This window comes from Mastacembelus armatus, chromosome 23 (assembly GCF_900324485.2).
Source record: "Mastacembelus armatus chromosome 23, fMasArm1.2, whole genome shotgun sequence".
NCBI classification, from domain to species: domain Eukaryota; kingdom Metazoa; phylum Chordata; class Actinopteri; order Synbranchiformes; family Mastacembelidae; genus Mastacembelus; species Mastacembelus armatus.
This window is the reverse complement of record NC_046655.1, coordinates 12,475,366-12,607,278: the sequence shown is the minus strand read 5'-3', so window position 1 is coordinate 12,607,278 and position 131,913 is coordinate 12,475,366. Positions and strand designations below refer to the sequence as shown.

Below are 131,913 nucleotides of genomic sequence, written 5' to 3'. Positions count from 1 at the left end.
TGTCAAACATACAGACAATATGTGTGTGTGAGATTTGTGACACTTTAATCAGTCTAAGTTCTTTTAGTTTTTGACCTCTAGACCCCTCTGCCTTCCTCTTTGTCTCCACGGACACAAAAACTAAAACTGTAACTGTGCCTGAATTTACCTCCATTTGCATCACAGTGACTTTGTGTGTGGTTGTGTCTCTTCCACAAAATCAATTTCACATTAAGGCTGATCGCACGTCAACATTTGCAGTATGTAAGTTGTATTTAGCTGAGCGTGCGTCAGTGTCTGGCTTTAAAAATCCTGGTGTCCGACTGTGCTTTCACGTTAACCATACTTGTCCTCAGCAGTATTTTGTAGATAACCACTCCAGTGAATATAGAAAATGCTGCAGTAAAAAAAGATGACAGTCAGTGCGCAGCAGCTGAGTCAGTGTGTAGTGTGGAGAAGACATTATAAGATTAATCTCCTAGTTTAGTCATAATTGTAATTGCTACCTGAGAGACGAGAGAAAGAGAGAGGGACAAGAGCACCAGAACTGAATTATACTTTCTGCCATATCAATATTTGATCTTTTCAGATTAAAATACTTGTGACGCACTGACATATCATTTTCATGCTCTTCACATCGTGACTCATGAGTAGCAAGCTTCATCATCGTCAAAGGGAGATACTGTAGCACATCTATTTCATCAGATGAAGCTCTCATTTCATCCCTTCGTTCACACATGAATTGAGTGCTCCTTATAAATTGGATTAAATGCACAATTACACTAAGGCTTGCAAAGCACTCTCACCAAAGACCACGTACCCTTTTTGGGTACATATCGATTTTTTTTTTTTTTTTTTTTTTGTGGTGATGGCTGAGTAACTTTTCACAACATCTCACCTAGATGCTGCAAGGCGTGTGTGATGTAGAAGAAAAGAATCTGAGTAACAGCGTCCTTGCTAGCTATTTTCAATGTGGGTTTGAAGGTGTGTGGGAGGGGTGGACTGAAAAGACACACTTGCATGTAGCTCACATGCACCCACACACACATAAACACCCCATGATTTGAAAAAACAAAACAAAATGCAATCTGAACTGGAGGTAAATTCAGTCTTAGTGAAGAGGCTGCTGGAAAGCCTTAGGCTCCTTGAGTCTCTGGAAGGACGCCAGGCCCTCCAGATTCACAGGAAAACCAGTTACCAGTATTTCCCTCCTTCTCTCTCCCTCTCTCTCTCTCTCTCTTACACACACACACCTGCACACAGCAACCCAACCCACTGGAATTTAAAGGAGTGACATCAATTCAATAAGCCTGGCCTTACAGGGACAGCACAATACAGCACAACACAGCTGCTCTCTCTATCTTTTTGCTAACCCATTTCCCCTCCTGGCTTCCTCCGTTCCCTTTAAACTGTATCTCAGCAAAGCAGAGCGATGACAGTTTTGTTTTAGCTGGATGGATCTGCTGTCTGTGATGACCCAAATCTTTATTAGGTTTTTTTCTCTGCTCTGCTATCAAAAATGGTATAGAGTCAGGAAATGGTGCCCGTGTCAGAGAATTGCTTGCAATCATTTTGTGCTGGAATTGTGTTACGCATTACTTTCTGTTTCTTCTCAGAATTTCATGTAATCTTGAATAGGTGAAGTGGGATATTAATGGAATTGCTCTTATCTCTTCATGAAAAAAGAATCTCAGGGAGGTCAAACAGATGAAACTGTAGAGGTGTAAGTTGGATCTTTGTGATGGCTCCATGGGGCTGCCGCAGCACCATGCACTGACCATTGCTATGTGGGTCATTTGGCACAGTTGAGGCCAGAGCCGCCTGTCACCATCGATGTGTCAAATCAGCTGTGGCATGACATGATAGGCTGCGGGGCTGAAGCCCGGGATCTCACTAGTGATAAGGCAGCACGACATTATCGGGTTTGAAGCCTACAGAGCATTTGTGCTTTGTTTAAATGTTATCATCTCCTTCATCACAGCAGACCTTATGTGGTGTATGAAAAATCCATTTTAAGGAGTAGAGCAAAAGCTTGTGTGTGTGATTTTGTTCTCCAGGAACAAATTGGCCCCAGGCTTCGCTTTATTTCAGCCACTGAAGGGAGACTTGGGTCTCTTTAGGGCTCAGATGGATGTGCTTGCTCTGCCAGTATGACACCCAAGGGCCTCTGTCACGTGTCATGTGTGATAGTGCACATTAAGAGGGGATCTGAGAGACAGATACCCTGCCCCAGATGACACTATGCTGGGGAAAATATAAAATATGGATTGTTGGATGGTGTCTGCACAATCCACCATTGACCCCTACAAGTCCTCTATGTGTGTACATCAGTGTGGGATAAAAACACAAGCCAACACAATGATTATAATGCACGTAATTTGCTTGAAAAATTACCCAATAACCATGACCTGGGCAAGACAGTGGCAGAATACAGAACCTACTATAAGGATACATGATGGTTAGCTTTTCGAGACTGTGTGTTGGTGAATAAATCAAACACACCTCTGCTGGTTCAAATAGTTCTTGTTTTTTTCTGATAGGACTTTCTGACCTCAGCGTTAATTAACATTCCTGGGGGTGCTGCACACATCAGAATGATTTCAGTCAGTGACAATTCTGAGATTATATTAGTTTATTTTTTTTATCTTAGCTGCAGGGAGGATTTGAATGATATAAATCCCTGTTGCCAGAAAAAGGATTGGAGCTTTCGCCTGATTTAAAGGTGTCGAATGGTCTGCGGTAAAGTAATCCTGTAATCTGGCCAGTCAGCAGCAGTGTAATGGTCCTTACCAGAGTATTACAACACACACAGAGATGCACAGAGGCTGATACAGAAACATCGCACTGGCATTAAAGCCACAGCTGCCACCAGCAACACCACCACCCACATCTTGTCTGTTATCATATCCCACCTTGCTTTGGTCCACCTTATCCCAGCAACCCTTTGTCCTGAGCTGAAATCATCTGGTTGCTGTGAGCGTTACAGCAAAAAACATATACATTTTTTTTTTATATGGGACAACTATCCTGCACGTTCGCTCTTTCTTTTTCTTCAAGTATCTGCGTTTTTACCTTTAATTCTCACAGGTGTTGACATGTGACAATGACGAGTTTCATGCATTTGTACAAATGTAAATACAGCAGCCATTGTGTCATCAGATAAAATGGATTTTAAAATGAAAAGTGCACCACAGTTTTCAGTTAAATCACAAAAATTAAAGGTGTGGCTGAAAAGCTCAGAGAAAAAAGTGAAAATCAGAAAAATCCAAATGTTTGAAATATTTGTGCCCACTATCTGAATTATGGGGGACCCAGCCAGGGTTAAGGCCACCTCCCCCTGAAAAGACCTGAGCTACCCCAGAATAACAAAAATACAGATTTGGGGCAGTTCTAAATAATAAATAGTAAACAATGCTGTTATTTAATTCTAATCACAAGACAAACTACTACTAGAAATTAAAAATAAAAATATTAAGAGTTTGACCGTACTCTGTCATCTTTTTTTCTGCCCTATATTTCTCCTCCCACACACAGGGGGCGCTGTTATAAGGTGACCTGATGAACTTTAGCATTAGGATCGAAAGGATTTTTAAAAAAATTTTATAATGGACTCTAAAAATGGAGGAGAAGGCACGAAAATCAAACAAACTTTTGTTTCATAAAGTAGAACAAGGATGACGATACGACAGAGATGACGAAAGAGGAGTATACAGTCACCTAAAAGCGGATAGTCTGTGGTAACGTTAGCATTTTTTCTAGTGTTGGCGCTAGCATTAGTATTAGCACTAGCATTAACCCTTAGCACTAACATTAGCATTAGCTTTAATGTTAGTATTACCACTAGCATTAGCATTAGCACTAGCATTAATACTTAGCACTAACATTAGCATTAGCTTTAATGTCAAGGATTACCACTACCATTAGTATTAGCACTAGCATTAACCCTTAGCACTAACATTAGCATTAGCTTTAATGTTTAGTATTACCACTACCATTAGCATTAGCATAAGTCAAACACCTGCTGAAGAATTAGCGTTAGCGCCATTTTTTGCTGTTAGTAGAAAAACACACTGGTACTTTTACTTTTGGTATTTTACTTACTGTATATTTTGATGCCATTACTTTTGTATTGTGGTATTTCTACTTTTGCTTTAGTAAAGGAGCTGAGTAGTTTTTCCAACACTGATTATATGCAGTTTTATATAAACATATATATATATATATATACTTTGTTTGTTACCCTGGACTGTGCTGTTTGATGCTGAATTAAAATACCTGTAAATCATATAACAGAACTGATCTCCACAGTCAATACATTGTCAAATGTGCTGTTTGTATTGTTTGGATGATGGTGGTGAGCTGCTTTGGTATTGTGCCCCTCTGTGTAATTATTGTGTGTTTGATGACAGAATAGTGTGGTGTTGTTACAGGGACTGTGGCTGTGGATCAGGCAGAGTCAGTGTGAATTGGACACAACAGCTGCTGGCACAATGTGTGTGATGCATGTGCTTTAGAAAAAGAGATGTTTTGTTTCTGTGCAGCAATGTTTGTTTAAATAAATATCACTGGTCTACAAGGAGAAAGCCTCAGAAATGATAGTAGCAAAATTTGACCAGAATTGGGTCACTAATAAAGGAAAACGAAGTCCTGAGTGTTAATTGTCAGAGTGGGTTGAGGACCACAGCTCCCATTGAGTCGTGTACAAAGACCAGTTTAGTCTTAACCAGTAGACAGAAGACAACTGGAAGTTAAATAATTGAAGTACCCCAATTCTGGGAGGAGCTCAGATGAGGCAGAATCACCATAATCTAGTGATGAAGGCTGTGTCATAGAGCTGAAAGCTCCAGAAATGGTCGATGAGCTGAAACTACCACATCTTCTACTGTGAAACACATTTAACGTGGACTGTGATCTTATCAGATACACCTTGGCTAAAAAAGTTGATCAGAATAAGCAAGCAAATATATGGCAAACCCCATCCAACTGGTACTTGAGATATATCCTCAGGAATACAATTTTTCTCAGGCCTGGGTTGCATGGCTATTAGGACTGTAGCTGTGAATGTCAGAGAAAGTGCATACTGACATATTCTAGAGTCATGGCCCACTGAAATGACTGTTATAAATGTGGTAGTCCCTTCAAATCAGCATCTTGTTTGCCAGGCAGAAATGAGCACACATACCTCCCGGTAACCATCCTGTCCCCTCCTACTCCCTGATGTATAGGTTAGCAGAAAAAATGCAGAGGGTTGGGAAGAGAGATGCAGACTTGTTGCTGGGTTACCAGAGGGCTGAATACATTGATTGCATCTTATGATTAAAGATGTACACTGAGTCAGATTACATTGGCTGTTTGCACCTTATTAGTTTGACATTTCTACAAGAGGAGAACAGTGTCCCCAGATAACTCTGAGAATTGACTGCATTTAAATGTTAGACGGTCTAATGATTTTTATATCTTGACATGTTAATATGCATATGAAAGTGAAAAAAAAGTGGATCTAGAAAATTGCATATTGTGGAATGAGCAGAGGAGCTGATAAGCGACCTGCCTTTTATCAGTGCGGTTCCTTTCAAGAAAAGGAGACACAGCAAACTCTTCAAGTGAAGCCCTGACTGAGTGCATTTGATGATAGCAATTGCATAATGAGACTATCCTGAAGCTTGGCTGAGTACTCGACTTGAAAAAATCACAGGTTTAGCGTGGGCGAGTAAGAACAATGCTATGTTTGAAGTCTTTTTTGTGGTCCTTTTTTTTTTTTTCCCTTTTCAAATATTAATAACTTTCCAATGGCCTAAATCTAATGAATGTCACATCTTGTTGAAGGAGGCTGCCTCATTCTGAGTTCAGTTTGCTTCCTCAATATTTCAGCGTTCACAACAGAAAGACATGACTTTCCTGAGCAGCATTGTTTCTTCTGTTTTTTTTAAACATCACATGTCAGGGAGAGACAATAACTCAAGCTTAAGTCTCCACTGCATTCATCCATAATGCAATATGATAGCTATAATATGGCCTGTAATTTGGCAACCATCTTTATTGACTCGTGCTTCTGTAGGACTTGAGTTGGCTTGCAATGAGAGGTGCTTAAACCACAGCAGGAGCTATAATCGGCCATCGATCCGCGAACAGAGAAGTTCTTGGTAGCTGTATTCAGTCATGCTTTTTCGAATTTGATAATACTGTGATGTATGGTGGGTGAGCAGTCACGGAAACGAGCTGAGATAATTGTTTTTAGCTGTTCTCTCCCTGACCACACCGTGCCTTCGGTAAAGGTCATGCCCTTATGAGTGCACTTGTGACAATAACCATGCAGTTAAGTGGAATATCAATCAAAGCTGTTGTTGTGATTTTTAAATAGTATACAACATTCAAGAGTGGCCAATAAATATTCAGAGAAAATAAGGGTTTAAAATCTTGATTTAGCGGAAAAACTAATTCATCATTTAAAAGAAATGATTTTTGTGTTTTCAGCCGTACATTCAGGGGCCTGGTTGTGAATGTGCCTTACTACATTACATAATGCTAGTCTGATGTAGATAACTTTGGATAGATGAAACATCAAATGAAAAGCTTAATCAGAAACTCACCATTACACACTTCACACGCAGTTTTGCTGCTGCAGCTGTCCCTATGGTAGACCAGGTACACTGTCTGCTAACTGGTTTTAGTCATTTGATCAACTGGAATTTGTAGAACTGAGGTAGATTTATTTTTGGCCCTGTCTTCTGGAGGTGCACTGCACTGCCATACGGTATTAGCATTTTTATTATTTTGCAATAGATAAAGTTGTAAAATAAAAATGAGGCCTAGCAGCAAATTTTCACCCTTGGAACGCTATGACAGAAAACACAATTCAAGCAGCTTGAATTTCTCATTGTGAATTCTACGTGAGAGCTTGCATATTTTTTTCTTGATGTAGCTAGATACGTAGCTGGAGATTAAGTGTGAATTTACTTCACTCCGAAGTCCTTTCTGTCAGGCTGACAGATTCACAGTGGAGGATGTGCATTATCTGGCCAATGCTTTGCTCGGATGTTTGCAATCTTTCAGGCTCCTGTGACTGATGGTTATGGCATGTTAAAGGTCAGTACAGTTCTGGCCTTACCTGCTTGCACTGGAGCTAATCTCAACCTCATTAAGCGGAAAACACAGAACTCCCCTTGCACCAGACACTTTCTCATCTGTATGCCTGGAGACACTAATACAGACATCAATGTGGCTGGTGCTCTGCTCTGTCTGCTTGGCTAAAATTGACCCAAATAAAATCGAATAGAACACATATCACTGCAGTTGCTTTTTGCTTGGTCGATTTTCCACATGGTGCCAGTCATATAATGTAACAAATGCAAATAGGTCAGAGTGGTTCATTTTTAATGCTGTGATCAATATTCATATGCCTGGTGCAATCAGAATTAAGTTAAAGGCTTATTTAAAAAAACATTCAAAGACGTTTTAGGGGAAATTAAAAGTGTGTATGTAAAAGATGTTGTTTTTGTACTTAAACGTACAAACCCACTTACAATAATTGAGACCATTTGAGAACCTTCATTGTAATTCACCACATTTTAATGCTTCCAGTGAGAACACAGCATTGGTTTACCTGATGAAAAACTCATCAGCGAGCATTAAAACATGAGGCACTGCAATGCAGTGGCAAATACTTACTTTATCTCTGCAAGAATGTCCATCCATGACAAATTGTTCACTGCTGAAGCACATTTTCATTGCAGCAGCTGCTCCTGTGGCTTCATTAAAAATGGATGTTAATCAAAATGAGCTGAGAGTATTGTGATCAAATTTAAATTCGTATTAAACAGACTTTGTCTCCTCTGTAATTTGAGCTGGATGTTCTTGTTTCCTCCCTGTCTGCTTTTCCTTTCACGATCAAGTCTTGGAAGTTGATAAATGTGCCTGTTACTTACAAACATGAGAGTTATGTTTAATCAGGATTGATTACATTCACTTGACCAAATGAATGAATTAACTTTTGCAATCTCTGCAAATCGGATATTGTGGGTAACAGGGAGGAAATCCTAAAGCTTAATTAAAAGCCTGATAGCTTGCTGTAATTCCCTGCTGTTTTTGTTTTCAATAATGTGTTTTACGTAATGAGTATATAGGCAAAAGAATAAACCCTCAGATCTATGAAACGCTGATTTTTAGATGGTCTGAGCTGTGTTGTCAGATGGACTTTTATTTACTTTACCACCTCCTCGATTGACAGTGAGCACCTGCAAAGGGCAGGACCAGCGCCTGCTAAGCTGATGTGTGTTTACACGCTTGGCCAACTTAAAGAGAAGCCCACAACTGGAGAAATGAGGCCGAGTGCCAGTCACAGGCACTTTAGTTGTCTTGCTAAATTCCCTAAGGAGTGGTGAGTGTTAAAAATCAAGACACATCTTTCACTCTTGCATATGATCCCTATCACCCAGATGCTGTCTCATTACTGAACAAGTGTCTCAATCTGTGTTTTGAAGAGGGGGAACAGGGCCAACTGTTGCTGCATCACCTCTGTGGATCAACCTCTCTCCCCAAACCTCTGTCAAGGTTGCCAGTGGTAATTCGTTTTCTCATCGATTGGGACTGCAGGCCCTTTCAAACACTGACAACAGGTGATCAGCTGGAGAGAGACAGAGGTATTTTATTATGAGGATGTTGACTCCTATCTAAATTCACTTAAGTACCACAGGTAGGTCATCTTTATAAAACGTTTTGTAGCAAGGTGACAACAACAGAAAGCTGTATCACACAGAACTGGATACTTGCATCTTTGCAATTTACAGAAAGAACTCCCATCATCACACAAGTGTCAGTAACGTCAGGTATATGGCAATGAAGCCTGATGTCTTCTGGTCAATGCCACTTTCCTTCAGTGTTCCCTCGAAGGAGGTGGAGGAGGAAGGTTCAGCATTTGGTCACAAAACTATTTCCCTTCCTTCTTTCTCAGTCGGCAGATTAAAGGACTGCGCAGTGCCAAGCAAACAGCTCCCAGCCCACTGGCTGCAGACTAGATGACAGAGAACAAATCAAACAGAAAGATGAGTATTCCCTTGAGGGTTCAAGCTCCATCAGTGATAGCAGTGATCCCAGGCAGTTTTTATCCTCCCTTCTCCTTCCTTTTTTGCTTCTCAGCTTGGCACTAATCCTATTGTTAAAGGTGACTGCTGGGAACACTGACATGCTCCAAGCTCATGTACACAGCTCGGTGTTTTTTTTAGGTGATGACACAAACTTACTTTTACTGAACCGGGCAGATGATATGTCATTTAAGTTTTTCCTCTCTCAGTCTGGCCCTCATTCTGTCTCTGTAGTTTTTTCCCAGCAATCCCTTCACTAATTGGTCTCAAAGCTGTTTTCAAGTGCACACTTTCTTCCTTTTTGAAGCTTTGACTTGTTTTTGAGCTTCTGGAAATCAGGAGGAATGTAATTTTTGCTCAGGAAAGTAAGGAATAAAATATGGAAGACTGTGCAGAACAAGTACCCAAAGGATACCGTGTGAATCAGTAATTGTGACACTTTAAAACAAAATAGGACTTTTTAAAGCAGACCAATTTTTGGACCATCACCCGTTTTACTTTTTGTCTGTCTGTCGGTCTTCTCATTTAGTAGATATGAAACTTTAGGAAATTACCAAGAGAAGATATGATAAATGTTTGTTCTTCCTTGCAGCTGGGGATATTTTTCATCACTGACAAATTACTGTCCTCCAGAGAAAAGCTTCCATTGCCCTCTGTAAACTTCCTACACCCTGTGTCTTTCAGTGTCTTTCAGTACTTCATTTTCAAGTACTTAATTTTTTAGTTTGAACTATGACACGTTTGAAGCTTTTATAGGTTTTCATTTTCTGTCGTCATCCCTCCTAGCAGATCTCATGCTCGATCTGCAGCCCTCAACATCAAATAACTACAAGAAGGATCACGTACGTTTTCTATTTCTAGTCAAAGCCTTTTTTAAAGAATAAGACATTTTATAATCTTGCTTCTGCTCTATGGCATAAGATTGAAAAGCCATTAATGAGAACATACGCAGGCCATACTGGGAACACAAAATTAAGCCATTAGAGATTAATGAGTTTTTTGGGGGGGAAGTGCATGGAGGCAGATAAACGCTGGGCGATGGGGCCAGACTGTCGGCTGGGAGACAAATCGGGCAAGAACTGTTTTTGCTAACACTGTCACGCTCTGCCGACCACGCTGGAGTGTTTTGGCTCCTTCAGATTAATTGTCAGTCATAAATTAAGTTCTGCAGTGTTGACACAGGACGGCCAGGACAGGAGCTTTCCCTGACATGGCTATACACAAGTACAGGAGAGGATGTTTGATTTATGTGGTTGAAGTTGCATTAAAATTCAGCTGGGAATGTTCCAAGGCATTGTACACAAAAATGAACCCTGTGTTGTATCATATTTCCATTTGTTTGACTGGTAGGAGCTTCCACAGTCTGACACCCAAGAGTAACTCAAAACCTGACATCCTCTCAGATCCCTGGGGATCTCCAGTTTCCAATACGAGGGAACCACATTATCATACAAAAGTATCAGGCTAATAAATCAGCATTCATTCATATTCACTCTGATTATCATTCTAATCAATAGATTTTCACTATTACACTGTTGTTGCTTAAAGTGTGTGATGACTAATTAGCATCAAATGGATTTTAAATAGAGATTAAATACCACATTAAAGCTTGAATAACAAATGCAGCTGCAGTCTTGGAAGCGTTAGAGATAAACTGCTGCTTCTTACATTGTTTTACCCACAATGGAAATGTGTCACTAGTTATTCAGCAACAGAAAAAAAAAAACAACATGCTGATCATATTCCACAGGGAATGCCGGGGATGGTCTTTGGAAAGTAAAGATCTCTTTACTTTTATTAGCTATGCATATAAATATTAATATTCAACCAAGAGCTTATGCTTTATTAATGAAACTGAGCTTGTGAAATTAAATGGGCAAAATGGGATACCATTCATTATCTTATGCTCAGTAGATGAAAGCCATTAACTTCATCATGAGATAAAGGTTTCAAGAGGAACTGGACTGTGATGGCGGTTGACTTTACTGGGGTGTTTGGCTTGTGTTTAGTCAGTATATAGGAATATTTGCTATTGTCTGTGCTGACCTGGGCCACTGAAAAGTAATTTGAAGTGAGCAGACTCCTGCTGTCTCAAAGATTTATAATGTCAAATCACTTTGTAGTTGGTCAACTTCTCAGGACCTGGCAAATCTGTTGAAATGACCTGATTTTAGCTTTAAAATGTGTTTGCTGTAGATGCTGATATGACCAGACTCTCTACTTGAACTTTTTAAACTTTTTCCCTCTGAAACTTTCTACATGTACCTTCTGCTCATAGTCCTTTGTGGTTTATTGGAGTTTTGCTATGTAACTTTTGCAACTGTTGGTTGTATATTGCAGGTTTTTCTGTATTACAACTAAGATGTACCCATGTTATTTCAAAGTATTAGTTCTGCCCTATACTCTATATTGGTTTCTCTACACTTGTATATCTGTTAATGTTATTTCTGTATATTCAGTATGTGCAGCACCTTTATTGCATCTATCATGGAAGGAGGCCTCTCTTTTGCTTTTCCCTGGATGTCTCACGCTCTTTTTGTTTTGTTTGTGCAGTGTTTTCTTATCAGAATCCAGGGTGTATGGATGGAGCTCTTTAGGACAACCTTCTAATTAGGGTTACTATTAATATGTTTAGGTTTATTAGGTGTTCCCTAGACAGATGGTTACTCTATTTAGCTAAATACAGACTGAAATGGTGGTCATGGCCCCACAGATGTTCAGTGTGTGTGTGTGTGTGTGTGTGTGTGTGTGTGTGTGTCGTCCTGTGTGTCTGGTATGACTTGTGGCCCAGCAGGGTGCGTCCAGTGACTCACTCAAGACATTTTGTTCCTGCATTTTATCCTCACCCACTAGCTCTGTATGATGAACCGTAACAGTGAAGAAAGAAAAAGAACCTGACCCTGACTGAAATATGTTATGTGTTTTGTATGATTATCTTATATCCAAACAGATTTGAGAGGATGTTCTGAGACACAGCTTTTCTCTCTTTTCTTTGCATCCATAAATTCACTCTCCTTTTCCTTCTGGGCATGTTTCACAAATTGAGTACTTGCTTTAAAAAAAGGAGTTTAGAGAAACTGCCATTTCTTTGTGCTCTCATCTGTGCGGAGAACGATGGGATGGAGGGGCAAAGGCGATGGAGCTGTGGTTTAAAAAAAAAAAAAAGAAAACCGTCAGGAAGAAACGCTGTGGCTGAGTTTGACAGGCTGATTTCATTTGGTTTCATCAGACTCTTACCGCAGACGGGCCGAGTCACTGCTGCCTTCTCATTGGGCTGCCGGTGGACATACAGTATACTAAGTGAACAGGGTTAGTGGAGCTTAGCAGTGCCTTCATCCTCAGCTCTGTTCAGGCTCACAATGACAGCAGCCAGTTTAAACCGAGGAGAAATAACAAGGGCTCTGTTGGATATGAAGATTTTATTTCACTCCAGACCTCTTACATTTTTCTAGACTGTATTTTGGAGCTCCTTTTGTGCTTGTGTGACATAGAAAATCACCTCTTAGAACAAACCATCGAAGGTCTTTTTCTGTGTTTTTTTTTTTTTTTCTTCATTTGTCATATCTCGTTTTTATCACATGAGGGAAATGATATCACTGCAGAAGCTCCTTGTGGATGACACTAAAGCATCACAGTTAAGGGAGGGCTGGGAGGGAGAGGGGGTGCAAATGGATGAAATGTATTATTAATGAGTTCAATATGAGACGGCAGCAGTGGAATAGTATATCGTTGTCAGTGGGGGGTATGAGTCAGACTAATTACTGGCCATCAGTGGGGCTGATGCTAAAATCCCCAACAGTGCAACATGATGATAAACGTGGAAATGTAGTGATGGTTTGGTCTGTACCACAACAATTCAAGGGTTGTGCAGCATTACTGAGCAATATAAGGTAATATGTGCAAGTGCAGGGTAATAATTAAAAAAAAAACAATCCCAGTTTTGCAGTGATTAGTGGTGAGAAAAATGGAGACTGGGAAGACTTTCATTTCATAAGCTCTAACAACATATTGCTTTTTGAAGCCATTTGGCCACTTGTGCACTGAAGTAAATCCTAAAAGTTCTCAGCTTTGTTCATCTGCTTGTTCTTCTCCAGTGATCAATGTTTGCAGTTTCTGCCTTAATTTAGACTTTAGATGAGGACATATCTTTTGAGAACAGATGAACCAAACAGCCTGAAGGCTCTTTACTAAATAATCAGTTTTCAATTTTTTTTTTTTTTTTTTTACTGTTGGCCTATTGCTCACCAATTTTGACATTTTTTCAACTAAGCACCTCTTTCAGACTTTGAAAATGAGCTTTCAGTTGCTAAGCTAAAGGTATTCAAGGCGCAGGACTCATTCTCCTTTTTAAACGTCAAGTCTGAATAACAGTGATCGAGCGGTGGCCTCTTCAAAGTTACAACACCAGACCTCACCCCTCTTATCCATTTTCATATCAGTCATGGTGTGATAGTGAAAGTGAGATTTTTTACACTTGAGTCAGAAAAATATATTAGTATTGACTTGGACAGACCTGATATAAAACCAGGAAAGTCTCCAGATTTGACATTATAAAGTCAGAGAACTGTTAAAATACAGACAGGCCTTGTGCAAACCTTGAATACTTAACAGGTCTAAACACTGAGAGAACCGACAATATGCAATGCAGTGTCATTTTAGAGGCAGTTTTCCAGACACTCAAAAGACTTGTTTGATTATTGAGGCGTGTGACTCGACATAGTTAAAAAAGTCTTAATTGAAACTTGACTTAAAAACATGCAGAACAAAATTGGTCATTGATGACTAATACTCATTTGTGTCCCACTCTTTTGAATTAACAATGCTGAACGTCTATTGTATTGTCTAAAGGTGCTAAAATGGAGCTTTCACCTGTAAATGACCATTAAAAGTTTGAAAGGTGCATTATAATCACATTGTGAATGACTGTGAATAGCACCTTACAAAAGATCCTGCCACTAAAATGGGTTATTTAATAATCAGGAGCCAAAGAGCTGATTTTTTTTTTGGCACTATGAGTTGTGATCTGTGCCAGGCACTCAATCAATAACCCAAGCCAAAAAGACAGCCATGGTAGGTGAAATATAAGGCCTTTGCTCTGTGTGTGGACTAGAGCGAGTTTACAGATGCAGTCTGACATCATTATTGTACACAGGGCTTTGTGGACAGAACTAATGGTACACTTTATCGATTGTGTGTGCTGTGGATCTGTCAATCCAGGCGTGTCCAGCATGCGGCAGAGAGCCAGGGCTGCTCTGTAGGGTCATCTCCAGCCATCTGGTGGTCCAAACACCCAGAGATAATCCACAATTTATTACCACACTGCCTCTAAAAGGATAGCCCGACACGAATGAGAGCTAAAATAGGTCTAGCCACAAACAATAGATGAAGAGGAATGGGAAGAAAGAGTCAACTGGCACATGGACGGAAGTGTACAAACAAGTGCTGGATTTCATTTGTACACTCCTTGTTGACTTTTTCCAGTGATAAATGAGCCATTACTCAGACCTATAATGGAGTAGGACTGTGAGATTTAGTTTCGGACTGAAATGATGCCAATTAATCCATTAATCAAAGTAAAAAATCAGTGTTGGGCAAGTTATTTGAAATTCAGTATAAATTACTGATTGAAAAAGAAATGACAAGCCAGTAAAAGTGACTATAGTTAGGTTACTTGTTCCAGTAATGTAGTAAAAAGGCACAGTGAGCAGGAAGGCAGCAGGGTTCAGAGGTGGAAACTGTTGCTCTTAGCTATTCAGGAACTAACTTGAAATCAAGCTAAAATGTGCAAATTTTAGTAATTTCATTTATGCAGGTGGTTAAACTGCATAATGGAAAAACATCTGTTTTTCAAGGTAGACCTGAGGAGAAAAAACATTTAGTTAGGCACAAAATCAGCCTAAAAAATCCAAGAAGTGGTGAAATAGAGACAACCATTCATTCAGTCGATGTAATAAAATGTCATTTACATGACATGTTGTGCCAATATAAAGAATTTGAAAACAAAACCTATTTGTCATTGCTTGTTGCAGCTGGACTCCTCCTGAATATCTGCCTGTGTTTGGATCAGTGTCTCTCACTGTCTCAATTCTCTTCTGTCTATATGTTTCTGTCTTTTCTCTCTCTCAGCTCTTTCTCCTGGTCCCGGGGGAAGTCCCAGGCACTTTGGCTCTTAACAGCTCTCTCTCTTGCACTTTCTCTCATACTCTCATCCTCCCTCTCACATCTACTCTCTGGTGTCTCAGTGAGTGCCAGGCAGGGCGTCCCTGGAGTGACCTTGGGGGTAATGAGCTCCTGATCACGAGTCAGGAAGCCCAACATTCAACACCCACCCCACCACCCTCCCCTCAACCCATGCAACACACAAAAAAAAAAAAAAAAAAAAAAAAAAAAAAAACACGGCTATCGTATGCTCAGCCCTCAAAGAGAAATAGTATTGGAGAGGCAGGGCAGCAGGGCAGAAGTGCAGATGAAAAGAGCATAGAGACACTACTTTTTCAAGCTCTGAAATACAACTACCAGACCTCCAAAATAAAGTAAGTAGATTTTTTTTTTTTTTTTTCTGGGTGCACACTTACTGTGGCATGGTTTTTGTGGGGTAAGTGTTATGTGATACTAAGGTGGTTACTTCAGTAATTAGGAAAGCTCAAAGTTTTAGAGTTGAACTGCATTCTGTGCAGAAAGTAGTACAGATGGTACAGCATGAGAGCCACTTATCTGTGTGTTTCTGTGTGTGTGTTTGGTGTGGGTGGTATTTATGGGATTTACAGAACTGCCCGTATCAACCCCCGTTCAGACCCTGTGTTCATGTTGCTTCTAAAACTCACCATAAGAAAACTTTGGGTAAAGAAACTTAGCTAAAGTTTCTTTTGTGACCAAAACATTATTCTGCAGTCATGCATTTTTTTTCTTGATATTTTGCCTTTTGGTGAAATATGAAACAGTAAAACTAAAACGCTTCTGTAGACATGGTCCTAATCGCTTCTTTGTTGCTCTTCCCATTTTAAGCAGATTTTCCCCTGAGGCTGTTGATAGTAGATAATAAACATATGAAAACATAAAAGACTATTAAGCTTAAAATTCTGAGAATTAGAACCGCAGATGGAAGTGTGGCTTGTAGACATATTGAGTAAACAATTGGAAAGTCCCAATAATCCAGCAGCTATGGGCTATGGACTGGTGTTAAATCATTAACAGGGCCCCTTCTTCAGTGATTAGACTTCAAACATCCATATGTTTTGTTCATTATTGCTCTCAGCCAAATACACGCAAGCCCGATTAAGTACGTCCGTGCATGTGTACCGGTTGAAGTGGGTCACTTTTTCCCAGGATGTCGTAATTTGGGTCAGGCCTGACTGGAATTACAAACCCCGAGCAGCTGTATTGTATCAGCGCTATGAGGTCTTGCAGACCTTCTGCTTGCGTTGCCATGGCTTTCTACAGCCTTGGTATAGCAACCCAAGTCAGACCAAAGAGTGTTCCTCTCTGTCTCATGGGCATTCCTGTTGAGGACAAAAGCTTTCTCGGGCTCATTCTTGCTCGAAATGAGATGTCCGCTTCATTTCATTAGAATCAACACATGGTGTGGTCTTAATGAAAGAGTTGGGGGAGATTAAACATGAGGTGGAGATGAGCTTGAGAAACCAGCTTTGGTCCGTAGGAAGTCAGAGCACAATGTGGATTAAGCTGGATGACAGCCAGCAGGGCCAAACTCATAAAACTGCTTCATTTCTAAATAGGTCCTGGCATTTTTCTTCCAGGATGGCCACTTGGAGGCCTTTAAGAGACATTTTACACATTCTGCCCTTTTCTTTTGTTAAATGCTTGCTCCACAGACTCACTTCACCACGTGATCTTGCCTATATGTCAAGACTTAAGCACAAAGCCGGTTCATTTCCTTCTGTGTCTTCACAAATGCTTTGACGAGACTGTTCTCCATGGAGGAGTTGGAGCAATAAGGCATAGAATTGCGCTGTTAGGGCCCTGAGAAGTCCGCTCCAGGGGGAGGGAAGCTCAGTGAATGGAGCCAATTCTCATCTATAGGGCACAAGTAAGTGAGAGAACAGAGAGAGACAGAGAGAGTGAGTGTGTAGGTGGATGAGGACACACACAAAGATCCTCACATTGAGTGGCTGGTTTATTCTTGTGTGGTATGCACTGACCCCTCACAGAATGAGCCTTGATGGGGTCCAGAGGGCCTCCACATAAAGGGAGGACAGGATAAAGAGGAATAGAAGAAAAGAGGAGGGGAAGGTAGCCTGGGAGAGATCCCATCATAACACACCAATAGCAGGAGAGTGGAGCTGTAAGACCTGAAGATGTGACCGATCAAAGATGTTTTGGGTGTTTTTCAGCTTGTGTCTCATTGTTATCATTTTGGCTGGCATTGTTGTTGGTAGTAACTTAAATGGGAACATGGTAGAAGAGCTGAAAGTAGACAGACACAAGAGACTCAAGTTGGACTCACAATAGACGGATTTAAAAAAATGATCTGAATCAAAGTAGAGTCCGAGTTAGGTAGAATTTAGGTTTCTAATGTGTGAAGCTCCAGAAACAATGGATCCTACACTTCCCGTAATACAATTCAAGTGTATTTTATTAAATCCTTCCTGCCTGGTAAGTTTGTGTAATGCAGGCTTTTTGTTTTAAATGTGTCCATTAAATCTCCAGACTGACTGAAAATCCTCAGGATCATTTTATCATGTTGAAGTGTTCCCTCCGGTACCGCACAAACTCTTATCCCTGTCTTAGTTTTTCTTTCCAGTGACAAGTAAACCAAACTGGAGGTACAAAATCTCTGAGTGCCTTCAATTGTGCTCTGCCACAGTTCTCCTGTGCAATGAGAGGTTATTACAGTCATTTATGGTGCCCCAGTTTTACCTCTGAGTAAAACAGTTTACAGGAGCTGCTAAATGATTTGATTCCTTTTTAGATTTTTGAGTGTTATTAATGCCTCTTGTTGATGAGTTCAAACACATAAGTCAGGCTTTGTGTACATGCACAAGTGGTGATCAGAAATCAAGCTTCCACCATAACTCCTCCATTGGAATAACACGCTGTGGCGTGCATCTCCCCCGCCCTGCTGTTGGCATGGTCTGAAGTTTGATCCTCAGAGAGGTACTGATAACCCGAGGCTTTCCACTGCAATCAGTCACCTCATTAGTTTCCTACTCAGTCAAACAGCCGCCCACACACACGCTTGCAAACATGCAGTCACACACAAGCTGTCCCCAGGTCTGCTGGTAGGTGACTGAAAGAAAATATGGCAAAGGTCAAAGGGCTGGAATAATCCTGTCGGTGGATTAATTCATAATTGTTAAAATAGTTGTTTGTTGCAGCCCTACTGTAAACACAACATTGACAAATCATCACCCTATAGAGTTAATATGCTCAGTGTCTGTTTTGTTTACCTGAAGTCTATTCATTTCCATTTAGCTCTACCTGAAACAACAACCTGACAACTCCAGAGAGAAATATACAGCAGTGTAGTTGCTAAATTCTGCACCATGTCACTAAGTTTGTCTTCCTGCTGTTTGGTTTGAAGTGTGCAGTGGATTTTTAGAGATTCTTTTTATCTGCCGCTGCTGATGAGCTGGATGAGAACGACGAGGCTGTAAAAGCAAAACACTGAGCTTCAAGAGGATAAAAAGTTCTGTAGAGCCGAGAGAAACTGTAGAGGTGGATGATAAATCTCTATTGTTGCCACAAACAACCCCTTTCACATTAGACATTATTTGGCTCATTTCTAGCATCAAGTATTGAACCTTTTTGAATGTGCAGAATATGTAAATAACAAATAGATGCAGTTTTGGAGGATTGCCTTTCCACCACTCGGTGTACAGGACAGGAGCTTACACAGAGGTGCAGCACTTGTGTATCTTTAGCAAATGTCGTACAGGGAACAGAGGTCTGTAGGGTGCACCCCCACCCCTAGTTTGTGTATGTGTAGAGACCTCAGAGTGTGAAGCACAGAGGAGTGGGTAGTGTTTGGATTCTACTAATGAACTGAGGGATGAGCTCTCATGCACCATATCACCAGAGGAAGAGAGAAAATGATAGAAACCCAGAGAGGAGAGTTGGATGAACAATGTTACCTGAGTAGTATTGACTCTAAAAAGAAAAGTAAGTGCATATTGAAAACATATGGATATTAGTTTTATACGACGGAGTGGTAGTTACTTAAGAAAGCACATTTTTCTTAATAATGACCATCTGGTCATTCTTCTGTGAATCCTTCTGATGATGAGAACAGGTGGAGCAGAAATTAAAGTACACTAAACTATTGACTTGGAAAACTTTCTCCCCAATGCAGAACCTTTGCTAAATGGCTCAGAGGTAAACCCTGAGAGGACTATTAAATAACGCAGAGCCAATATGCTGCCAAAACTCTACCTAAACGCTGTAATCTATTGGCTCAATCAATGCAATCTCATTTTATTTAGAGCCACTCTTTGGCTGCTTCGTAGCCTGGAGAGAATTCGACCCGGCCAGTAGAGTTATTAGTGATATTATAATCATTTTTACAGAGACATTGATGCCTGTGAGGCATAAACAATGTGTAGCATATAAGAGAACGAGAGCAAGTATCCAGAGATGCATGGCAGCAGGTCACTTCCACTCCCAAAGGTGCAGGGACTTGTTGTGATGTGGCCACTGATGTTGCATGGAAAGTTAAATTGATTGTGAGCTTCACTGTGGAGCACCATCTGCCACTTAGTGTCTCTATTCCAATTGAATTGCTAATAGTGCGCTGAGATGACCAACTTTTCTGATGACGAATGGTGCACAGATTATCATCATATTCAGTTGTGTTTTACGTGCATGAGTTCCAGTTTCTTAAATATTAGTCTCTTGAAATTCTGCTTGTTTTAATCTTCCATTTCCCTCTTGTGGTTCTTCTGTTAGGCCAAACAGTGGTTACCAGGCTGCTCAAAGGGCCAAATCTTCAATACTTAATACCAAAATAATTTAAAACAGTTTACACAGCGTCCTTATGCTAAAGGGGGTGTCTAATCCTTGGTTAAATCTCAGCAGGTTTTAATCTGGCCCAGTGGAGAGTCTCTGCAGCTCTGGGATGTCGTCCCATTCCTCCCTCAAGGCACCACATTCTGGAGAATGTATGATTTGGAAAGTTAAACACCTATGATGGATGGGGAGCGGATTAGATAGGCCCACTCTGTATTTGCAAGCACCGAGGATGGTTTTATGTCCACCCACCAATAAATGATTAGAGACCAGGTGGGGGTGTGTTCAATAAAGCCCCAAGGGAGAAAATGTTCTGGCAGGCACTTGTTACTTGCCCTAAATACCCAGAAATGCGTGCATGTCAGAGCTGTCCCTTAAGTTATAAATGAATTATGCATTTTGAATTTCTGACTTGAGACCTGCATGTTTCCTCCACATTGAAGCAAAAGGAAAGGAGGAGTGAGAGAAGCAAGTGGAGTGGGAAGGAATCTGGAGAAAGGCGAGAGAGAATCATTAGTCATATCCATTAGTATTCCATCCACAGCTTGTGCTGTGAGACAGCCGGTCTGTCCAAACAAACAACCATCAGAGGGGGGATGCCTCATTATAACTTCCCCCCTTTTTTCTCCCCTGGAGTTCACATTCCATCTGACCATAAACACCAGGGCAGGGCTGTGGCCTTGCCCTCTGTCTCCGCTGGAGTTTAGAGATGTTAGCAGGGCTAGTAAAGCAACATTTCACATGCTGTTCAGTACATGATGAGGACAGTACAGTACAAGGAGGTGCACCGAGAGGTGGGGAAACAAGAACACAATGTGAATTCATATTGCTTGGTCCTCTGAGCGTTTTGGATTTACGCCCTCTACAACCCGATGCGTTGTTTGGTTGAAGAGGTGTCCTGCCGCCCTTGAGACGTCTTGTCATCTCGCACCGTGCACCTTCCCAGCGCTCCCAGGAGGAGACGGTCGCACTCAGCCACCACACAAACCTAAACTATGAATGTAAAAAGGTTTTGACAGAATCTTTGGAAGAAGCCAGGTTTCCATTAAAGTTTTGCCCATGATTTAAGTGAATATCTCTCTAGGCAAGTGCTAATGTAACGGGATGCTATTCATGAGGACATGACGGGATTATATGATTAATTAGCTCTGACACATTAGGGCTTTTCACTGCTGCTTCGCACCTAAGATGGCATTTATTTATTTAATGAATGAATTTGTCTGTATGATCCACATGTACCCTCTGCTGTTTTATCAGTCTTTTTAGTGCACTTACTACTTACTTATGCATCAATTGAAAAAGACCCTGTAAAACAGGCAGATGGACATGTATTAGGACATGTCCTCTGCACTCTCACTAAAAGGGTAGAGCAGTGTTGTACTGTTTTAGAACATAGAAGCTGCACTTCTGTAAAATTGAGCTAAACTTTTCACTTACGTACCCGAGTGACCTTTAAACAGAATCGTCTGTGAATACGGAGAAAATCAGAGAGCTGCCTTAATTTAAATGACCAGTTCCTCCTACACTGCAGTCCTTTAGGCTTCTGTCTCTCACTTGTGGCTTGGAGAGGCTGTTGGCTGACCGACCAGAAGAACAAGTCAGTGCCAGGTCGTGATCTCTCATCAGCTTTTCATCCACCAACAATGGTAACTGAGCTCAGTCTAACAGCACCGCTACTGGGAATCTCAGTGCTTCTCTCCTCTGTATCAGTCTGGGTGCCCTGAACACTGCAATGCCTTTAACCCTTTAATAACATGACATTTAATATCCTTTTCACCTTTGTGAATGTAGAACGGAAATACCTTTTTTTATTTTTTGTGATTTTTTTTTTTTTTTTTTTTTTTTTTTGATTTGTCAAAACTGCTGGCTCTGATTCTGCATTTCTGCTTGGTAGAACCCTTTACTGTCCTTTTGTCGCATTTGGGCATTTGGGAACTTGTGAAACTTCACCGACTGTTGTAATCTTCAGTGGCAAGTTGAAAGGTCACGTTTTAAACTCTGGGCTGTGACTGTGGGCAAGTCCCCCCCCCCCCGTACACATTCCCTCCTCCAACCCCCTCCACCCTCCGCCCTTTAACCTTACATCCACCCCACAGCTGAGCTCGGCCACTTTCACAGAAGGGCTATTGGCATTTGTGCAGCAGCTCTGAGTTGTGTTTTCATTTAGAATGGGAATGATTGCATCTGTCCACGCAGCAAAATAAGTTCCCTTATTTATTTGCAAATTCACACATATAGCATCACCACATTTATAGTTTGGTAAATAAAACCAGAACAAATAGCGTTTTGTGCAGACGAATGTAGACAATGACAGCAGTGGGCGCACACAAAATCTGGTGAGTTGTGTTCCTGATGGATGGAAATGGCTTCCTGCAGAGTCAGGGCGACGGTGACGCTGGATGGATCTGTGTGGTGGAATTCAGCAAACACTGCATTGTGTGAATAACAAGACTAGATGAGTTTGTTTGGAAAATGGGGCTGGTTTTAGTTTTGTATTCCTTATTATTATCAGACAGTGGCTACCAGTACAGTGACAATAGACGTTTCAACTGTCTTTAGTGTGTGTGGCTTATTGGAAAATTGAATAGATTATTATGTTGTTTTGTACCATCATGGCAGCAGATGACATAGTAAATCAACTGGTCTTAATGTATCTCAAATCCATGGTTGCTTTTAGAGGTATTCTGTTATTCTGCACTTGTTTTAGCAGCATAACAAATAAGTGAAAAGAGATTCCAAATAATTCACTGAAACTGCTGTTGCTGAAGAATCTGGCGAACTTCAGTGACGTTCATCCGCCCGAAGCATCAATGGCACAAACACGCTGCAGCCGGTGTTATTGTGGAATAAATTAGGCGGTGTGGATGCTGTGTATTGAATTCCCATCAGCCTCTCCAGCTGACGTCATGGTACCTCAGGCGACTGCTCCAGCTCTCTCTCACACACACACACACACACACACGCACATACACACTGTTGTGTTACATCCTGGGACTTGCCATTTATATGCCCAATACTTTTTTTTTACTCATCACATCAGATATAAAAAGTTATTTACCTGTTTATTAAGTTTGGTGTTGAGGCAAGATTTCTGAGCACTCTTTGAGAAAACATGTGCTCAATGAACTTTCCATCAGCTGTTATCAGATGCTTTAAATCTGATTGGTTTGCTGATTTGGTACCAAGACAGTGAGTGGTCTAACGATTGTTAGTCCCTGATCAGCGGTTCTCTTTAAAGAACGAGGCCACACTTTATGAAAAATTGTTTGTTTCTAGACTCTATAGGTTATAAATTGGACTTTATCTCTGTCCAGGAAACTTAGCAATGGAAGACAGTGCTAGATGAAGGCAATGTGACATGTTAGTCTTCCAATTCCATCTCCTCGAGCCAAATGGCCTCAAAGACAATGCAATAAAAGTGAAGGATTTGTTTCGGCCAGAAGTCACGTCCTTGACAGATCAGAGATGTCCAATCTTCCTCTGTCCACCATTCTCGGCAAATAACTTTCCCTGTTTTCTTGGTGGCTGGAAATAAGACTGTCACTGGATCTCGGAATATAGTGTGTTGCAAGCTATGTTTGATTCATTGAGGTTTGCGAGGAGCCTGGCGGAGTAGAAACTGAGTGACACTATCATTGCAAAGTGGAGTAAACAAGTTTAAAAAAGCAGCCTTTCCTTGTCGCAGGTTTTCTGCAACGTTTTCCTCCCATTTTGCATGTGGAAGGCAAACAGGTTATTATTTTCTAAGCACTAAAACAGCAAAGCAGCATGTTGAATGTGCAAACCATTAGGACACTGTCATGACCTCAGCGTGAGGCTCAGCCCGTGCTGTTAATTATGTCACGTTTGTCTGCTGCTTATTGGTAACGATTTAAAGAAACTGGAAATTAAAAAGATGATTTTCACTTAATGTTTTTATTTCAGGTAAACTAATAGACTTCCTAACATTTTCAGATAGTGTGTACTTTAAGAAGTTCAACAAAACATTGATTGTTTTATGTTTGAGGAAAAAGAGCAAGTGAATTAAACGCTTCATGTCTCATATTTAAACCTCTCCATTTTGACACCACATTTTCTCAGAGACAGAAGGAGAGTTTGACATGTTTGAGAGGTTCTTGCAGTCGGCTGGTATTTCATGCCTGGTTCACTGAATGAATTTTGATGGGCTGCTGTGGTCCAGGCGTCTTTAACAGTCCCGACAAGCCTTTGTTCTTTCCCTGTTTTCGTGTCTGATCTGCAACAGCCCACAGGGGAAGCTCTGTCGGCTGGGCTCTCCGAAAGCCTTTCTGTTTGATCAACTTCTAACATATTTGAACAATTTAGGCAGGGATGAGTGCAGGTAATTCAGAGCCTGCCAAAAGAGTGTTTCGGGGAGATGAGAAGACACGCAGGTTTACGTGGAGTAGTGGAAAACCCCGGCTTTTTCATTTCTGTGCTCTTGCACACTCCATCAACATGGAAGATATTTTTAAATGAATCCCTAATGTGGCTGACATCTTCCATCTACAAAAACATTTGAAATGATCCTATCTCTCCCCAAAATCCTCTCTATTCTTTCTCTGCTTCCCTTCCTTCAGGTAATAACTTATTTCACCCAGTAGAGGCCAGTGTGGAGTTGATGAGGTCTTTTGCCCAAAATGACAAGTGCATTATAAAAAAGCTTCTGAGCACCTTCATATGGAGATCACAGTGTAGAGGGGGCCCATGGATATCATTTAGTTCAGTCTGAGCAGAAGAATCACTATGAAGAAATCAATGGGACACTGGGCAGCAACAAAGACACACATAGTGTTTGAGGTAAATGGTAAATCTCCATTATTGTTTGAAGCAAGCAGAGGAGAAAACCTGTTCATTATTGCCATAAAAGGCAACATTTATGGTGGGTGTCATTAAATACAGTTACTACAGCAGCGTGCAGATGAGAGGTCAGGGCCGTTATGGATAGATCATGAGAGCCCTCTACTGACAGTTAAATCAAAAGAAACCAATATCACCATCCAAACAAAGTCTCCTGGTTCCAATTTCTGCTGCACATTAAGAAGAAAAATAGACTTTATTGAATAAGTGTGATTATTTTGCATGGTTGAGTCATCAGATATTAGCTGCTTTTTATTTTTTCTCTTCATGTGGAGGATCTAAGTGGTGCTGGGAAATTCTAATCACTAAAATCTTATTTCAAACACCCACCTACTGCTGTAAAAGAGATGAAGCATCAATTCAGTGATCTGAAAGGGGGTTGTGGAAGACATTAGGTAAGAGCTGTGAATATTGTTATTATTGTAATATTGTTAAAGGCCTTTAGACGTGACCAGTGATCTTTACTATGCAAAAAGAGTGAATCAGTCTCACACATGGCTTTACAAGTCACTTTTGCTCAGCTTTCATTCAGACTAAAATATGCAACGGTTCTGGAATTTGTTGAAATGCATCGAAACAAGAATAAAATCAACTTCTCTCTTTCAATTATTGTAGAATTCAATTCAGACAATCAGATTGACTAATTGCTTTTCATTATTTCTGCACAATGTTATATCCCAAGCTGTTTCATTTATATATAATAAAAACAAACTGTAATTTTTGTGAGTAGACAAAAATTCATTGGGCATGTTCCTGATTCAACCACTGGTTTTGCAAATAATGTTTGGAAGGACAAAAGTTTCAGACAGGCTGCTGTGGGTATCTGAGGAGAACAAACTGCGGGGAGGAACAAATCCCCATCCAAAGCAGCAGTGAAATGCTGCAGCTAAAACCCCAGTCTCTCTGTGGTTTGTCCACCTGGGAGCAGCATGTGAGCGAACATTAATCAAGCAAAGTTTTCAAACTAGAGATGGGAATCGAACAGAGGGTTTGGATGTGCGCACACTAATTAACAGTGATTCCACACCTGCCTCCAGCGTGCTGGGCACATGTGGTGCAAATTGAAGGGTCACCGGCTGGTGTCCTTGGGAGAAAATAGTTGAAAATGACCAGTGCCTCCTACAAATCGTACAGGTTAGTGATTAAAAGGCCTGAGCTTGGTTGCAGTCATCCCTGAAATTGGATGGATATCGAGGTAATGCTGTAACTCAAAGGGCTGTGGAGTCCGACTCTTATTGTTATTTTAAAATCAATAGCCTTTTTTTAGCCGTCACTTGTGGGGGGGGCGTGACTGGTCGAGGGTGTGTGACGTGTGACTCGTAGATGTTGAACTGTAATAATTTCTCTCTGCTGCTGCTGCTGTGTGATCTGAGGTGAGCCTCAGCCTGGAGGGAAATTTACTACTGTTTGCCTTTGTGAGCCTTTCGTAATCTGCAGTCAAGCTTTGTTCCACTGCTATACAGGCTACAAGGGAACCAACAGGGCTGTGGTGCTTCAGCAAAACAAAGAAACCCTACTGTATTTTTCAACATCAGAGGCCATATAGACCTTCAGCCTTAATACCTATTTCACACGGGTATAAAGAACCACACATAAAGGCTCCTCTGATTCACAGTGTGTGGGCTCAGGAGAGCACCAGTTTCAATAAGACAGATAAACATATATAGCATAAACATACTGTATATATTCTCCAGTATCGTTGCTGGCACTGACACTAATACTGTAAACACAACATTACATCTCCTCAAAAACGGTGGGAAGAGCTGTCACAACTGTCCACCGCGATTTGTTTTGCTAAAGTGAATAAACATGATCTGCCCACACTTTCTCAGTTATTGTCTTGCCTCCGATGTCAGACAGTCAGAACTTCATCTCGTGCACGTCTCACTGACAGCACGGTTTAGCATGCCTTGCAAGCTAATGTTGCCACCACTGTCGCCACCGCTTCCCTGAATCTGTGAGATGAGATCTGCAGGCAGAGAAGGCGGGAGAGGAGCACTGATGAATCATTTGACAGTTTCAATCACATCTTCTCTCTTAACTTTGACACAGCACAGTGTAAGACTTATCCTCCTTCTGCTTCGTTTTATTCACATGCAGCCTTGTTTTCTACAAACCTGATGCAAACCTTTTGGATTGGTCTGTCTGACAGATTCTAGCTTCTACTGTGCAGGAATGTGGTTTGGATAAAAATACCCTTCAAATGACGTGGGCTGTGATATGCTCTGACTGCAGCGAGCAGCACATATGGTATCCTACAAGTACAGCTCTTTGGCACCTGTACATTTCCAACCATTGCCCTTGAAGCTGCGTTGTACACTTAAGTGGAAAGTGGTGTCTGGCTTTAATTGACATAGATAGTGGTTTTCACGCTCTACAACATGTTTTCCTTGGCTGCTGACATTAAACTAACAAAACCTTCTAATTTTTCAGCAACTGTTTATCTGTATGAAGTAAAAATGTTGAACTACCTTTATGTTATTTAATCTCTTTTGATACTTTAAAGTTTGACTTCTTTTTTGGCTTATGTGCTGTGTATGTTTCTAGTTTGTCTGCTAATCCACTTTCTGCTGCTTATTTTGAGTTGAGTCATAGTGGCAGTGGGTTCAGGAAGGTAATCCTGCGAGATATTTCCAATTTCTTACCTGTGCTGAGTCAATCAGATATACCATTAAACATTTTTACTGCTGGCTGTGTAGGCAGAGTTATGTCCTCATATGGACTCATATATTTCCCTCATCAGCTTGGAGGCAAAATAGTGACTGCTGTCATTTCGCACTGTACTGAAATATGTGTGTACAAGTCAGTCTCACAACTCAATGTGAGTCTATGCAAATTTGTGACCTAAGTATCATAAAGTCAGTAGAAGTAATAAAACGCCTCACACTATGTGCATACACAGTGTGTTCGTTCTTCATCCCGTACTCAGCTCATGAAAGCTGACGCTCACTGCTCTCAGCAGCAGATGCCTGTTATAGTAGGTGTTCCTTGAGGTTTTAGGACAAAAACTCTTAGCAGGTTTTGGGCTTCTGAGTTTGAAGTAAATGAACGATGATCTGAGCCACCTACAGGAATGCAAACATTCATATAAATGTTTAAAAGATGTTGCACTTCTGATAGTAAAACACTTGTATTCACAGTGTTACTGTGCAGGGCTCTTACAGCACACCTCTCAATCTGGTGTTAATCTCAGTCCTGTTGGACATGTTGCTGTGATCATGATGTATGAGAGGCACTGGCGTGGGATTACAGGTAACTGGAGGCTTTATCGTGCCGCTGGCAGCTTTAGACCTTCTCCTGCTCAGTCTTGCAGCCTGGTTTTGGGGGAAGTGGGTGGGAAACCTCTGTGGGGAAAGGTTGTTGTCTATGTAGGTGGTAGATGTAGGTCATCAAAGCTAGATGGTTAAAGCCAGAGGATGAGCAATATCTCCTTTCTCTGTGCTATACAGTATGGAGACCTGCACTAAATATGAGGTCCTGCTGTATCGAAGTACAGCCTGTTGTCATTATCTTTCATGTTATTCTAAAATTATTCCTGTAGCACAATAAGAAATGTGAGGACAAACAAAGTTTATGCCTGTCATACAAATGTAAGAATTCATTATAGTAACTATGAACAGCCTTAATAATGTGCTTATGTCATAGAAGACCACCTGTATGTCATTTACTGACTGTAACGTGTGTTTGGCTGCAGTCGTTTTATCTATATAGAAACAGAAGAGTTATACGTGTTAAAAAGTTTGGTGCAGGTACAGAAAGATCCACTTCAGCAGTTGAGAGTAAGGACAGAGATGGAAGCTCTGCTCCGGCTGTATTGTGGCAAAAAGGTGACTGCGGGTCAGAGTGAGCATATTGAGCGACAGCAGAGACGTGAATTATGTTGCAGAAGTGGTTTGAAAAGTTTCTGTGGACATTGTGATTCTTGTCACTGTTGGAATTTATTGTGACTCTGTTTGGACCTTGGCCTCCATTTCTGTAAAGTGACATGTTCTGTTTGTGAATGAATGAATCTTAAGCAGAACTGAGTTGACCCATGTGTCAATAATGCACTGACAGTGCTGCTGTCAGGTTAATTGCTTTATATTGTTAGGTACTTCCTGGGTAAAAGCTTATTGACAGACCAGAAAACAGTGAAATAACAATCATCATGTGATAATGTTGCAGATCGATGACTGCCTTAAACCTTATAAACAGTGCTAACCTATCAGGTCTAGGTTTGTGCTGGACTAAATCAAATAGTTTGAACCCTCCACAGTTAAATTCAAAGGTTTTATTCTAAAGTGAAGTTAGAAAAGTCTATTCCTGCTGTGAGAAAGTAACTTTGCTCAGGCTCACTGGGGATGAATGTTTGAGAGACTAAAGACAGGTCTTGTTTGTTTGCTTGAATACCTCTAAAAACACCTATAATGTACAGTAAGACTACATAAAATCCTTCAAATGTAAGTTATGTTGAGCTTGAATCAGAACGTTCTTCATATTTTCTGTGTTTTGCATGAGTCATGACTCCCAGGCATATCTGCTACTGCATAATTTACCTTAGACGTATTTTTAAGATGGCTGTGATTTGGGCTCTTTACTAAGATGTCACTGCCTTTCCACTCTAAATATGAAATTCCAGTCTGTTTACAGGCAAAATTAAATACACAGAAATCCACAGCATAGTTCAATTGGATAGAAATATTTATTCTCTGTATATCTCTCAGCTAAATACATAGAATAAGACGTGGGGAGAAGAACAGACAGAGGCAGACAGGATGAAAAATAGAAAGGCGGGCAGGGTGGCTCAATCAAAAGGTGGTGAAAAACTGCCCACACTGCATGCAAAGGCTTTGTCATCAAGCACTTTAATGATCAAGTGACTCGAGGTGCTTTCAGCAGGTTCCTGAGAGGGACACATGCACACACAAAGATAAATGTTACCTATTCAATTAGCTTTAAATTGGCACCTTTGGAGAGTAGGCAGGAGAGAGCGTCTGAGGGAGGCAGTGACTGTTGATGCAAACAGCTGCGCTTGAGGGACGGAGCTCCGTTTCTGGGCTGTCAGCGGCTGCCAGGGGGCTCAGACTGCACGGGTCCACTAGCCAGACAGACGCGATCTAAAGGGAACAAGCCCAGCTATTTCGAGCCATCAAAAGGCACCCAAACGGAGAGAAAAGCACAAAGACAAGGAGTGGTGATAAGACGTCCCCTGCAGCCTGCCTGTACACCGGTGATCCAGGCGTAGCTTTCTTTACCGAATAAAGAGTAATGGTCAGGAGGGAAATAGGTGATTTTTTTTTTTTTTTTGGTATTTTACCAACCTGCCTCCACTGAGAACAGGTTTAATCTACTTGTGGTATTTGTGCTATTGTAGTTTTCTAACTAAAAAAAAAAGGGGTTATTGATAGTATGGAGCTCATAATGTCCTCATGTGAGTGTTTATATTAAAGAAAATGGGGGCACAGAGATGAAGCGGGAGGATAAGCAGCTAAAGTGGGTGTCTGAGGCGCAGATATAATATAATCAGTGTAATGGAGGCATTCATGCATAAATTGAAGTCTTCAATTTCAGCAGTTTCAGCTCCGATGCTCTCACGGTGCTATTGTTTGTCATTCTTATTATTGTGTTTTTAATCATTAAACAACCCTGTCATTCTCCAGTGCTGTTCAGACTGAGCTGTTTTCAAGACTTGGCCTCAAACACAATGTGCACAGATAAACACACACACAAGTCCCACACATGCTGTTTTTGTTCCAGAGTGCGGCCCCCTGGGGCCTCCTCCAAGGCTGTTCAGAGAGATAGTGGGGACCCTGTCTACACACTCTCTCCCCCACCGTCTGACCTTTACAAAACACAAGTCAGAAAATGTGTGGCATTTTCCTCTAATCATCTGCACCTAAACGGATGACAAATGGTGCCGTGCTCCAATTAAGGCATCCTACAGAAGTGATTCACGTTCCCTCAGTGGCCGTTGTTATCAAACCAGCGGTATTACTGCCCTCAGCTGTAGTTTCTTAGCTTTGTGCCATATGATTTACCATATGCCGTAGTAAGCTATATTGTTACTGGAACCCTTCACGCAGCTGTTGCTGTGCTGTAATCTGCTGTTTATCTGCGGCTGCATTCTGGAGCTACATGCTTTTTTTTTTTTTACATGTTTGTCTGCTATACTCCGGCTCTTTGAAAGGCCTTCCTCTGTCCTCGAGTCAATACGCTTTTCATTTCATCTGTGCTGATATCTCTCAAAAGCTTAGCTCAAGGAACACACAGACCGAGAAGCCCCTAAATAAATCCTTTCAGTATGCCCTGTGTCTAGGTGAGGCATTCACGCCTCTTCTGAATCACAACTCCTCAGATGGGAAAGCCACTCCAAAGTGGATTTTTCTGCCTGCCTTTCCCAAGGACATAGTGCTCTATTCTCCATCTGTAACTACAGATAAACAGTGAAGTGAAGAGAGAAATCTGTTGGTAAAAAGTGTTTTCTTGTGTTTTTGACTTAATATGAAAGGACATGATTATCCAAGTAAAGACATGTTAGGTTGATATCCAGCTTACACAGTACATACTGTAGGCAGTGGTTTCCAGTATTCCCATTAAAGAGGAAAAGTTGCATCCATGCACATGCTGGGGGTGCAGTGAGGTGCACGCAGAAGCTTGTTTTTTTGGACCAGGCTGTTGTGTTTAACTAGTGACTCACGTACCTTACTATTCCTATTGACCCTACCTCTGTTTGTTTGTTTGTTTGAATCCATAGCAGAGAGTGAGGCAGATTGACACGGTTTGTTCTTTCCTGTCCTGGTCCGTTTTGGCACTTGGTACAAACTCATGATTGACCTCAGGGGTGTTTTCCACAGGGGACCAGTTTTTACAGTTGGTCAGGAACAAAACGTCTGAGGAGGTTTATGGGAAAAATAACTCCAAAACTGAAAGTTGCTATGAAACGACAGAAAGGCTATGGGTGGAACATGGAGGAAAAAAAAACCTTATCTCAGACAAGACAAGACAGAACATTGTTATTGCAGCACATTCTTTTCCTTGCACAGAGTCCCGTTGAGGAGATGTGTTTTCCCCCTCGATGGCCAGTCTTACATCATGGAACATGTTTGGCTGCAGTCCCACTTTTTACTTAGCAGATCAGACGATGAGTGGATCTTGGTGGCTTGTTTCTGTCTGACTTGCCATTTACAGGCTCAATGTATCAGCAACAGCTTTACCTTCATCTCACTCAACATTGATGTTCTAACAGAAGATTGGGTGAGCATGAATACACTGTACTCTCATGTTGACACATGAAGAGTGGCTAAGCCTGCAGGTCTCCTTTTCAGCTATTCATCTGCAGTGGAGTAGGGGATAGCGTACAGCGGGTTTTAGAGGGTTTCTGCTGGAAACTGCTGCGTGTCACGGCTGAAAATGATGCTGTGGAGTGAACCAGAACAGTAGACAGGATGGTAACACACCACAGAGGAGCTGCTGCCTAATTACATGCACATGTTCTCTGATTAAAAACTGTATTTTAAATTAAAAAAAAGCTCCATTCTTTTACTGAACAGTAATGGTGGAAATCTTTTTCATTCAGCCTATAAGGGCAGCTAATAACCCAAGTAATTCACTTTTAATTTGGCCTTGAACTTGATAAATTAAACTGCTCTCTCTTTTATTTCTGTTGCTGACACCATCACCCCCTGCCTTGATATCAGACACAAGCACAGCCTATGTATGATCTTATAAATAAATTCTCCTTTATGTACCTAGCAGGGATTTCATCAGTCCTAAAGAGGAAGAGGAGAAAGATGCTTTTGTTCTGAGCTTCAGAGCAGGGGAACGTCTTGAGTGTATGTGCCACAACAGGGCGTCACTGAAGATCCATTGATCTGTGGATAGTGGCGACTTTCCTCCTCCATTCCTGTCACCAGCTGTGTTTGGATCAATGGGGCAAATGATGGGTGTGTGAGAAGTAGTTCTCACTAGCTCATGAGCCACATTGACCACTGGATGTTCCTGATGTTCCAGCTAAAGTAACCACCACACAGTGAGCTTTGCAAACACTCAGCTCTCCTGTTTTCATCGATTTCTACATTTAGACCAGACCTTATTTGATACCAACAAAGTAAAATATGTTTCTTTTCTGCCTTTAAATTTTAGGGTTTTGAGTCAGTTTTTACTTTTACCCAAGTTCTGGAAAAAGTTTTCTATTTCAGACTCAGGTTGACTTTTTCACAATCTTCCATCTGTGTCTGCACGTAGGTCCCTCCCATTCCTTTTGCAGCTGGTGTGGATTCCAAAATTTATTAGGTCACAGGACAGAAATTTTTAACAAAGGCTGTACAGCCAAGATCTTCTCTTAGTGCTGTGCTCAAAACCTAAAATTTGCTGAACCAGATACCAAAATTCCTCAAGTTACTTTCTACAACCTCCCATCCATTAAAACACTTTCTTTTATTTAAAGAGCTTCACTTCACTGAACCTCCAGGTATGGCAATATCCTGCGCCGAATATCTCACTTCGAATCTGGGGACAAGTTGAGCAATGATTTATGACTCCTTTACACTTGTATCCGGATACTTGGGTAGCAGCTTTAGCAGAACACTGAAATATGTCTTAACATTACAGATTTCATCAGTATCACCCTTGAAAGAAACAGGATAAAACACATCTCCTGTAAGACCAAACACCACCTGTTGATGATGAAGGAAAAGAACCCAGTTGCTTTAGATCTGCAATTTATGGACCTCTGGCTCATGGCAATAAGAGGAGGATCTGTTTTAGGTTGCCAGGGGCCAAGACTCTTTAAGAGAAAAAAATTCAGTTATTCATTTATTTATTTATTTATTTTAAGTTTCTCTTCTGCCTGTGTTGAAGTGCAGGGCTGTTGCTATGTCTGACTGCGTGTAGTGAACTGCACAAATACAAGTATTTTAAAGCTGGCACGTCCCAGTTCTTCTTATCGAAGCACAACACAAGCAACACGTCTGCATGCCGAATATTAGTCCAGTACTCATCCATTTTAGGTGCTGTTATGCTTCGGAAATAGGAGTACGACACAGCTGGAAGAGATTTTTAATTTATTGACCACTACAGGGGGAGAAACTGTCGCCTTACAGGATTTTCCAGCTACAAGGGAAATGGTTTATTCATATGAATTTATTTTTTTAACTTCCTGTATGGTGTGCTCATTCCAAGTCATCAGCCCCTGCCCCCTTTCTGCCTGCACTGCACCGAGCACCCATCACTCTGTGGGTGACTTACCGAGGAAAAGGCTTTCTTATCTTTTCAAAGGCCACAATGCATTTCTCTTAGAAATGATCCTTATCAGGGAGCTTTCATTGGGTTTTCCCTCCGAAACTCTTACAACTCATTGTATGCTCCTCTTACAGTTGGGATTCAATGATTTTTTTTTTTCTTCTTTTATGGAGATGAATAGTTTTGAATCTTGTAAGAAACAAAACTAGGTGATGGAGTCTGAAGTATTTAATCAAAACGGGGTTTGTCTGTGTGCTGCCACAGTCAGAAAAGTATAAAGTCAATCATGTGAAGGATTCAGATGAGTTTTCCTGGCAGGCAGACTACAGGCTCCGCCATAAGGCTCATTATGAGTTTCTAAGGAGTGATGGAAGACATGAAATCTCCAATAAAATGCACTGCAATAACATCGAATAATTAAATACAAGGTTTGAATACCTGCTTTAAATTTCAGATCCTCTCTCTGAACTTACATGAAGCCTTAAAGGAGTGGGATGGGGTGGGAGTGTGAGGGGCACAGAGCCAGCTGATGATTAATTAAAAGTGACAAATGGATGTTATTTCCCTGTCAGGCTGAAGCTTTCCACCAGGATTCGAGCGAGGAAAGAGGAGCATTTCGGTGTCAGCCTCTTGGTAATTGTTTCAGTCTCATGCTGTCTCTGCTCTCAGAGCGCGGCGTCTGCTCGAGGGTTTCTCTCAAGGGAAAGGAAAACACACAGGAGACAGGATAGCCAAAGAGAGAGGGTTTACTGCAGTGATTTCATCACTTCGCATCAAGGTGGTTATAGTGGCAGTAACAGCTTTCTGCTGATCCAGAACCAGCTGGAGAATTAAATTATAGAAATCAGTTCTCTTTCACAGCATGGTGTTCTCATTAGATTTTAAAACCTGAGCTGAATCTGGACTAGTCTTGCTATTTTCTCAAACAGGTATTATATCAATATTGAATTTTACTGCAGGATTTATACTGAACTGAACCTGCTGTTTCGTTTTTTTCTTTATAATGTTGTCAAACCTGCAGTTTTCACATGCTAGTGTAATTGCTAGCAGTGCTCTTCTTCCCTGCCTATTGCTGGAGCATTGCTGTGTTTCCTGGGTCATCACTGCCCCCTGTAGGTGAGAGAAATACTGGGAAACCACTGACAATGGTCAGCAGTGTGCATCCCTGTGCAGCTGCACAAGACGAAACAACGGCCCACGTATAAACACTTTGCTTCACAGTGCTACACTGCAGCTTTAATAAGACCAGATTTGACATTAATACTCAACCTGGCTACAGAACTTTTTAATCAATTCTCAAAAAACAATTTAAACAGTTTTTTTTTTTTTTTTTGGTGACAGTGTTGTACAATCATGCAAATGCTTCTTTAAAGACTCAGCATTTTACTGCATAGTTTCACAACGTGACATCCATTTTCATAAGCAGTGCAGCCTCTATGGGGGTCTGTAACAAAACAAAAACCCTGTTAAACTTCTCTTCTTGTTTCAGACTACGGGAGGCAGATAAACAAGAGCTGACAAATCAAACTAAAATTGTATGATTACTTAATCCACCTGTGACAAGATTTCACTGTGACTGACAGCAAATACACCCATGACTGACAGTGTTGCAGCAGTGCAAACAATCAAAATGTTGATATTGGAATCCAGCACAGTGGAAATGGCACAATATGAGAGATGGAGATTCCTCAGGCTGTTATTCTGGTCTCATGAGACTTGGGACAACTATCGCTTTTCTCTTCCTTCTCTTCCTGTTCTTCCAAAAACAATCGAATGTGTCAAGTTCAGGCACATTTTCGGGGAGTTCTCAGAAATCATGAGTTCTCAAAAAGGCGTGTTTTAAAATGTAAGAAATCATGAATCAACAAGTCGAGAAACACTTCGCATCCCAAAATAACAGAGTGATAACACTGAAAATAGGATTTTCTTCTAATCTCTCTTTCAGGATGAATGGACAGAAGCAGTGGACACGGGTGGCTGTGATGGCCCTCCTGGTGCTCGCCGTGATGGCGGCTGAAGGAGGCAAAGCAGAAAAACAAGGTAAGTCTTTGAAACCAGTAGTAGGTGGATACTTGTTTGTTCTTGACAAACTACTTTCTGTCAATTAACCTCAACATAAAAAGGTCTGTAACATACATACATTGCTATCATGCCTGAAGGCTGCTTTGCTAAATGTCCCTCAACTTATTTAGATGGCAATACTTTAAAAAATATGAAAAAAATGCCTTTAGGGTTGAAGTAATTTGCCTCTGTTGACTATTTGCCAGAAACAAATAGCGATATCTTGCAAAAAAAGGGGAAAAGAAGTCAGATAAATTCCTCTTGAGTCGAGAAAAAAACATTTAGCCTAATTTAAAATTCAAGGGAAAGTGTTCATTTGCATCAGAAATTAGAACAAGTATGTAAATCCATTACAACGGCCTTGAAATATCAGGGAAAGATTGCAGAAAGGCTGAATACCTTTATAGACGCTGCAAGTTGCAGTTTCCACTTCTTGTTTTAATAAAAACTAATAGTCTAGCTCATTTTTAATAATCAGAGCTGCAGATGTGAGACATTAAAATGAAAACGTCAACAAAAACCTTCAAATTTCACGTGTAGACCTGCTGAAATCTTTTCAAAGTACATGATGTCAAACAGCAATATTGTAAAACACCAGCAAATTGACTTTTAGCTTGGCTGTAGACATACAACTTGATTGTGGCCTCAAGAACCTGAGATGTGTCCCTTAATCAGGACTGTTTTCAGCTGGCTTGAGATTTGACTTGGACTTCTAGTACTGGGGCTAAAAGAGTGTGTTCGTCCTACAGGAAAGAAGGAGCGTAAGTCGGACTGTGGGGAGTGGCAGTGGAGTGTGTGCGTAGCCAACGAAGGCGACTGTGGCCTCGGCACCAGGGAGGGAACGCGCACCGGCACCGACTGCAAGCAGACCATCAAGACCCAGCGCTGCAAGATCCCCTGCAACTGGAAGAAGAAGTTTGGAGGTAAGGGAGGACTGTTCACAGAAACTAGGTGCTTAGAAATTTATCAGCTATTTCTTAGTGCATAACAAATGAACAGAATATCATATGGAACCACCTCAAAAGAGCCTGGAAACTTTCCTCTGCCTGCCTCCCACCCACAGCTCCCCATGATCTGTAGAAGTCTGGCATTCACCCAAACAATGGTCCCATTTTCACAATAGGAATGAGAAGGCTAGCTAATTAGAGGTACAACAGAACATCTGAGGATGTAACACATCATCATAGAAAACACAGGAACAATTGTTCTGCTAGGTCATTTATTTTTGGGCTTGAGAATGTGCTGTCTTCACGGCTAAAATGTCTTCCAGTGACAAGCCTGAGGGGCTTTTGTCCCCCCAGTAAGTCCTGTCAGGCAGAAGCCTGCTGCTCAGCAATGAACCTGTCACGAGTGATGAACACACTGCAGGAAATAATGGCCCCCTAACTGGCGAAATAGATTATAGCAGCAAAAGTTCTGGAGAAGTTGCAGTAAGTTACATGCTGCTGGCCTTTAAATTGTGGAAAGTTATTTGACAAAAGAAAAGAAAAGAAGCGAACAGCCTTTATTGTGTTGTAGAAAGTGAAGATGCTTGTAAACCAAGATGGTTTTTGTTATAAAATAATAAATACTGTTTGCCACAAAATGAGGTGAACACACCCTAAAACTTAATAATGGCAGCTACACCTGCATTCAGACATGGTGCTACTCAGTAATTGATATTTTACTACTTGACTAGTACACAAAGTACTGGTAATTTGCCTATTATACTAAGGACCAACATTATGACTTTAGGTGTCATTACAAGCACATTGCACATCTGAGACATGCAGCATACGGCCTAAATGATTTTTTTAATCTCACAAAAGGCAGAGTTAGACATGGATTACAAATGTTGAGCTTAAAACAGAAGGTTATGCCCAATAACACACATAAATAATAATACACAGTGTAGTCGAATGGCTGGTAGACTCTAAATATATGTAGAGGCAAAATCCAAAAAGAGATCAAACTCAGCAGATACTAATTTAATGACAGCTAATCACAGCAGGTCTTTCTACAGCGGACAGAAAAATAACAGGTTTCAAACTAATAACACTAATGACAAGTACAGTACATTCTGTTTGCAGCCTCGCTGGTTTACACCAAATATGTGTTTTTCCTCCATCTAAAAATATTTGGCCATGACCACCATCTAATAGCTAATATTAGATATTTATAGCTTTAACCACTTGCTAATGAAGGCTTTATAATCCTCAACAGACCGGAGGTAAAGTTGTTTGGAGACAGAGCAAGAATGATGAGGTGTTTTCTGTTCAGACCAGCAGTATATAAGGCTGTGGATGAATGTACTGATGCTGATGAGTGGGTGTGTTCACACTTGTACAGCCATATTTTGTGCCTACTTTCTGTGACACCTGGCCGGGACACGGGCTGCCTGCCAAATTCCCCGGTAGCATTGAGAAGTTTTCAAGTGTGATGCTCAGGAAGTCCCTGTTGGATTCTTACAACAATGGCCCTGTCACTCCCCCTCTTCACTTTCCCTCCCTCCCTGGCTCTCCTCACCTCACCCATCTCCCACCTCTCCCTGCCTCTGATGAGCACCATGGGATCTCAGAGGCAGTGACAAGGGGTCTGACACTTTCATGTCAGAGGGAGCTGACGAATGAATGTGGCTATAGCGGCAACAAAATAATAGAGGAAGATATGTGAGAGATGTGGTCTTACAGAACGCAAACACACACTTGTACACATGCACTCTCTAAACAAACACATTTCTGCTGCCAATTTTTAGACCAGTCTTGCATCCTCTGGGTTTTATTTTAAGAAGGTACAGTTTAATATTAATGTTAAATTTAATTCAAAATCTGCAGAAAGTGCTTTAGCTACTTCTCAGCAAGACGGTATATGGTCCTGCATGAGCAGCCTGGCTGTTTTCAATTCTATCCATCTCTTAGTGGGTTCTATCATATAGGAAATAAAATCAAAACTGTGCCATCTGTTCCCATTAGCAGTAAGCTTTAACCATCTTTAAAAGAGCATCCCATGATGAGGTTTTAGCAGAACTCACTCTGTTTGACACTTTCTATTGATAGTATAGGGATAATAGCCAAGTAAATTATAACTGCTCATCAAACAGCCATTCAAAGTGTATGACTCAACTCATCAGGCTCAAGGGGTTTGTTCCACTGACTGATTTCAATTGATGTTTTTCTTTTAAAAAAAAGCAACTATAGAAGCTGCACTGTGTCATTTTCCCCAGGTTTTCTGCCTGAACACTCTTATACTATGTCATCTCAACTGCTTCACTAAACAAAAGCATATAATTAAGCATCCGATTTTTTTTTTTTTTTTGTTGTTGTGGGCTTTAGGGGAATGTAAGTACGAATTCCAGGACTGGGGAGAGTGTGACCTGGCGACAGGCAAGAAAACCAGGATGGGCGTACTGAAGCGAGCACTCATGGACGCCTCCTGCGCCTCCACTGTCACAGCCACCAAACCCTGTGGGAAAAACCCCAAGACCAAGCTGCAAGGTAAGCTGAGAGGAATAAATCATCACTAGATAAAACGCAGCTCTCGCTGGACATGTTGAGCCTGTCAGCAAAAGCGGGATACACTGAGATCCTGTTGATGGATCGCCATGCCTGCTAAAATGTTATGAGGCTGTCTGTACTGATATAAGGATATAATATTTTACTGTGTAGAAGCAGAAACAAAAGTTGAATGAATTTTAAACTGAGACTGGCACAGCTGTTACTTAAAACCAATTACTAATTATATATTTTTCATTTCTTTACTAGTTACTCAACAGCCATATGTTTCTCTATTTAACCCAAGAACAGAAAGATATTTTTATTACTTGTATTTACTGACACCTGCTCGCTGATATTTGCATAATTGATTTGTTAATGTGGATGTACTTTGCTAAAAAAACACTTTGTGTACATAAGAATAATTTTGGTGTTTTCCTGTAACTGGCTCCTCACATGTCCCAGTAAGACAGTGAAAAGGCCAAATTTCTGAACAGAGCTATACTGTAATTACTGCATTATCCACTTTTACATTAGTGTGACTGAAAAAATAATACCAGGCAATTAATGTGGTGTGTTAATCCAGCACTGACCAAGTCAAGAAGTGAGAGTTGTTCATGGGCTCTGTCATTAGCTTGACAGATTCTGCACTGGCTTGAAAGCTGGAAATCTTTATATTTACACTCACACGACAGCGGATCAAAAGCAAGACTCATGCAGAAACACAGTAATAATTAATAAGAAGAATTATACCGAGACTTCCTGGCTCTGTGGTTGTAAACAGTTACAGGGAACTAGGTTTGTTTAAACAATTATTGCTGAAGAAATGTTTACCAGAAACAGTGTCGCTGCTGCTGATCTTCACTCTGACAAGCTGGTATATTTAGTGCTGTTTTCCATGTTCATGTCTTTGGTGTTGATATTGTTGTTTCTAGTCAAAAATCACAAATAAAAAAAAAGGTACTTTTCATTTCATTTTGGATGAATTAGCACCAGTGTGAATACGAGCGAGAACGGTCTGTCGCCTTTCTGATAATTACTGTGTGAGGTCAGTAGATATTTATCTCCTGCTACGTCTCAAACTGATTGCATCTTTGCAATCTAAATCCAACAAACCCTCGCAAATGACTTCATCTAACACAAAGGCAGCTGTGATTCCCGTTCGTTACATCAGCGTGATGGAGTTCCACCTACTTAAGTGCTAAGTTGAAGCGGTGAGTGACGGTGTTAAAGTAGGGGTGAACAGGTTAACTCCCTATTCAGCTGTAATTGCATGCTTTTAGCTTTCTTGAGTCAAGTCAAAGATATTGAAGTCAGTCCCACATTCTTCAGGAAACAGGCAGGTGTCAGAAGACTCGAGTTGACTCGAGCTTTGAACTAATGAGAGAATATAAAATAACCATGTGGTCGCACGTAGAACACATTACTGTCAGCCTGGAGAGACTGGTGCAAACCCGGTGATAAGAAGGCAATCAGTTCATTCCAAGTGAGTCCGTGGCCTTTGTTCATTTTGTAAACACGGATGTACTAATAGACCCACTGTGAATGTCCCATTGTCCAAACAGGATTATAATGAGTGCAGAATTGCTGCCAATGGCCATAAACTGTGCCCTTATCACACTCAACAGATGACATGTGTGCGCATGAGGTTTGCACATGGGGTTTATTTAACCTTACTGTCACTTCATCAAACAGCCCCAGTCAGGTGAAGCCCTAATTTACAATGGTACCACCATGTGAGTGCTTCTGAGACTGTCTTTTACTGCAGGATGTTGTGCCAGCTGTAACACATCTGTCTGCTTATACTTGTCTTTTATGTCAAACCCTGTTTGACTGTTAAAGGAGGAATCTGTTCAAATCATTAATGAACTGTGACAGGAAGTTTCTTGAGGAGCTGTACTGCACTTGCCATCTGTCCAAATAAAGTCCCGTGTTTTTCAGCAAATACATAACACAGGATAGCACTCTTTAAATATATAGAGTTGTATGAGGGTTAATTGTAGAAAAGTGTATACAACTATGGGGGTTTATGTGAAATAATATTTGCTGTAATGTGAGACTGTCCTTCCAAGAAAACCGACAGCATCAGCTGTTTCAGCAGCTGCTCAGTAATCAGATATTTTTATGTGAAAATTGCAAAGACCCCGAGTGACTATAGCATTTATTACTCTTCTCCGCTGGGAGCAAATGGCAATTACATCCATCCATCCAGGTACTGTATCATGAGTAGTGCATTATTAATACAAAAATCCTTATGCCAAATTGATGAATTTAATCTTCAGAGCCTTTCAGTTGTTGCTGTATGGCACGGACATGGAAAAATTCTGTATGAGTTCCAAATGAAATCCCTTAAGAGGGCAAATGACTGCAACTACTTTACACTTTGATTTTTCTGTTTAATCCCATGTTTCATGTACACAATAACAATCTATACTGTGAACCTTTCACATTAAAGACGTAAATTAACATGTGTATGTGAGTGAAACTGTGTTTGGTTTGAAGCCGTGTCTACCTGCGTGCATCAATTCAAATGAAGGCCAGACGTGTGGCTGCGGAGTGGCAGTCTAAGAGGTGCTGTAGCTGAGGGATGACACATGCTGAGATGAAGGGAGGCAGTTGGGAAGAGAGACACGCTATCTGAGCAAAGAGTGATTTCCCATGTCTGCCAGTTGGAAGATAAGCCCTGGGAAGCAGAGGGGTTACTGGGGAAAGAAGAAAGAAAGGGTGTTGTGCACAATTAGGTGTGTACGGTGAGGGGATTTGTGTATGTTTTGCTGTGTGTGTCAGGGGATGGCAGAGATACAGTCCACAGCAGTGGGATCAGAGGGCTATTGAGAAAAGAAACAGAAATGTTTGGCTTCAGAGTGACTGAGACGGCGAGAGAAGAGGCGATCTAACCCCCGACTGGGAGCAGAGATCTGCCTGGCCAAATCTGCAATTCTGAACAGCTACCTTGGGTTTGGGAGATAAGTTTCCCCTGACTGCAGCAGGTTGCTGTCATAAAGGTAGCATCTGTCATTCGCAGGTTCTGCAGGAGACAATGCTAAGAAGCGCCTTGGGAATGATCTGAGATTCAGAGTTGCGTGTCTTTGCTGTCTAGCCCAGGTGAAACACAGACCCTGTGGAGCAAAAGACAGAACAAAGAGTGACAGAAATGAAACATTATGAATGCCTGTAGAAACCTCAAGGTCCCTGCCTTTTCTTTCAGCAGAACAGCAGCAAGCGACGCATGAGGGAGCACTTCGAAGCCAAAGTTGATTTCAGGTTAAACAAAAGGCTTTGTTCAGATGAATCTGGAGTTTGGATTCATTTGGAGTGAATGTGATTGCATTCTTCCTGCTGGACAGGCAGGTGGTGTTTTGATTTTGAAATCAAAGACGTGTTTACAGATACACACAGTATTAATATTACATTTCTGTCCTACCGCTACTGGAGTTAAATAATAAGGTTTAGGGTTTATGGCCGGCCAGCCAAGTGAACATAATGAAGCTGAAATAGATAATTTTTGTGCTTTTGAGGCAGATTCCTTCAACGTAAAATGTAAGTGCCAGTCCCCGTGCGGTGGTGACACCTCTAAGGTCGTCTGTCACAACCTGCCTGGAAAAATTCAGAACTTTCTTGTCCATTTAACTAGCAGGTTAATGTATTGTACTAATTAATGATTAGGAAGAAAATATCTCTTTTGCTTCAGCTGTGCAGTAATTAGGATGTTGGTGTCTACTATACAACCCTGAGATAACTGAGTGCACAACTGCAGCTGAACGATAGAGGCTGTTGTCAAACCTGCTGAGACCAATGTCACTTGATTCCATGTCAATAAAACAAATAATAAACCAAAAGCAGCATTTCAGTGGACTGAGGTATTTGCACAGTTATATTTCAGCTCCTGCAGGTACATTTACCTTTAAAATAACATGTTTGTTTATTATATATTTATTGTCCTTGAGTAAATGTACGTTGTTACACCACTTCACGAAAGTTAAAATGTCAGATTTTGCTTTTAACTCCATTTTGAGCAAACGTGCAGTGACTGTGCTTTGGCCCAGGGCACATTGGAGATGGAGAAGGCAGCGATGGCCTGATTATGAGTGTGTGACAGAGGCAAAGAGGGGAGTGAGCAGTGTCGTGTAATGTGCAAATGCAATAGAAAGTACTTCAGCCTGGTCTGAGAGTCCACATCTTGAATACAGTATGAAGTGGATAGAACAGAGAGAGCAAATTCTTGTTTCTCCATCCCTCTCCCCAGGGAGCTGAATATGCTGACAGAAGACAACTGGGGAAAGTAAAAGCACAATTCAAACAAATTAAAGCAAAGCAAACAAAGGTGATGGAACAGCAATTTCCATATTTGCAAGGGTGAGAGCACTTTGCACTTCAAAATCTTAATACCCATAGACGTTTGCAGCCGAGGTGACAATAACAGATTTCTAAGATTTCCTTGTGGTGCACATTCAGAATGTTAAAAGGCTGAAACTAGTCAGTTCAGAACTGCCTTGACTGCTTATCATTAGAGGATTTGTGTCCTTTCATGATAATCCATCCTCACACAAATATTAATTCAGTATTAACAGTCCTTTAAAATATTATCACAGTGTTTAAAAAACACTGTGATAATATTTTAATATAAAAATATACATGTTACTGCCATTTGTATAAAGCAAGTTTAGCTGTGAACCTTAACAAAAGTTCTGTGGGAGGATCTAAATTGGCATCTCTGTATCAAAGTGTGTTTACAGTTGCAGTAGTAGTAGTGCCAAGAAATGAAGATACAGACAGATGCATATATTTGGAAAAGTGAGTCAAATATGTGATAATCAGCTGGCCTGATCTTCTTTGTATCTGACTGACTGATAGGAAAATGAGGATACCAACCGTGGAAAAGGTTTAAACTTGATCATGGCTCACAGATCCAGATTGAAATCATGCAAAAACACAATAGTGATCAGTAATTAACAGTTCATTTTTGTCAGACTGCCACAGAGCAGTCTTGTTTTCCTCCAGCTATAGCAGCCCTTAACACTGGAAGTTACAGTTTTGCTAAAAGGATCATGAACTACAGACGCCAACACACTGGCAGTATAAGGAGGAAGTTAAAGCACTAAAGAAAAACTGCATTTTCTTATAGCTTAGATCCTGAAACTGCAGCTAAATTAATTTAGTCCTGAATAACTTTTTATTGCCACTGTGCTTTTCCTACATGTCCATGTATAGGCGTATGTTCAGAGGTACAAAGACAGTTTGACTGAGAGACATATGCACATCCATGCACATTCTGGCAGATTGACAGTCTAAAAAAAACCAGCTAGCCAGAATCCAGCTAACCAGACCGCTGCAGGTTGTGCTCTCGTCCTGTTCACCAGAGCGGAGAGGCGGCACAGCAGGAAAGTAAGGCGGAGACTGTGGATTCTGTCATGGCTGCCAGGTACCAATCCACTGTTGTGGGAAGTTGATAAAGCGGTTTTTCATGGGGTGTACACCGGGCCCCCAAATCAATTCCCAGGAGAGAGCGTGACGACCGACTGATTTCAGTGTCACAGCACTAAACCTGAAAAAAACAAGCTAATTAAAACTCATACAGTGGATTATTACTGACTCCTTATGGGGACAATGGGAGTTAGTTATTTTTCAGACATCCCCTCTAGCAGAGAAATTGGCAAAATAAACACTGTGGAATTTAATTTGGTCTTTTCTGTTCTTGCAGATGCAAAGAAGCAGAAGAAGGAAGGCAAGAAGCGAGAGCGCACCCAAATGGACTGATGAGGTGGTTTGTCCTGGAGAGGAAGGAGGAAGAAGGTGGGAAAACATCCACTGCCCTTTTTCAGCACGGTTCCTCATTATATGTCCTGTAGGTTGACAGTAGGAGCCTATAGAGCTTTGACAAAGTGGCATTCTGACTTTTAGTGACAACAAGTTTTACTTTTTCCTTCTTTCTAGCACCTAAGAGAAGAACCAACTTGTCTGTTGCGATAGGAGTTATAATAATCAGCGGTAGGGATGAATAATGAATATGGAGATTTGTTTACTAGTGTTCTCATCTAATGATGTTATGTCTGGGATTATTTTCTGAAAAACAAATTGAAAAGGATTTGTTTTACAGTTGCATTGTCCAACTCTAATTTTGAAAACGCTTTGGTCCATGCCCTGACTTAATGAAGCAGTTTGTTAAAAGTGAAGCTCTAAATATCTTTACAATTAATTTGAGAAAAAAAGAAAAAAGTCATGCATTTGCAGTTTTTCAAATAGCTCATTAAAAGTCTCCCATCACTCTGTGATATAATATTTTTCTTGTATTTTCAGTAACAGCAAACAAAAGCTAGATCTGTCTGCAGACTGCATGGAAGAGCCACTGTAGAAACATCCAAACTATAACTTTGTAAAGTTAGTTTTCCTCCTGCTGCTCTGATGTACCTCAGTTTATACCCACAGATTTTTACAGACCGGTCTCTGTGTAAAGAATTAAAGTCCCCACTATTGTAGTTCTCAGTTGTTTTTGAGTTAACAATCCCTTTGTTTCTTGTTACATTTCCAAAAATAAAGATCAATAAAAGGTAAAAAGTCAGAAAAGAATCCCAAAATGCTTCTCTTTCCCCTTTTACATCCTCCGTTTAAAAACACCCAAATTTCAAACACATTTCATATATTTTTATTTGTTTCATTCTGAGAGAATATGGCACAATGTAACCACTTAATGCAGTTCATCTTACAGTGTCACAGGTGGCCAGTTATAGTAACACTCAGTCATTGTCCAGAACAAGTAATTAAGAACGTGTCAAAAAGGAACTCAGTACCATTGTTACTGTACAGGAAGTATCATGGTGGAGGAGGGGTAGGAGAATAAAGGAGAGATTTTTTTTGGGGGGTGGGGGGACATTCAAATAGTAGCTGTTAAACACATGTATGTACATTTCAAATGTACCGCATCCGAATTACATATAATGTATTGTCATATAGATATATACATTGCAAACAATAGACTGTTTAAATGAATTTTTCCTATTGCATAAGAAGCCACAAACCACAGTGAGTGAATACACAATCAACACCTACATATAAGCAAATGAAAAATGAACTCTTTTATGTACATTTAACACTTGCAGGAGGCTACTGACTTTTTTTTTTTTTTCTTCCATTTTTTTTTTATTTGCTGATTGTTTAGTCCACGTCTAAAGTTCTGCTTGGGGCAAAAGAACTCAACTCTTAATACTTTGGTTGCTCCACAGAAAAGAAAAACAAATTTTCCCCAGGATGTTAAAATTGCAAAAGTTATAAAGTGTGTCCAGAAAGATAGCAGATGACCAGCTTCTTCCCAAGGTGAGTGTGAAGCATCATGAATTTACAGTTGAAATCAAAATGTAGCCGTTGCCTCCGGGCCTTGGGTCACACTGAAACAAGTTTTACCTTTTGTCCTCCTTCCGGGTTTGAAGGTTTGCTCTATTTCTCCCTGCAGCCTGCAAAAGTCACTCTTGAAATCCCCCTTGGAAAGTTTAAAAGTTTGGATCCAGCTTCTTCATTTGCAAGGAAGGAATCCATTTCTTACACCAAATCATACATCCAGAAAAATATATATATACATATATATATATATATATATATATATATATGTATGTATATATACCTTCTACTACAGTTATCATATTTTCCTCGAAACACTTTCAGAACCCACAATATTCAAATTCTTATCACATTTCAAACCCAAAAAAAGAAACTCTCTGGCTGTACACTGATCATATTCAAATTTGTAATACTACAATTCTACAAGGATAAAAGAAACATGTAAAATATGAAAGAAAATGTACAATATATTGTATTTATATGTCTTCCACTGCCGCACAAAGCTGTGTCTACATGAGTCTTTGGAAGCCTGTTATTGAATGACTCTTTAAAGAGGAAGGAGTGATGACACAGAAATAGACAATAACAGTGTTCATCCTCCCAGATGTGTACTATCATATTTTGTCCAATCCGATGTCTTCATGCTGAGGAGTGAAAAAATAAAAACACCTCACAGTAAGCTCTCTCTCTCTCTCTCTCTCTCTCTCTCTCTCTCTCTCTCTCTCTCTCTCTCTCTCTCTCTCTCTCTCTCTCTCTCACACACACACACACACTAGAAGAAATGATGAAGCACTGATCTCGATATAACACAAACAGTTTTCACAAGAAAGCCCAGATTCCCAAATGTGAACACATGCACACACCAGTTACACATGTCGGTTGTGAAATCAACTAAAAAACCCACTATGCCTGCAGGATTGTATTGAAAGATTTCACAGATGAAGATTTTAGATTGTTCAGTCCAAAGGTCTGTTCATTGCCACTGCAATCAGGCAGTGGCTGTTACAGTAAATTACAGTAATGGGAGCTCAGAGCTGAGAAACACAATATCTTAAAGCCAAAAAAAAAAAAAAAAGAATTTGGGAAGGCTACATGCTCTTTAATTTGCATCACACTGCAGCAAAACTCTCAACTCCACACACTAAAGATACATCAGGGATTTTAGGATAAGAGAGCAATTCGTTTATGTCATCCTGTGTAAGGCACTTCAAATTGCTCTGTACAATCTGGCGATATATATTTTCTCACTGCAGCTGTAAAAGCATCTGCATTTTCACTTCTGCTTCGCTGCACAACATTGTTGAGATTATTCTCAGCCACGGCCCCAAGAGTGAAGCCGGAGAAACCTTAAAGTTGAGTTAATCTCCGAAAACCGCAACATGTTCTATGTACTCCATTAAAGGAGTGTAGCCCTTTGACACAAGCCGTATGAAGAGGAGCCCAAGTTAGCTCTGACGGCACATGGTGATCTGTCGATTACAATAGAGGCAATGTTTGTTCTGGTGATGCTAGATGTCAGATGAATGTCAGGTATATGTCCTGTATGTGAGCAGATGTGCATTTGACTGGACTTGTAAATGTGAAGTTCCACAAAGCGTGGAACAATGGATTCTGTTTGCACAGGACGTGAATAGGACGCAGTAAAAGCGCAGGAGGGAGGGTAAACAGTGCCACATCACACAGTGTTTACACCAGGCAGCAGGTTTTGTCTGGGATGCTTAAATTCCTGCAGCAGAACCTTTGGCTGACCTGCACAGAACGGCTGTGACTTTTCCAAACATGGTCCACATGCAGCACAATTCTCCAGCTTTGGATTGTGTCGCTGGCAAACCTGCTCCTCCGTCCTCCGAGTATCCATGACTACAAATCCAAGCGTATGTGTTTTATGTGTATGAGTACACAGTGGGGCCTATCAGTGGCCTTTCTCCCTCCCATGCAGGACAGCTGTTGTTTGACCAAACCGCACTCTCCTGTTCTATTGTAGACCCACAATCTCACAACACCCACTCTCCCGTTTCCAAAACAACAGACAACACCTGATATGAAAACGTTTTGTTCTCATTTGTTCAACAACTTGGCAACAAGAGCAGGGGGGAGTGAAGCAGGAACAAGAACTTCGCTCCTGACGTTCAAAGTGCATGACGTGGAGATAACCACAGAAAGCTCTTGTGCATTTAAATGCATCTTGCCCTTTTCCCTCTCCAGGAGGTGATAAACTGCCATCACCTTCCATCAAACACCCAAGCAGCTGCTCAAACTGGGACCCCTGGACCACCGCATGAGCTGTGAGCCACTTACTCTCCTGCTGGTATCACTCAAACGACGGCTTAGCGAAGATTAATCAGATATTCTGGAAGGCTCTTTACCGACTACTGAGACGTGTGACAGACATGGCTCCACTTATCACTGTGACGGATGCTTGGAGGTTGGACCTGGATGGATGCCTCAGTTCCCGCTGAAACCGCTGGGACACACAAACATGGACCGTCCATGCACGTGCAGCAGTGATGAAATATAAAGGGTGTATACTCAAAGAAGCATTATGATCTTACACATTGCCTGATAAATCAAGTGAAAATGGGACAAGACGTGGTGTCTCTCAGTTACTCCGCTGCCTACGGCCCTTCTGTTGTTATTCCATCTAGCCTGTGTTTTCAAAACACAGTCTCTAAAATATGATTTTAATTCAGAGCTTTGTGTAACATCAGTTCTTTGTGTCCTGTGAGCAGAAACCAGAATGTTCTACTGCATTTCCAGATTTACTGATTAGTCAGCTGGAGGTTGCCTATTGTAGTTTGTTGCAGTGGTTTATGGTGTGAGTTTGTTTTCAGTTTTATTAGACCCTTTAGCAGCTGCAAGGAAATTAGGTTGGTTGGGTGGTTTTACAAGATGTCGCAAAACCCAAAGACTAGATTAGAAAAGTTTACATTTGGTGGAAAGGAACTAATGCCTGTTTGAAGATATGGCACCAGTCACTTTCTTGCTTGTTTGCTTAAAACTTATTCAGGTCTGACAGTGGCTGATATTGATGATTGATGCAGGTGGTGAGATATTCTGGTTTATAGTCTTAAGTATCTGACACACTCCAAAAACAATCCACACTGACGTGATTTAAAATCTAATTTTCAGAGACTTTAAATTTTCAGCTCGCCCTCAAGCTCATGAAGGCAGGACAATGTGACTCGTTTCTCTTATTACAACAAGTGCAGGGATGTAGATTTGCACATATATAAGCTGTACGGTGTGTAATATAGCAGGAAGGCTAGAATGGGAGCAAAGCGTTAATTATAGCTAATGGATGTAAATGTGATATTTACATTACATTCACGACCTCATGTGAGGGAGAGACTATAACAGAATCAGGACTGTGTGGGGCACAAAGTGGAGCATGGGCACGTAGCATGAAAGCACAAGCTGAGCGTGTAATAGGCGGTCTGTAATCTCAAATGTAGGTGTTCCACATCGTCCCATAATCTGATCAGCCTCATGGTGAGTTTTCACTGGAGGATCTGTCCCAGATCTCTGTTTAAGGAGACAGCTTGAGGAGATATTTGATGCAGGCGTAATTCTTTGCCAAGCCCCCTACCAGCCACTGTGGCAACCTCCTGATGGCAAATACTCCTGCATATTCATCACTCCAACTGCTGAGCATGTACTAATGTAACAGAGAATCGCTTAATAGGGTGAAATGATGGATGAGATACATTAAAACGAAGAACATGTCTCACTGTGAATTGAGATTTTATTATTTCGTTAAATTAAATTACGCACAACTATTATTATTTTGAAAACGCAAGGGTTTTCAAAAAAAATGAACTAACTCGATGTTCAAATAAAAAAAGAAGAGATGGTTTACAAAACACGGAGACGCACGGAAATAGCCCTTTTTTAAATCACAAGGTGGTAACCTGTGATAAGATGTTAACTCCACTCTGGAGTGCACAAACACACACACACACACACACACACACACACACACACACACTACCATCCTTCCCAGACAGTATTAAGCTGCAGCTCTGAGCTCCGACCACTTGTTCCTCACACAGAGTAGGAGGTTCCTAACAGCGGTGACAGCAAACATAAATATCTAAATAGCCACAATAGAATAAACATCAGACACCATGTCAGCGTCTGTTAACTGCAAATCAAAGAGTGAACTGAACAATCTCATGCCACTTTTTTTTTTTTTTTTTTGTTTGTCTGTTTTAGTTCAGTGAGCTGTTGTTGTTTGTCTGTCTGTTGTTCTCACAGCTTTTTAAAATCTCTATGAGACATGACAGGTTGTGTTCAGTGAGTTTTCTTTCATTCAATTTTAATCCATACAAAATGTGAGAAAAGCCAGTTTTCATGTGGGAGGCTGCTGTATTTCTTGGCCAGGTGCAGTGAGTTCTTCTTCATGGTGACAGCAGCGCTTCAGAAAATTGCTGCTCCTGGCCAGAAAGCAAATATAATCTCACACATAAACACAAACACAACTTGTGTGTACACTTTAGTTTTGTGCTGAGGTTATACAAAAAAGACACGCGTTAATTAGGTGCAGGTGGTCTGTTTCCCTGTTTGAAGAATCCTGGCTCCAGCTAAATCTTAACAATAGTGTGTTAATCATAGTTCCCTAAAAGTCAAACTACTCCTTCGAATCAAAAGTGAGGATTTAATTTGGTTTCCCAATTTACAAAAAGCATTTTTCACAGTCACTCACTGCTTTCAGAAAGACTCATTTTTAATTTAAAAGTAGTTCCCACAAAAGTGCCATTTTTCAAAAACTGTCGAAGTTCCATTCCCCTCCTGTCAAAAAAAAAAAAAAAACTCAACCAAACCACCTGCTTTGTTTAACTATCTAAAATATTTTGTTATTATTTTTTGTCATTTGGCTGATCTGGCTCTATAAGGTCAAAATTATTTCTGGCGCTCGGTTATTCCTGGCAGTGTGCGAAGTTGACAAATATTTGTATATCTACTATGTGTTGATGGCAACTCATTCCCACAGGGAGATGGATAGATGGGATCACTTCCAGCCCTGATGTGAGCATGTCAGAGGCACCGCTGCCCCACTTTACTACATGTTGCTGGCTGGAAGTGCCAAGATGATGATCACAGACAGAAAGAAGGCAGGCAAAGGGGGGGGTGGGACACACATGGGTGTACACACACACACCCCGAGCCAGCACACACATCCACATGTGCACACAAATAGATTATACACTGATATGTACAGTTATCTACAGGTATCTTCACTGAACTTCAAACTTTGGAAGTTTGTAAATTCAGTCAGCCCTATTTTCCCATTGTGAAGTTTTCTTGTGTGCAGATCTTCCTCTGCTCTTATTTAAATTTTTTTTTAATAAGCTCAGTGTCACTCCTAAGTGCTGCATGCTTTACACACCCTCGTTGTTCAACCTACAACTCTGTATAACACTGACTTTTCACAGCGTTAGATGTAAACACTGCTACTGCACAACACATCTCAACGCAACTGGCATCAGTTGAATTTGTGTAAAGTGCTACAACTGGTTGTTGAGACAAACTGGAAAACCCATGATCAAAGTATGGAAAGTAATTTCAAACACACTCTTGCAGTCTTTATCATGCTCACATGTTATCACACTCACACACACACACTCTCACACACACACACACACACACACACACACACACACACACACAGGCGACTCATACGTTAACTCTCCTTCCCAAGTGGCCCATATTTATCTGGCCGACCGAATATTTTTATATTGGCAGAGGAGAAGATGTTTGAACGTCTTTTTAAATGTGACGTTGCACAGAGCGTAGCAGGCTGGGTTGATGGTGCTGTTGATGTAGCACAGCCAGTAACCAATAGTCCACACTGTGTTGGGAATACAGCTGGAGCAGAAGGTGTTGATAAGCACCATCACATTATAAGGAGTCCAGGTGGCTACAAAGGCTACCAGGATGGCCATTATGGTGCGGGTCACTTTTTTCTCCCGTGATGGTGCCGCTTTCTTCTTCTTGTTGGGAGGCTGCTTGGTCATCTTCACAATCTTCCGAGCCACGTGGTTCTGCCGCTCTGAGGCTGGGACGATCTCAACGGTGGCATTGGATGGTGTATAGCAGTCACCCTTGGGTGACTTAGTCTTGATCTTGATGCAGGTCAACTTGGAGCCTCCTGCCTTGGCCCGCTGCCGTGGGAGTGTCTGGCTTGTCTCAGCATTGGAGTTTGCAGCAGAGGGAGCCACCTCCTCATCCTTCTGGTTGGACGCAGCCACGCTGCCAGATGTAGAGTCATTGGAGCTTTCTTTCTCCTCTCCAGGAGCACAGTTCTCCCTTGCTCCATCATCACCTTCGGCTTCCCCCTCGGCAGTTGTTGAGGAGGGTCCTTTGCCATTCTGCAGTTTTCCGTCATGCTGGTTGGCTCCATCCTCAGCATTTTGGTCCTGGGAACGTCCTGCGTCCTCTCCTGGGACATTGTTGTTGTTGGGTTTTGGTGTGTTGTTCCTCCTCTGGCCAGGCGACAGGGGCTCTGGGGTGGCCGCTGATGGTTTGCGGTTTTCCTTCTTCACACGACTCTTGCTTGCTCTGGAGATCTGCCAGTAGAGCTGAATCATGATGATGACAGGCAGGTAAAAGGCGGCGATGGCTGTGCCGAACGTCACGGCAGCATTAGAGAAGAACTGGATGTAGCACTCCTTCTCAGGCACTGTCCGCCCACCAACAATGAACTGCCAGAAGAGAATGGCAGGCGCCCAGAGGATGAAAGACAGGACCCAGGCTGCAGCAATCATCATTCCTGCCATCTTGGTGGTCCTTTTGACAGGGTAGCTGAGGGGCTTGGTCACACAGAAATATCTGTCAAAGCTTATAATGAGAAGATTCATGACAGACGCATTGCTGACAACATAGTCCAAGGCTAACCACAGGTCGCACACCACCGGCCCCAGAGGCCAGTAGCCTATTACTATGTAGACTGTATACAAGTTCATAGAGCACAGTCCGATAATTAGGTCAGCACATGCAAGGCTGAATAAAAAATAGTTGTTGACAGTCTGTAAGTTCCTATTTACTTTGATGGAAAGCATGACTAAAATATTTCCAATAACTGTAACCAGACTGAGCGAACCGGCCACCAGCACGATGAACACCACCTCCACGGTCTTATAGGCGCTTTCGCTCTCTTCCACCACTGTGTCATTGCCTTCAGAGGCGTTCCAGTAGCTGAAATTGAATACATCCATGGCATTTGGTCTTTTGTTGCCACCTCCTACTCAGATGGAATCTGCAAAAGAGAGCAAGATAGAACAGAAGATTTGTGATGCCAGCTTCAGCTTTTTCGTCATGCTCTTTAATTCAATCAGGAATATTTCACCTCTTTTAGCAAATCAGAAAGAACTATCAACACCTTTGCCTTTAACTTAGTACAGAAGATTTGATGTAAAAGAACAGAGTTAAAATAATTTAAAGTAAAATACCAGATTATTAGTATCTTGACACATTTCAGTACAATTCATTAAATTTACTGCATAAGACACAATCATTTCACAACCCATCTTTTCACGTCTAACGGTGTGAGGGGAATTATTGATGATCCAGTGGTAGGTTATGAAATATAAATAGATGTATTGCTGTAAATAATCAGAAATAGCAGTGTGACCTTTTATGTGTTACATAAGCTTTTAGCCAGTCTAAATTCAATTCATCAAATAACAGTGACAATGTGGACTATACACCAATTAGACTGGTAATTAGAAGCACAGATATCTGGCACAGATATTTTTCATAATCAGTGCATAAATAACATCTCCCCATTAGACACCTGCTTCATCACAGAGGGAAAAAAAAAGAAAACACTAAAAGGACAGTGCAGTCAGAACGCACACGAATGGCTGATGATAGATGGAAAGTGGGGAAATGAGGCAACAAGCCAACAGACAAACAAACAAAATAGCCTGAACATGGGGACGCGGAGTTCAAGATCAGCAGAAGAAAGAAGTTGTTCACCACTGGACAACTGAGTCCAGTTTTCAAATATCAAAGGGTTGTCAAGTAGTTAATGTCAACCAAGTTAAACCAGACTTAAAACATAGAGTTAAAAAAGTCCCTCACAATAAATTTCTCCATGTGATGTATGAAAAATAGTGTGTCTGCGTCTCTCATGGTATTAGCACGGCATTTATTTTTGAGTGCTCAAAGCTTTACTCTGTTCTGGGCTTTTGTCTGCCTCTCGCAGTTTGATGTCAGTTTGACCACATAATGCCTAATGATGAGCTTGTGGCTCGAAGTACTGTCTTTGAATTTCTTCTGCCTTTTGTGTTGGTGTCCAAGCCCCTACATTTGAGGTTGATGTGCTTTTTAAGCTCAATCTTCCTGTCGGTGTATAAACTATATTCTAGCACGTATATTGAAAAAAATGAGTGAGAAAAATGTAATTATACACCACACAACCTATTCATGTTACCAGGAGTTCGATAAAAAACTTTTAAAAGGAATTATTGACAAAATTTGAGCTGACATTTTATCTTCAAAGGTCCATTTCCAACTTGCACTTAAAAATTCTCTTCGTACGGTGCTATAAAATTCCTTTGATCCCTAAGTGACCCACTAGTTCTCGCTTTTAACCTTAAACGTTTGCCGGTCTTGTAGACCTTGCTTTGATTTCCACACTTCTTAGCTCTGTGCTTCATAGGTTTTTGAAATTAGGAATAATGTGTCTGCTGTGCATCATGATCTGGGCCACAACTCTTGGAGCCATATCGAGTCCTGTAGGGCAGCCTGTACGGTGCACAAGGGGGCTAATTATTGCACCTTTTTTGTATAAGGACTAATCAAACTTTATTCTGCCTGTAAATCAAAATGTGAAAGTGCCATTCTGTCGTTACAAGAACAACCAATATGCTGCCCGGTGTGCTTTTGTCTTTGCAGTGAGATCAAATTTGGGGAAATTATGCAATCTATGTTCCCTTGAGACTCACTTGATTTAAGTTTGATGGTGACAATAGATTGGTCACTTGACCACCTGATGAGGTCAAACAATGTGATATCATGGTGTAGTCAGAGTTAATGAAGTATTGGGGGTGACAAACTACAGCAGCCAGAGCACTGTCTCATCCAAGACTTTGCCATTTCAGCTTAAAGCCTTTAACAGTTGAGCACAAGTTGCTGAGTAAATGGTGAACATTCACTTATCTGCTATGCCAGAAATCCCTAATCATTGCATTAGGCATGGAGCTAAGCTGGCCTAATCCCCATAAAATGTTTAAGTCCACTGATTTACTTTCAAAAACACCAACAATACAAATGGGACACACTTGTGGCTCACACGAGACAAGTGGATTAGAGAAGTAAAGTGGATCAGTATAGATGGTCATAGCACAGTGGAGGCAGTTAACTCCCCTGGCTGCTCTTTGTCCACCTCCAGCTGCCATAAGCCTTGTCCCACACCTGACATCTCTGCCACAACGCAGCACCAGCTGTGCCCTGGTCAGAGTCGTCTAAAGATGTGCAAATCCTTTTCTGCACAACATGGACAGCTGTGGTTTTCAGAAAAGGTCTAAAGGGAGACCAGACTTGGTTTTAGAGCTTCCTCAATGTAATGAAACTGCTACAGGAAAGATTTGCTCTATTCCAACTAGTCAACATGCAGATTTATAGTTTTGCTTGGTGGATTCCTGCTTATGTGTATTTTTAACATTTCACTAGCATACAGAGCAATAGTACGAGGTTATACTGAACAGGAAAAGGGCAACTTCAGTGCTGACTGATAGGAATACTGGCATCCCAGCAGCCTGCGGAGTGTGAGTGCAGTTGCCATCACCTGGGGAGAGCAGCAGTGGTGCTCCTAGCATAGCTATCAATCACAGAGCCTACCTGCAGTCAGTGCAAGTGCATCTGACAGAGCCCAATCAGAACATGACTGACACCTCTGTTGTTATTCCAAGAGAGATGAATATTTAGATTTTCTCATTTACCCCCATCACCTTTTCAATGGAATAACAATAATCACTACACTTGATGTAAAACAGGACACAGGCCTCAGTGTCATGGTTTCATTTCAGCATCTTTAAATTTCTGTAGACATTGTAGAAAAAAGTGCAACAAGTCAGTTGCTGCCATGGCAGTATTGTTCTGTGTTTGGACTTTGGTATTCCTGGAGCTGACTCACTACAGCTTAAATTGCTTATGCCATTTGGGAAGTAGAAAGGGCCAACCTCACACTTTCTCCATAGCGTCTTTCCTCATTTATTCCATTGAAGTGGACTCCAAGCTGGTCAGATGTCCAGTGGGCACAGCAGAATAACAGTAGTAATGTAAGAAATGTTTCCTCTATGCTTTTCATTGGAGGCTAAATAACCACTTATACAGGTCGCTGGTTTTGTCAGGGACAGTAAACAGGTATTGGCTTTCTGTTGATGTAGCTCTAAGCATAAATATGGGAAACATTATTTCCAGATGTGACAGCTGTGTAACTGTACTTAAACACATGCATTGGGCTGCCTCCCCAGTGTCCAGATTCCCATTCCACATCTCTAAACGCTGATCCAAGGTAAAGTGCATGGTCTTTGCTCCTTGCCTTCAGTGATTACATGCATTTTCATTGCTGGCCCTCTCCATGGAAGTATGCAGGGTCAGGGCTTCATTTACTTGCTGTTTGCAGAGAAGCATGACTGGAATGCAAACCCTATCACTGCTGCAGTATAGCTGGTCCCCAGGGGGTGCAGAGCCATTCAGCTCTCCTCTCAGTGGCATTACAGCTCATGGATATATGCAAGTTTAAAAAAAAAAAAGAAATAAAGGGTTGTCTATTGTAGACAAAAAAGCAAAGGCGGAAGTGGTGTGAGAATGTCTATGTAATATATTAATGTGGGAAGATTTTTTCACTAAGACAATCTCCTACATCTTTTTGGACTCTACTGTGAGGTTAAGTTCCTTCTTACGTAAATATTGGCTCATTTTATCCCAAGTGTGTGCAAACTACTCTCCAGCAGGGCTGTCAGTCAGACAAAGGACTGGCATACACGCAGACACACAAACACATACAAATATTTGAAGAAATGTTTGGCAGGAAATGAAAAAGGTTCTGATAACCATCAAACCAACACAGCATCTCTGTTCTGATGAAACGTAGCTACCAAACGATTTAAATCCTGAGCTAAAGAAAAATTACAAATTTGCATTAATTTCCTTGAGCTCTTTGCACAGTCTCACGGGAATCACACTGTGAGGGACAGACCTTGACAGATGCCTGTAGAGATTCTGTGTAAATATTTATACAGAGGAAAAAAAGCCCTAATCCATCCATTTTCAACCACTTTAGTCAGTGGATCATAGTGGCAGTGGGATAAGCAAAGCTGGCAAGGTGTCCACCACCTCTACCTGGGTAATCCTTGGGTGTTCCCTGCCCAGGAACGAGACCCAACCCCTGCTGCGAAACCTGGTAAAAGCACCCAGATCTTGACCTGAGGGGAGAGACAGAGGGATACAGCTGAAGGGAACATGCCTCGGGGAGACATCCATGTCAGAACAACTGATTCCTGTCAAATTCAAAGAGCAGTAGTTCCACTTAAAGCTAATCCTTGAAGTGTGAACTTCTCTCATAGTCCCCGTAGGCCCATTGGAAAGGCCCAGACACCGTCTGCAGGAGTTTTGGCTGCTTCTTCACTTTAGTTCAGTCCAACCTAGGCCCTAACCTGAGTTAATGCCCCCTGACCACAGAGCTTTCAGAGCCACAGCAGCACACAGGCTCCATTCAACATAGGACTGTGAGTCACGATGGAGCATCAAACCCTTGTGGGATAACTCGATAATGGCCTCTCATTAAAACTTAGACAGTAGTATTCATAACGCATGTAATTACAGGCAAATGCTGTCCTTTGCAGGTGTGACAAAGCCTCTCAAACCCAAACCTCCCTGGCAGTGCTTGTGTTAAGTGGACATGAAGCAAGAGAGGCTAATGAAGCAGTAACAAGCAGGAAAAACAAACAGTGATAATCTGCATTCAACTACCCAGACATTCCCCAGAGAACCTGCAGGTGGCCGTGTGTTACTCTGCACCAAGTGACGGGAATCAGCACAAAACGTAAACTGAAAAATCTGCATTTTGACGAAGATTACAGAGCAGGTGTCTTTGCCAGACTCTTCTCTAGCTTCCATTTCAGTCTCTAATGTGGTCCAGCAAATCAAAAGTGACTCATCAAGGCCCTCTTTATGTTTGTTGACAAGACTGTCTTGAGTCTTGATTTGAGGAAATTCACAATTCTTTCCCTGTGACCTTTAGATGCCACATTTTAATAAATAATATTCAGATTTATTTATGTCAAATTATCTTCAGTGTTTCAGGAATGCTAGCCCACGCCTCCTCACCTCCTCAGAGAATACACAGACACCAGTCTATTGATATTCCAGCTAGTTTGCGATCGCAGCATGCACACACACGATCTGCCCGGCAGCCCAGGCAGAGACTTGGTTCACTGTCAGCTGCCACGTTTGACCCAAAAATCTGCTAAATGCTCACATTTAGAAGGTAAAAATCCTGAGACTACCTTTAGCCTTCTGCTGATCATAGATTAAAAGTGCTAAGTCAGCTTCGTTTGCACAAGATCTTATACAGGTTGAACTACATTTGACCGTTCAGAAGCCACACTGTCTGGAAAATATCACAGACCTTTTGGGGAGCAGGACAACTGGAGCTCAACCAGTTATTAATGAGCAAAGTCCTCGGGGCAGCTGGGAAGGTAAGAGACAAGTCAGTTTTCTCCCATCATACCTTGCAGCATCTACAACGTGCTAAACACTGTCATGATGCCTGCTCGAGCGCTCGCTGTCTTACCACTCCCTTCACATTGAAGATTTTAGTCCATCCACATAATTTACCCACAACTACACCATGTATCCTCTGTTGACTTGGCTTTAATTAGCAGATTTCCATATTTCTAATCATAATTGCTCAATCTCAAGAGTAGAAGCGGTGGTATGATCTGCTACCATCTAGAACAATTTCATTAGTCTGAATCTCAGTGGACAGTTAGTGTCTGATTATAGTTTAAGTAACACCAGCTGTGTTTCCATTATCAGCAGCCCTGATGTATAAATATCATTATCACTGTAAAAAAAATAAATGTAGTTAACACAGATCTGGAAACATCACAGACCTTCCTCACTGAAATGATCCCAGGTGTCTCTGTGCTAATACTCGACAAACACTTCTCACTGGGCAGGAAGGACATTTGCAGCAGCCCTGAAACAAGCTACAATCAGCAGACAGACATATTCAGCAACATCTGGCAGGTGAGTCATTTCTCCAGTGAAACGCTGCAGGACGCTGGCAGCAACAGACAGTCTGTGTGTTTGTGTGAGGCTAATACTTTGGAAAGAATTATCTAACGCTGTGCATGGAAAACTCCTAGAGCTTCAATAAATGTATTGACATTTGCATTTTCTCTTTCAGAGAAACATGCCCACTTTTGATTATATCATCTATGTTTCATGTGGGTGAAAACAGACCATGACTGGGAGCTTGCATGATACACTGCTTGCCTTTCTCCACAGCTCATCTTCAACAGACCTGCTGCATTCGAGGCTCTGAAGAGATAATTCCAAGGAAATGGATCCACTGCTAAGCATCGCTAAGCCGGGAACACTGTTATGTACCACATTACATGTGGCAATATGTTGTCTAACCATATTGTTGGTATCAGATAAGAGCATCTCACAAGTAGTTTACCCCACAGAATGACAATATAGCCTGTTTTCTACATTGCCGGTGGGTTTCCCCGGCTTCTTCATACTGTGCATGGCAATGAGCTGCCCTGCTAGTCTCTTGTGGCGGTTCCTAATTTCACATTGCACAGACATGGATGCATTCTCCACTGCTGAGCCTCTGCATTTATGTAGCAGCTCAGTAATCACCTCACGCAGGTGAAACAGAGCCTGCTGGTGCTGCTCTGGGGCTTCCTCTCACAGGCTTTGTTCTATTAAACCCTGCACTTAGCTGTCACTGCTGAACAAGTGTACAGTGTTGCATTATGGAAAAGAAAGGGATGGATATGTGTCACAGAAATACACATACTTCACTTTTGATCTGTTGAAGCGTTTGAGACAGAGGAGTAAAAATAAAACACTGTCTGGCAGTGTCTGTTGCAAACAAATGGAAAGGTCACCTTCTGATAATGTGGTGCAGCATTGCCTTTGAATAATGAGACTGTTTTATGCAAGTGAGCTCCCAGACTTTGTAGTGGTTCAGATTATGCTGATCTTATGACCAGGTGCTGTAACCCTGTGACTAGAGTGCACTTACTGGGAAGATCATGAGCCTGTAGTGGAAGATACGTAGCAGCATATTGTGTCTACTATCACTGGAGGGCAATGCCTCTCTGCAAGTGTGTACTAAACCCATTTAATGCACCTATTACAGATATGCTTTAAGCATTAGTTTTGCACTTAACAAGACTATTTAAGTCTCAGAGTTAAATTAAAAAACAAGAGTTTATGTCTTTTGTCTTTACTTGGATTTGTTTCACCAAATTTAATTGTACGTAGTGTTGAAATTAAGTCCTCTCAGGGTCTACAGCTCTGCATCTGCTCCAAAACAACACATTCTGATTCACTCTAAAGTTCTTAGAACATTTTCGTCTTGAGAACATAGGTGCCTCTGCCATTTCTCTTAACATGATGCTGCTCTTTTGCTCACATTCTGTGAATCAGCATGCCTCCCTAAGCACTCTAAATCACTCAGTGTCACCCTGCTCCTGTCCTGTCCTCGTTCCTCTGTATGTGTCCTGCCTGTGATGTATCATGCTGGCACCAGCCCTCCACAGAAAGCTGTGGTGCTCATTAAGATAGAGAAAGATAGCAAAAATGGAAAAAAGGCGGGGAAGGCGAAGGGAAGGAGATAAAGCGTGTGCCTGTTGGATTTGTTCCACTTCATTGTTTCTGTATTTCACCACCCAGCCCCCCGTTCTGTCTTTCTCTGATGATTCAGAGTTTAGTGATAAAACGCGGAGCTATGTTGCCCTTGGACAGGTTGTTCTATTTACAGTTGGAAGAAAGAAAACGTGAGCTCTTTGGAATTGTTCACATTATAAGTTTTATGTCTACATTGAAGGCACCCATTAAACATTCACAGTGCTGGTGGAAAAAATAAATGAACCCATTGGATTTAATAACTCAAACAATACGATGATGTGTGTTAAAAATAGTGTTTGTTTAAAATCGTAATAAAGATAAAGACATTGAAGACCTTCTACATAAATGCACATAATACCAAAGGCTTTATTGTTTAAGGTTCCCGTGTTCTCCAAAGGAAACAGCTGAGACAAAAGTCAGAGCACAATAACAATCTGTTTCAGTGAAGTGTTGTGGGACCGTTGCTGCAAGAACCACTAATGTACAAAGGCTCTCTACGGTTGTGTACTCGCAGGGGGATCTGTCTCACACTTGCAAAGGAACTTCAGCTATGTCAGATAAGACAGGGACACCATGTGCCACAGCCAGTCGCAAGTGGCCATCAGCGTACTTGGCAGTAATCTGCCCTCTAAAGTCTAGTGGTGTCAGTGAAAATAAAGCTGACAGATGCTAATCCATGGAAACCAACCTCGATCCAAATAACAGATGCGCCATGGCCAAAACTCAAAGCGTTCAGACTTGACAGCCTGTCAAGTCACGTTGTCACAGAAACAGGCGATTTCGACAGGACCCACTCACGTCTTTTCCTATTTGATTACCTTGTCACTGCTTTTCATTTATCTGCTGATGAAAGGATTAGCCGTGGAGCAATGAGATACCTGAGTGGAGATTTTCACCTTTTATTTGACTGCACTCTTCTGGAGGTTTTTGACAGTTTACCTCAAACCTCTAATACTGTTGGATTAAAGTTAGACTTGCTGGAGGCCTTTTCTGAGCTTGTTTAAGAGTTTCATTATACACTTCCACCATGAGAAGCTCTACTACATTTCACAGCTGTTGTCATCAATTACATGTCGTATATTCAATTCTCCTGCTTCACTATCTGGCCTCCTCTTATTTGCATTGCCTCAAGAGCCTGTCCCTCCCGGAATAACCATCCATAATAGTGACTGCTTAGTTAAATGATGTTTGTAAAGTTTAAAAGGATTAATAATGATCAGAGGGCTTAATTTTCTGAAAACCACACACGAGAATAGCTGCTGGCGTGCTGTGACAGGCATTTTGATTCTGCTGCTGGAGAATGCATGAAGCATTTCAAAAGACAAGAGGCACGATCCTGCATCATATTTTATTTATTTTAGCCATCTGTCTGTCTTGTAGGCACTGTTTTCAGGATTACAGTGGGAAAAACACAAACTGCAGCATTGTGTTTTGCTCACTACATATATCACACCATTTCTGTCCATCTGGTGAAGCAATGTCCTAAACATAATAAACACAAACACATGTTAAGACAGTGATGCAGACCCAAACAAAGCCAGTGCTGTGAAATTACTGTGGAAAAGTGAAAAATGCTTTGCAAAGGATGTTTGAAGGCAAGAGGTGTCAGCTATGTAATTAGCCCTTCTTAGTGTGTCCTCCCCTCGCTTTCAGCATCTCATTCCCTTGTGTGCTGACTGACAGCTTTATATTTCAGGGGAAGCATGCCACTGGACTGTTAGTGCTCAAACACAATCCTCTCCACCGTTAAAATGTGGCTAATTGGTGTTTCGCTTTTGCTGAAGCACCAACAGTGCACCTAACGCAACATCTCACCAAAACATTGTGCCTAGAGCCAATCAGATCCATCCAAGTAAACATTCATTAGCAGATGCGGCACTGTTGACAGCTATTTTGTTGACATTACAGCACGCAAAGCAAATTAGCCCAAGGAAACGTGCTGTCGTTTCTGTTTCTGTTAATTGGTAAAGTTTGATGTCATGTTGCCTGTAGATAAAATCTATTAAAAGGTAAATCTGTGCCATGTTTAAAACAGGATTTCCATCATTGATGCTATTAGACAATGTCAGAACAACTGGCATATGCATCTTAATTTGGATTTTCATTCAGACCGGGGGATGTTTTTATGTGAGGTTTTTATGTGAGGATGCCATAGCTGTCCATAGGTCTAAAAACCTGAACAGGTATACAGCACGTTTGCACACAGACTGCAAACTGCAAGAACATGGGCTTTGTTTGCAGTGCTTTTGTGTTTGTTTGGATTGTTTTGTTCCTTCAGTGTAATTCCCCTTATCTTGATTGGAAATGTGCAAGTTAATGAAGCTAGGATAGAGTGAAAGGATGGTCTGCCAGCAAGCAAGGAAATAAACATCGCTGTAATCAGCCAACAGGTAACAGACATTAAGTTATACAGCTCAAGGCAGTGCAAGTAAATCCAACATGACCACACACACACACACAAAGATGAGCAAGGACTGTTAGCTGTGCATGGCCTCAGTGACTCGCAGCTGATCCATGCTTTCATTTGCTGATGGTCCACCTACAGTACACTGGTTTAATTTTGGTGCTTTTGATGCTAAATAAATTTTGCATTTATAAACTAGGACATATTGTTGCTGAATGAACTAGCCAGCAATTATTTATGGCTGAAATGAAAAACTTTTTCATTAAGAAATTAAAGCAAAACAGTGTGGAGCAGGAGCGATGTCTACATGGCAGGAACTACTCCATTAATAATAAATACTAAAAGGTGTTTTTTGTTCTAAGTGATTCTTTTTACAAATGAGATAAAGCTTTTTCCAATTCCTCGACTAATGGGTCAAATCTGATCTCAAAAATCCAAAGGGAGCTTTCTCAAACTTTGCTTCTACCAGTCTGAGCAAAGTGCCCACGCAAATGTGACAGTGGCAATGATAGATTCAGATTAATTCTAATGAATTCATTCCTCATTTCAGCTCAAACTTTGTCATGATCTATAATTTACTAGAAAAAGGCAGATTTTGATCCCCTTTGTTGTAATTTGATTCAGATGACTACCAGTGACACAGACGAGGATAATTTACCAGAGTGAAAAGACGAGAACATCCTTGTCTGTGGAGAATAGATTCAAATTCATCTCTGCTCATCATTATGCTACAATCACTGCGTCAGTCAAGCCAGGGAGGAAGGTGAAAGTAAAAGTCCAGAGCAGAACGAGTCACAGTGTCAGTCTGTTCTGAGTAAGGGACGAAGTGTGTGATGTCACCTGTGCTCGTTCACATGTGCACGTGCATGTGCAGTGCACGTGCACGTGCAGTGCAAAAGGTTGATTGGAGCAAAAGAAACGAGGAAACTGAAGGTAAGGATTGTGTTGACAACAGTTTGACAATATTCTCAGCCAGGTTTTAATTGTTTTTTTAATTGTTTAATCTTGCTTTAGTCCCTTTTTACTTTTCAGACTTTTAGTGTGACTGCTTACTTCCACTCACATTAGCTTTTGGTAAAATGAAGCCTGTTGATTTGATAATCTGAATTATCTTCTTTTTACATCCACCACCCAGATGCATTTTCTTGCCTATTTTTAGACGGTAACCTTCACATTTTCTGTAGCCATTTCTGTCCATTCAATTGAAATGTCAACCTGGAGTATTGTATCTACTTTGCCTTCAGAGAGATTTCTGATTGAGGCTCACAATACGCAGGAGCAGGTCAACCAAAACCACAAATTTCACATGAGATTGTGATGGATGGATATGGTTCTCTAGTGAAGCAATATACAAGACTCACACAGCAAAAAGGAACAACATCAAGCCCAAAAACACCCCGTGTCAGATACTGTATTTTCAGCTGAGTGCATCTAACTAAGCCAGCTGTCACAAAAACAGGAGTAATGATCCACACACCACATTGCTTCTGACATTGTTGTCAACAAAACCTCAAAGTTTTTTTTCTGAGTGAAAAATATATCAACTCAGACTCCAAAAACCATCTCGCAGCTGCAGGTGCACTTTATAACACAGGATGGTCCTGTTTTGATACATGAAATGCTCTTTTCAATCAATTTGTCATGTAGTCCAAATATTTAAATTGTTGTTCAAATTAAGGAGGAGACAGCGAGTTTCTACTGAAAATACTTATCAGAAATTCAAGGTTGGGGGATTATTTAATTAATAAACTGGGAGTAAATAGAGAGGATTACATGGCTCTTTACATTTCTGCAGGATACTGAGTTGAGCAAAAAATAATGTTATAATGGACTGATTCAGAAGATGGCCGCAAAGCAGCAAAAGGGTGTTGGCTGCAGTAAAACACCACAGAAGAAAAAAAAAAAAAAGATGAGGTCAGTGGCAGTAATGCACCAATAAACTTCTTCACAAGAAGAAGAAGAAGATGATAATGAAGTCTTTGCAGCACCTGCAGTTTTCTGAGAACATGTGAGACTTTTGATTGTTTCATTTCAGAATGGAGGCAAAACACAAACAAACATCACTAACTTTGGATTCACTAAAGACAGAGATGATACTTCCAGAGGAAAGAATTTATGAACACCCAGAACCAGGTAATCCACACTAACTTTAGCATCGGTTCTAGTGTTGCTAAAACTAGCATTAGCATGAGCCAAACACCTGCTGGAGGATGAGCCACATTTGCTGCTGTTGGTGGATTTAACTCAACTTGAAGCCAAAGCTGAAGCGTCTTTTCCAGGCTGGCACCTGACAACACACCGGTTTGGACGACTCTGTCTGGTTAAAGGTAGGAAAGTATCAAAACTCTCCTTTGTTATTGTCCAAACACTGTCAGTGCAGTTCGTTATTAGATTTTCTGTGTTCAGCTGACCTGGACTCTGGTTTGTGTTACTGAATTAAATTCCACAGTCAACATATTATCAAAGTGCTGTTTGTATTGTTGGTATGATGCTAGTGGTCTGCTTTGGTATTGTATTGTGCCTCTCTGTGTAATTACTGTGTGTTTGGTGTCAAAATAGTTTGTTGCTGTTACAGGGACTGTGGCTGTGGATCAGTGTGCTGGCACAATGTGTGTGATGCATGTGCTTTAAAAAGAGATGTTTTGTTTCTGTGCAGCAGTACATCTTCTGTTTCAATAATAATAATAACTAATAAATATTTAGTCCCATAGTTTGCAAATCCCTGTCTTCATCTGAGCCACAGTGTTACTCAAACCCTGGTTGTGCAGAACAGCAGAGTAGGTTGAGGACCACAGCTCCCAGTGAGTCCTGTGCAAACACCAGTTAAGTCTTAACCAGTAGACAGAAGATAATAGGAAATTATGATTCAGCTTTGTTTTCTCCATTTCTTCAGAAAGGCTGTAGTGCACTAACTAAAGCACCTAAAATCTGGGATGGGCTCAGATGTGCAGAATTTTATAAATGAAGAAATAAAAGAAAATATCTCTGATGCTGTTTAAAATGTTGTACTGTCCATTTTAAATTCTGTCAGACTCCCTTCAAGCTTGGAAGTAGTCATATATATTGTACAACACAAGCTGCACTGGCCTTATGTCATGACACAATATAAATAGACTATGATTTTAGCCAAATTCTAGTATATTCAGTGTGAGTTTATATTTTTCTGCCTTTCAATGACCTGAGAAAAGGTAGAAGAAACTGCTACTATTATACTACTACACTATCCTGTATTGTGATAGACTAATACTCTTCCATCTGCAGACAGATGTCATCCAGCAACCTTGATAAAATGTTTATTAGTCAAACAATGAGCTGAGTCACAGTTGTAATGGTTTCCAAAGGCTCATTTAAACTGTGGATAAAGTCAGATTTAATTGCAGAAACAGCTTTTAATTATGAATAATTACAGAGAAAAGAAGCAGTTCTCTGTAAATTGCTCTGTTACCTTTTGTTGAAAGTGACAAAAGTTTATAGTCGATTACTTGTAAATACTGACATAACACGTCATCAGGTGAAACTCTACACTCTTTTCTCCAATACTTTGCTTGCGTATACAAATAAACAAAAGGCAGTCATCTACGTGTTTAGGCAAATTATAATTGATCCATATTGAAAATTGGCAGATAAAAAAAATCTACATGTTGATTTTGGTGAAATGTCACATTCATTGCAACTTTCCATTAATAGACATAAATTAAATCTGAAATTAGGCTAATTGCTATTGAATGAGAAGCTTGTTAGCATTCTATATGGCACACAGAAAGCTTAGCTTAGTTTAGCTTGGTCTGGACCAGCTGCCTGCCAGGAAGTCCACATAATTTCTGGTCCGAGCCCAGAAATAGTCTGTCGTGTATGTCTTCATAAAGCAGAGCAGCACCAGCATTACCATACAGCTAAAACAACACAACACATGAACAGACGGTTTAATGCAGGACTGTTGAATTAGCCTGCATTAGTTTTAGCTTGCTGTACCTAATAAACTGCCACCTACTATAAGTGTAACCACACACAAGTAGTATCATTCTTCTCACTAAGGCCTGAATAAGAAAGCCAAAACATTTTTTCTCCAAATGATGAACTGTGCTGTTACACTCATGAATCTAAACATTGCTGCATTTCTTTTAAATTCAATTCCCAGGACAAGCAGGCAATTTTACAGTAATGAAATTTAGTGCAAGTAGCTGTAGTAGATTTGTACCTTCTCTGTGCTCTGTATGTAGCTTGTACTATTTAATTGGATCATCTAACTACTGAGTGCCTGCAGCTGTAAGATGGTGGGTGTGGTTGGATAAATATACACTACAAGAATTGCGACATCAGTGCACACATATTGAAATCTATTTGCACACTGAAAAATCCTTGAAGTGGAAACGTTTCTACTCTTTTAATTCCTGTTTGATGATTTAAAAAAAAAAACAATTGCAAAGAAAATATAGGGAGGACTTATTTTGAGAAAGGTTATTATTATTTTGATAAGAGGTTGCAATAATAAAGTAAGATTATAGTTAATATCCATTTGATCTGTTTTAAGCTACAGATATTGGCAGCCAGTTTGTTTATTCTGTTCTGCAACCTGTGCTTACGATGATCAAACCTCCCTACAGGATGAAAGGAGTTTACAAAAGAAGACATTTAATTTAAGGTGGATAATGGAGGTTTAACGGCCCTTAAAATACCTCCTATGTTGGGTTTGCTTGGTTTAATGCTTTTGATTTGTTTGTTTATTCTTTCTCCGTGTCTCTGTGTGATTTCCCTGGATCCCCTGTGGAGCAGAGCTAAATGAAGTGCGGTCTACACACATACACCCAACCTGGCACAGTTGTCTTGCAGCAAACCAGGGGGAGGTATCCATCACTGCAGGGTTCATCTCAGAGGAGATGATTGATCTTGAGTTGGCCTGGGTCACATGATGAATTTCACAGCTGAGTGCATCATTTTGTCTTTTGGATTTTAAAGAGTCAGAAGAAATGACGTCTTATAATCTAAAGAGCGGAGTGCTTTCATATGGTGCCCATGTGACACCCTCAAACCTGGCAACCCTGAATTTGAATCATTTTGTGTTTCTCAGCACTCATCTGAACTAGATTTAGAGCTATAAAGACCTGATTGTACACTGTTGCTTCATTTAATGTCAGACAGCTGAACGTAATATCTGTCTGCTCAGCTTTTTGACTGATTTGCAAATGGGTCAATCTAGACCATACTGAGGCTGTTTACTAATGAATCTGATGGATTAATTAGGTCTAAGAAAGCCCAAAATGAAACAATACAGAGTCTGAGTAGTCCACCTTCACCATGTATCACAACAGACATAAGAAATGAAAACACGACATGACTGAGCTTCAGTGATTAGTCTGGCTTGAACTCCAAAAAGCTCCCCCCATTATGCAACTTGATCACATCTTCCCATCAGACTATCAATGCACTGTAAATGCCCACATGTTTTAAACGTCCTATGATGTGTAAAATAAGTGGAGCTCCAATATGAGAACCCCATTTTTGCATTTAAATGTCCCTCAGAGTGCAGACACTCGGAGCTGACTGAAATACCTGATAAAGCTGGTCTCTGGAGCAGGCCTCTGGTCTCTCTCTTGCATGTCAGTGTCAGTAGTGCACTTGGAAATTAGTTAATTTTCAAGTACACTTCACATGACCATAAACCTCTTACATGTTCCCTTTTAGCATACATTAACACAAGTGCGCTGTCAGTTCTTTGCCTTTTTAGGATCAAAACAACAAAACCCCCCTGTCTATTAGCCTGCTCCCCCTCACTGTCGTTTCTGTCCGTTTCCCGCTCAGCTGTGTCCATCTCTTAATCAGATTAGGACTTTATATTTGAGGTTGTTGCTCTAATCAGTGTAATAAAGGGTCTCTGAGAGCACTGCTGCCCATTAGTGTCATTAGGCTGCAGCTGAAACAAGATCTTTGTAGAATCTGCTTGATCACTGCTGCTCTGGGGGAGATGAGCCTCCATCTCTCAGGTGAGCCTATTGATCTGTTTACTCCCATATGAAGCAGCAGGACTTGTAGGACTGAACTGTCACACAGGAGCTAAAAGGTGCTGTTGTACTCGCTTCATTAACTTCATTTCTGTGGCTTCTCTGTGCCTTAGGAACACGATGCTGTGCTGCTGTGGGAATACTCCGTCTTGGTACCGTTTAATGCGAGCAAAACAAATGTTGTGACTTGGGTTAATCCGTTCCAAAAATAGTTTCCACGTTTCTCCTACATCTCAATTAATTCTTTTTTATAATAATGATGATAATGCAGGATTTACACAGAGAATTAAATGAATTCAGAGTTCTGTCTGGCTGTGCCTTATTGAAACTCGGAGGCCAGATTAAACAGCTGGGATCAAACTCAAAAGTTCTGGATGAGCCGTCAGTGTTTAGGGAGAAAATATTTGCTTTTGGTCCTTTTGCTTCAGTAGAGACAAATGAAATGATAATTCCATCTGGCTCTGCTCTATTGCTATGACTTTTGTCGACTGTATTGTTATAGGGAGTTGTGTGTTTCTTCTCGCAGTGATGGAGTGGTTTTAATCTGCAGGCCTCACGCTGTCATGGTTTCATGGCACAGCGGGTTTGATAAACCACTGCTAAGCACTGTGTGCCTGCAATGGCAGGAAGCGAGCAGAAGCCTTGCCAGGCGCCAGTCCAGCTGGACGGCCACAGCTAGACTCCAGGGGCTGGCATCAGAATGCTACACTCAGCTACGCTGCCTTTATGTAGCCGACGCTGAGAGGGAGTGGCTTTGCCAATTTGATTTATAGCCCCAGATTAACAGCTGCATCGGAGGCTCACGACTGTCATGTGGAAAGATGCTCTTAGGGCTGAGGAGGGTCTCATGCTAAAATTCAACTAAATGTCGGTGTATGTGTTGAAGCTCCACTGTGCACCTCAGATCCCTCCTCTATGTGGGTTGATATGTTTATGGAAATGAACAAGCACAGGGCTGGTGGGCTCTGGTCAGCTCCGTGCTCTCAGAAGCAGTCAGGAAAGGACTGTTATCAATGACCCCTGCAGTAATAAAAGCGGCAGCTTTGTGTGTGAGTGACTGGAAAGCTGTAGTGAGCAGCCAGTGAGGCCAGACTTCAGTAATGGGTCAGCGCACACTCTTAGCAAAGTGCCTTTTCCTCTGCCAGCTTCCGTCATCTGAGGATGTTTTTTTTCTCACTGCAGATTTCAGTGATGTAATTGCCAGACGTTCAGCAGTGCGTTTAGAGGCAATTTGGGTAAAGCAGTTTTGTATTTGATCGGTCAGATCATGGATTGAAATAAAGTTCTGGGAAGCTAAAACTGTTTGAAACTGGTTTTAATTCAATAACCTTCCTAAATTCCTGTTTTAAAAGTTCAAAAGTATAAAATCAAAATTAAATAAAACTTGATGACGACAACGTGGGCTGCTCTTTGAGTGTGTACCTCGAAATCAAAACTACCTGAATACTTAGTGTATTTACTGTGTGTATATATATATATATATATATATATATATATATATATACTATAGCCAGTCTGTAATGCTTCATACTTTACATGTAGTTGGAGAATATAAGCATCTGTAAGTATTTGCTTCTTATTATCATCACATTAAATCAGTGATTCCCAAACATGTTACTGTTTTTAATGGACCTCTGTAACTAATACAAAGTTAGGCAGAAGGAACATGCTGATTTAATAAATCTCTGGCCTTTGATTGCTTTGTCTTTGATTGTATTTGAGACTTAAAGATTTATATTCAGACCCTTTCACCCTTGCACACTTTGTTGTGTTGCAGATTTCATTTTAAATGAGTAAAATTGCCATTTTCCCCCCATCAATCTTAAAATTTCCCATTATGTATAACGTGTTTTTAAAAATGATGTATTACTTCTAATGTGATGTATTACTTCTAATAATACTTTATTCCCTTTGGCACCATTTTGTCACAGACAGAAGGAGGCAATTTTACAGTCCCATTTAGGGCTGTAATTTCTAATTATCTGGTAGTTATGATGCTGTGATTCTGTCTGTGGCCTCTGATTCTCCTTTGACAACCACAGAATCATTAAAGTCACCCATCAGCTAGTTGTCTGAATTATTCACCCCCAGACGGCAATAATATTCTCAGAAAAAAAATAAAAGACTTAAAAGTTCTGCTCTTGAAAAAAGATCCCAGCTGGTTGGCAGTGAAAGATGCAGTGTCAGAACTACTGGTAACACAAACAGATGAAATGTGAGGTACTCTTGGCCTGTTGACAACAGAAGAAGCAATCTATTAGCCTAGTGGGTGAACTTGACAAAGATTTATGATAAATGAGAGCAGGCAGCGTGTCCTGGCTCATGTCTGAAATCCCCCTAAGTACCACTTCAAATAAATGTCCCAGTGTTTAATGATTAAATAGTTGAACAATTAATCGTGAAGCAAACAGTGATTGCTACTGATGTACTGTTGACAGATGAAAGCATTCTGAAAGAAACTGATTGATTATAGATTTGACTGTTTTTTTTATGTCCTTCTTCGAATATTGACCAGACTGAAGATTTTCCTCATTGCTGGCCCTTGGATTGGCTGAGATGAATGGGACTGTGGGGTAACGGCCGGTGAAATGAAGTGATTTTCCATTATAGCAGAGGCAAAGTAAAGGGAGAAAGGCATCTGAGAAATGACCAAAGTCGGCAGTGGTGACCACATCCAATTAATTCAGCACTTTTTGCTCCTTCAGCATTGTCTGTATTGGACAAACCCAAAAAAGTTTCCTCAACAACAAACACAGGGTCATCACCGAGCAGCTTCTAATGCAACAGCTCTGAAAGTTCATTTTCAAGACCCTTTGCAAGAAAAATGGCTGTCTAAAAATGACTGTGTGGTTTTTACTCTACTATTTCTTGGCTGGGTGCAGTGACTTCCTGGAGTCCCAAGTGCTAAGTTGACTGGCTGCTGGTTCGTATTTACTGCACAGACATGAGTAGTATTGATCTTGTCATCTTCTGACAGGAAAGTGAATGAGCAACCCTTTATGCTTGTCTTTATTCCTGTGAGGGGTGTATGTCTGCTTCTGTATTTCCTCCTGCACCACTCTTCCCTGCCACTTTCATGTTTCCATCTGGTTCCTATCATCACAGATTCCTACAGAGCATCTTAACACTGTTTGTGACCTCCTGCATCATCTTTCTGTCCACATTCCTTCAACAAACTGGTTGCTGAATGCAGCTGCTGTAATTCAGCCTGGAACCTCCATCTCTATTTCACCACTGTGATCTTCAGATTGTTCCAAGAGGGAGTCTATTTTCCACACCACCAGCATCTAGAGCCCCAGGGCATGTTACCACATCCCCTACAGAATAACCAACCAAACAATGATCAGGGTCTTTCCTGTCTGTCTTAATATTCTTATTGATTTAGAATTAAACCCCCAGTTATCAAAGGCACTGCTGCATTGCGATATATTGGAAGTATCTGTCTTCTCCTACCGCATGCAGCTGTTCCAGCTGTCGTTTCCAAAGCAGCTTCATGGGAGATAACTCACCATGATGCAAATGACATTTGGAAATGAAGAGTGTGAATAAAAGCAGCTTAAACAAAGTCAGCAGGTTTATTCTGTTTTTCACTTCCTTTGAGTCATGAAACATCTTCAGACTGTGGCTTGAGCTGACAGCACACTCAGGCCAGATCGAGGTGAAGGACACTGAGCAGCAAGAAGGAGAGAATTACAACAGAGGATCAGGCTCATGTCTGGCACATTGCCAGTCTAAGCATCTTTAGAAATAGTTTCTGAACAATGTCTTGTTGCTTGCCGTTCAATAGCGGGAGTACTTAATACGATTACCAGTGCCGCCAAATCAACCGTGGTGAATGCCCCCCATAATTACAGCGAGACGATGGGGAAGGTGTGTGACAGAGATTAGAGAAGGTGAACTCCAGTGAGCTGTACACAATGTGTCCCTGCCCAGCTCGAAACACACACACAGTGGGTTTACATCTGCAGTGTTTTGATAAATGAGACTTTGTGTGTCAGAAAGTTGAAACCAGGATAATCCTGGCAGGATTCATATACTTTCTACCCAAAATCTATTTTTACTTGAACTGTTACCTTAAATAAGTGACTGGATCAGTCTTTTGCCTAGTTAGTCTATCAGGCATGGAGCAACACTAGCATACATCTGGAGTCCAACATCCAATATCCTTTCTCTCTCTTAATAAATAGCAGACGAACCCGAGTGGAACCACAGTCATGTGATACGTCTTTGTGGGTTTGTCACTATGAGAAACCACCTTTGCGCTGCACATAGTTTTTTGACCCACTGTTCATATTAGAATACAGATTAGAGCGACTTTAAAAGAAAACTACAGGATATAGTGATTGGGGTTTTGTTGTTGTTGATGGTTGTAGCTTAGTGACTCGTTCACGACCTTAGGTTGACACATATTTGATGAATGCAATATTATTGTAACAACAGAACGTCTTTGTGTTGTGGTAAAACATAAGCTTGTGTGATTTGTGTGAACTTACCCTTTAACAGCTTATGAAAGCACCGTTGGCGATGAGGTGGCAAGTACGGAGTCAAGAGTTTATGTGAATGAGTGAAGTCCTGTCTCACTAAACATGGCAGCTAAACTAGATTGCACTTTTACTTTTATGCCCTCGCTGTCTCTTCCCCCGGGTGGGATACTATTCATTTTCATCACATGACACATAGATTTTGACGTTTCATTTACTCGACTCCACTGAGAATCACCTCAAATCAATTGCAGGGACATGCAAGATATGGTAAATCTTCCTAACAGGCAAGAGTTAATGAAAGTGAATCTTGTGTTCTCTTGAGATGCAGTAAGTTTCCAATGACTATAATACATCAAGCAGGTGTTTATTTTAATATTAGGAGCTGAAGCATAAAAATTTCTCCCGTGTGTTGTGTAATTACAAGGCCTGAGAACTTGGCTGTGAGAAGAATTGTAGGGCATCTGTTTTGTGCACGCTATAACTGTGTGAACACAGTGCACATGTAACTGATCACCAGTCCACTTGCTCTGATCGCCACTTGCTCAGGCCTGATCATCATCAATTTAAAGTATTGATTAGGTTATGCCTGTGATTTAGTATGACATGGGTAAACTGTCAGTCGTGAGGAAGTTGTTCCCCAGGGTAAATGTGTTTATTAGAAACTTTCACAGTTTAGAGTCTCTGTTTTTCAAACCTGTGCTGTTGTAAGCAAAGGAAATGCGAGCATTTTATTTTATACTGGTTTTATACTCACTTTTTATGAATTTCGGTTTTTATTTATACATGTATGCTCATTAAGAAAACATAATTTACCCTGAAGCCCTGTTCTGCTTAAGAAAAACTATTTCTGATAGCTGAAAATCAAAGAAATTTCAGTTTTTTTTTTTGTTTTTTTTGTTTGTTTTTTTTTGGTGACACAAACTGATTAATCTCTAATGTCCCCATGTACCACTTTTGGGACCTCACTGCACACTAGGCTGAATCATAGATTAGCGATTAAACATGTTTCCGTTGCTGGCATTTTATCATTTGGCTCGTTTGCAAGAAAAGCAATCTGTGACTCAAAAGCTGCACCTCTATGCCTCAGCCATTTCACGAAAGAGCGCACAGCAACAAGGCCGTCATGTTACAGTGGTCCAACGGGTAATAAGATCCCCAATGTGATACACACAAGGTCTTTAATGTCAAAACAGAGATCTCTAGTTTCTGTATTGCCTATACCTTAAGGAGAGAAATGTGCCTTATCTCAGAGGAAGGTGGCCATCCATCAGAGAATTCTCCCAGTTTATCAGCCTGGCCAAGTCGAAATGCACAGTGATGTCAGGCATAAATCAAACGCTGACACCTCACATTCAGGACTGACATGTACCCTTTTCTTCCTGCCTGTAATATGTTCATTGTCCTGCTGAGGCTCCCTGGCTGCAGATTTAAACCCTCTTGGTGCTGTGCTGAAGCCATGTAGAACAACATGTGGGGAGAGCAGAGATCAGGGCTCCAAAATGCATGATTTTACAGCTCTTGTACCTCAGCCACTTCATTACAGTTTCATACTCGTGAATGTGCTACAGAAGTGCTCTTAGAGGCTGCCTCCTCGCAGAGAGCAAAGTCGAACAGACTGCTACAGTGACTGTGTCACCATACTGGGAATAATCCTGTCAGTGCAAATGCAGCAGGACAAGGAGAAAGAGCTTCTTGTGGCAGAACTCATTGTTTCTTCTTCCAGAATCCCCCCTGACCACGCTTTGATTCTCTGTACTGAGTGCTATTGATGTGGTGGATCGAAACCCGCACGGGGGCGAGGGTTGTCATAAACCGAACATCTCAGACACTATATGACTGGCTAAAATTCTCCATGGAGCAATATTCATGTCTAAAACATTGATCTAATCTGGCTATCCAAGGGTTTGCATACACAGAGTTAGAACTGAACAGAGCCCTGTCACTACTGTAATATTTGGATTCGGCCTCAGAGAGTACTTCAAGTCCTGTGGTTGATCATGAAACCCATAGGAGGAATCAAATTTTTCAGACGGATGAATATGTGGGTACAAAATAGCAGGGAGCCAGATGTGACCCTGGACCACATTCCCCCTCTACTGGGTTTTTAATATGCTATTGTTTGAGCTCAGTTGCTCCCACACTGTTATTTTGTGGAAGAAGTCCATTGCAGGACATGTGACCTTGTATGACCTCTAACACAAATGATCTGAAATCATTACTGATGTCAAAAAACAAACAAATAAATGAATTACTAGACGTCTCGTAATATTCTAGATGGCTAAATCTTGATTTTTCACAGAAACCTCCTCCAAACCTGATGTGGCTTGTCTCCATGTGGTGCTGGATCTCTATAGCCAGACCACAACTATTCAAAATACTTTTATTGGCCATAAATGCTCCAAACCCTGTACATACTGTCTTGAGGCATACTGTTGAGTGGAATTATTTGTTTGCATTGGCCATAAATCGCCAGGTGTGAAACTGTTACAAAAGAACATTTCCATTTCTAGAGATACCGAGCAGGAACCTGCCTACAGAGCCAGTGAACCCTGACACACTACTACAATATGGCATTTTTTATGAACATTTTGTTTTGGTTGTATTCTCTCTGGAGCTGCCACTTTTGGAGGCCAAGGGTTCACACATTCACACACACATTTTTTTTTTAATTTTTTTTTTTATGGTTGATATGAGCAGTTTATTGTCCAGCACACTGGGCTATGAGAGATGACTGAATTCTAAAAAGTTTATGGTGAAGTAATTCTTTTACTTTAGGGAAGACCCTTTTCAATAACAAACTTCAAAATGTCAGCAGCAGTGCAATTACAAATGGCACACATGCTCTCTGTTGCAGAGCTGCCATCTTGAAGAGCGAGAAGTCGTGCAGAAAATTGCATTTCCATGTTACCCACATACTGACTGGATGTAACATGTATGCAAATTCTGAATCTTTCTGTCACTTACAGGCTGGGAATGCAAATGGCTTGTAATGGAGGATTATAATGTGTGTGCACTGAGCGGTAATGTGTGGCTTTTATGAGTATGTATTCTAATCAACATGGCCCCACTGAATAGTAATGATCTAATAGAGCAGGATTATTGTGTTGAACTGCTAATGCCCTCATGACTAGCCTAGTTTACAATGGCCTTTAACCCCCTGCAGACAAACATCATACACAAATAATTCAATATCCCCGTCATTACAGTACAAGCGTTTACACTGGCAGGCTGCTAATATCCTTCAAACTGTTCAAGTATGAGAGATGGTTATGTTTGTGGGGTTAATACAACACTGACTGCTGGTAGATGAGCCATAATCTACAATGTCAGAGTCATGAGTCTTAGGCGCCCAGTGATTCACACTGACCTTCTCTCTAAATGTGTGTTAACGTTGAACACAAATCAAAAGTCACAGTTCACGGTCTGTCACACACGTGAAATCAACCTTTTTATAAGCTGCACCCAAAGGCTTTCCTTCACCTCAGCTCAGTGTTTTAGGATCCTAACCTTGACCTATGACCCAGTTTTTCCATAACCTTAGTTGTTCTGTGCTATGAGATTTGGACTCGCTCACCCTCCTGTGTAGAAATGAGAGAAAGGGGACAGTAACTATAGCTACAGTAATTCCTGTACATTCGGTACATTGGCTGTTGCTGACAGTGATTACAACCAGCCCAGCAGTTAAAATTTGTGTTTCATGTTCAGTCTAAATTTACTGAGACTTCTTCTGGCACAGTCATGTCTTTCCCCACTTCTTCATATAGAGGCCAATCTATAGGAGATGCCTGTATTACACTGCTGATACAGGCCTACGTACAGCTGGATTTATCAAATATATATGCAGTTGAAAGCTGTATTAAGATAAATATTAATGTATTAATGATAATTTTTTTTTTCCCAAGTCATAATGTCACATGTTGCTATCAAGCAAATATTTGGAGATGTTCCCTTGCTGAGGAATTCCCACAGGGTTAGCCAGAGACCAACTGCAATCAATGACCTGATTCCAGTAATTACTGTTTACTTTAGCTTGTTATTTTCAGAGCTTTGATTAAGCAATAGCTTGTGAAGGATATGTGGCCTTAATTGGTGGTTCCCAGGACATGTATCTCCCACTTCTGCTGGGGGGAATGGAGGTCAGGAAGTGAGAGATGCCTCAGGCAGCTATTCTTGGCCGTGCATTTGAGTCATTGACATCCTCTAATCGTCCGACGAGTCGACATATGACAAAACAAACAGCAGCCCTTTGTCTGGCAGAGCAAGCAGCAAACAATGCACGTATATCTCACCCAGCGGAAGAGAATGGTCCATATGCTGACATTTTCAACCTAATTAAAACCAAGAAGCGAAATTATCCATGCAGGGTCAGATGCTCATTGCTCGCAGGTGGCTACTCACAAAACATACACAAGTATACAAGCACTCACACATACACACACACACACACACACACACACACACACACACACGACATGATCCTACACAGTTTAGCTACTCCACACGCCTTAGCATTGCTTATCTCACCCGAATGGAAAAACTGCTCCTTTGAATCATTGCAATCCTTTAGATAATTAAAATATATTACCATGTCAGAGAAATACTCATACTCATTATATTAGAGATGTATATATGCACATAAATTCCCTATTGCCATGTATGTTTTGATTAGGAGTTGTGAGAAAAATGTAGGTAACAAATGAAATGTATCAAGGATGGAATATTAAACAGAACAAAGTTGTTATTGGAATATATTTGCACATCATTGTGTTATTTGTTCAAACCACACACACACTGATCGACCCCAGGCTGAGCAGAGCCGGCTGTCAAATCTAACTTATCAAGTATGAACATGCGTCTGCCACTTGTTTCGGTCCTGCTGGCAGTAATGGGCATAAGCTGAGCTGTGGTCTATGAAGTAAATGACTTTTTATGCAAAGAGCATTAAAGGCAGTATAGCTCTTTGCTCATTTGACATCAAACTGACTGGGAACCTTATAGAGCTCTGCTTTATGTTTGCAGTCCCTGTGATTTACTAAATAGAGTCGGCAATACGAACCGTGCGCTCAAACTCTACTGTATATCCGATACACAGCATGTTCCTGTTCTGCTGTGACGGCTAATCCCGTTCCCCTTCCCCAGCTCCATTCATTAAAACGTCCTTCGAGTCCTTCACCGAGAAGAACGAGACCAATCTGAACCCCGCGATTAAGTTAACCACACCCCCCTGACACCACCACACCTCACGTACGAACACCTGCTGTGATGATATGCCACGCTGTGTCTGCTCGTGCAGAGCCTCGCATTATGACACTCACTGTATGTTGAGTAAAGAAAACAAAGAAAAAGCTCATCTAATAACCCAATTCCCCACTTCACTGTTGCTCCCATATTGGCTCATTTAAGGCCGTATTAGGTGAGGCCAATAAATGGTGGTTTGATTAAATGCTCTAATAAAAAGGAAAAAATATATATATATATGTTAGCATGAAGCTCCATGACAGATTTGCTACTTCATGTTGAACGTTTGTTTCTCCATATGCGTCCACATTTTTGCTTCGGTATCCAGTAGGTGCTTGTTGTTTGTGTGTTAATCACTTGCACTGGATCTCCCGCTCTTATTTGCACGGGTACTTGGCTATGCAGCACATGGAACCGGCGACCTGCAGGCGACACAGAGGAAGGGGAACACTAGGATGGGAGAAACCGAGATCACTGAAGCATATCAAACATTTTTCCTCCTCTCTCCATTCAGTTACTGTATCTTATTTAATAATTTTGTACTTTCCCTTTCCTCAGATGCCCAGATATCTCGTTCTATTTATTTGAGAATATTCATCTTAAGCCATGCAGGTCTTGCCTTCACTGGTCTTGACTATACTTAATTTTCCTCCTCATTCTCACTCTCCCTCAGCCTGTGAGCTCACCCCATATCTTGATAAGACCTCTGGAAATGCCGGTGCAATTTCCTGGAAGATTATAGTGATGGATTTACACAATATCAATCAGAACAAATGTGTGTGGCTCGAAATAGCCCTCTGCTATTGGCGAGAGATGTTTTTGAGTTGTGGTCAAAGGGCCCAGCAGAAACGAGGGTGACGCACATGTTTTCAATCTCACGCCTGCATGCTTTTCAACCTGTCTCTGAGCTTCACAGCTCCTTTTTTTTTTCTTTTCCTCAGCTGTTGCCGTTTTTTTTGTAGGAATACTACAGTCAAACTTTGATGGTTTCATTTATATGAAACATACAGTTACCATGATTAAAAACAGACATAGGGCAGGGGCACCTGACAGCAACCATCTCAAATGAAGAACCACCGTCCTCTGATCGCTCTTCATCTAATGTGACCAGTATTTCACTTGCTCCCTTTGAATGAGGTCAGATCTCTCTGACCTCAGGGCATTATTATCCTGTAATCATGTGTTGCTCTGCATGACTACATTTGTTATTTGTTGTTGACAGCCTAACATTAGAAGAAAGCAATTTTACCTGATGGATGATCATAAGAGCGGGAGAGGCTACATCAGCTTCGTGCCTCGCCAGTGAATTATGCACAAACAAAATCCCACAAATGCCCGAATCGTCAAGCCGCACTACCTGCCCTCTCAAACGTAACACCAGTCTACCTGCTTCACACATTGGCTTATTGTTACCAGAGCTATGAGGACTTTTTAACTTGTCAGCATGTGCATGAGGACTATTCATTACCATATTATTTACTTGTCGTCTTAAATCTAATACTCTGTCAGTCCTTTACCACAGCTCTATGAAAAATAGTTGACTTAATTCCCTTCAGCATAGCTTGATTGACTAATTCATAGGTCTCAGGCCATTCACGATCAGAAATCGATTGGCTGTGCCCCTCTGGCCCACACTTTATCTGTTGGTGACAATAGGGATAACGTGTCAAAGTGGGCCTCATCAATCTTGTCACTTTAGGTGCAATCAATACTGCTTCCCCACCAAACCAAACGCCTCTGAATACCTGCTTCCTTCTTCTCACACTAGGCTGAACATTTCTGTCAATATCTGACTGGAGGCTAAAAACATGTGCAGACGCACCAACAAAAGCAAAGCAGAACTGAATGCTTTTACAGTATAGTGACGACAAAGGCGCATTCTGTAGCAGCAGAATGGCGGTGCAATGAAAACAGCTGGATATTGATAAAAACACATTTTCTATTTACAGTAAAGACTACAAATACCAGGTTTATGTGTTTAGAAGTTAAACAGTAAACAAAGCACACTTGCTGAAAGCAGTAACATGTTTACAGTATTATTTTTACATCATGGCCTGTCAGAACTTAATAGTTAAAGCACAAAAAAAAAGAACTTGTCAAATCAAACTGCTCAATTAGTGCTTCAATACAAGTAGCAGAACAGAAATAATTTTATCTTTTAAATACAGCCTTTCCACCAGTTATCCACTGTGAATACGTTATCCCCAAAGAGACTAACACAATTGCTTCCACACAGCTCTAGTGTCTGACAGGAAGCCTCTGGCCAGTGTATCTGTAAATTGGTCTATCTAAAAAAATTCAACTAGCCCAGGGAGAAGGTTGATATATGCATCTACGTTCTTGGCCTTGGAAACGATTGTATTAATTGCCTTGAGGATTAGGAGATGGATCTCACCTCCCTCATGCATATTTGACACTTCTAGCATCCTTCTCAGGCCCCTGTTGCAGCTAATGGATAACGTTTGGCATGGTGTGCATATGTATTAGCCACCAAGTTATGAGTGGCTATGTGGTGAGCACCCCCCCATGTGTGCCTATCTGTCTAAGCATGTGTTATCTTGAGCCAGCCAAGGTGAATGTAGGCCTGTGTGGTTGGGTTGCCGGTGCCTAACTGGCATTACTGCTCCTGCTACTTTCACCCTCAAAGACTGGCGCTGCCCTCTCCTGTTAACCTGTGCTAAAGATTTAGGTGGTTTAACATAGAAGTGACCTGAGAGTCCTTCAGGGTGCTGTGCAAACCAAAAACACTAGACTGATGAATAAGCTGTCACTTCTACACAAGTACACATTCACAAACAGACATAAATTCTCACAAAAATCAGAGACACACACCAGTCCAACAAATGCACACACACACACACACACACATTTTCTCTCCAGTGGAGATATGGCTCTGGACAGCATCGCCATGATGAAGTGGGCTTGTCAGTGGTGTTGGTGGAACAGCATCAAACACTGGTATGAGTACGTGTTATGTGTACATGCAGATGCCATGTCTGCTGATAATGTTAGCACACACACTCAGAATGAAAAGGGAGGTTGTTGATATCAAGCGCTCACACATTGCTGTACGTGACGTTCTTTTGTCTGCAGGACTTGTCTGACACCTGATCTGATAGCTTTTGAAACTCCTGAACATGAACCACAGCCACAGAAACATATTCTTGTCTGGTCTAATATGCAAACATGTTGAACTGGCAGTCTGATGGTGAAGATTCGCCACTGAATCACTCATTTTCAAGCATAATGCATTGAATCAGGAGTATCACTGACTACATCAGTAGCAATTTGCATTGGAGCTCCAGTCTCTGATGACTGAAAAGACTGAGTGTCAGCTCAGCTGTGATTTTTAAAAAAAAAAAAAAAAAAAAAAAAAGCAATTGCTTACATATGCCAATGTTTACACTATACTCATGTACATTTAAAGGTTGTATGTGTAATATTTAGAGTGAGCTATTCATAAATATGTCAATGTATTGACGTGCACTGTGCAGCACATTGTGTTGCGTTGTTGTATGAAAAGTGCTCTGTGAATACATTGTCTTCTTCTAAATATGCAAAAACAAAGCAGGAAGTGTTTATTTGGCATCCTGTTTGTAGCCTCTGCTTTCATTTCCTAAAACTCTTCAAAGAGATATCTGGCTCTTTAGCTGTTAAACGGGTTCTCCTGTGTTCCCAAGCTAGCTACTAACTTTGTCTTCCTGCCATTTGGTGCTGAGCAGGTAGTGCATAAACTGTTTATCGCAGCTTTTTGTGGAGCAGCTGCCTGTTCCTGGAAGCTGAAGCTGATGTCTGACAATGAAATCAGATCAGTAAAGTCGGGCAGTTAAACAAAAAAAAAAAAAAAAAAAGAACTCTGCAAATCATAGGAGAACTGTAGAGAAGATCTGATTCTCTCTTTGCATAGAAATATGGATTAGTTCAGCTTTAATTAACATAAAAACCTCTAGTGCCCATCAATCTTTGCACTAAACTGAACGAAATGATTCACCCAGAAAAGTGAGCTATTTTTCCCACTTCTAAGCGTCATAATGTATTGTAATTGCAGGGCTGTAAAGTTCAAATAATGACAGGGGAATACTGCATATGAAACACCTTATGCCAGTATAATATTCATCACCATGAATGACTACTTACCTGATATTGTCTGGGTTTAGCACAATCCAGCTGTTGCTCTTCAGCCTCCTGACTCTGACCAATTCATCCTCTGTGTGCTCAAGGTCTCAGTGGTACTTGTGTGATACAGAGAGTATGTGAGGATTCACAACACTTTACTTCATGGTCAAGAGCTCATTTGTATCTATTGATGTCGAACAAGCTCTTGTTATTTTACCGACAAGTTATACACACTCTGTAATCTCTGTCAGGCTGGAAACATTAAGCCATCTTTGGACTGCAGTGCAGGAGAAGACAAAATGCCCAGACGTCTGACACTATACTACACATTTAACTAAATGATCTGATAGTAAACCCATCGTATTAGAAGCAGTGAGTGAGAAGGGGAGATAATTTGGTATCGACTCATTGAGAAATCAGAGGTCGGGATGAGTTTTTCTCTTTTAACGTTTGACTAGATGGTGTTCGGACTTACAGTGGGTGTTAAGCGGTCCGCTGGGCTTTCTCGTTACTGGATGGCATACTCGGTGAGTGTGTGTTCAGTGCAGCACCACAGATGATTTTGTTGACAGAAGGAAGCGATGGGTGTGTCTCTCTAGCTTCATGGTTAGTAGCCATGGCCCCTGCACACAGAGAGCAAAGGTAAATCAGAACGATCAGTGCACACAAGTTCACCTCCATCCCAGCTCCGAGCAAAACGCTAAAAATTGGATGATTCTGCAAAATCTGTGTTTAACATTCAGTGATGGCTCTACATTCAGCTTCTGTGTTATTAGAAATATTTCTTCAACATTCATGCAGGTAGAGTTTAGTTCAAATCATAGTTAGGCTTCTTGTAAACCAAACTAATAATACCACTTCTGTATATCTCCATTAAATGTGAATCTCACTAGCTTATATTATTACAAATTCACATATTAATCTTTTTGCTTCAAGCTCAGGTTGAACTGGTTAAAAAACATTTCTTAAAGATGTCACATGAACACCTGTATATACCACATGATCTGTATGCACTTCCCATTTTGACACATTTCTTGCATTTTCAGGGTGTCGAGGTTAAACGCACTGTAAATTGTGCAAGATAATATCATCCGGTAACAATGTATTTCCTAGAAAGTCTTTACTGGTCATCTGTCAGAAGCCAGTGATTCCATTTCCAGGGTAGAAAAGCCCCGTGGAGCTGGCCTGGGATTTAGGGTTGAGTTGTGACTTAAATTATACAGTCCTCAGTCCCAGCAGACCTGTACCTGGCAATATAGGCTATATATTGTACAGATCCTGTACAACTATCAGAGACAGTTATGCTGGCTTTGACTGCCTTCAATGTAAATGACTATGGTCTAAGTTCACTAGATGTATATACTCTGAGACCATTATCCCAGAGTGCTGTAGAACAGGCACACATGCTCCACAGGCTCATGTATAAATGCGAATTTCAGCCAGAACACCTTGTGGAAAACCAGAGCAGTTTAGAAAGCTCTCCAACCAAGCCCTGGATGCTTATTAAGAACAACTCTTAACAAGCAGCTGTTTATGTCTTTAACATCTGAAGAGCAGGAAGGAAACAATGCCACAACCTGCTTTTGAAGCACAGGCAGAGAAACAACTTGAGCTGAAGAAGCTGAAGGAAAGGCACAGCTGATAAAAGGATAAACCCCGAGGCTACTGTGTTTAGTACACTAAGCCAGTCTGCGCCGGAGAAGAGATGTAGTGTCACGATAACAACTCGTGTTTATGGCATGTCTACTGCGTGAACGCATTAGCCGTTACCGTCGCCAGCATGCCGTTCACTGTTATGACTAAACACAGCACAGTAGAGATGGGAGGAAGCACAGAGCTGTGCTTCTGAAACAAAGCAGCTGCCTGAAGAAATGCAGGTCGTCTGGGCAGAATGCAAACACCAGCGGGATTTAGTGAGAGGAAGGTTTCGGCAAAGCTGGGGCAACATGTTGAGGCTGTTTGACACATCGCTGTTCTCTCACATAGATTGTCCAAATCATTTCCCCACGGTGAAAATCTGCCTAATGATCTCTGTCTGTGGTGCTCACATTCATTTATTATGCTAATAGGAAAAGCTGTTAGTCTGATCAGACATTACATAAGCATAAGTGTACTTCAGTGTGCTCTAATCATGTAGGAAGAGGATCTGAAGGCTCCTGGCATTTTTGTCACATTATAAGATGATGAAAATTATTCATAAATTTGCCAGATGATGAAGAAGAACAAGATGATGGGGATGGTGAGGGTTTAAAATATCTAATAGGCACCCTTGGACATGGATCGTGATCTCCCTGACAGGCTGTTCATTTCCCGAAGAAAAATCCGACTAATGTAAATGTGCTGTGAAGCTTAACACAAGCAGATGAATTATACCGAGCACTGATTACCTGTGGATTAGTATGGACCTAAGATAAGTTTCTTCTCCCTTCAAAGTAGTGGACTGTACTGCATGTGTGACACAAAAAAAATCTACCCATCAAGGTTAGAAGGAACAGTGTGTATCCTCCCTGGGCACAGCCTGACCCAGGCGCCCGTCTTTATCCACTCTATCACCTTAATCTCTGGAATTACCTGAGCCTCTGGGCAGGCAAACTCTTATTAAATAAAGTGACAGACCTGTGCAGCCGACTGCCATCACTGAGAAACGCTAAACACTACATGGACCATAAGGTCCTGAACTGTCTCTAATCCCAGAATGCAATAGGAGTGACTCTTGTCAGTGGTTGGCTGAGAGATGATTGTGAGCAGCGGCGACGACCTCGAGCTCAAGAAGCCCGAATTATTGTTTTGTGCTATTGTACTATTTTTAGGAGTCTGTCCAGGTATCAGAGACCTTATGTTTTGTAACTGAACTCATTTATCCCAGTTGTTGTGTGGACAGTCTGAGTCTATTCTTTCTCTTTCTGTTTTCACAAATAAATCACACTTCCATGATTACACACTACTTGGACACATTTTGTAGATATGCACCTAATCTGGAAGGTTAAGTTGTAGATGTAGTGCTTGTTATTCTGTCAGTCATTAATGAAGGAGGTTGATGCTTGCTGCTTGTCTCTCTGATGGTCACTTCTAGTTAATGTTCAACAATCACGCAGCCTGTTGGGGACGAAGGGTGGACTTAAAAGTTAATTTCTCATTCCCACCAACTGCTTTTTGTGAGTGTGTCTTTATTTCGTATATTAAGTTTGTGATTTATTACATAACTGTGAATGACTGATAATGCAAACTAATAATTCGTTGAAGCCTCTAATACAAATAAACTTTGTCATATCACAAAAGACCCTGAACAAAGTGGCACTTTGAGACTGCAGACTGTCTAAAGCTTCAACCGTTTTAAGGGTTTTTCAAACAGACTTGCTTTGTGTTATGAAAATGGCTCATTGTGGGTCACGACTGCATAGCAATATAACTCAATTCTGTCAGGTGGAGAGCTGTATACGGAAGAAGGACATGGCATACAGGTTATGGAAATTGAGAAGAAGTGCTTGCCAAGCTGGATTTGACTTCCACAGAGATGAAACCCTTCATATCACATTTGCACTTATCACAACTTCACCTCAGAAAACCCCTCAACTGAAATTGCTGTTTCATGTCTGATGACTTGTGCATCTCCTAGAGATCCCCCTAAGAGTGCGCTTTTAACCATCTTATAACAAAAACATGTTCACACTGCTATGAACTGACAGAGGCCTCATTGAAAACATGTGCGATAAAACAAGCCTACCAATGTTTCCATTTTTAAATACTCTGAAGGGAATGGTGGTAATGTAAGTTCCTCGTACTTGGTGTCCCCTGACGCTGATGGGGCCCTCCGTCAAGTGTGGGCAGCTCTTTTATTGCAACATCAGCGTTATGATTGGGAGGAATGAGGGGTTTGGGTCTCCAAGTCTTAACCTGGTCATAGATCTCAGTGGGCATCTACACTGGCTCTTCATTATCTGCTCTCAGCCAGTGTCCCAGCAGGGAGGAATCCAGTGTCTGGATTAGGAGCCTGGATTATGTAACTGTCTGAAGGTTTGGCTGTCTGCCTGTTTATAGGCCACTACATCAATCTTTCACTGACTCTGCATCTCTTGGAATATCTGGGACTTTCAATATACAGTACATGATGGATCTATTATGCACAGTCTGCTGGTAAACGGCTCATGTTTAACTGTCTGCTCTGATTGATCCAAATAAGGAGTCCTTAAAATATGCATGGACAAGTGCCAGCATTTATTAAATCTGTGTTCCGACTAATGTGGACATCAGTCTTGTTTTCAGTGGGTGGATATTTCTGCACCTGCACATTTAGTCAAATGTGAGAGAAGGAGCAGGGAAAGCACAGATATCCAACACTCTGGGTGCCGCTTAGATCAATGCAAATCCCACACCAAACAAAGAGAGTGATTTGTGGATCTGTTTAACCTCAGGGCCGAAGGATCCCGTTATTAGACCAGAGTTTACTGAGGTGTTTGGACAGCTGCCTGCCTTTCTACCTTCTCCCTCCGCAGTGCGTCCCAGTGCGGTGCCACTCAGAGCCTTACAGCACTAATTAGGGAACCACCACAGGATTTTTTCTTTTTTCAGTCACCCTGTCAGTCACCCTGTTAAATCTGTCATCTTCAACACATTTACTCTTGGTACTCATTGATATTTGATTGATAACTTTGATTCTTAGAGTTGAGATGCGCATTTTGTTATTTTTAATCCTAATTAGTGAACTCTGTGCTGTCTTTTTCGTTGTTTCCCTTCTTCTCTAAACTCTGGTCCAACTCTGCGGCTGTGACCTGTGAAATCTCCATCACTTTGTCTCTTGTGCTTCTCTTCACCTCACCCAGTACGAGCTGAGGCATCACAGCACCGGGTAAACCTGTCACTTCAGCTCCAGTCAGAAACTCCACCTCGTTGTCACTGAAGCTCAGAGTCAAGACAGACATGGTAAATTGTACTACATTTACATACTGGTACTTCTACTCTGTGGTATTACTGTTGTTATTGAAGTAATGACCGTTCCAACAGCAGTAATCATATTTCCTCGTACATTCTCATGCTTTATGCAGTTGTACTCATTATCATTGCCGTGTTTGTTATTTTTTTTGAATGACACAGCATGATTTCTGTGAAGATGTTATTAATGTTATGTTAATGAGTTTGAGGCGACACTGCACTTGTGCTGATGTTTCTCACCAGGCTACAACCAGACGTTGTTCCACCTCCTTTTCGAGCTGAACAAATGACTGTTTACTGTGTTAGTTCATTGCTGAGCGAAGAAGAACAAATACAGCAAGTAGCAGGAATTTATATGTGAGACCTCGTGGGCTGATGAGATGAGAATAAAATCCTCAGGATGAGACGATATGACTCTTTAAGATGAATGTTTTGTGTAAACAGTCTATAACTAGGTTTAATACAAAAAAAGATTTCTGTTCCAAATGCAGACATTTCAGTCTTTGCCAGGTCTGCAAACCTGCCACCTGAATATTTCTAGAAAATCATTCTATCAGTCCTCCAAATCCATGCTATTGAAAAATGTGCTTTTATACTTCATCTTCTGTTCAGTGGAAATCACTTTCTTAGTCAACAGATGAAAGAGATCTGAGCCAAAGTTCAGGGTGAGGCTGGAGAAAGAAGTGAAGCAAAGGTTATCGGGCTAGAGAATAAGATTTGAATAAACACTCAAAGTTTAGCTTTACACATCACAGCCAATCTGAAGTGCAAAAGGATCCCTCACAAGGAGATTCGATAAAATTTCGCTGCACTTTGATTTAACAGAAATCTTGATGGCAACTGGACCTTTCGTACGATGCCACTGGGATATTTAATCATACATGTCTGTGGCTGAATTTGAAAGCTCCGGTCAAGAGGTGAAATAGAACAAGTCATATTAGTTCAGAAACTCCTTTTATCACTGAACTGGCAACGTAGCAAGAAAAACTCTGATAGGAGTGTAATTAAATTCACAGTGGATTATTTTTTGAGGGGTTTACCTAAATTATAGATTTCTTTTACATGAAGTCAAACAGCAGGTGATATTTCAGCAAAGAAAAGCACAGAAATACACGTTAAGCAGACATTAGAGGAGGTTATTTGCTCTGATTCTGTTAGAGGCTCTCACAGCAGCAGGGCTTTAATTTGTCATTTGGTTCGTGGTCTGACATCCGTCCTGCACATACTGACATTAATTTGCAGAACTTTCCATCTGGTTTAGGATTGTTGAAAGGTAAATTTATTCTCTTCTTGATCGCCAAAATCCTACTGGAGGATTATGAGTATAATTTTTTAAGAAGGGTGAACTTGAGATGGTTTCATTCGCCTTTCAAATCGAGCCAATAAATGCCTCGTCAAATGTTAGTGTCAGGCGTTGCAGATAGTTGTCTTCAGAATGTTAATTTAATAGAACATATCCTATTACAGACTTTTGAAGCACAGGGAGCCACTGGAGAATGTGTGCTGTTTAGTTTCTTGTCTATAATTAAATGTTTTCTCTCATGGGTTAAAACTGGAGCACAGGTTTAAACTAAACAGTTTCATGCACAGTTCTTCTCAAGGAAAATCTATGAGCTTCAGGTTTGACTCTTTACTCCTACAAGTGCAGATGCAGCAAAGTTGATAAAACTTTAAGTCTGACAACTTCTTTGTGCTTTGTGACTTTAACCCACAGGGCGTGCCTGTGCTCGGGTGAGATAATAAAATGACAAAGTAATGATGTTTTATTTCATTTGTCATGTGACTCTCATCCTCAAATCAAATTATAGCAAATTAAACACACCTGTGGGGGCAGCGACAGCCTCTGCACACACACATACACAGTTACGCACTTTTGCATTCACACATTCTTCTCATTCCTCTTCTACTGACTGGTAGGAAAAAATACAGAGCTCACCTTCCACTGATGATGAATGTCTTCATTAAATCCTGATTACATACAAAAACAGTCCCTGGCAAATTGCCTCACCTATGTATGCCATTCAAGTAAAGGAAGATCATCTATCACTGTGGCTTCAGTATTTATTCTTCTGTCTCCCATCCAGTCCACACAAAAAACTAATCTAATCTAATTAACTGAGCTGACAGTGACCGTCTCACAAAACAAATACTGTATGTCTGATCTCAGATTTACAGTCCCTCAGAACGAGTCTTAACTTTTTTTGATCCCAAAGCCTAAACAAAGCTATGTCCACACATTAGAGCAGCACGGGGATAGTGACAGAAATAGAAGACCATCATTCTTCCCATTTGCAGAGATTTTTAATTGCTATAATTATGACTAGAATTATGAACAAACCCTTCAGACTCATTGTACAAATGTAAGAATTAACTAAAAACATGATAAAATATTTGTATTTTACAAAGTATTTGTATGTAGCTTTTTCACACTATGACCATGAATGATCTCCTCAATCCCCCTGGAAATCATCTCACAATCCTCTGGGAGGTACCATCCCACAGTCGGCTTTAGATTAATTCCCAGGCATTTCTTTGGAATTCATTATTTAACTTTTTTTGTATTTTTAGTGTTATGTTTTATCTCAGCCCGGCAGAATGGCTCTGCACAGTCATAGACGGCTTCGCCAATGAATTGAAATCCTTCAGTGCAGGTGTGGAAAGCACAGCGGTGAAGAGGCCCCTTCACTTCTGCGCTCCACTGATAACTTCAGCATTTGACCACGTATTGTGTTCCGGCAGCTGGTCTTATGAAAGCATGCGGCGATGCTTTCCTCCACACAGATTCACATTTTTGTTCTCATTTAAAAAGGAGAGTAAACTCCTGAAAGGAAAATAGATGGCACACAGGTTCAATAGCTGCACAGACTTGATTAATGAGCATTTCTTATCAGCAATCTGCTTATTTTGTCGCCAACATGGTGAAAGCTTCAGACAAATTGAACTGCTGATGCTAAGTGGGAAGTGAAGTGAATTTCTAATGAGATGTATTTTGCGTTTACTTTCACATTAGTCAAGATTGAATTATTATTTCATATGGTCAGCAGTTTCTGTTTCTCAGATTCAGTTATAACACATGGCTTTATAATGAATTAGTCAGGCTTAGAAATGAAAACTTCTGCTGTCAGCTGGATGGCACTCAGACCTGTCGTCACTCTGCTATGGGAGGAAAAAGATGAAGTGCTTGCATGCTGATTTTGTAACTAGGTTATTGGTCACTATCCCCCCCTTTGTGCTCTCGCTCGGTCTGTCTGTTTGTATTTGCTGGATGTCAAGTTTATGAAGTGCTTTCATATTTCCAAAAGAAACTTTGAAATGATAATCATAAACACATTTTCTTTATGGAAATATGACATTTTCATTTTTCTCCATACTCTGACCCTACTTTGGCTCTTACTGGTTACATAAACAGCAAATGAAGCATTTCCATGCAAGCAACCAGCCCGCTCCGCCCCTCCAGCCCCCCGTCACCAATTCCTGTCTTCACGCTGCAGCCATTTTCCAGAGCGATTTCAGGGGATAATAGCACTCACAAATCATCCGCTGGGCAATGGAGCCCGTGAAATTGATGTGCCTTCATTTCAAAACAATGGAGGTTCCTTATGAGGACCTCATGATGTCATAACTTAGTAGCTGACAGGCCAGGTAGGTGTATTTTGGCCCCAGGTTGGGCACCACGCCAATGAAATCCCAGTCGGGACAGCTTAATCAATCGCCACATCACGGGAGATGGCAAGATCGTGGTGTAAGCAGCCACCGGACACGCTCAATCACATTCTCTGTACTGAGCAAACTGACAGCTTTTACTTGGAAGACCAGACCCTCTTATCTCCCTAGAGCTGAGTAATGCTTCACTGTCTGCGGTTATCTCTCTGCAGTGTCCCGTGCAACAAAACAGCCCAAACAATAACAAAAAGAAACAAGAGACACTAAAGACAGAAAGTGCCTAGAAATCCTAATAAATTCCCACAGAATTCTGATTTCATGACTCTACGCATTAGAGTCCAATGCTAAGAAGAAATCCTTGGGTTGTGTTAGAGAGATTGAGTAATAAATTATTCATGTGGACAAGTGAAAGGAGACTAGAAACCTCTGGAGTTTTTGAACTGTGAATGAGTAAGTTGGGCATCAGTGGAACTTTCATCCTGATTTGAGTCCATAGATTACGTTAAAATAAGTGAACTATATTTTTCACAGAGAAAACTTTAACATCCAGCAAACACATTGCCTTTTTTAATTAATTCCTCCCGCACTCGTTGACATTTTCCATAGAGGGTGCATGGGTTAAGCACACCTCCTGTATGAAAAGATTAAAAAGCCACTTACTTACTAAAAAGAATTATGGATGACTGAGGAACGTGGTTTAATTGGAAATTGATTGACTTGGCTGTTACACCTGGTCTCATAACATTTCACATCCCTCACGCACTGGGAGTTTGATGCATTTTTTTCAATAAGCAGCTCTGAAGATGCAGAACCTTTTCATACTGTTGTGTCTTCTGTGGATACAATTATGTGGATGAAGCCATGTTGCCTCCCCACATCCAACACATCACTTCAAAGAGACAGGGAGATGATCTTTGCATGACGGATGCTGCTCTCCCAGCTGTGAGTGCAGGGGAAAGAGCTGCACCTCATATCTGAGCTTCATGTGCTGTTGCCCTGTGACTGCTGCAAACAATAACCACAGTGGCGCCATGAAAGTGGAACAAAACCATCTACTCCTTTTTGCAAGCTGGACGCCTGGTGTCATTTTGTGGAGTAACACTGATTGCATCTGCTGAACGTAATACTGGACAAGATTGGCATTTATAGATGTGTCTGTTTTCTACAGCCGAATAAAGGACAGCAGTGTAGATTTCAATTATCTTTGGGAGATAGTTGATCTGGACAACAGCTAGAGAAAAATCTGCAGGCACTGACAGAGATTTAGGACATCTTTGTATTTTCAGTTGCTTATGTAAATTGGAATATTTAATCAGTGGGTCTAAAGAAGCCAGGTTTACATATAAACATCCTGCTGGGGCGTTACATTAAGGCTTGCCTCAGGAGAAAAATTTCAAAGCTAATATAGTTTGTGGGGACTTAAACGGATTACACATCATGCTATGGGAGTGTTGGTGGGCAGAGCAGACAGAGACCATCTCCTTGATTGAAGGAAGGCATGCTTGGCTGCTCCACAGGCTCCAGAAAGAGACCGGCAGGGCAAACGTGAGGACGACAGACAGGGGAAATTCCTCCCGTCTGCCTATGTGCATCAGCTGGGGTCACCAGCACAGCAGCAATCAGATGTAAATCCAGCTAAGCACAGCGGCAGACAGACAGATGCACACACTTCTCTATGAACAGAGCACATCTTTGCCTGTCAGACCGGACCGAAGGGGTTAAGGGAGGTCAGAATGGCAGAGCAGGAGCAGGCAGACAGCTTGTCAATGAGATGGATGAGCCAATACTTTAGGGAGCCACAGTTCTACTTTTCTGTTTATTAACACATCATGCTGCTGCACTTGGATATGCCCTAAATTGCTTGTATCTATTTACTACGAACATGATTACAGTTCATCTCGACATTTCCCTGACGAATTATTTTGAATATCTTTATTTCCAATCCATATTTTGTCTGCAAAGTGTCTCAGCTGCCACTTCTCAGTCAAACTCTTGAACCAACTGAGCTCAAGCCGGCACATTCATTTGTCACTGCTGCGTGTCTTGGAGCAGAGTGCCATCCCCAAGTCAACATTAACATGGCTTTTCTAGGGCAGTAGCTTCATTATTGAACCTCATCATGGTGAACCAGACCATTAGTGCTCTGGAGAGAGGCTGAACACCAAGAGAGAGGCGGGGGCGATGGACAGATGAGTGGACTGAGGATTTAGGAATAACCGGAATGATAAAATGGGGAATGAGGTAGTGTGAGTGAAACATGCTAAGGAACAAAAGGAGAAGAGAAGTGGTCAAATAAGTCACCAGCCAACAGATAATTGGATGAGCCGCACCATGAAATGTGACACTGTGATTTGTAATTAACTCCAAGAGAAGAAATGGGAGATTAATCCCAGAAATGTGATACCTAAGGAGATGGTCGCCATAATGAATCTGTTGGGCTGCAGGACTCATTGTCATCTTATAACTTGCATGATGGCACCTCTGTAGGAAGCAGAGCCCACGTCCAATGAGACCTGGACACAGGTCTTTATTGTGAAGAGCTTCTTGATGGCTGTTTTTGAAGCATGACATACATATAAATAACCTCCGTCACTGACTGGTTACCTAATGACCCAGAGCAATTAACATATATGACCAGGGTTGTGCTTAATGTTTGTCTGGTGAGCAGTTTTCATTGCTCACAGTGCTTTCAGTGGGCCGTGTTGTCTTCCTCGACGATACTTGCATGTCCTGTAACATTACAGAGGAAGTTAAGTGACCTCAAGGGTGAGATGATTCATACAGGCTCAGTGTCGATATTTGCTCCCAGCGTCCAGCCGCATAATTACACTGAGCACTCGCTCACTCGCTCATGCACACAAGTGCAATTTAAAGATGCGATCGCACTGATACAAGGTTTGTGTTCGTTTATCTGCAAAGAGAAATGTATTTCCTATTAAGAAGTTTTGTCTCGAAGCACAAAACTTTCTTGCTTCAATTAACTGAGATATGAAGAAAAACTTCGGAGCAGAACTGCACTTGAATAAAATATCAAGGTCACATCGCTTATCTATTGAATTACTTTTATCTCTCTTTAATGTATGGCCATTTTGCTGTACATTTTGTGCCAATGTGAAAGGTAACAGTGGGAAATGAGAGGAAATATGGAGGAATATCTAATATTTGGGCTTTTTGCTAACAGACTAAAATACCAGTTAAACATTTTAGCAAGTTGTTATAAAAGTTCTGTTTTTATTTATTTGACCTTGATGTGTTTCTTATTTGATATTAACTGCATCTAAATGAAAACAGGCTACACCTTAATCATTGTGATTAGCCACCTGTTCAGACATCGTGCCTTAAGATGAATGCCATGCATTGGTCTGTGCTTTAAGCTAACTGGTTGGCCTTTCCAGTGCACATGCACGTTTAATATGCACTAATTCCTGCATGAGTCACATTAGGATCCGACAACTAGCCAATAAATAGCTCTGTAAAAACTCAGGGTTAATCACTGGAGGCATGTGTCAGCTTGCAACATAAAAAAGTTATTATTACTCTGAGGAGTGAAAGGTTGAGAAATTGCAGAAAAGAAAAAAAAGACTCTTTAAAGTACCTCTGAGCACCGAAGCGCAGAGTCATCTAGAAAGTGGGAACACTTTTGATCGAACGAGGTCTGTAAAATGTGATGAAAAATCAAAGAAAATGTCAGCAGCACAAAAAAGTTAGTGGGTCCAGGTGCATACTTTGTGACTCATGCTGTTTCCATTGAGATAAATGAAAATTCATACATTTATCAGGTTACTTCAGTCCATTTTCTTAGTTTGGGGTTTCTACTTAATTTTGCAATTAGATTTTGTCTCCGTGCTGCTCAATGTTAATTACACGACCTGAGGAATTAAATGATTATTCCTTTAAGAACAAAGAGTTTTTTTATTTGTTCATCAAGGGAAAGTAGTTTGGGACCTCAATACACTGTGCCAGCTCTAAAAGCCCTGAAGAGTTTAGTTTCTGTGCTTTTCTGGCAGACTTGTCCCTAATAAAAACTCAAGGGTTTTAAAATCAGTGACTAACCAAAGTGGAGAATATGCAAAAGCCATTTTTCACTTCCAACATTTGAGCTTTAGCTTTTAGCACAAAGCGAATCTGCCTTAGTCTCATTCCACAAAAAACAAGAAGCTAAGCCAAGTGAAATTCCTGCCCTGCTGTCCATGCTAACAGCGTCCAATGAGCAGGCGACCCGGGAATGAGGCCCCTCTGATTCAGCCATTAGGGGACGCATAGATTGGACTGGAAAACTGAGTAAATTAGAGAGAAGTGGGATGTTCTCCTCTTTTGACTGACAGTCATACTGACAGCTGGGAAGATGTACATGCGGTGCAGCGCTCTCAGGTTACCCGGTTGAAAAGTCTGACAAGTGACAGTTAAAGTATCTTTAACTTCTTTCAGAAAACAAGTTTTTATTTGGTTCCAGGATTTGACTTGATCACTCAAGTGGGTGTTGTTTAGTGGAGCCTTTGCAGAGCCACAGTTATTTGAAGCTATATCTTCCCACTCCTTTCATGTCTGCATTGTAAGGTCAGTATGGTAAAGCTCAGGAGACAGCTGCACCCTTTTCCCATCTAACATCCAAGCGCACACACACACACATTCTGACCCATGACGGTGATCTTCTAGCGGCTATGATCCACAAACCAGTGGTCAGGTAGTTGCCCTAAATCAGCGAATGTGCAGGACCAAAAATCCAAAAATATTATCAAAGCAATTTAACAGGTGAGAATCTTGTTTTGCCAATTTTACATCCTCATCTGTGATGGTATCTTCCAGCTTCTGATTGGCTAAGCACCTCGAGGAACATGGGTTGCCCTGGTCGAATGTCTCATAAATAGAGAAAAGAGAGGGACTTACGTAATGTATAATATAAAAATGCTTTATATAATAACACTAAGCGATGACTGATCAATTAGTGCAGCAACAGTTCAAAAAGGTGTATTTCTCATTTGACTTCACCTTAGTTGCCTAATATGACGTCTTTCCTCTGCTCTGACTGTTGTGCCTGTGTGAGGGCTAACGAAAAGGTCATCGGAGAGTGTGAACATGGGGTCGGCAGGTGCCTCACACAGTGAAAATATCCCACAGTCTGTTTGTGTTCTACTGACACAGTGTAGCCTCTGGACTCTGTCGGCAGTCCTGTTCCTGCCAAGTCAAATAACAGCATTTCAGACCGGCGCCTCTCTCTGACACAGCAAGCCAGCCAGACAGGTTCAAAATGCTGGTCGGGAAATTTTACAGAACTCGACTGCTGTTGTCGTCCGCAGAATGCAAAGAAGAATCCCTCCAACACGTGCGCGCACAGGCCTGGACAACCTAAGATGTGCTCACTTTCCATTTTGCTGGCATTTCTTCCAAATGTCAGATCATTCACCTGGAACGAGCAACACAGACCTTCAGGGATCTTCTTTGAGAATGTCAAACCAAACCATGAATCTGTACAAAGCTTTGGCTAAAGTACAATGTCCACTGGCTTCTCCTAGTGAGGCCTGAGGGCAGGAGGTGAGAGATCCAGGCCTCAGATGACTCATATCAAGCGCACATGTAATCTCAGGCCATGTTTGGTCTTTCAGATATCCTGCTTATGTTTATCCTGTGGAAGTGTTTCATGACCCCTTTTCCTGTGCAGCTTGGAAAAAATACTGTATGTTTGCACACCCCAGTGACTTTCTCTACCATCCCTCAACTTGCTGTGAAAGCAGAGCCGTTTTCTGAGAGGAAAAAAAGACAGACGTCCACCAAATGGCATCAAACTAGACCTGGTATTTACTACCATTATCTGGGCTCTGTCTCACGTTTACTTGTAAAATGAAAGAGTGTAGACAGACTTGATAAATTGAACTGGTCGACCACATAAAAGGAAACGACTGTTTATGCCTCGGGGCGTTTAAACAAACACAAGATGAACCCGGTTATACCTGAGGCATTAAACAAGCCTTCATTTGCAAAAGTGTAGAAATAAACCGAGAGCCGACATAGGATCCAGTAACAAAAACAGACGATGATCGACACTGGACGTGATAATACTGGCTCAGGATGGGATGTACAGCAGCCAGCACTCCTCCACCCCCTCAGAGCCTCATCTAGAGCCTCATCTAGAGCCTCATCTAGAGCCTCATCTAGAGCCTCATCTAGAGCCTCATCTAGAGCCTCATCTAGAGCCTCATCTAGAGCCTCATCTAGAGCTGTAGTGTTTCTCCTGGCATGGAGAGAGGAATGTTTACCTTTTGGTTTGAGCCACATTATCCAGGGTCAGGACCTGTGTTTTATCTGTTGGGTATATACACAGCATTGAGCCTAGTAACAAGGTGTCTGTCGCAGACGCAGCTGTGGTTCAGCTTGATTTCACGCAGGCTCCTTCCTCACTGGGAATGTGAGGAGGATACTTGTTTCATATGATTTTGAATAAATTGTAGAGCAGTTTTTTTCCTGTCACTGTCGCCTGTGCAGAGAAGAAACCTTAGAGAAAGCTCATGTTTCAGCAAATGTTTCTGTAAATGATCAGAACTCAGAGCGGAAAGTCCATTTTAAATAATCTTCTTTTTTTTCCCCACTGTGAAATAAACAGGATGAATTCGCCATTTTGTTTTTACTGATAGTTTCATGTTAATGGACATGTACTGGGAGCAAATTTCTCAAATTCTTACCAAAATGTGTCCCGTGGCTTTAATGATTGAGATTAAACACATATTTGGCCTCTGATTGGTGAATGGGATTGAAAATGCACTAGTCTAGGTTTTTTTATAGCTACATTAGCAAATTGAGACTCGATGAAATGCAGCCTTGAGGCGAATGTGAGAAAAGCTTTCCTGTGTTTCTAAAACGGATATTACAAAGCATATTTTCTTTATAGCAACAATTATGTCTTGAGGCTCCACGTAAAGGAAGGCGGATGTTTATGCTGAATAATGTGATCTACAATACCCTTCTAATCTCACACACCGGCAATTTACTTTTGGAAATCCTGCTCTAAAGCTCATAAAAGGACAGTCCAGGGTTTGTTGAGCTATTTTAGTCCAGTCTGGGATAGCGAACAAACCTAAACTGTAACCAGCCAGAGCAACAGGAGGACAATGATTCATTATTGACGTCACAGCACCTTCATTTGGTGATCATTCCTGTTTATCAGCTTCAGTCAGGAGTGTAATTAGGACAGCTACGCGGTACAGTTTGAGTTTTATTGCCTATTCAAATAGAAATCGGCTGTCAGTAGATGATGGACTGGGCCTTAAATGTGGATGGGTAAACAACGTCTGGGCAAGGTCTAATGCATGTCTCTGCTACATCTACAAAATTCTCACTAGGATTTAAGGCCATGCTTTTGCATCCATATCTAATGATTGGCCATCGTCTGCTTTGTTTTTAAAAATGTTGCCCTCGGTTTTGTTGGTCTGTCAAAAATATTTGATGCTGCTTCTGTATCTGTAGTGGCTTTTCTTCCTCAGAACAAGCAAAGGACTCCTGTCAAAACAAACAAAAGAAGCAGTCTTGGAGTTTAGAAGCCTGGATTTTGTCTCCTGAAAGACCAAGCTCTCTTCCTGTTGGTTAATTGCTTGTTAGTGCTCCTGGCCGATGAGGAAAAGAGTCACACAGGGCTACTTCAACACCCACACACATTATCTGATTCAGCACAGTAAGATATTAAGGAACCTGTTATATTAGTGCTGTTTACAAGAACCTGTGACATCAGTCTGTTGTTTCACCGATGCTGAGGTTGCAATGCAAACAGCGAAAATGTGGAAATCGCCACCGAAAGTGAGTCCTGCTCTCCACTGTGACTTCTTTTATCTATATCACAACATTTTCTGTGAACACTGAGCCGTTCCGTGTGTGCATTTCTGTGCATGTGCACACAGCAGGTCAGAGGGGAAGCTAAATGTTAACTTTTTTTTTGTGTGTGTCATGTCCTACAATTTCCCATCAAATCAGAATTGGGCCTTCTGGCAATTACAGTAACCCCTCCTGCCAAGGTCTGATGAGAGCAGACAGGCATCCTGAATGTTTTATGGAGCCAGTGATAACAGAGCCAGAGCTTGAAGGCGGCTGGAATTATCTGGTACTGAGGCTTAGAGTAATTAAGAGCAGGGAATGGCCGCCTGACATTATTGCTGGATGAGCAGCAAGACTGAGGAACACCTGAGGCTTTTGGAAGCACAGCACATTCAAACAGATCTCCAGAGATTTGGAGGTAATGTAGTACAACAGCTCCTGCAGCCGAAACTGAGCTGCTGCTCAGATTTTCACTCTAACCAAAATGTATGGTCCTCTTACACTGGCATAAAATGGAGACAAGCAATACTGGCATGAAAAGAGTACCTAATACTGTAAAGTTGCAATGCCAAGGACAATTTTATAGCTAGCGTAATTAAAACAAAAATGTTCTCCTGTTTACTCATAACAAAACTGGATCAGACTGAGTTTTAAAAGCCGGGGTTAGATGTAAGTGTTCATCATATTCAGTGCCCCCAAAATGCAGTTTTCCAGGTCTGCAGTTTGTTGTTTATACAGATATCCAGTCACTGAGATGATGTCAAGTGCAATTTCAGTGAGATCTCATCAGCTGTAAATTCTGTGCTGCTATTTACATCCGAGGTACAATTAACTGACATCTGCTAACAGTGTCAACTCAGAAGTCTCAACAATTGCCTAAAAAGGTTAACCAGCTAACAGTTAACACAAAAACTGTCCCTGTCCTACTCCAGAAAGCTAAACAGATGTATAAAGATGTTTTAACATTTGCTTCTCATCTTTATGAGGATGTTTAAATCCAGACATTTTTATTCTTCATTCTATTTGTATGTCTGTAAACATCTAGTTGTCAAAGTGTAAGCTTTATTTTTGATTTACAGGTGTTTTTATTTGGTTTTTGATGTTAGAAGTACTGTAGATACTGCAAAGGATGACTCAATAAATAAGGACTTTTGTGATCATACTTTTGTGTTTCTTTGCAGCTGTGAAGTCTAATCAGTGTGTTTATGTTTACAATGGATCACATGACTATGCAGGTCATAGGAGCTGGTAGTGATAAACCCACAAAGAATGATCACCGGTCTACTGTTCCTCTCTGTTCGACAAGGTGCTTTAGCATCTTTCAGCTCTTTGTTTTGGTTTTAAAACCTGTGGATTTACTGTTTTACTGCTCCCGTCAGCTCTTTAGCTCTGCACCTGCACAGCCCCAGATGGCAGACAGACAAAGTTAGCAACTAGCTGGTAAAAATAGTGGAGCATTTAGCTGCTAAAGAGACACAGTGAAGACCCGCACAGAGTTTAAAGGAGAATGAATAGAATAAATAGAAATTAATCAATATGTTTTGTGTTTACAGCTTGTTTCTGCTGACCCCAAGTGGCCAAAAGTCACTTAATGCAAGTTCATAATAAATCACAGTTCAGCACTGCTGTAATGCCTACAAACACTGAAGTGAAATATTTCTTTTATGTCTTATACATGTCGAATCCTTCATATGAGTCCTGTACAGTTCGGACTGTCATGTGCATTTGAACTCAAATGTACAGTGAGTTCACACAGACTACGTACTTCAGGGAACTACTGAACTGATTTCAGGGAATAGATTTTCTGAGCAATTACAGGGTCATTGAATCTATTTGTATGTTGATGAAATATGCTTACACAATGCTGTAAGTAGTGCTTAGTCCATTGATTCCAAGTCTGTTGTTACAAACGCAATTACACTGGTGTGTTTCGTCTAACTCTCTCTCTCTGCTAGATAATGACCTTAAGGAGGAATCTCCCTCCGCCCATCCTTTCCAATCAATGCCACTTCGTGTGGTGGTTTAGTGGCACTTCATATTGTAAAGCTCTGCAATCACTCAGCATCCGATAAGGAGCACAGCTAAAAGATACACTAGCCATTTGTCTGGCTTGCTGGAGATTCAGCTTCGGCATGCTGAAATCTGCATGTACTTAATGTGGGTAGACTACATGGATATCTATGCTTAGAAAATCATATTTAGTTAAATGTATGAGTCAAATACATCCTCATCCTGTCTGGCACTCCTACCGGCACAGCCTTCATCCCCACATATACACATTTGTACACAACATGTTCAGTGTTATGTAAAACCCCCTCATAGAATCTCTTTTCATCATTCCCAAAAATGTCCACACAATAGCAGAGCCTTTCCTCTGCTCAATTAGACCCTCCTTCAGCACCCAGCGACACTGCGTGGACTTCCCAGCTCAAGCACACAGGGTAAAAATAACAATTTAATTGCGTAAAATAAAATAAATAAGTGTGTAATGATAGAAAAAGAAGGCGGTTAGAGCAGGAGCCCATAGCAAATAGGAGCCTACTGCGGTTGAAAGCGTGATAATTAGACATTCCTTTCTGTGTGTGCCAGCTACACAGATTCACTAATGTGCTCCGTGCAGCCGCCGTACAATGGCTGCAGCTTATGTCCATGGAATGAGGCACCCCGCCGACTAATTTTAACTTTTCACAAAATCAACCTTGCTTGTAACACTGTGTCAGCCGCGTCCAAAAACACTGATTTAGCAATATGTGAGCAATGTGCATTCATGATAAGCACAAACACTGGCAAGATCCTCCTCCTTCAATCTCTCCATGAGAGTGTGACCAAGAAAACTCCTAGTGTTTTGTGTTTACATTCACATGTGCCACGTTTCAATGTGAGGGAAAACCAAAGGTTCTGGCTCATACTTGTCTATGGCTAGTTCACCAAACGGGACAACAAAAGCATCACTTAGAAAAAAACAAATCTGTGATTGGCTCATATATATCATAGATTGGCTATATATATATATATATGTGTGTATTTAGATTGATTGACAGATTTGCTATAATCAAACTGTTTCCCACATACATCACTTTGCTCTCCTCTGCATTAACCAACATGCCAATAGGAAATATTCATGCATAATCACTGGCTTAGTATGAAATACAAATCAATGCATGCCATAATTTCCTATGAGAGTCGAGCACATTGGCACCTCCAGTCAAAGTGATGTACACTATGTAATATTGGCATCTCTAATATCAATAGAATAGGAAATGACAAAAGAAAACAAAGGAACAAGTCTGACCTCTGGCAGAAATACAGGAACCTATCAATTAACTGCTCAGTCACACCTCATCCATCAACATCAGGATGTCAAACAGGCTCGTATGTGCAAATGGACAGCAACAAGTCCACAAACCTCTCTCCAAACTTCTACAGGCAAAAGAGCAGTGACGCAGAATGTTCAAGAACAGGCAGTACACCCAAATAAGATATAAAATATGGTATGTTTGTGAGGCGCCTGCTAGAATCCACTAGAAAAATCAGTACAGTGCTGAGGTTGTTGGAGTAACAATATTAAAGAAATTAAGCTTATTAAAATTGAAATATATATATATATATATATATAATAGGCTACTGTGAAAGTTGGCGATGTGACGTGTGTAATGCAATGAAATAGACACTAATTTGTTAGAATATTCATATAAGAACAATTTACTGCTTTACCAGCGGTTCAATATAATCCCAATATCTGCAGTAAAATATGATTGAAATTCGATTATTAAAACAAATTCTGTTGTGCTGCAGTTCAAGAGGGACTGTTGTGGTGATTTATAGAACCTGAAGTTTCTTTGTGGCTCTGCAAGTTGTGTTTTCTATGGAAACATAATAGGCTGTCAAAAATCTTTATCTGCAGGTAAACAAATGGCCTTGCAAGAGCTGTAAGTGCTGCAGCACCCAGTCATAATCAAATACGTAGTAAATGAACATTTTCTCCAGTAGAAACTGTAACGTGCAGCAGCTGTGATCACGTTGGTGCTCCTTTGAACCCAGTTTGGATCCAGACTTTTGGCAGATGGAAGAACGCTATTCTTCACATACAGCCTGGACTTGTGCGTGTTTGTTCCCCTGCAGTGCTATTTAAAAACACAACAGGAACACTGAAGTTGTGGAAGGTTTCCAGTGGCTTCCAGACAATAGCAAAATGCTTCTCCTTTTGGCAAGACACCGAATCAAATTCCTAATTGAAGCTCTGCGTGAATGTGCATGAACAAAGCAAAAGCAGCATCGACACACTCGAGGACATATCGCGACAACAGCAGATACTAAAGGCACATTTGTCCGTTTGTTTACCTGACATCATCTTTGTGAAAACCCAGTTACTGCCAGCGAATTAATCAAGGTCAAGCCGCAGCACTCGTTCACAGACTGCGCAACCCCGTGCCAAATGACAAGTCTGCACAGATGTTGCTGCCACAGGTGAACTGGGTCTGCAGTGTCATTTAGAGCCCTTTAATAACATCCTCACAGGCTACATTTACTCCATCTCATCCTAAAGTCCTAACGTCCACGGGCACATAGAGGCTCATATAGACCATAACTGTGCCACTGTAGAAATAACCGTGAGAATCGCTCTTTACCATGTTTGGGAGCAGAGTTGGAGCCTCAGAGCTACACGACCTGCATTTCTTCCTCAGATAAGAAGTGAGGAATTACCTCCTTGTTTGACCGTCCACAAATCCTTACGTTGACTCTCACTCTGGCATTACTGACAATGACAAAGTTAAATGATCCAACACTAGAACCTACCTCCATCCATCACAAGCAGACCTGGTCCCACTGCACTTATTCCTCCAGCCAAATGACAGGAGGAGCAGACATTTGCGTTCCTGGCCCCTCTTTACTGTTCAGCTCACAGAGACGCGAGTAGCTGCTGTTGCCTGAAAGTGCGTGCTGTAGTAACGGAAGAGTGGCTTGAGAAGGCACTATCGAGTGACTATCGAGTCTTGTGATGCGTTCACCGCATGTAAATTCAAAGCACGATTTGGGAAAGCCACTTTGTGCACAGAGCGTCTCAACTCTAAGCCGTCTCCAGTCAGCTCTGTTTATTGCGTTGCGCCTTTACGCACGTATACAGTGGCTGCGTCGCGAAATCACCTGTTATGTAGAAGGAGGTTTGTAGATCTCAGTGCATACAGCCTGTGTAACAGCATCGCTTTGTATTGTGTGGATAAATGACGTCAAACACTGGGATAATAGAGCAGCATAAAAACATTTTGCATCTCCTGACGATCAGACACGTTTAAATCAAGAATGGCTGATCAAACTGAGGAGACGTGAAGCTGCAAACGCGCACACACATCTGGATCTTTGCTATGCATAATCAGACGTCCGGGGCTTTGAGCGCAGATTAAATAACAATTTGATTCTGTAGCGGTTCGCTTGGTTCAGTGTGAGATACTGGAATCGAGCCAGCTGTTATATGAAATCATAATGTAACTATGTGGAGGGGACACTTTACCCAAAGCGCATTAAAATACCGTTTGGGCAAAAAATACTGATAAAACATTTGGTTATTGTTTTTGAAAAATAATAAAGAAGAAAGGTGGAGAGAAAATCCCGAGAGCGGAGGGTTAACTGTTCTCAATTCACCGGAAATTTGATGACACGGTGCGCAATCTATTGCAAAAGCGAGGCTATTGAACGTGTTCGGTTGAAAGATTAAATCCCTCATAGTATTTAACGATGCTATGTCATATTGAGACAATTTCAGCTGTGAGTCATGGGCTCAGGAAACTGCACAGAATAAACCCCAAAGTTCTGCTCTTGTCCCTCAGTCTATGTTGCGCCAAATGGCACAGGAGCTGTGGATCAGGCGTAAAGCAGGTTGTTGTTCTTGTTTTTGTCCATGCAAAGCTTCCCCACAGGCGCCTACTCTCTGACCCGCTGTCTATGCAAAATTTCAGTAGATGTTTTAAATGACAGTAGATGTGTTACAGCGCTTACCCGGAATTGGGCTGTTTTTTCTGTTAAGGCTAAAAGTTCTGCACTTTCCTTACACTGACTCACCAAAACAACTTGGCACCGTCTAAAACACCAAGACTCAGAAATAACTGTGATCATGATGTTTCCATGTTTGGGCTTTTAAGCGCTGGATGGTCGTCGCTCTGAGTGTGAAATTTACGGTTAGATGAGCCAGTCCCGTGTCCGAGAGATCTCAAGTTCGAGCCCAGTCATGAACCAGTCCCTCCCGTCGTAGTGTCCTTGGACCAGGCAGCTTAGTGAAACCTGCTGCCCGCTCTGTCAGGCACTGTGCGAACAAACGGTCTATATATCCCGAGCTTTAGGTGCGCCTGCTAAATGTGGACTCTCCTGAAGAAAACACAGCCAGCAGTTCATAAGGTGTCGGCTTACCTGCTTTCATGCTGTCATGCTGGTGGCTTCTTGTGGTTCGCTTCATTGCGCGGCACCTGCATGTCTGAGGACATGCTGCTGGAGACAGGCTTTGGAGAGGAAAAGCGCCTCGGCTGTACGAGGGAAAGTGGGAAGGTGTTGGTGTATGAGAGAGAGAGAGGGAGAGAGAGAGAGAAGTAGGCTGGCATTTTGTGACGGTAATGGCAGTCGTTATTTGCCTTTTACCAGCCTGGGAGTTTTACATCAGCGCAGCAACACGTGATGTAAAATATAAAGTCGCCTAAGGCCTTAAACTGTGTTCGTCAATACACCAATTAAACCTCATGTCAGCACGATCAGACATATGCAGACCAGCAAACCAGCTCATTATCTGTGTCCTGTATTCAGACTCGGCTGAGCACTTACATTTTTTTAAAGGTTTATTTAAAATATTGGACTCAACTTAAGTTTCGTTGATTTAATTTTTTTATTTAATTTATTGGGGGGGGGGGGGCTTGGGTCGCGGACTTTGTGCCACATAACTTTCCATTTTCGCAGACTTTCCAGTTTCAGCACCGAGGAGAGCGCACATTGGAAGACAAAGTTTGCGGATAGTAAGAACTAAATATTTGGGGGTTTTTCTGAATAACAAGACCAGTTCTTCCCAAAGAACACAACAAATACACCAAACTAAAGTCTGTACATTTAATATTCTCTCTGTTTCAACTTCAGAAACCCTCCAGTGGGAGGGAAACAAATCAGTTAGTGAATGTCTGTGAGCACGACGGAACATCTGAACAGTTACACTCAATTTAAGACATTTCTAATTCTACATTAAAACAAATTAGAAGTAGACAAAAGAAGAATTTAAATTTACATCTAAGGATTTGTTACTTCCCTGTAAGTAGCTAGCTGCTTATCTGCTCTTCATCATGTTCACCCTCTTCATCACGAGCTGCTCTGTCTCCCCTAAGACCGCCCCCTGAAGCTAAATGAGTAGTTTAATGATAAGGGAGAGGTTTCCATAGCTAAGTCTTGTTTGCAAAGGGAATTCCTCTGTGATTTATTACAACAATGCAAATTGAAAATTGGGCTGTTGGGGTTAAAGGCTCAATGTGATTTGACATTGTTTAGTATTTATTTTTTGAATCTGCCACAGAGCAGAGATTATTAGGGCAAATCAACAGTAAGTGGGGATGTTTTACTGACATCTACTGGGGAAAGAATCTCAGAGAACCTGCCCTGGCTCCATGTGTGTTTGTCTCCTGACAGGTCATCTGCCAACAGGAGCCAGAGTTACAGCCAGTTTCATGCACTTTAACCAATCAACCCTCTTCTTGCAGGCGCCCTGATGGGCAAGTAACACCAACTTGATTTTAATGAATAAGCTCCTGTAAAAAAAAAAAAAAAAAAAAAAAAAAATCATTTTTTGCAGATTCCTCCTACTCAGCTTCACAATACTATCATTGTAGATTTCATCCCCTCACTGTTTAGACGTTTATGTGTTTTCAGATTTGGAAAAGAAGCCATTAGGCACAGTTTGAGTGGTGCCATCCTGAACCTTAGCTGTCAATTAAAACGTATCAAGTGGCACTGGTTTGGGAAACATATACATACTGCACTTGAATTATTTAACAATGTGGCTTGTGTAACAACTGAGAAGTGTAAATTGGTGTGCTGAAATGTCAGAAGGTTGCATATAAAGTAGGACAACTCTGTGCAGAAAATAAAACCAAGACACAGAAAAGAGGCCGTTCTCATTTAGTGACAGATGCTAAACACAGTTTTACATATTTTACTTTGAGAGAATAATATATTAATGGCTTTCCTTAAGGCTCCTTAAGGCTCTTTAAGGGCTGTGTGTTCTCATTAAGACTTTGTTGTTTTCATTACAAAATCCCATCTTGTGACCAGAGCCCACAAACAGGTTGGGTGACAGTCAAAACTGTACATGCACATGTTGTACATTATCTGTAAATGGATCTGCATTGCAAATATATCTTAACTTACTACAACCCTGTAGTGGTCAGCACTGCACTTTCATTAATTGTGCCTATGCCTTGTGTTGTGTATTGCCTTTCTGCACTGCTTGCATGTGTGCATTTGTTCACTTCTGCAGCTTAGGGGCTCTTTTATTAGGTGTGTGTAGTCTAGATTAGCTTTGTGTTGTTTTAAACAGCACCGTGTTGTTTTGATTCACTGTGCACCATATTCTCTGTGCATGGTTGAAACAACAATAAAAGCTACTTGACTTGACATGACTGGGAAACACCCACCTCGTGCTATAGTGGTTCCTGCTCATGCTACATCTAAAAGATGATTCACAGCATATGCTCACATGCTGCTCATTACTAATGAGTCATTACTCGTGAGTCTTTTCATTGTAAATGGGCACCTAAATGGCCAGGGACAGATCATGTGCTGCATACACACCTGTGTCATGCTGATGAACAGGACAGCCTCAAAGGCTGGCTTGAGTGCGGCGCAATTAGTTGAGGAAAATCCCAGTTTTTAATGGATTCCCTATTGCCCAAAGTGCGAGAGTGACAATGAACAAAGACCTGTCTAATGCACCATCCTGTAAATGGCAAATACATCAAAGTGCATATATAAAAGTGAGTGTTAATGTTCTTTTCTTTTATTGTAGCACAGAGCTGTCAAAGCTGTGGTGTCCTCATATTTTACCTGTTGTATCTGCAGATAAAAGCCTCGTCCCTCATCATCTATGATCCCAAGCAAATGAAAACTTATTTTATGTTTGTGTGTGTTTTTACATATGTAATTTTAATAACGTTTATTTATTTGAGCTATTTCCTTAAGAACCTGCATCATAATAACAACAGTAACGAGAAGAGACAAGAAATAGTCTTTTTTAAATAAAACATAACATAAGAACCTCCTTTTGATGAAGAAAGTAAAAGGCCCCAGACCTTTAATGCATTCTTGATTTAATTTATTTATTGCCACATAGTGCTCTTGCTGTTTGCTTAACTACTTCAATTACTCTGCAGACATCAGGGCTGGTTGGAGAATACAGAGCTGATATGTGTAAGTGGACTATCAACCATTGTGAACAGTCCAAATATGTAATTAGGATTTAAAATATATAAGTTTAACCCAGTTGAACCCCTCTAGTCTTTGGAGAAAAGTTTAATTGCATTGTTTGTTTTCAAATTAGATCTCATTCAATCTTTTTCCTGTGTGTGTGTGTGTGTGTTGGTTTATTTTTCGTTGTACTCCTCTTTTTAGTTTGGCAGTGAAGGGATTTTTGCAAGCGTCAGGGTTGTAAAGTATTTTTCACAAGTGTCTGGTGACCTGCCTGCTGCTGTCTTCTGCTGAGCTATTAGTCTTTGTATTTTGCAGTGCCATTAGCATTGGAAATGCACTGCTTCAGCACTATCAACCTGCTGATGGACACATACATTTTTATCTCTGTTTGGGATTGACAGTATTTTTTCTATTAAATGAATGTCAAAGACATCACTTATTTATCCCTCCCTCTTATCTCTGCAGAACTTTTGGTCACTTTCAGTTTAATGTTTCTCTATTTTGTGGTCCACAAATTCTGCTTCCAGCCACAACAGGCAGCTATTTCAGCAGAAAACTGATAAACCAATGAGATACACCAATTACCCAGCACCAAATGACAAATCTAGAAAACTAAACATCTGGCAGCGTAGCCATTAAATAGCGAAATACAGAATAGAAGCTTGAAAACTTTTACATTTTATGTTGATTATATGTGAGTGTGTCCTTTCTGGCTATTATTTTAGTCTTCCTGTCTCCTGGTGGCCAAAAGATCTTTTAATTCAGCTTTAATCTCTTTACCTCCATCACTTCAGGTTGTGCTTGATATTGAACTTGAATATTGAGTTCAGATTTGTGGCCAAGTGCACCTCGTACACGTAGGCATTGTGAATCATACGGAGTCACGTCTTTTGTACCCAATGGGAAACCAAATGTGTGGATGCAATGAAAAGAATAAAGTGGATTTTTTCTGTAAATGGACATATTTTCCGGTTGACATCGCTCATCAGGGCAATGTAGCCGTGTGTGAAAGCATAAGCATTTTGAATTCTTAAGGTCATGCGCCTATTCATGGTCACTGGAGCAAATATTAATATGAAAATTGATTGTTCTGTCTAGTATTTTATGGTGGATTTTACTTTACGCTCACATTTTTTCCCTGTATACAGAGAGAGAGGATAAGGGAGTGAAGTGGCTTATCTATCATGCCTGGGGTTAATTGCCCTCGAACCAGGATCTCCTTTTGAGTATTTCCACCTCTCCAAATTAGTTCATTAGCAATTCTTTGCAATTCTTTTATAGTGTCTTAATTGAGGGTAATTAAGTGAAGTGATGGCATTAGTGGATTGGTGGACAAAGCATCAAAACCTCTGCTAGAGGTGTAGCATACATAAATATGTCATTAATGGTGACACTCACGAATAAACCCCACAACCTCTTATTGTACAAAAGCTTTAGATGAGCAATGTGTTCATTTGCCTGAAACGTTTTTTGTTATTTAGATAAGTGAGATAATTGGAACAGGGGTGAATGCTGTACCACTGTGCAGATGTGCCGAGCTCCGTCAAAATTGTGCAGACCAGCAGGATTTGACCCTCTGTGTCACGCGTCAGGGATCCAAACCTCTGGGGAGTTGTACCATCTGCAGCAAAAATGACACCTGCAAAACTGAAAAGACAAATTAAGACTTTGGCATGAGAAGGGTCAGTTCACTCACTTCATTTTCTCACTGAACTCTGTAGTATTTTTTTAAATGTTATACCAGAGATATAGAAAAAAAGAGCTGTACTCATTGTGTTTATAGGTATAAGTTTGTTAAAATAGTTATAATTCAGTTGAAATCCTTGTGGGCTCTACCAATCAAGAGCAAAAGGCAGAGCCGGAAACCTCCATATGTGTAGTGGACTGTTGCTAATGATGTAATAAAAAGTAAAGTGTAAGGAGAAATCTTGTGAGTTTTAGTCCCATATGTGAATTCAGTGGTTTTACGTGTCCTGGTTTTGACATATCACAGATTTCTTCTTTTGAACTTTTTTATTTTTAGAAGTGATCTTCAGTAGGAGGCAGTTCTAGTCAAAGCACAGGATTTTAGACTTTTACATCATTTTTGAAATGTTATGGCTATTGTGACATCCGATGGATGCGTCAACAAAATGCCAGATTTTTTTACATGGAAACTGAGATTTACCTTTTGTTTCCTGGTAATTAGCAATGATTCCTTTACTTTAAACTATTAGCTATGTTAACCTGAACCATAATCCTTCACTTTGGTTCCTAAACATCTCAAAACCTGGACAGATAAAACAAAAAACTACCTTCATGCCAAGATGCCACAGGAGGTGGAGAAAATAAATATGGCTGGATAATGGGTGAGTTCACGCTTTAACTCTGGACTTTCACTCTTTAAGCCTGGATCAAATGAATGTTGTGGTCACTCATCCTTTACCTGGATGTTGTCCAGCCCTGACAGTGAAGAGAACAGAAGTTGTCTTGGCTGTGCAGGCTGTTCTTTTGGCTTCACTCCCAGCCTGTCCTGTTGAAGACACTCAACTGTTTTACATAATGATGCTTTCACCTGTGACTGCATGGAAGAGAATATAGGAGGTCACTGCTTTGTGTTTGTGTGCGGTTATTGTAGCCTCTAAATAGCTCTGTGCTGCAGTGACTCAGAGACAGTTGTTTTGATATGAGAATGCACCGTAAGCGGCAATTTGCCCTTATGCTTCTCAGCTGAGAGACAAATTCTCAAATTACATGTTTAAAATCTGTCCAATTCTGGCAGGTGTTGTCCACATAATGGAAACTCTGGCTTTGTGAGCAGACAGGGGATGTTTAAAAGTCGAATCTCAATGTGTTTCTTCTGTGTTTTGGTCTTTCCCTGTCCCCTTTTTGTCTTGAAATCGTCTTCTGCTTTGATATGACTGTGCTCTTTCATACAGAGACAACTTTAAATTACAACTACTACCTGAACAAGTGCAGTTCACATGAAAAGCAAAGCTCACAAGGAGCTGTGTGATGGTGACAAGAACATTGTCTAATTATCGTCATTGCAAAAGCAAACATGAAAAAAATGGAAAATTGCTCCAAAACATCATGTGCAAAATTTGTGTCAATGCCAACTGTGAGCAAGAAGCAGCAGGAGCTGTTTTAGAAAAGTTTCTGCCACTTACTTATTAACTGAATCAAGATCTTTTAGGAACTTTTCTCAAAAAAGCTGCTGTATTTCTGTCTGAGTAGTTGTAGTCATTAAGTTATGCTGCTGAAATGACAGTCTGAAGCATAAAAAGGCAAATGTCTGACTTTTTTTTCCCCCCTAGTTCGTTTCTCTATACCAGTTTCATATTGTGTGGACAGCGGCAAGCTGGAAATTGGATCTGCATGGTATTTCACCAAATGACCAGCGTGTTTACAGTAACGTGGTTCAGGTGCTGAGCTCTGTCAGCTGAGGAAACGGCACAAAAAGAGAGTGAAGGAGGTTGGATCAGGGTGAGAAAGTGGTCAAATTATAAAGGACTGTGGAGTAAACTGCTGCTTGATCAAAGCTTCTCAGCCATGCGTGGCTCCATTTGTCTTTAAACAATAAGAAATTGAAATTGATTATGCCAAGTGAGCAAAGGGAACTGGAAAATATTTCTGTGAATGTAAAAGAAACTCAGATGTACTTAACCCACGCAGACACTGAACCCTGCCTGTCTTTATTTAAAGAAAGCATCCAGGAGCATCTCAGATCCCACAGCATCCTGAAATATGTGTGAGAGAGACTGGGTTTAGCCAAATCACGTTAGGGTTAGAAGAAAGATTATGGTTTCAGATAGATGGGAAAGTAAACTTCACTTTCCACTTTTTCAATATTGAGCCAAGATCATAATCTTTGCCTAAACATGTAACCATAAAACAAAAGAGTCAAGTTTATCATTTTATAAAAGGAGCTATTGTAGGGAACCAAATGAAATCTGTTGCCTGTGAGCACAACTTGGCCAGCGTGTAATTCAGCCAGTCTTAACATTTCTCTGTAGATTAGTATTAAATACATATAATTTATAGGATTTATAGGGTTTGGGCCTTGATGTGTGGTTCATTTGAGAGGTGAAAGTGTTTTTACAAGAAAAAGATTGCTGGGGAAAAGTCCAAAGTAAGCCAAATTCTTTCTAGCAAGTTTCATGTTTGTTTCTTACTCATCAGCTCTGCAGATTGCAAAGCACTGAATTTGTCAACAGTGAATTTCTTGTCAGCGGTTGGTGACAAATTGCTCAGTCATTTATCATGCAAAACTGCCAAAGATCAAACAAAGAATATTTCTGCCTCTAAGGTTTAATATTTGCTGCTTTTCTTTTGTAAAAGGAATATCTGAGCAGCTTTGACAGTCATGTCTTATACTTTTGGCTTAGTGTAGTGTCTCTGGTTATTTTTAGGTGCTGGATACAGCAGACCCCCCTGCCCAGAGCTGGCTATATTCCATTTCCACTGATACACATACCAATTTACCTCTGCATCTTTAGCTCAGGGAGAAATGACCAGCTTTTTTCACTTACGTTCACACTAAATCATTAGCCAATTAATTGAAAAAATAAAGGTAATCAAAACTCAGCTGACAGTGTTTTGAGCTGAAACACCTCCATAAGACTGTGGTAATTGGAAGCAGTGGTTGTAACCTTTTCAGGTGGTAGCTGGGCGTTCATCTGTGCACATTTCTGTCCTCATTACGTGTTGCTTCCAGCATTGAGAACTCTGTTGAGTTTTATGGGCACGGTGGTTTAGCAATATGGACGTTGGCAGTGTTATAGAAAAACGTGTGCTGAGAAGTGCTGGTGCTTGGCATCGAGTTTAAATCACTTGCTGTGATGAGGGTAATAAGAAACCACCAGTGGAAGAACGAGAGTGGGGGCAGCATTTATTTTACGTGAACTACACTTCAAATTTGAGTGGCTGCCTTAAGTATCGTCAATCATATCTAAAAGCAAGTGCTGCCTTTTATATTTATGGGTACAGTTGAATTATGTTGGATCTTGGTATTACTACCAGGAGAGTTTATTAACTCAGCAGGTCAGCAGTCCTGTCTTCTCTCCTGGATTACCTATAAGCTTTACACAGTGGTATTGATAATCTGGGGACCAAAAAACCTCACAGGACTGGGATAACATGTTTTTCGCCCTCTACAGCCATTATGAATCAAATTATTTTTCTAAAAGTTAGGGGATTTAGGACTTTTTACGTTCCTCCTGCTGAGAGGTTTGCACACACAGCTGACTTATGATTTCTCATTAGGCCACTGGCACTGGGATCTATTTGTTGTCCCTGTGAATAAGTTTGCCTTGGCTGTGAGGGGAAAAAATAAGTTGTGCCCATGATTGCAATCTCCCTGAGACATGGAAGGAGCACTGTCGGAGTCCATCGATGCTCTTTCACAGCTCATCAGAAGTCCCTGGGAAAGGAAAAGAGGAGAGGCAGAGAAGTGTGGAGTGCTGACTGGCTAACAGCCAAAACACCGACTGTGGCTTAGAAAAAAAAAAAAAATCAACTTGTACTTTTGGCAGACAGGAGGGATGGAGCAGTTGGATGACACTGGCAGTGAGTAGAAGATGGAAAAAGTGCTATAGGGATGATGTGAGTTCATACGTGACTATGAGTCAAAAATGCTTTTCCCCTAGAAATTAAAGAGAGGGGGTTGATTTATTGGGATTTTGTACGGTTTAGGAATAATTTGAAATACACCGATTATCTTCTATCTATCTATTTTTACTCTCTTCTGACCATATCCACTTATCTCACTGTAAATCTATAAGGTCTCTCTTGCACTTTAAAAGGTGATGCATTCAAAGACGGGACAGTCCTGATGGGTTTCATGACATATAGGGAACAGTGAACTCTTTATTGCACGTTTGTTGGTATGTGTGAGCTGTTTGTGGCCCGTGTGTCCACAGGATGTCGTCAGCTCAAACACTTTTGACAGTTGTCATTGATCACTCTATAATCGGTGAAGCTGTGTAACGATGCCGTGACAGAAGTTTGTGTGCAACAGCCTGGGGCTGGTTGTTCAAGGACCAATCAAGTATCCACAGTGTATCCGGTATGAGTAATCACACTTTGACAATGTATAATGTATGTCACTTATGTTTTCTAGCTGCTGCAGATGGAAAACATACCTGCTGCCTTCACAGAAGCTCTAGAGGGAGTTAATCAGCTTAAAGACAGACGTCATACAGGCGAGCTGTTGTGGATGATCGATGCTGGAAAGAAAAAGCTAGTAGAGGTAAAAAAAAAAGAAAAAAGACTAGACCAAATTAGTGGCTCACCATTGAAATTCTCCTTGAGGAGAAAATGGTTAATGTAGATATGAATTTATTAAAGTGTAATCCTGATGGTGCTAAAAATCAGGGGGTCATCAGAGATCATCAATATCTGCATCACATTTCATAGTTATCCATCCAGCTGTTGTTGAGATAGTTTAGTAAAAGTTAGGAATTCACTGGTAAACATCATCCATCCATTATCTATACCTGCTTATTCCTTAACCAGGGTCACGGGGACCTGCTGGAGCCTATCCCAGCTCTCTTTGGGTGGAAGGCAGGGGTCCACCCTGGACAGGTCCCCAGTCCATCACAGGGCCACATAGAGACAAACAACCTCACACACTCACACTCACTCCTATGGGCAATTTAGAGTCACCAATCAACCTGACATACATGTTTTTGGACTGTGGGAGGAAACCAGAGTACCTGGAGAAAACCCACACAAGCACAGGGGGAACATGCAAACTCCACAGAGAAAGGCCGGGTTGCGAACCCAGGACCTTCTTGCTGTGAGTGCTAACCACTCAGCCGCCGTGCTGCCTTGGTAAACATCAATGTGCCATGATTTGCCCCAATCCATTTTGTAAATGACCCATGAAGTCAGACTGTAGGGGAGCACCAGACTCTATAGGCATGTTGTCTTTAAAAACTCAGTTGAATTTCAGAATATATATGATAATAAATGCTGTCTGTAATAATCACAGACCTGTATACAGGTGTATGTTTGATCCACTTGTCTCAGTAAGCCATTGCAGAGTAACAGTGAGTCCGCATGAACAATACCTGGACCTGAAAGTGAAGCAGCTAAATGGAATTCATTTTTATACATTTATCATTTCCGCATTGTCCAAATGTCTTCTGGACGGGGAGCATTATAACTGAGGGGTATTTAAGCAGAGCATAGCTGCTGCTTTGTATGGAGCAGTTAGACACCTCCCTTTTAAGCACACAGTGGCTGACATTTGAGTGGGTTATGGTTTTAACATCACTAATGGCTATCCCCCACTTTTGGAGACATGAGTTTTCTTCTGAATAGATGTTGAAAGGTAGAAAATGGCCGTGGATCCAGCCTACTGTTTGGGGAAAGTTACTGTTGATTGTGAAGGAATCATGAATATTTAAAGCAATTATAATGAGTGTCTTCCTTTTGTGATGCATTTAATGGTCTCTAAGTTATAGATGAGCGGTCAAAAGGTTGAAGCCGGTGTGAAAACCCAAGAGAAAGTCGTAGCTCTTGTAGCAAGTTAATTGGTAGCGCCTGTTGTCTCTTGGTGTGTTTCTTCTTCTTCCACTCTCTCCACTCTGCTTTCACCTTGTCTTCCTTTCCCCTGTTTTCACCTCCTACCCCATTCTTCTTGCCTCCTTCCTGTTTTTCCTTTTTTCTTCTTCTCGTTCACTTCATGCCCACCTATAATCCAAGCTGTTCGTGTTGAACTATACAGTGTGAGGCACGCTGGGAAACAGTAACAGCTTCTGCTGTCATAAAAACAAGAGCGGTGGATCTTAATGAGCCTGTGTGGTGACTCTTCGAGCAGAAAGTGGAGGCCCCTCATATATCAGTGTTTAAAACGGTTGTAAACTTGTACAAGAGTTTTGTTTGTTCTGGGACCGGTGAGGAAGATAACAAGGCACTTTTGACTTTGCACTTACTCTGAAATCTGCTCCAAGAAAAAGTCGGGCCAGTCAATACCTGAGACGCCGATCGATCAGGTTTACACTTTTAATGGCACCACAATAGAGTGGACATTTCTGAAAGCATGCTGAGATGGTTCTGAACAAGTCGATAGTATCCCTTGAATACCTGTTTTCTGCCATGTCGGTCAGCATTCATTATTCATCAGAAGGGGCAGTGGAGGGTTAATGGGATCCTTGAGTAAAATAAGAAATAAAGCTTTTGTGTCGGACCAGAGAGCCAGTTTCTTAATTAATACGTGTGTATATGTTTACAGCGTTTTACAGCTTAGTCTGTTCCTGTGGTCTTTAATGTCACGGCTCCTTCATAAACTACATCTTCTGCCATTTCACTGAAGTACTAGCAGGACCAACTCCACATAATAAAACATCTTCTGAACATGCATTAGTTAGTTTTTGGGGCACTTGAGGGCAGTGTAGGTAGCTGCTATCAGAACAGTGACCGTATCAAACTATTGTGTAATAGAATGAATTTGACAGATAATTGTTGACCTTCAGGAGGCCCCTGTCTGTGGGTCATGTCTGCAGAACATTTGCAATCTTTAGAGCACATCCAAAGTGGAAGATTTATGAAGGATCCCCAGAAGGATGTTACTTAATCATTTTTCTTTAGAGAATTTATGGTCAAACTGATAAAAAGGTGCTGGATGAACATAACTCCCCAGATTTAATCAATTCTTCATAACATTTTAAGCATCTTCTTTCTGCTGTGAAACCTTTTCAAACTAACTTGTTTGTTTTGTGACCTTCTGTCCTATGATTCATCAGACTATTTTTGGAAAAAAAAAAACAAAAAAAACGTGTAACGGGGTCATTGTTTTGTCTGTTTGCATGCTGGGTCTGTTTGCATGCTGTGTCACTCTAGGTGTGTGTGTACGAGTTATGTTTGTTTACTGTAGATCATCCGATTTCTAAATGTGCCTCCCAGCACTTCATGATATGCCAACTTCACTGGCATTGTTGAAAATAGCCGATCTTAGTGTAAGGAAACGTGTAGAATAGTTTTTTTTGTGAGAAACCGTCCACATTCATTGATTTATTTTGGTTAATATGCTTTAGCAAACAGCGTTTCCATGTACACCCTCAATATTTTACCCTCCAGTTGACTCATTGAGCAGCATGTTATTTCTCACAGTGTGTTAGATTACACTGCTTTTCATTTGAACTCGGTCCAGGGAGCCTGTTAAATGACTTTCCTTTACTTGCAGTGTTACGGTGTGTCCCTGTATGTTGCTTGAGTCGTTAGTTTAAACAGGGAAACCCCTTTGTTGTTTTTCTTCTTTTGTACGTCTTGTCTCATGTCATATCTAAGCTCTGAAAAGCCATTACCATTACTATTATTGTTAATATTATTAATAATTGTACTTATTTTGATAAGATTGGCATCAACACGTTTCTAAGTACCGTTTTTCTACGTTTCACACGTTCCTTCTTCTGTGTTTTTTTTTTCTTCTTCGGTTATTTTTCCTGCCAAGTTGTGAACACTGAATAGAAAGTCATCACATTATGGAGCTAAGCTTTGTTTAACAAAACAAGTCAACAGTCAGTCTCATCTACTTTCAGTGTGTGGAGCTCTCACTTTCTCCTGCACGCCCACTCATCACAACTCTCAGGTCTCATTTAACAAGTTAGAAAGGAAAGTAGCTGTGATCCACAGAGAATATTAGCTTTTCAACAGAGCCTTTGGCTGTATTGACGTACCGTCTACAATTATGCAGCTCTTACTCTCCAGACCATTTTAGCATCCAGCAGTTAAGAATGTATTGTATTGTATTCTCATCTGTCAAAGGCAGATTCTGGAGCATTATACATATACCTACTGAGGCTGATGGAGTAAACACAAAAATCTAAATCCCACAAATCAAAATATGCGAAACAAACACTTTTTTAAACTCGCCCAATAAAATGGAGCAGCACAGCCTTTGTCGTGTACATTGTCATGCACTGCTTGTATGTGTGCACTCATCTGCTTATGTGGCTTAGGGCTGTTAGTCTGTTTTATTAGATATGTGGAGTCTTGTGTAGTTTTGTGTTTCGCGTCACTATATTCACCGTACATGGTTGAAATTACAAATAAAAGCCACTTGACTTGATCAGCACAGTCATTCAGTGATCAAGACGAGAAGTAATTTTGGATTGATGTTGATAGGTCGACACCGACGGTAACAGACGGAATTAAAACACTTGGTTGCAGCTGCTGTGGAGGAGAATAACACTGAAGCTCAGCAAACACCGGCTTTATCTGTTTTATTGAAAAATCGAAGTAAAGGGCCTTCAGCAGTAAAAGCTCAAAACTCTGACAGCCAGTACTATTACTGAGTATTCTTCGTGTTTTACAGCTTGGTTACAAACTTATGTTGTACTAAAGCAAATGTACTTTGTGGGCAAATTGCCTTACAGACATCAACTGTATGTCTCCAGTGCCACATAAAGCTTTCTCTATAGCACACTGCTGTATCACCTCTCAAAGCATTTTGGGACAGCAGATGACCCACGGCCGACTGTTGACATAAAAATAATAATGTGAAGGTAAAAGAATTTTTTAAAAAAATGCAGAAATGAGGACAGAATTTGATGGAGGCTGAAAAACCAACAGAAAAGTGCAGTTAACCAGGAAACCAGCTGTGATTTGATGATTCCCCATTAGATTCAATAAATTCATGACTGCCTCTACATTTTGCCCACCCCTTCCTGCACAACCAGCAACTGCTAATATAGGAGGAAATGAAGTCCCAGTTTGCTTGAGCCCCTGTGTAATGTAGTCCTGCTGCCACTGAGAATTGAGCCTGCTGAATCTGTTCTTCTTCTCCTCTTATTTCCCCCTTATTCTCTCTGGTAGTTTGTGACGATAAGAATGCAGGGAGTAATTATGAGCAAGATTTAGAGTTTTTACATCAATAGCTCTGCTGGGTTGCATAAAAGCTAAACAGCAAAATGTTTTCTGCCTGATTAAAATTCCTTTGGTCCTGATTTTCCAGACCTCTAATGCATCAGTCCCAGAGATTACTGTTTCTTATGCAGGGCACCCACCCAAACTCATTTCAATAAAGTGTGTGTTCTTACAGTGAATGGCATGTTCATTCTAGGAGAAAAGTGTAAAAACTATGCCATATTTTATATATATATATATATATATATATATATATATATATATATATATATATATATATATATATATATATATATATATATATATATATATATATATATATATATATATATATATATATATATATATATATATATATATATATATATATATATATATATATATATATATATATATATATATATTTAATATTTCCCCACACTTGGGATTAGTGTTAGCAGTTTTAGCTGTTCTCTGTTTAAGTTACACAGGGGAATTTCCTTATTGGTGAAATATTGAGAATAATTCATTACACAAATTAGACCTCACATACAGATTATTACAGAACGCATTAACATTGTTCCAAACCATTAAACGAATTTTCACACGGCATACTGCAGCAGAGTACACAGTGTAAGACATGATTCAATTACTTGGGGACATTTCGTGCTGGACAATATTTTTATATCAGGCTAGAGTTTCCCTGTGGGCTACCGTCTGGCGTAAGAGTGGATAATATCACATTAATGTATTTCAGCATTTACCATGATGATCTCATTGTGCTGCAGTCGCTCAGCGTGAAGGACAATAAAAAAAAAAATGGAGGGAACACACGTGTGCATATCAAGCGGCTTTGACTAAATCCCCAGCAGCTGACCCTTACTGGCTTCTGTGGCCATCAAAAGAGTAAAGGAAGTCAATTTGAGTGTTTTAACTCAAACGTATTATCAAACAGCTCATGAAAAAACTAGATCTCAGTTAATATTAATAATTCAGATTTCCACCTACCAGGTTTTCTCAGCGTCTACAGTGAAACACTGCCTCAGCTCATCTAAATGAACATTTATAAAGGGAGCACATGAATATCTGTTAATGAATGAAATGCTAAGAGCTGTTCTCCCTCATGTTTGACACTGGTTTTTGTTCTATTTTACGCAGTAATGAGCATGTAGTAATACAATGAGTATGTATATTATTGTGGATAATTTCAAGTCTTGACTTTTCTCTGTAATTTCCAAAAATGAAGTTTGGAATGAAGATTGTTAGCAGAGTGCATGTGCAGACGGGGCTGATGGGAATCCACTCGTGCATATTGTCCTGTTGCGACAGCTGCCATCACAAGCACAGGAGAACAGCAGCAGCACTGATTAAGGCACATGGTTTTTATTATTCGAGGATAATGAAAACCAAAGAGCAATAGACACAATAAAATAATGAATTCCTTGTCTAGTGGAGGAGATACATGAAACTTATTTGTTGTTCAGAATGAACAGCATGTTTTACTGATTGCACTTTGCTGGTTGATTCTTTAAGCAGAAAATATATGCCACCAACTAAGGACAGCCAAGGTGCTGCAAATAGTAATACAGTATTAATCAAAATTCAATTTCTCGGCATCGTGGTAAGTTCAGCTGTTATCAGAGCAAAAAATGGTAAATTCAGGTTTCTGACAGATCACAAACTAACATGAGATGAACCTTGTTACCTCATGGGAAATTTGGTATAGGGTGCATAAAAATCACAGAGTGATACTGGATCACTACTACAAAGAGATACAAAACCACCACAGAGACATAAAGCAACACCAAACAACTATGAAAGGATAAAAAGTGATCACAAATGGATGCAAAACAGCCACAAATGAGGTGGACTTGTAACCTGAAAATTGCAGGTTCGAGTCTCAGGTCCGGCAGGAATTGTTGGTGGCACAGAGTGAATAGCCAGTGCCCTGTCCATCCTCAATACCATGACTGAGGTGAGACCCTTGAGCAAGGCACCGGACCCCCAACTGCTCCCCGGGCGCCGCAGCATTGGCTGCCCACTGCCCCGGGTGTGTTTGCACGGTGTGAGTGTGTGTTCACTGCTGTGTGTGTGCACTTGGGTGGGTTAAATGCAGAGAATTCCAAGTATGGGTCACCATACTTGGCCATGTAAAGTCACTTTCACTTTCACTTTCACTTTCAAATCCAAAAACCATCCACCAAGACACAGGATGCAAAGCAATGCAACACTTAGAGAGAGTCAGAACAATCACAGCAGATCCTAAAATGACTTCCCAAATGAGCACAGAGGTTCATAATGACAAGGCTGTGTCTGCCCACAGTGTCTTTCTTCTACAGTGTCTACGAGGGGTGGTGGGCTTTTACGTTTCTGTGCTTATTGTCTCATAATCTGTCTTTTCTTTTCGAGTTCACCCATAATGCTCAGGTTTACATTATTTGTGCCCTGTCAAATAAAATGCGACCAGCTGCCTTCTGCATAAAAACTTACTTTTGATGACTCAGTTGGCAGCTGGGGCATCCAGAACTTCAGCATCTCAGTTACCTGAGATCGATGTCTGAACGGAGGAATCTGAAAGCAGTGAGATAACTGCCTGGGAGGTTTTCTTGATTAGAGGGCTAAATCTCTGACAGTCTGAGCTCCAGACACAATGTGCCATTAATGTGTTGCTGGAGAGTTCATACAAATGCATATGAAGAGAATACAATCATGAAACTGTAGCAAGGTGTAGTATTTGTTGTAATGAACTGAGCTGAATAGAAAGGGGAAATCTGTAATGCTGAAGATGTTTTTATTTATTCTTTCCTATCTGTACACACAAGACTCCTCCAGAGCTTCACCTGAAAGACTGATGCTTCTGTGAAGTGTACATATGGGGAACGTAAGGACCCTCGTGTACACATGCTCATATCGGACTGCTCTGTGCAGAGAATCGATATTGGATTTCACTCAGACAGAGGAAAAAGTGTGATAATGTCTTGGCTCACTGCTCTTGATCAGTTTGTTGGCAAACTATGACACCACAAGACTCAGAATCAGCTTATATTGATCTGTGAACTCTTGCCCTGGGGTTATGTGTAATCTCCCTACCAGGGGCACCAAGGGTCACTCAATAGGGCTTGGAGGCTCAACAATCAAATTAAACAGGAACTGCCACAATGTGGCACAGTGCAGATTGAGAGGGCACTGTGTTACTGTTAAAATGGGAGATTCCCCTAATTCAGAACTATATATATATATATATATATATATATATATATACACATATAAGGCAGCTCTTCCACTGGCAGTGAATTGACTTTCTGCACTAATAAATGTTTATTTGAGCTTTTAAATCAAAATTAGCTTCATTTTATTATATTGCCAACACTTACGAAACATAAAATGTGATATATCCTATAAAATCCTCAGAAGAGTTAGTGGGTGGCAGCCTGCGTCTTCTGCTCAGTAAAATTTTAAGACATCTTCACATATTCAGGAGATTCCCAGCTCTTTGTACCTAATGTGTGAAGACATGAAACAATAGGTTCTGCAGACCAGACATTCCTTTGGATGTGTGTTAAAGCTGACGTGAACGTCCCTTACAGTTGTCACAAATGTCAGATTTAATACAAGCGAAGAAATGACCCAAAGTGATGCAAGCACCGAACACAGTGACACTTCAAACTGCTCTTTTGGAGTTAAATTTAGAAAAGTGTTTACTGTGACACCAATCTCAGAGCCCATCAGCTAATCATGCATGATTAGTCTCTGGGGGGAAATGGGCAATGCAGTGGAACTGCAGCACAGTGATTAAGAGTCACTTCTCACTTTTTACACCAACGCATAAAATAATTAGGAAAAAAAATGCAAATGGAGGTAATAATAGGTATAAGTGCATCTATGGGATGTCCACTGCACTCAGATTCCCCTGTGGGTTTGTTTACCTGAGAATAGAAAACCTGATTTTCAAAAAATATATATATTTTTTTGTCAACACAAAAGCAACATGAGGAGATGAGTAGCTAGACATCCTAATGTCACAGCCCATGAAGTCTGTACTGTAGTAGTCTGTGTGTTTTATGGTTTTAGAAGTAGCTGTACCAGAGGAAGGGAGAGGACAGGGGGAAGACGACCGTGCAAACAGAAGCTTAATGGAAACATCATATAAAAACTGAATATCCTGAGGGTTTGAACACAGACTAGACATCGTCTTCAGTAGTTGCTAATGTTTGTATGTGGCTGTGTTTTTAAAACAGCATTTGTTTAACTGAATCTGGCTGAATGTGAACATGGGCCCACTCAGAAGAGGATGCAGACTTGATCATGACTAACTAGTTCTAACTAGCAATAACAGATTGAGAAAGTTTTTGATATTTGTGTTTCCACATTACATTAAGTGTTGTCAGGGCTGTACTCCACAGGAGATATGTAAACTACTATGTTGTTTCAGTTGTCAGCCCCCACTCTCAGTCTGCGTTAATTCAATTGATTTATTACAGCAGACAGTCACACAGGATGCTGGGGACCCTCGCGAGTGTTTAACACCTTAGCTTTTCTCCCAGCCAGCTGTTTGAAATTACTTGGATCTCTCAAGTGTTCATTAATGGAAAACTGTGATAAAATATTCATGAAACTTAATGAAGTTAGCTCTTAATATGGCATAATTAAATTCAATGGCTTGTTTGTGCAAACCTGAGCGACTGCAAACTTAATGGATATATTTATGACTTACAACTGATGTTTGGATTATTCATAAGAAGGAGTCGAGTCAGAAAAGACACTGGAAACTGGAAGTGACAGGAAGCAGAAACGGTATTTAACAAACATAATACTCTGGGCCCGTCTCCTGGATCCATGCTTGGGTGATTAGCTGAGGAGGAAGACCTATAAAGTGAATTAGTATCTTCCAGCTTGGCCTATAGGTTGGAGGTGAAATGGTATGCTCTGCATCTTAGCACATAATGCTGTGCGTGTGTCCTACTTATCCTACTGTCAGTTTACTGTTTTCTTTTCCTGTTTTCCTCCTATAGCTGCTCTATCTCTCTTTATTCCACAGTGTATTTTAAAAGGATGCAAAAAATTTGGCGATATACTAAATGGGGTTTATTTTTTAGCCCATCTGTTCCTCCTTTGAATTAGAATATTTTTGGTCTTTGATTGAATATGCCGTTTTATCCCCACTCTCTTACATTTTAATTATCCCCACCCTCTGCTGTTTGCTAGGCACTTTACCGGAACGTATCCTGTAAAGCTGCATTTATTGGCGCTTTGAATGTTCTTTATCACTGTATAGGCTGTTAACAACAGCTGAACAAGCCATGTGACTGATTCCACTCATTAATCATTTTGGCCCACTTGGAGATAGCAGCAGACTCACACCGAACAAAGATGAAGCTGTAGCATCCGTTAAAACACCCCTTACATGTGGCTGTGCCATTATTTAGTTATATTCTGTTGAATGGTAAGCAGTGCTCTCTTCTGCTAGGCCACAATGGCTGCATCAACTTGCTTTCTTCATGCTCCCACAGAATGATTTTCCTGTAGCTGGTACTTTAGCCGAGCACCACGTGTCCCTGAAATCACTGGTTTCTGAGTGGAAGAGTTGAGAGCAATGACAAACTGAATAGCTGTGTTTTTTTTTTTCCTCCTGCTTGCCACTCTCATCTCCACTCCCTGCCAATACAGAGGTATTTCTCTGCAGCGCCCTGGGCTCTGTTTTGTTTTCTTTTAAATCTGTGTGTATGTGCAAGAGGAGGGGTTCAAAGGGCTTTTGAGGATGCAATGCAATTCTCTAAACATAAATCCAGCTTTTTCTGTCTGCTCTTCTATTGCTGGGAGGTTTTAGTCTGAAAGTACGATCATGCTGTTGTTTTTGTGTTATTACGAGATTCTTGGTTGGGTCGTCCTCTCTTGCTTTTCTCTTCCATTTTTTTTTTTTTTCCCCTAAAAACTTACTGTGGTGTTTCTTGGTTTAAAACACTATTACTGATCAAATCGCTCCCCATTTTTCTACTGAGAAATGGCCCATTCCTTATTCGGAAATGTTTTATCGTGGAAAAATAGATGGAGGACAGAAGTTGGCAGCCATGTGTTTATCCCTGAGCTTCTCTTGTGTGAATCTCCCAGTGTTAGCTGTGTGATGCTTAACCCAGGATGAAGCCAGACACTTTAGTAAAGCTGAGATCTCTCTGGGTTACACTAGACAAAAGTTATCTCCCACCCTCTCTATCCTGTCAGCCTTTCCGTGAACGACTGAAAAAGAAAGACTAAAACCCACCAGTTTTTAAAAAAAAACATTAAAACTTGGAAATAAAGCAAATATAGTATAAACTTTTTAACTGCCTGTAAATGAGAAGAACATGGCTCATCTGATGGTGTTTGAAAACTTGCAGATTGAGATGCTAATTTTAATTTTAACCGCCCCTTGCTGCTACACCACCCTCTGATTTGATTCACCTTGGAGGGATGACACATCTTGTTTCTGATTTATCAGAGCGATTCATATATACATTATCTATGGAAGATGATGTTTGCATTTGTGCTTTTTTTTGGATTCTTTTTGTGTTTCCCTTGCTGTGATAATGTCCCTTTCTCTTTTTTTGTCAGCCAACAGGCACTTCCTGGATGTGTTTAAGACGATTGCCATGCACATATATCTAACAAGAGTTGTTACAGAAATATTAGGGAATGTAAATTGTATTGCAAAAACAAAGTGCTGATGCTCTCATCTGCAGCCCTGGTTATTTTTCATTGTTAATGTGTTTCCACTGATATGCACACACGGCCTTATCTTAGTGTCTCACCCAAAGCAGCATCCTCATTGCTTCCCCTCTCCTGACTCGCCCGCTCTCTTTCTCACCTACATCTTTCTCTTTGTGTGCTTTTTATCTTCACTGCCAGCTTTGGCATCCATCATTTCACTGTTGCTCCCTCTGAATAGTTTCCCACTGCACGCAGACACTCTGCTGTGTTCAGCGGACCAATGAAAAATGCATCTACATGTTCATCTCAAAACACAGTATGTACTTCCCTTTGTAAATACTGATACAGCACCTCCCGTCCTTCCTCTTATCGCCTGCCGTACTGTAGCTTTAACAATGTCCTTCAGATGTATGGAATGAAAAAGCTCCTTGCTTTACCTGCAGTGTTCTCAAGTCACCCAGCAGAGTTTATCTGAAAGGGAAGTTAAGTCGATATATGATGCGTTCTTGCTGGTCTTATGGAGCGTCTTGATGGTTTGAAAAGTGCTGGAGTGAGCCTCTGTCTGCAATAGGAAAATAAGTACTGTTCAATATCTCACAGGCGAAGATATCACTAGAGAGAGATGAGTGGAAGAGTTCTCAACTGCCAGACTTGTATGTTACTTTAATGGATCATTGTTGGGCGTTTTCTTCAAAACTGTCTGATATTAAATACGATATAAAACAATGCTGAAGGTGTCAGCCTTGACATTAAATGAAGAACAAAAGCAATCAGACTGAAAAATGAAAACTCCCATGACAGGATATTAATTGAGAACTTTCTTTTTTGTCTCCAACATTTCTTCTCTTTATAAACTAGTTTGCTTTAACTATGATGATTTCATATCCATTTTTACTACTTTATTTGGCACCAGTCGAGTAAGTGACCCTAACAAAAAGTGGTAAGATGTTGAGGGAAAAGGTGCCTCATCAAAAGTCTGCGTCATAAATCAGTAGGGCCCGTCTTCAGACACACATCATCGCACAGGGAGGTGGTGTGGTGTTCTTCTAGCAGCTACTGTATGTTAATTAAATGCTAAATAAAGCCACACTATGATATTTAATTACATTTCATTCTACACAGGCAATTACTGGTTAATCAAATGGGTTACTTGGTGGGATACCTGATTGACTGGCTGATGAAGCTTGTGATTATCTATCAAGGACAGCAGGTTACAGATAGCCCCTCAGGGTTAGTTTGTGTAACTGCGTCACTAAAGTGGCACCTTTGGGTCCTAACTTTATGATGCATGGAAAAAGGGAACAAGTGGGTTCGGTTTCAGTGTGTCCTTGTTTTTAACCTTTCAGTGAGGCACAAATCCTCCTGATAAAAATGATAATAAAGCAAGTATCAAACCTGTCACCTGCATGCAATTAAAACCTAATTGTCTCTGTGTCGAGTTAAAGCGTTCTCCACTTGTGGATTTGCAGTTACTTTTTTTGTTTGTTTGTACAAGTTGGTCTGCCTTTCCACCACTTAAGTCCAAAGAAATATCTTGACAACCACTGGCCACGCCCAAAGTCAGAAACTGCACTCAGGACGGTTGTAAGATTCACCAAGTCATCTTTGTGCCTGCACGTCAGGTTGTGCTTTCCTACAAATATATTTTTAAAATAATTGTCACACCTTCAGATTCTCCATTAGTTGTCAAGACTGGTATATCTGACACTAAATCACTGGTTGCATTGAATTAAAATGATTTACCAGTAAACATGTTATAGTTATGTAATGGTTGTGTTGACCTTTGTTCATGCACGTGTCCCATAAGCAGTTTATGTGATAATGTACCAGCTTAGATCGATCTTATTCTGCTGCTCGGAGGCTGATGGTTCACTTAAGGTCTTTGTCTAGCTTTCTAAATAAAAACTGTCAGACTCTTAGATTAATTTTGCATCAGTCTAATAGGTGGAATCTCTTCCATTGTTCTGACATACAGATTAGAGTTGATGGATATACCACATAGACCGGACCCACCATTCAGTAGGATAAAGATGTGAGGGTGCTGTTCTGTTCTGCTGTGCTGTTAGGTGGAAGAAGAAACAACCTTCTTTAAGAAAATATTTCAGAGGGTTAAGGAGACCAGCTAACATGCAGTGTCCTTCAACACTGTGTTTTCAGTGTCATCGGCTCTATTATGCAACCTGTATATAATTATTTATATTGCAGCTCTACCTTCTGCATTTTTAATACGTTTACATAAGTGCGCTTTAATGACCTCGACGCAATGTTAATTACAGTATAATACTACTCCATCATATTAGGCTGTGAACATATAATGATGTTTGTCCTCCATAAGCTCATCCTGTTGTCTGCAGAGCCCAGACTTCCTACCCCCGACTCCCTTTCTGTTGTGTGACACTGATGACAGCCACACTGCACAAAATGTCTTGTGCCGCATATACAGGGCACATTAATTTTTACAGTGTAGCTGCTAAATTTGTCACAGTATACGTTGTTATCTTCAGTGAGTAGTCACCAAGCCTGTGGAAGGAAATATTTCAGAAAAGGCTGAGTTTATTTAGCTGTGGCACTTGGGGGTTGATTTGGGGAAAAAAAACAAGAAAATGTAGACAGTTGTTATTGAAAATACCCGTATGGCGACATGATAAAAGAATATCAGTAGGATAAAGCATTTCAACACAGCTTTCAATAGCTTGGCAATAAAAACGCACCTCTCTGTGTATCATATTCACCTTTTAACAATGTCAGCTCAACAGAAGTGTAACCTGCAGGCTGTAGTTGCTTTAGCTTGACTTCCACTGTCAGTTTTCAGGGTTCAGGGTTCGGTTTTTGAGTTTCTGTGTGTTAGTTGTTCCCTGATGTTAATGACATTGAAGACAAGTCAGGTAGATGATTCATTCCATGCCACATTTACATTTACATTTGTTCATTCTGATGATAATCCTACTCTGAGAGGAAAGAAAAGGTGTTACACAACGTCTGATTCCCTCCCTCTCCTCCCCTCTCCACTGATGTGTGTCTCTGAGATGTTGTCTCTGTGAGACAGAACACTGTTGAGACTAAAGGAAGAACGGCATCTCTGACACTTCCAGTTAATTATCTGCTGCTGTTAGTGTTTTTGCCTTTTTTTTTTACATGCCTAATTGAAAATGCACGTTGCATTGATAGACTTGCTCCAACTTTTTCATCACCTTTCTTTTGGTTTTTCCTCTTTTTTTTTTTTGTTTTTTAACTGCTGTACTAGTAGAGTAGAAAAGGTTTTTCGGCAACATCTGAGGAAAGCAGGTATAACTGCTCCCTCAGCTGTATGTGACACAGTTTCTTGCAGCTTCTTCATTACACAGTCCCAGACAAAACAAGACTGAGACACACTGTGTTGAAACTCAAAGGTTCCAGGCCGATGTCAATAAACTATGAAGGACACACTCAACCAACTTGGCTGGTGTGTAATTGGTTCATACTAAAGGATACTAAAGCACGTCAGTGATGACATTAGAGTCTGGCACAATAATGATTATTTATATCCCGTTTCTTCTCTTGGTGTTCACAGCCACAGAAGGCATCCATCTTCCTAGAGGAGGGTACATGGATAGGAGATTACGTCAGGGCTATTCTGGGCCCATACCCTCAGAGAGTGCATGTATGGGGTGAGAGTTTTGACAGTTTTTCAGTTTGTTCAAGAGACACTGGCTTCAATTTCATATGTTTGATTGATTCTTTATATATTTTCATGTGTCCATGAACCGTCAAACATATCAGAAGTTGTTGCTGTAGCTGTCAGAGACCATTGGTTGCATCACATTACAAGATTCATGTTGTGTGTGTGTGTGTGTGTGTGTGTGTGTGTGTGTGAGAAAGAAGTTTAAATTAATTATAATTGGTATACAAGGTAAATTGCCATCTGTTGGCAGTGGAAGGTGTTTATTGACACCTTTAAACAAAGTCATTCATATATAAATATATATATATATATGTATGTGTGTGTGTGGGTGTGTGTGTGTACACAGCCAAGGTCACTGTCACTACATAACACATGGTGGGTAGATACAGTCCTCTCTAAAGCTGCAGACAAACAAGCTGGAGCAGAAAACTTGGTTCTGATTCATGTTTATCTACAGTGTTTTTCTGTATTTTTAGTTTTTGCACTTTAAAATCACACTGGCAGTTTAGTCAGGAGGTTTCTGCTTCCATACATCAGACGGAGAGAGAGATTGACTTCATAGTGTAAAAGGGAAATATTTACTCAAACCTGTGAATTTCTCCTCTTTGCCTTCTTGGGCTCGGAGTCTCGTCTAGCCTTTGTTTTGCTTTGCTCTCTGTGCTGTACTAGACCAACAGCTAAATCACTCCTGCAGAAGATCGTGTCAGGTTCTTGTTTGGTTATGATATATAGAGTATCAGTAAGTGTGTTCCTTCTGTTTTCTCCCAGAATCTGAACCAGTCAGTGTGTGACAAATGAGAGGAGCCCTGGTGGAGAAAAGGGTACACTTGCTGGTCGGC

At 40.9% G+C, this 131,913-nt stretch overlaps 2 protein-coding genes across 4 annotated transcripts; one reads left to right on the top strand and one right to left on the bottom strand.

The window, feature by feature from the left end:
* The first annotated feature begins 15,469 nt into the window (after positions 1-15,469).
* On the top strand, positions 15,470-46,195 carry ptn (pleiotrophin). Of its 2 annotated transcripts, none has more exons than XM_026326877.1 (5): positions 15,470-15,592; positions 36,043-36,137; positions 36,908-37,081; positions 39,470-39,631; positions 45,330-46,195. In XM_026326877.1, exons 2-5 carry the CDS (start codon positions 36,044-36,046, stop codon positions 45,383-45,385), a joined length of 486 nt encoding a protein of 161 aa, XP_026182662.1. In that variant the 5' UTR covers positions 15,470-15,592; position 36,043; the 3' UTR covers positions 45,386-46,195. The 2 variants fall into 2 exon arrangements, with proteins under 2 accessions (XP_026182662.1, XP_026182663.1); XM_026326878.1 differs by having other exon boundaries at positions 15,493-15,592; positions 36,018-36,137.
* Positions 46,196-52,641: 6,446 nt separating this feature from the next.
* Positions 52,642-106,951, bottom strand: chrm2a (cholinergic receptor, muscarinic 2a). Of its 2 annotated transcripts, none has more exons than XM_026326983.1 (3): positions 106,873-106,951; positions 84,554-84,701; positions 52,642-54,215 (listed from the first exon to the last, which is right to left on the bottom strand). In XM_026326983.1, the coding sequence occupies exon 3, from the start codon at positions 54,172-54,174 to the stop codon at positions 52,669-52,671; it is 1,506 nt and encodes a 501-aa protein (XP_026182768.1). In that variant the 5' UTR covers positions 54,175-54,215; positions 84,554-84,701; positions 106,873-106,951; the 3' UTR covers positions 52,642-52,668. The 2 variants fall into 2 exon arrangements, with proteins under 2 accessions (XP_026182768.1, XP_026182767.1); XM_026326982.1 differs by lacking the exon at positions 106,873-106,951 and adding an exon at positions 105,268-105,478.
* Positions 106,952-131,913: the final 24,962 nt, after the last annotated feature.

Coding starts and splice junctions, on each gene's coding strand:
- ptn (XM_026326877.1), top strand. CDS start 36,044: ATGAATGGACAGAAGCAGTGGACACGGGTGGCTGTGATGGCCCTCCTG. Junction 36,138..36,907: donor AGGCAAAGCAGAAAAACAAG/GTAAGTCTTTGA, acceptor TTCGTCCTACAG/GAAAGAAGGAGCGTAAGTCG. Junction 39,632..45,329: donor CCCCAAGACCAAGCTGCAAG/GTAAGCTGAGAG, acceptor CTGTTCTTGCAG/ATGCAAAGAAGCAGAAGAAG.
- chrm2a (XM_026326983.1), bottom strand. CDS start 54,174: ATGGATGTATTCAATTTCAGCTACTGGAACGCCTCTGAAGGCAATGAC.